Source organism: Megascapheus bottae, chromosome 14 (assembly GCF_031878675.1).
Source record: "Megascapheus bottae isolate mThoBot1 chromosome 14, mThoBot2.hap1, whole genome shotgun sequence".
Classification (NCBI taxonomy): Eukaryota; Metazoa; Chordata; class Mammalia; order Rodentia; family Geomyidae; genus Megascapheus; species Megascapheus bottae.
The window spans coordinates 29,767,886-29,910,929 of record NC_143522.1 but is presented as its reverse complement, the minus strand read 5'-3'; the positions used below and the strand labels follow the sequence as shown (position 1 = coordinate 29,910,929).

General features: G+C 50.7%; 2 protein-coding genes and 2 non-coding genes across 14 annotated transcripts; 1 reads left to right on the top strand and 3 right to left on the bottom strand.

The window, feature by feature from the left end:
- Positions 1–5,288: 5,288 nt before the first annotated feature.
- LOC150054922 (small nucleolar RNA SNORD113/SNORD114 family) lies at positions 5,289–5,362 on the bottom strand. The gene has a single exon (XR_016537714.1). It is a non-coding gene; the product is annotated as a small nucleolar RNA SNORD113/SNORD114 family (small nucleolar RNA).
- Positions 5,363–36,707: 31,345 nt separating this feature from the next.
- Positions 36,708–36,786, bottom strand: LOC150054921 (small nucleolar RNA SNORD112). The gene has a single exon (XR_016537733.1). It is a non-coding gene; the product is annotated as a small nucleolar RNA SNORD112 (small nucleolar RNA).
- An 11,115-nt stretch (positions 36,787–47,901) lies between these two features.
- Positions 47,902–52,420, top strand: Rtl1 (retrotransposon Gag like 1). The gene has a single exon (XM_090345421.1). It carries the CDS (start codon positions 47,902–47,904, stop codon positions 52,069–52,071), a length of 4,170 nt encoding a protein of 1,389 aa, XP_090201547.1. The 3' UTR covers positions 52,072–52,420.
- A 20,037-nt stretch (positions 52,421–72,457) lies between these two features.
- Positions 72,458–102,175, bottom strand: LOC150054919 (uncharacterized). 11 transcript variants are annotated; one of them, XR_016537607.1, is made up of 10 exons: positions 102,088–102,175; positions 99,877–99,962; positions 97,545–99,800; positions 93,944–94,066; positions 93,762–93,835; positions 93,559–93,661; positions 84,897–84,980; positions 84,491–84,670; positions 75,048–77,068; positions 72,458–72,765 (listed from the first exon to the last, which is right to left on the bottom strand). XR_016537607.1 is itself a non-coding variant. In XM_090344840.1 (10 exons), the coding sequence occupies exons 3-7, from the start codon at positions 99,260–99,262 to the stop codon at positions 93,560–93,562; spliced, it is 489 nt and encodes a 162-aa protein (XP_090200966.1). In that variant the 5' UTR covers positions 99,263–99,800; positions 99,877–99,962; positions 102,088–102,175; the 3' UTR covers positions 83,592–84,126; positions 84,491–84,670; positions 84,897–84,980; position 93,559. The 11 variants fall into 11 exon arrangements, 3 of the variants coding, with proteins under 3 accessions (XP_090200966.1, XP_090200968.1, XP_090200969.1); XR_016537610.1 differs by having other exon boundaries at positions 75,048–75,108; XR_016537603.1 differs by lacking the exons at positions 72,458–72,765; positions 75,048–77,068 and adding an exon at positions 83,592–84,126 and having other exon boundaries at positions 97,545–97,659; positions 99,150–99,800.
- Positions 102,176–143,044: the final 40,869 nt, after the last annotated feature.

Genomic DNA, 143,044 nt, shown 5'->3' with positions numbered 1-143,044 from the left:
TGCCAGTAGCTCCTAGCTATTCAGGAGGCTGACATTTGAGGAACATGGTTCGAATCCAAGCCTGGCAGGAAAGTCTGGGAGACTTTTACCTCCAATTAATCTCAGAAAAAGCCTAAAGTGGCAAAAAGGAGTCTAAGGACAGTAACTAGCCCCAGAGTTCAAGCCCTAGGACTGGCAAATGTATATATACGTATATATACATAGACATAGACCTAGACACATGCACACACACACACACACGCGCACACACACACACACACACACACACACACACACACGGATGTTAAGGACCGGGATAGGAACCTCTTCATTAAATCTGTCTAAGCTGAAGACAATATGCCACTTCTTTTTAAAAAAATTCTCTAGGGGCCGGGAGTTTGGCCTAGTGGTAGAGGGCTTGCCTAGCATGCATGAAGACCCGGGTTCAATTCCTCGGTACCACATACATAGAAAAAAGCCAGAAATGGTGCTGAGGCTCAAGTGGTGGAGCTCTAGCCTTGAGAAAGTCCAAGGACAGTGCTCAGGCCCTGAGCTCAAGCCCAGGACTGGCAAAAAAAAAAAAAAAAGAAAAAAAATTCTCTAAACAGAATACAGCCTGGATGCCTACCAATACTGAAATGCTTCAATCAACTACAGTGCCAAAATGATTTGAAATCAATGAAATTCTGTTCACTTTTTTCTTTAGAAACAAATCTCTCACTGAGCTAGGTCTCCCTTCACTTCGGACCACAGAAGGGTCACTGCTCTTGGGGTAAGCTTTAGAGGAGAGTCTCTGTCTCACATGTCAGTGACTGCACACAAATCAGCCACCCACAGAAATTCTGGTTTTTATGAACACTGCTTCTTACCTACAGGAGGGAGATGGCCCATGTGCCAGGATGACTGAATCCAATGTCAGGGGCTCTTTCTGCACAAGAGGGCCATTTGCCCAAAGAAAAAGAAAGAATATAAGTTTTAATACATATATATTAAATTAGAGACCACTACATTACCAAATAAATCATAGACATTTCTTTTGATTGCCTTTTCTCAATCATTTCAGAACTGTTATGACTTTTATTACTTGTTAAATTTTCAATATAAAATAAAATGGTTGACATTCAGAAACTACCACTCACCCAAAAAAGACGATTGTTGCATGTGCACGCACACACACACACACACACACACACACACACACACACACACACACAGGTGTATGTACGAGGATGTGTGCCGTGCACACATCCACTGTTTCTGGGCTGGAACTCAGGAGAACTCAGGCCTGAGTACTACCCCTCAGCTATTTTTTACGCAAGGCTAGTGCTCAAGTCCTTGAGCCATAGTTCAACTTTTGTTTTTTTGTGCTGGTTAAAGTGAACCTAAGAATCAATCTCACCACTTGCCTGCCCAGATAGCTTTGAACCAAGATTCTCAGATCTCAGCCTCCTGAACAGATAGGATTAAAGGCTTGAGCTGTGCAAAGTAGGATAAACTTAAAATTCATGTTTCATGACACATTCTCGCCAGTGGGCCACATGGTACACTAATGCCTGTATTTGCTTCATCATTTACGAGTTCTAAGGATGATACAATTATCTACTGTAAAGAGTCCACCGAACTAAGCAGCACTGACAGCAAGTGGGTATACTGCCATTCTCAGAACCAGTAGAACATTCTCCAGTGATACAGCTTTCACCCACACTGGCCACTAGCGGTTTGGAATGTAGCGGACACACCTCGGTGTTAGTTACAAGATGTCTCTAGACAGGAGGGGTTGGGAGAGATGAGGAGAATGAGGAAAGGGTGATATCAATCAAGTATACCATACTCATACGTGGACCTGCTGAATGGAAGCCCCCGAGACAACCATTTCAAGATAATACAAAAAATAAAATAAAAAAATAAACTGAGTGCATTTCCAGAGGTCAGGATGCCTTTAAGGTTACCACTTTGGCCACTGTGTTTCACGCCAAGTCATCTATAAATGTTTCTCTTTAAATAATGGGCTGAAATAGAAATTATTCCTATTCACTGCAATAATAGTAAGCATGTGACTATACCGTTTGGACATTGGGGGAAACTTAGTGATGGTAACACCCCAGCAATACACAAAGTCACCCCAAAATACAATTCCATGCAAGTCAGTGAACAGTAGACTTGCAATTATTCTACTCACCCTGTCAGTGTTCACACTTAGTTCTTTTCATATTTCAATAGCAAGTCATTAGTCTTTAGTTTGATTCATCATAATAATGCGCTTATCAAAATATTTTCATATTAATGCATCTGGGGTAATAAGTTGTTACATTAAGTTATTATGGAATGTATGTACTAACTTTTCACTTTACTTATTAAATACCATCCTACTAAATGCATAATTTAATTACAGAGATTTTCTGCACTTTTTGGAGCTAGAAACCTAACATGCACCTCATCACTAACCCCAAATAAGCATGGTTCCCCACCCCCTCACAGTGGAGATTGCCTGGTCAATTTGACTTCAATTCTAACCTTCTTGATTTGTTGGGCCTTTCTTAAATGGCTGAGGTATCATCCTCTTTATCTCTATTCATTCAATGATCTATTCAACGGATGAAAGATCAAGATCCCCTGTAGCAAATATTCATAACATCTTCTTTAAGAACATTTCCTACAGATACGACAACTACATTTATTGAGCTTTTTGTTCATTTGCTCGTTTTAGGGTTTTTATGTATGCTACTACTGGGGCTTGAACTCAGGGCCTGGATGCTGCCCCGTAGCTTTTTCACTCCAAGCTAACTTTCTACTATCTAAGCCACTTGCTGTGATCCTCAGATCTCTGCTCCTGAATAGCTAGGATTACAGGCGTGAGCCACCAGTGCCCAGTTCTAATCAAAAGACATTAGACCCAAATCCTGAGCACATTCACCCTCAGTCTCGACATGATGTTCTGTAGTTATATTCAATTACATTTTTCTTGATGTAGCCATGGACTTGCTAATCATGAACGTAAGGGGCAGAAGACGACAGTTCACATCTCCACACTGTATTACCTAGGTGTAGGAAGCTTGCACCATCCTCGTTTCTGTGACTCCCTGGGTCATGCTTGGGCCTCCTCCACTTAATGTCTGTAGTTGAGAGATGTGCAAGGACCAGGCATGGGTGGCCCATTCCTAGCTACTCAGGAGGCTGAGATCTAAGGATTGTGTTTCACAGACAGCTGGGGTAGAAGTCTGGGATATTCCAAATTACCAGCCAAAATGTGGAAGTGTGTGTCTCAAGAGGACGCATTTTGAGTGAAAAGACTAAGGGACAGCACTCAAGCCCCTGAATCGGCATCAAAACGGGGGGCGGGGGTGGCGGGGAAGGAGATGACTCAAGGCGCCCCCATCCTTCATTACACTAGAAAAGAAGAGTTCACATAAGAGCACTGGAGGAGGGCATAAGTCAGCTGGAGTCTAAATCCCTTCATCCTTGTGTCCTCGGGAATTGGTGTGGAATTGGGCTTCTCATCCTTATTAATGCCCAAAACAATGTTCCACCAGTCTCAAAGCCGGCATGCTTTGAAATTGATTCCTCTGTGAATCCCCCATCGATTCTACCCAACACACTGACCGTGGAGTTACTTTCACAGCTCCTCTCCTTAATAAAGTGGCGAATATGCAAGCTCTTCCTCGGGAGATAATTTAGCCAGGTAAATAGAGTTCATTCTGTGAGGTAAAGAGAAAATATTGAGATAAGTCAATCAGTCTAATGTAGCTGTGTTCGTCACTGTGTGGAAATCCATGGGCCATGACTTCTGGTTTGCATTCTATCCCGAGCACTCTGGGGAAAGCGCTACTTCATATCCATTCGCCTGTGCAACTGGGAAGCGAGAACAACACTTTATATTTATTAACTGACGTGATTTTGGCTTTAAATAATACAATGAGCACTGCTGAATCAAGCAGTAAAAACAAGAAAGATAACTATAATTATTAGCAACATCTGTCTGAACTTGATACTTTAGACTAAGGAACAGGTCATCTTTTGTGGCAGAATCTGGGCAAATTAGATACATGGGAGTTGGGACTCCATGTACAAACTAGTTTATGTTCCTAGCTTAATCCTACCCTCCTTAATATACTTGAATATTAACTCACAAACTGATATATTTCATAATGTATACATTTTTAAGGTTCCATGACCATCAAGACAGACTGAAATATTTTCATATAACAAAGGTCTATATGCAAACCTTGAAATGACCTGGGAAACGTTGCCTGCCTGTGGAATTCCTTCATGGAATCTTGATCTTTAAGCCTAGTCTCATGCCTCCCATTGGTTCAATTAATGTAACTTTTTGTTTCCAAAAAAAATTGTGTGTCTATAAAATGGAACCATTTAACTTGAGGGCATATATAGATGTTTTTAGGAAAACTAGGGAGAAAACTGGAAGGGGTGATTTGTTGAGCTGAAGGTCCTTTGTAACAACTACATACAGATAATTTTAAAAACTGAGATATTGATTTAATGTCAAGCAATGTTTCAAGCAAATATGCAAATTTACAAATTATTTTACTTTGCAATTATACTTTAATATATGAGGAAACACTGAATAATATTTCCTTTCTTCTTTGTGTCATTTCCCAAGAGCAGAAAACTGATTCAATTTAATTTTGGCTTGGTTAAATGAAATTGCATAAAATGACTACATTAATCAGAAATGTGGCTGTACAAAAGTCTCATTGCTCCATGTTCTCTCTCTCTATCTATCCCTCTCTCAATGACTGCTAATTATTTAATCAAATGTCTTTCTTCTCCTTAACACTTTGCCCAGCAGACAACCTGCCTCCACTCAGAATAAAAACATTGACTTTTAAGTTCAGATAATCCGTGGTTCTAAAGGGTGCTCAGAGCCCTGACAACTAATGTATTAAAGCAGAGATGCTCAACATTAACAGCAGGCCTTACAAAAGAATGGACGGCATATGCTTCTGTCTACCTATCTATCGATTGATCAGTTGTCTACACATCTACTTGCTTTTTTTTTCCTTCCTGAAATAGGTTCTTACTATATAACTGTGGTTTGCCCTGACTTCTCCATGTAGTGCAGGCTGGCCTCAAGCAAGTAATCCTCCTGCTTCTGCTGGCCTTGATCTGCACCTCCAGGCTATGACATACATTTCTTACTCTCCATTCATTTCTACAATTTTATTCGTTTGTTTATTGGGCTGGTTGGTTAGTTCTAGTTTTATAATAATTGGGCTCATTTGCCCACACACAAATTCTAAGGTTCTATAGACTTGATTCCCCACAGAAGAGAACTCGGGAATCTCTTCAAAATGGACCTCAGATTTGCAGACAGGTTTAATCAATGTCCTGGTTCAGAAACCCCATGCCATTCATCATTGGTCCTTGCTGGGCCGTTTAGTGATTTTCCAGGTAGGGTCTCGTGTTTTGCTCAGGCTAGTTCTCCACTGTGATCCTCCTCCCTATGGCTTCCCACATAATTGAGATCAAAGGTGCCCACAACTGTGCCCAGGGAACTGACTGAGATGGGATCTCGCTAACTTTTTGCCCAACCTGGCCACCAACCTCCGTTCTGCTCTCCATCGTCCGAATAGGAATGGCAGCCGTCTTCTATCACCAGGGAGTGGACATGTGATCTGGTCAAGGCCCTGCATGGGATGCAGTCCACACTTAACAGTGGTTCCTAATTGGCTCTGTTTTATTTAATTCATCCACACATAAAGATGGTCTAAGAATCAAACAATGAGACCGCCATGTCCTGGACGCGTGGAAACTTTCCACTATCATTCACTGACCCCTAAAGGGCAGCAGCCAACTTCTCCACTTCTATGTCGCGGGAAATCGAATGGCAGAGAAAAGATGTATCAATGCAAAACCATTCTGAGAACAAATTAAATAACTTCTATCATACTTCAAGATCACTTCAGTCATGGTGATTACAGGATGAAATATAATTTGGGGTTCATAACACAGTCCCATTACCCAGGTCTACACTTAATTTATTTATGTGTGGAGACATTCCTCACAGTGATATCTGTCTGCTAGCACCTACAAACAAAAACATGATCCAGACAAAGATTGCTCTCTAGGAGACGTCCTCTATCCATATCTGTGCTCCTGCAGAAGGCGACAAGTCTTTTATTAAATGATCGAATCAGCTGTCCTGAGTCAAAGCGAGGAGGGAAAAGAACATTTGAAATAGATTTAGATTTTTTGATGGATTTTCCAAACCAAAGTTGATAACAATAAACTTTGGCTCAAAATAAAAAACAATTTAGATTAGTCCAATATTGAACTGTGGGCATTCAGTAAGATGACAAACATTTGAGTCTATCACCTAGCTCAAGAACAAGACCTGAGGCAGTTACAAATAATGCCTAGAAGAACATTTGCTGAGTGGATGGTTACTGAGATTCTCTTTCCCTTCATTAGAAGACAAAAAGCACAGAAAACTAGTTTTAAAAAGTCTCTTAACTACAGTACAAATATGCTCCATATGACTTCATTTGTTCATTTTACTTCTGATTAATAACTACACTGGGTATAAACAAGCTGTACTATGAATAATACTTGCTTTACTGTACTCTCCTAATTGTTTTGTGAACAGGCCTTTTCATCTTGTCCTGTCTTATTTCTCTACTTATTTACGTATCGATTTACTCGAAATAATACATGCCATAAAATGCTAGGCACCAGTTAATTGGATTTTCCTAACTTGTTGCCATGAGGTAATTTCTACAGGAAAGCATGTGCTGCCTGTCATTCTCTAATGGGCTTCAGAGTTAACACAGAGGACTTAATCAAAGCTGTTGATTCAGTTACCTCCACAGATGCACAGCACTGATTTAGGCAAGGCCCTCTGGTCTTGATTTACATATGTTTTCCTGAACTCACACACTCATTCCTGGACGCACAAATAGGAACCGTACCATCTGCACTCCATACTGACAGAAAACGGAGAAGGAAAGCACTCGTAGGACCCAAGCTGGCTCACTGCTCCCCTGTCTTCAGGTACTAACTGGCTCATGAAGTGCAGAGGGCCTGAAGCTTCCAGCACCTGGATGATTTGGCCCTTGGTTCATGCTAGCCTCTCTTCTCACTGATTTCTGCCTCAAAGCTGGGTCAGGGACACCAGGAAAACACAGTGACTAAGAAGAAGACTTCAACAGTCCTCCAAGAAAGAGGTCTTCTGAGGAAAGACATCATGGAGTGCTGTGGAGACAGAGCTGGGCTGCGGATTTGAACCACCCTCCATGTCGCCTCTAGAAGGCCCCAGCTGGGTGGATTAAATTAAGCATAATTTTCCAATAAACTTTTTGAGGGTGGTAGTGGAGCTTGAACTCAGGGCCTTGTACTCTCACTTGGCATCTTGGCCCAGGCTGGCACTCTATCACTTCTGCCACACCTCCAGTTTCTGTTATTTTGCTAGTTAACTGAAGAAAAGAATCTCCATTTTCCTTCCTAGGCTAGCTTCAAACAAAAATAATCAGAACTCGGTGTCCTGAGTAGCTAGGATTATAGGCATGAGCCACTGGTACACAGCTCAAGTCTTTTTTAAAGAACCTAATTATTATTACAAGTGAGAAAATCCTTAGAATATTTGCCATTGAAAGAAATACCTGAGTCACTATTTAAATAGTCTAACTTTTGTTCCAAAATAGCCCCTTGTTTTCTAACTTTCAAACATAAATTGAAGGGCTGGGAGTTTGGGCCTAGTGGTAGAGTGCTTGCCTAGCATGCACAAAGACCTGGGTTCAATTTTTCAGTACCTCAAATATAGAGAAAAGGTAGGAGGGGTCCTGTGGCTCAAGCGGTAGAGTTCTAGCCTTGAGAAAACCCAAGCACAGTGCTCAGGCTCTGAGCCCAAGCCCATGACTGACAATAAATAAATTATTTAATTAATAATTAATTTTTAAAGAGAAATCAATTGAAATATAAAATCATGTTTTCTTTCTCAAATACAACATTATCGGTGGTGTCAGCGCTGGACAAACACATGTCCCTACCACAGCCATCCTCCTCAGAAATGGCAGATGGCCCCGTCTCTAATATAAGGAAAAGCAGTATGCAGGAAAGAGTATTTCCACCAGCAGTCCAGCTTGCCTAGCAGTGATTATTTAATAACTAACTACAGAAGTAAATAGGTATCATTTCTTTGACAGAAACAGCCAGCCAGCAGCAGAACAAAAGCTTTTATGAGCCAGGCATGGGTGGCTCACAACTATAATCCTAGCTACTCAGGAAGATGAGATCGAAGAATCACCGTTCAAAACCACCTGAGGCAGATAAATCTCTGAGACTCCCATCTGCAATTAACCAACACAAAGCTGGAAATGGAGCTGGAGCTCAACAGGTAAAGTACCAGCCCTGAGTGAAAAAAAGCTAAGGGACAGTGTCCAGGCCCTGGGTTCTAACCCCTAGTGCCAGCACAAAAATGGCAACTGTATATATAAATGGCCACATGCTCATTGCTCAATGGTAAGAGCCTTGGCTGTTAATATATTGAGGACTTCAACTTAATAATAATCTAAGTTTCATTCCATTATAATAATTGCCTGGTTTGTTCTCTTTTATCATTTATTCAGTTTCAGTTCATTGGTTGATTAGAGCATAAAAAATAAAATCCAGGCTGAGGGTGTAGCCTGCTTAGTTTAATCCCTAGCAGTGCACACACACACAAAATTGAATATTAAAATTCATAACCACAAAAGTTTAAGGATATAAAGTACCATGACTCCTTACTCAAAGAAGAAATCATCGCTCTTGGTAATGGAGCTCAGAGCCACCTAAGGGCTTCATGAAAAATATCCTGCCTGCCTGGTAGCTCATGCCTTCTCCTTCGTGAATCCTCTGACCACAATCACAAGGTTTCCCCCTCACCTGGCTTTCCTCGTGGCTGAGGTTTTCTTTCACATTGGACCTCACATCACAAGTGTTTTCAACTTTCACTCAGCCTCAGTTCAGCCCTCACCACTCATCCTCCTATGTCTTCCCCCACAAAACGCCCTGCCCATGCTTGCCAGCCCCTGATGGAAGATGGCTCAAGGGGAAAAAAATGACACCACCACAGGCCCTGTTGATCATATTGTGGATATTTCGTTGGGCTGCCCCACAAAGAGGATAATCGCTAGGACCACACCAACAGAAACATGGTTCAATTGGTTGTGGTCGTAAATAAGATACCATTAACCAGTTTTGAATATAAAATAAGGCAAATGTGACCATCAAAAAAGAAAACTACCACTAGGAGAAGTGAAACTTATTTCTTGCTTCAGAACCCTCATGGGTCGATTCTTGGAAAGTTTGGTTTTGTTCTAGACAAAGAGCCCTTGGAAGTACCACTAAACACATATATGCAACGCAAGCACTAACAAAGGCCTGGCCTGAGTTCTGCTTCCGGGCTCTCCACCCACAGGACAAGAGTCATTGCCCAACACTGGCTTCTTAGAAAAGCTGAGTGGGTCACCTGTCTGTGGTCACTGTGCAGAAGAAAAGTAGATTTAACCAAGAAAATGAAGGACCTACACACCTGAACATTATTAAAACAAATGGAAAGGAAATGGAAAAATGGCACAAAAGACTAACCAGGTGAAGAGATAAGAGAACGGATGGCCTGCAATCGATTTGGCAAGAAGACATTTCTTAGGGTCAATGAGACATTATTCACAAAACCAAGCCATGGAAAGACATAGATTAGACGGAATGGGAGGGGCCTGGAGAGCATCCTCATCTGTGGAAGTTGGGGTGAGCTGGGAAGATGTGACAGTAAGTGACAGGTGCCACAACATCTCCCCTCAATGTAGAATCTAAGACACAGGGGCCACAGAGAGTAGACTTGGTTATCAATGGTGGGATGTGGGGTAGGAAACGAAATGAGGAGACCCATTCCGATAGACAGCAGGAAAAAAATGGTACTATTTCCCTAGGAAGCTAATAGGAAATGAGGAAAAGAAAAGAAAACAAAGTCCAAAGTAAGCAAAAGAGGAAATAACGTTAGAAGAGTAATCAATGAGATTGGGAACAGAAAATCAACGAAGAATGGATGGGGCAACAAACGGTTCTTTGAAAAGTTCAGTGAGATCACATAGCCTCCAGCTAGCTAATGAAGAAAAAGAGAGACTAGAGAAAAGCCATCTCCACAGAGGATAGGAAAAGAAAGCCTGGCACCCATGCCTCCAGGCTTGACAATCCAGATGACAGGAGTCCATTTGAAGACAACCTGCCAAAGTTCATGGGAGAAGAGGAACTGAGCAGGCCTTTCCGTCTTGAATAACTCCAATGAATAATCAATAACCTTTACTAAGGTTATTGAAAAGAAGCAATTGTATAATTTCTTTTAAAGAAATTTTTCTCGCTCATTCTAAAAGTACAGCATTATACTAATGCTAAAAACAAGAAAGATATATTACAAGAAAAGAACTATAGATTAGTAACTCACATAGATGGATGCAAAAATTCTCAAAATATTAAGAAACAAAATTAAGCAATGTCTACAAAGTATATGCCACAACCAAGGAGAATTTGTCCAAGGTACACAAGCCTAATTAGTTAAACACACCACATCAATGGATAAAAGCATGAAGAAAATGTGGTATATATACATAATGAGATACTATTCAGCCATAAATAAGCATGAATCGATATCATCTTAAGGAGAACGATGGAACTGAGGATCAACATGCTGAGTGAGACCAGTCTAGTGCAAAAACAAAACAAAACAAAACAAAACAAATACAGCACGCCTGTGCTCACATATGCACTCTACCCACATAATACCATATAACATAAGCCTAAAAGGGGCATCATGTCTGCCTGGAGCGTGCTTGCCTAGCATGCATGAATGCACTGGGTTTGATTCCACAGTGCCACATATACAGAAAAACGTGGAAGTGGTGCAGTGGCTCAAGGAGTAGAGCTCTAACTTTGAGAAAACCTAAGACCAGACTGACAAAAAAAAAGAAAAAGAAAAAAAAGGATCATTTAATCAATGATATACAAACCCTTAGCCTAATTTTGATTATGTTCAAAAAACTAAGTGCCAGTGATTGTATAGAGATTCCCTTCTTGAATACTCACTTGTTAAACATGTCATTTGAAATATGATGTAAAAATCAATGTTGATAAATTCTTTAATAAAAAGAGATCATTTACAGCAAAAACAGTAGAAAGGGAAGGGAAAAAGGAGAGGGTGCTGAAAGAGAACATGTGCTTAGAAAAGAAAACAGGGAGAAACATTTAGAAAATCACAACTGGCCACCACCAACACATTCTTTAGGAAGCTATCCTCTTGGCGGCCGTGCAGGGAAACGTTCTGGATCATCTGACTCTACCAGAATTTGCCCAAGACCGCAACAACCCTATCCCTGATTTCATCATATATACTGGCAGAACTAGTTTTGTCATAGCTTGTGTTTACATATTGTATTCTTCTGTTCAGGCACTGGTTTGCTTAATTTCTAGTATAGCACCTCCTCAAAGAACCAATGTGACTCCTCTTCGGCTAGTCTCTATGGTGATGGTCATAGAAATTCACATTTGGCATTGTGACAGTTCTGGGATCTGAATTCAGGGTTTCACTTGCGAGCTGGTGTTTAACCAACTGAGCCACTCCTCTAGCCTTCTTTGCTTTAGTTGTTTTGAAGACAGGGTCCTGGACCTTGGCCTGGTCTAGCCTCTGACCACAGTCCTCCCCTCTATGTCCCCAGACTCTGGGAGGACAAGCAGCCCCCACAGCTGGCCCAGAAATGCTCCTTTGTCATGGATTTCCGTTCTAGAACGCTTACCCACTTGCTCGTACACCTTCCTCAGGGTATTTATCACTATTCTTTCCCTAAGCTTGTGAATGGCATCGTCTACTGATTGTTTCACAGATTTACTGACAATAAAATAATCAACAGGCTAAATCACACTAAAGATAATCGTGACATGGCTGAGATTAGCGGAGAAGGCCGAGTCTGCCCACTGGTTCTCAGTCCATCACTGGCACCTCCCCTCAGCATCACCAGCAGATTCTTCATCACACAGAGGCTGGCAGCATCCTTGGTACAAATTTGATTTGCACTTTTGCAACCCCACCTGAAATTACTTGTGACGCAAACTCATACACGTGCGTGCACACATACACACATACACATACAAGAAATACTATTTAACTCTCAAAGTGGCTGAAATTAACTCTATCTCCACTTCTTTCCACATATTCCGTGTTAAGTTGAACTAAAAGTTCATGGTGCTTTTGAAAAGAGAAAAAAATTCCACGCATTCCTATCATGTGCAAAGCAAAGCGATTTTTTCCCCAATCTAAGTATGTTCTCATTTGTTTCTCTGAAATAATAAAAACCTAGCAACAAACCTCTTAAATCAAAAACATAAATGGTGACTATTATTTATGATCATTCCTACACTTTTTACCCCGGGATTAACAGGTAAGAATAATTGGAGAGTAATTAAATCACGGGGTGTACACATTGTATGAAAACAGCAGGTTAAAGGAAAAACGGCTTACATTCCAATCTTTCAGGGGGCATTAGTAGGCCTGAACTACATGAATCACAATCCTTGATTGGTGCCAGATGTTAATTAGTGCCCCAAGAATAACCTACCATATTATTTATGGAGTCATCTAGTACTCAACCAAAGTAACAAATTACTATGAACAAGTATCCATTTATGTATAGTTTGCAAATATGGCAAAAAAATATATAGAACATGCTTCCTGTTTGTGAATGGCACTTAGATGAAACTGAACATTTAAGTACATTTTTCCCTTGCATGTATTGCCAATAGTCTACGCTAGACCCCCTTTATATGTTTACTACTCACTGGGTGGTTCATTGACTTAAGTAATCATGTATAATTTGGACAGCTATCAAGAAAATAAGTATGATCAAGTTATTAATAGTTCAGAATTACAATATAATTAAATGCGATGATTTATAGAGTGTGAACCCCAATGGGAAGAGCTGAGTTTTGTTCTGGGGATAAGAGGGTGAGCTGTGTCTTTATCTTAGTATCAGTGAGGTTGAATCAGGTAAATGATCCACTCTTTATGTAACACATGCTCCTTATTGGTCCAGGTTTGGCCCCTACGGTCCTCAACTAGGAGGTACTGTTATTCCTCAGTCAACATCTGGAGACATTCTTGATGGTCACAAGGGAGACAGAGAAGGCCAAACATGTACCTTGTGAGTAGAAGCCAGTTAAGTTACATGCCAACCCAGCACAAAACAAACCTTCAGCATGGCACCAGTGGCCCATGAATGTAATCCTAGCAACTCGGAAGGCTGTGGTTCAAAGCCAGTGCAGGCAGAAAAAGTCCCTGAGATTCTTATCTCCAATTAACCATCAAAAAGCTAGAAATGGAGTTGTGGCTCAAGAGCTAGAACACCCACCTTGAGCAAAAAAAGCCAAGCCAGAATATAAGGCCCTGAGTTTAAGCTTCGGTACACTCACGCACATTCTCTCTCTCTCTCTCTCTCTCTCTCTCTCTCTCTCTCTCTCTCTCTCTCTCTCTCTCTCACACACACACACACACACACACACACACACACACACACACACAATCTAGCCCAAAATATCAAAGCACGGGTTGAAAAAGGCCCATTTTGACAAATACAGAACACTGAAAGCTGAATGTCTGTTTTTATCTGCAGAGTCTCCAGGACCTGTGAAAATGCAAACCCGGAGCTCAGGGTGGACTCAGTGGGAAAGCACATCCTTAACAAGCATAAGCTGTGTCTAAATCCAAGCACATTAAATAATAATCACAATAATCAATGAGTGAATGACAGTTGAATAATATTAGCAGAGTTCTATAACTTCCTGATTCTCAACTATAACCATCTTGCTCTTACTTGTATTAAGCAACTGGAATGCCACAAAACAAATTTTTAGAGATTATCTCTCTTTCTAACTGAACTATCACATTTAATCAATTGGTATTGGAACTTACTTCTCTGAATTGAATTAGTAATAATAAAAGCATTATATGCCCTTATACAGCATTGCTACATCTGCCACGCTCTTCTTTTATTCATTTACTTCCAGTAATACAATGCGGACCCACACACCTTAACAGTCTGTTCCCTTACCAGTATTCATGTAGGCTACTTTTAAACGAACCTCCGAGTGATGGGGTTTAATGAAAATCATTGATTCAGATACCCCAGAACACACATTACTGGTTAAGATTTCCAATTGACTGCCAGTGGAAGTAGTGATTCATGCTGTCAGGTTTAGGATATCTGAGAGTGAGCTGCCATCTTACTTTATTTATCTTTTATGCCAGTACTGGGGCTTGAACTCAGGGCTTTGCTCTCTAGCCCAGCTTTTTGGCTCCAAGTTAGTTCGCTACCACTTGAAACACACCTCTCCTTTGGGCTTTTTGCTAATTAATTGGAGACAAAGGCCTCGCAGGTTCATCTGCCTGAGCTGGCTTCCAACCATGATCCTCAGATCACAGCCCCCTGAGAAACTAGAATTATAGTTGTTAGCCACTATCCTTACGTACAACAAAATACATCAGCAATGTCGTCCCTCTTCTCCCACTTCAACAAGTTAAAGAAATCTTTACAAATGGCACAAAAGATACTAGAATATTCAAAACCTGTGGTTGCTTCCATCTTTACTAACGGACAAACCTTACAGCAATATACTAGTCATAAACTTGACTGAATTTCTACTATCATTTCTGGACAAAAATCTTTGACTTTCTGTATCTGGCCATTTATTCCCTTGATATAACTTAGTCATCCACGAGCCACCCACACAAAGGACAGAAATGTAACCTTTTCCTTAAGCTCCTCAGCCATCCAGGTAAAAAGCAATATCTTGATCATTGCACAATAATTAAATCAGCCATAGTGTTTTTACTGTGAGAGGGAAAATGCACACTTTGTGAAGAATGGAACAGCACAGACCTCACTCCATTAACTAGGTTTGAGTCATAAGGATGCCATTAGTCAGAAACCCTGCTCGCGGCCACCTTTTCATTACTGGCTCAAGAATAACTACTCCTTGTGTACTGACTTATTCACCGTCTAACTTTTAATGCACTGAAAACTTAAATCTGCCATCCAACTGCAGGGAAATAAATGGAACTTGTATGTATCTCCATCTACAAACCCCCGAAGCATCTGGGCTTGCTGACGGCATTCGTCGTTTTCAAGAGACTGTACTGTGCGCTGCGGAGCGGGGACAGGAAGCACGGAGCCCACGTTTATCCCCCCAAAACTTACACAGTCACTGACTCACTCGTGTTCTTTACTCACAGAAGACCTCGCGTCTACTCTGTGTACAGCCAGGATTGAAATCACCACAGACAACTGCAGAGAAGTTTCTGCTTCCGCAGTGAGAAGGCTCGCCATTTCTCTACCTCCACAATGGGTCAATCACACGTTTCTCATCTACTCCTCACGGGCCCTGGATTGCCTGGTGCCAGTGAATCACCTGAGGCATGCATGAACTCACTTTTAACAATGCAGCCAAAGAATAAAAACCAAAAGGAGACGTGGCTCCAACAGAAGAGCGTCAGCCTTGAGTGAAAAGGCCAAGTGAGAAGGCAAGCCCTTCCTTCAAGCCCCAGTACCAGCACAGGAGAAGAAATAAGAATAAGACTAGGGCTAACATCTGCCTAAATGTCCATTTCCGACAGCACTGAGTGTAGACGAGGCCAATTTGGCGACACGTGTTCACTTTTTCCACATGTCATTTGGTACACACACCTATTTCTCCACCCCTGTACCCTGGCTATTGTTCTCATTCTGAACTAGAAAGAACAGATGGTATTGACCATCTTCCTACATCCTTCCACCCTCGAGGAGCTCACAGCCTCTCCACAGTCTCCACCAGGGCAGAGAAACAGCAAGTAACTCGTGCAAAACTACCACTGAATAAAAAGCAGCCTTGAAGGTGGGTAAAACACGGACCATTTTTCTTAACTGGAGCTTGCTGAATCAGATTAATTGTGAAATCCCCAATCTAAGCTACTCTCATCAAAGGTTGTGGGTGACGTTAGCTGGTTTCACTTATAGAGATAGCTATTTATTACTTTGATAGTATAGAAAACACCACCAAACAAACCTCCCAACCCACGAATAGCAAACTCCAGCTATTACTTACATAAATCTCTTCCCCTTCTTACTCATGCAGGGAAAAGCCAAGACCTTCAGCATTAAACCAGCTATGGTATATTCACTTGATAAAATCAAACATAAGACTTTTCAAGAGCCTAGCATTCTATACTTGTTATTACTGTGTGTGTGTGTGTGTGTGTGTGTGTGTGTGTTCATTTGCATATTTTTATCTCCATACTTGGGAACTGGAAATTGAACACAGGGTTCTTTGATCAAGTCCTCAGACAGTATGAGTGAGCCCGGGCATGAGCTGATTACCTCAGTCCCGGTACCAGCATCACAGCGTTCACAGGTGAGACCGTCAACCAGGAAAGCAGCTAGGAGTGGGGCGTGGGGTTCTCTGTAAGTAGAAGGCAGGTGTCAGAAGGTTCAGGAAACCACAGTCCAAAATGCAGGGAGGACTTCTTAAACTACCAATCTAAGTACAAAAATGAAAACTGCTATATCGATAGCCTTATATTTGGTTTCAGCATAGTTTTCCTAAAAGTTTTATTTTATTGTATTGGTACCTTGTACTCTTAGCTTGACCTTTGCATTTGAAGTGGTGATCTACCACTTAAGCCACATGCCTGATGCTTTTTCCTGATAGTCTCTCTGTTTTCATTGTCCTATCTCTGCTTTGAACTAAGATCCTTGGATCACAGCCTCCTGAGTAGCTAGGATTATAGGCATGAGCTATCAGTGCCCAATTTATTATTCTATTTTTAATTGACAGGACATTCTTGACTCTCCTTACATATGTATCCATTTGCTTATTGCTGGTTTAGTCTGGGCTTGATCCTATAGCTATTTTTTTAAAAGACAATTAACAAGAGAAAATTGCATCAACAACCCAAACTTAAACATGAAACTGCCTGTGAACCTTCAGCACAAAATGAGTCTCTGTTTTCCATATGGAAGCCAGCGATACAGGAATTATTTTATCTAAATATCTGCTCAGTATTTATGAGAATTGTTAATGCATCATATGTTCTCTCTTCACTAATTGTGCAAATTTGTTCATTTCCTTATAGCTGGGAATCCAAGGAAGCACAGAAAAAAAAATTCTGATTAACATGAGCTTCTGCCAATCTGTCCCAACCTGAAAGAGATAATCAACTGTACTGGATCCATTTTCAGAATTAACTGGAGTTCTCAGCAAGGGTCTCCTTCCATTTTATTATTTATATAAAATCTTCCCCTTTTGAAAAACAAGAGTGTCCCCACCACGTGGGAAAATTGTTTTTTAATACACTCTAACTCCAAAGTCTCATAGACTTGTCTACCCAGCTTGGAGTTGAGCCAGGATCCACGGATCTCAGCCTTCCGAGTAGCTAGGATACAGGCAAGAGCCATAGGGTCAGGGATCACAATGGTTCTTGTTTCAATCCTCACTAGTACTAGCTATGTACTCACTGATTTACACCCACATTTAATGAATTTGTCTAGATGATTATTTGATTTCCTTAATGATTTATTCATTGATTCACTTATATGATGATAAAATAATCAATCCTGCTGAAGCATGAAAGTCTGAGATCAAGACCCTGCAATGTTTGTAGCCCCAGATGGACCTGGCTGGACCTGTGTAGAAAAGCCCGCCAGATCTTTGCCCCCTCCCCTAAAGAGGCCTGGCCAATATCCTGTTCACTCCATCGCTGTTTGTTCCTGTGAGTCAATCTCTCTACAAAAATATAAGCAAGGCCACCAAATGGCTAAGGATTGATAACACACCATGAGCTAATATAGCGGTATTGATTATTACACATGCTTGCTCAGAAGTGGTTTATGTAAAGGAATTAATCACTTTGCAATAATTCTTTGGGTTTCAGTGCTGAATTTAACGACAAAAAAATCTAAAAAATTAGTTTCAGGGTGTTAATATTTACAGCATATTGTGTCTCTTTTCCCATATATTATTCTCTGTTCATTGACTCGTCTATTAGGTAACAACAACACAATCTATGTCTATGTCATAAAAATGTAAAGTAAAAGATGGGGGTTTGCTGATTTGTTTGTTTTGTATTTTTGAGACATGTTCAAGGCTTGAACATGTCCCAAGTACTGGGACTATAGGGATATGCAGCCATATTAGAGCTCCTATGGAGTTTTTAACTTGTTAGAAACTGTATTTGAAAAAGTAAAAAGCTGAAACCAATTATATTTGACTTATCTCAGTATATAAAATACTATGATGGCTCTGGTTCCTGCACAAAAAAATTACCCAAGTATTTTACATTGTTTATATTAAGTCTCCTGAGGCAGATGTGTCTGCATGCAACCCTCCCATCTCGATGGCTGTACTGGCTGAGACTAATAGCATTTAGGCAGCGTGTGTCCACGTGCTGATGGCCCACAGAGGAAATACACTGGCTGTCTCTGCAGGAGGAGAAGTACTATGAGGTGTAGAAATCAACATTCTTTCTTCCCTTCCTCCTCTGAAACAGGGTCTAATCTCAAATGGCAATCCTCCTATCTCAGCCTTCTGCATCCTCGGATCACAGGCATGCGCCAGCTCATCAACCTGCCTGATCCCATTTCTAGTCTGTTTCTAGTCAGCTGTAGTTGAGGGAGGACAGATGGTGCCACCACTTTCATACATGGCAGTACCTGACAGTGACTCAGCCAGGGGTATGCTGGTAGCAGAACAGATATTTACCCCTTGCCAGCTGCTGAAGTAGGCAGTAGTGTAAAATTAACATGGAATATGAGCTACATCTCAGGTACTTAAGGGTCCCATGACTCTATGAACGGAAGAAGTTCTAGAACATTCCTAGCACTAAAGAAATTTGTTCTGGTCAGTGCTAGAATATGTTTTTGACCTTCTGGTGGTGCTTTTTTTTTTTTTTTTTTGCTAGTCCTGGGCTTGAACTCAGGGCCTGAGCACTGTCTTTGGACTTTCTCAAGGCTAGAGCTCTACCACTTGAGACTCAACACCACTTCCAGCTTTTTTCTATGTATGTGGTACCAAGGAATCGAACCCAGGTCTTTGTGCATGGTAGGCAAGCACTTTTACCATTAGGCCAAACTCCCAGCCTTCTAGTGCTTTTTCTAATGAACTTAATGGTTTTTTTCCAGGAGCCTGGAGTGATCACACATTATCATCTCTGGTTCATAAAGACTCACTTTGATTTGGTGTGAAGATTCCTACAGAAACTGTAGTGAGATGCTGTGAATGCAACATCACAAGTGGATTAAACATTCTCTCTCCTCTCCTCAAGTTAAGAGTAAATACCCTTAAACAAACAAATGTTTAAACAAATCAGGTACACTTATACAATAAAATATCAAATAGCGGGTAAAAGAGGTGAAACAGAGAAGGTTACTTTTATGTTAATAACAAAGAATTGTGTTATCAGTAATCTTTCCACACTTGAACCTATTTCTGTCATTTTTGTGGTCTGGGGTTTGAACTCAAGGCCTTGCACTTGCTCAGCCTGGTTTCTCAGCTCATACCACTTAGACCACACCTCCAGCTGTGCTTTTTGCTGGTTTTTTTTTTCTCTTTAAAGAGAGTCTAGCAGACTTTTCTGCAGCAATTGTCCTCAAAGCACTATCCTCCAGATCTCAGGCCCCTGGGTAGCTAAGATTAAAGGCCTGAGCCAACAGTGCCTCTCCTGTTCCCCTTCCTCCTTCTGCTCCTCCGATCTTCCTCTTCTTTTTGCCACTGCTGGGACTTAAACTCAGGGCCTGGGCTCTGTCTTTGAACTTTCTCAAGGCTAGTGCTGGAGAAACCGTTTTCTAAAGCACTTTTTTTAAAAAAACTGGGCCAGGGTTATAAATAATTACAATCACCCTAACTCAAGTCTCTCAAAACAGTGGCTATAACTTCTGACCCCCCAAAATGGAGACTCAGGGGAACAGCTCACTTGCTGCCAATGGCATTCCTGTCAGGTGCCCCTTCTTTATCTACCCTACAGGAAACCTGACTGTGTCAGCAGATATCTTTACCAATCTTGACCTACTCATGGCCAATTAATTTATTCCTACCAAGAGAGAATTCTCTAGAACAGCCCTGACCTGGAAAGAAGTTCGAATTCAGGTGAGCTGTTAAGGACTCAGGTATAGCACAGAACAGGTACTTCCACAAAAGACACAGATTCATAAAAACAGAGCATTACTTACTTATTTCCAAAGGGGAGGAAGTTATGTGTCTTTCAGGAACAATTGGAGCAAGGGACTGTTCGTGGACTCCTCTGTGGGACCCGAGCATATTTCCTGTAGGGAATTTAATTGACAGGTTTAGAACAAGAAGATTCTGCATGGTCTGCCTAGGGCTCGGGGGTGACAGCTGGCCTTGAGGAGGTGATCACCAAGCCCAGTTATGCAGGGAAACCGTGGCTCCATGGCCCTGGGAGCGGGGAGGAAGCACATTCAAATCTTGGTCAAGGGTGGGTGTGCCTACTTCAGGTCTGAGAAAATTCAACTGGGGTTCAACTTGTGCCAAGCCACCATAAAATGGTAAAAATTCGCTACAGTGAAATCTTAATCATCTAGACTGGGTATCTGCCCTCTCTTGACTGATTCAGTTACTCACAAACATCCTTGAACAAGTCTCTAGCCAGAGATTTTAAACCATCAAAGCACCAACTATTGTTTAGATTTTCGATATATAACTTTCACACTCGAGAAAGAGTGAAAATCTTCATAAATATTTCGTGGTTAAATAAAGTACCATTGTCCATTCTGTGCAACTGAAAGCAAGAACTAGAAAAACATATGTCATGGATCACTTTTTAATGGCTCTCTCTCTCATGTAGAATTGAATTATTAAGTTTTAGTTCATGGACTATTAGACCCATAGGTCTAGGCTTGGCCCTTTTAAAGTTGATTCATACCCTTAAAAAATTCATCCAGGAATTGGAAACAAGAGGTTTTCTTTTTATTTGTTGCTGTTTTGGTTTTCTTTTCTTTTTATCTTGTTTGTTTATTTGTCTGCCGTTGGGAGGGTAAGGAGAACACGGAAATGGAGGGACAATGGCTGAAGAAATGCAGCAGTGGCGCTCATGAGACACTGTGTTGAAGATGAACTCTATAGCTTGTGAGTGGGGATGGGAGGGAAAAACTTGGAGACAGCCAGGGAAGGGGGAACATGGTTGAAAGAGAAATGCACTTTTTACCTTCTTATGTAACTATAACAGCTAGGTACATCACCTTTATCATAACAATAAAAAAATATCTTAAGAAAGAACAATACTTATTTTCCTATGCAACAAACACAAGAGTTTGGCCAGGAATTTGGCCTAGTGGTGGCCTAACATGCACCAAGACCTGGTTTGACTCCTCAATACCACATACAGAGAAAAAAAAAAAACTAGAAGTGGTATTATGGCTCAAGTGGTAGAGTGTAGGCCTTGGGAAAGTACAAGGTCAGTGCTCAGGCCCTGAGTTCAGTCCCCAGAACTGACTAAATAAATAAATAACATAAAAGTTCCAGTATCTTACTTCCCCAGTTGAGCTGCAAGCAGTATTAGCATCTCAGAACTCATCAAAGAACATAATCTATTTACTTTTATTCCTCTCAAATTTAGAGAACTATACAATTACAAATCTTAGATACCCATATATTATTTTCACTGTGCCATGCTGAATCCTGTATGATTTGATTCATGTATTTATCCGCTTACTTGAGGTAATCTATAAATACATACAAATCTATCACACAATCCAAAAATAAGACAAAGAGACAACATGTAACATATGAGATATGACATTTATACTTAGGTATATTCATATGTTCTTTTCCTTCTTTGCTGCTTTCTACACAAAGAATGACCCCGTGATATCAAGTTACTTTACTTGGTAAACGATAATGCCTAACTGGACTAATCACCTTTTCTTTGGAACAGTCTCATCGCCAGCCCATTCATGTTAAATAATGCAAAAAAAAAAAAACAAAAAAAAAAAACACCAAACACCACCCACCCAGCACCCAAACTCAAGACTCACAGTACCAGCGAGCACTCACGGCGCTGAGCCACAGTGCGAGTGTCACAGGAGTCATAGCGGAGGTCACGTGAGCTAAGTGCTGTCACAGTCTCCTTGGAGTCCTCGCTCTGCAGAACACAGGACAGACGTTATGAGAAGGAAAGGACCTAGATTTTTGTCAATCCCCGTCAGTGAACAGGATTAGTCATAATCGTTAGTTCATGTCACACAGTCACTCACTGGCCCAAGCCACGTTCTCAGTGTACATATTTATTAACTTTTATTTTTACAATGAATATGCATTAATTCACCGGCCAAATCCAAACAATGACTGCAAACCTCAGTCCCTACGCTTACCTACGAAAAGAACAAGGGAAGAGTCTTTCTGAGAGCTTCACATATACAGAGTTGGGCGAATAATAACCTTTGACTCCAGATATAATCTCATCATCATTCCCTATTCATCCTTTTTGTTATTCTTATTTGTTTTTCAATACAATAAGCACAGATGAATCCAGAACAAAAATACTGATTAATACAAGCACATGATTTTTATTCACAGTCCTACTTTGTTTTATACATAATTGAATAAATTCTAATGTTTAAGTCAAAAAAATACCTTTTCGGTGGGCCATTCATGACTTTCTTTTATTTTATCATTCCCTTATTTGCTCATTTATTTGAACTTATTTATTTATTTATTCTCTACTTGGTACAAGAGCTGGGCTTGACCTCTGGGCCTTGGGTTCTCACTTCGCATTGCTGCTCAAGGCTGGCGCTATACCACTTGAGCCACAGCTCCACTTCTACCTTTTTGCTGGTCAATTGGACTCAAGGATCTCATAGACCCTTTTGCCTGGGCTGGCTTCGAATTGTGATCCTCAGATCTCGGCCTCCTGAGTAACGAGGATTGCGAGCGTGAGCCACAGAGCCCGTCTTCTCTGAATTCATCTTAAGCTATACAGTGACTATACAGGCCGTCTAGCCCAAGACCAATGACCATTCCTCACACCTGTCCATAAGCTTAGGATGGGTTGGTTTATAATTTCTCATAGCCTCCCAGAAACACAGAATAGAGAGGTGGTTCAAAGAGGTCAATGGGCTGAAAGAGGTCAGAAGAAGTTGGTCCAAATTTGCAATTGTTAGAAAATCAATACTAGAGATCAAGCACACAGCAGGATGGTCGTAATTAACGGGGGACGCTGCAGGGCAGTATACAGACATCATTAGCAATGACCAGGAGAGGGGACACATGTTAACGCGCTTGTGGCAATCAGGTGTTACAATGCACATGTACAGCAAAACATTACGCCTTACACATATACAATTTTCCCACTTGTCAACAGGACCTACACAAAGCTGGGCAGAAGGAAAAGCAGTGTCATCGCAAGCCTGCATCTGCTGGTCCTAGCTGTCACCTGTCCCTAGCCCTCTCTCTGGCCAAGGAACCCCAGAGTGGCCATTTGTGGGAACACAAAGGCACACAGAGAGGAAAGAAATGGCTTGTTAGACGTTTTTCTTCATGAATGTCAGCTTAGCAGTCCTGAATCGGTCATAATCCTTTATCCAGAGGATTCTCACAAATGTTCCATTTAAAGCCTTAATTGCCTTATTTCTTATTCTTTCATTGTTTTCAATAATAAAACGAACAGCTCAACCATGTGGAATTGTTTCCCTTGGCTGTCGTGAACTAAATAAGGCCCACTCTCCCTCGTGGACCCACCTTGCCTCTCCCTCACCTCATGGTTTGCTAAAAGCACTGAGACAAGCCACATGTGGCCCCTTCCTCCCTCCGCCTCCTCACACTTGTGTGCGCACGTCGACGTGTGTGTGTGTGCGTGCGTGCACGTGTGTGGGGGGGAGGTGTGTGAGTATGTTGGTACTGAGGCTTGAACTCAGGGCCCTGTGCTCTTTCCTTGGCTTTTTCACTGAAGGCTACTGCTCTACCACTTGAGCCACATCTTTACTCCAGCTTTTTGTTGGTGCATTGGAGGACAACTTTGAATCATGATCCTCAGATCTGAGCCCCCGAGGAGCGAGGACTGCAGTCACAAGGCACAGGGCCCCCGTGGTTAGAGAACACACATGAGGATTCAGTACAGATCACAACCCAGCCTCATTTTCCCAGCATGCTGACAGCTCAGTGCCCACTGCCTGTTTACAATACTGTCCTGGCATTAGTCACCCGTGCAAAGCTAATTATTACCATCATGCCACAGTCAGTCCAGTGAACATCCCCCTCCCAGCCCATCCAACTCCTCGCTCCCATGGCAGCAGCGCCCGAACTTTGGTGCTAGACAGACAGACAGACCAGGTTCCACCCCAGCAGGCACTCATGAGCTGTGTAACTGCAGAGACGTGACCTGGCCTCTCTGTCTTGTGCCCCGACTTGTGCGATCTGTAGAAGGACGTCCAACGTGAGCGAAGGACGACCGACCGACTGATGGACTGGCAGATCGATCTTCAAGCCTTGGCCATGCCATGTGCCCTGCTGCTCAGCCCCCCGAGCACCTGCACCTGCTCAGACAGGACAGGGGATTCACTCCACCATGCTCACGACAAGCTGCTGGATGGGTGTCAGACAGGGAATTTGCTGGGATCTATTCATTTTCAGATACAATGTCAAAGCTTCAAGATGAGCCCCACAACACAGAACTCTAACCAAGAGAAGTGCCTTGAAAAATCCAAATTCTGCACTATGAGATTCTTGAATTTCCATTTGTTTCCCCAAAGGCCAAAGGGAGCTATTTCTGTCACCACACAGCCAATTCCCCCCTCACAGTCTCAGAATAGCCAGAGATACCCAGGTATGGATATGCAGACACCCACAGCGAACTCAGGCGCAGCGTAGACATAGGAAAATAATTCTCAGATGGCGTGTGCTCAGTATCACATCACACGTGTCTTAACGGGTCCACTGGGGACCGCCACAAACGAGGACCAGAAAGTCCACCAGGCCAGCCTCTGGTACGCTTCTGGCCTTTGCCTGACAATCCCCTCCCAGCCCGTCCCATGTGCTGTGAAAACGAAGAGCACACATACAGGGCAGCCGGCATCATTAGCATTGTACCTCCTGTACCCAGCACGGAGTGCCCGCGGCATGCTCGAGCATACATTATCTGGCTCCATCCTCACAATAGACCTGTGAATTAGACATAATAGTCACAATTAGCCAATACCTATTGAATGCGGGCTCCTCACCCCACACCACACAGCCCTCTGTGTATACACTGTCATCCCTCAGGTGTGGTGAGAACTCAACCGTGTCCATGGTTTTCTTGCACCAAAAACTTCACAGCAACCCTGCACCTGTACCCTGTCCCAGGTACTGGGACACAGCAGCACACACAGCAAGTGAGACCGATCCCCTGAGAATCGCCATCCCAGGATTCAAAACACAGTACAGCATGCAAGGTGGAAGCGGGGCAGTAACAAGCTTCAGAGGTTCAGTGACCCACGAGCAGTCACACAGCTCGCATCAAACAGCACCAAGAGCAAGCCCAGTCCAGTGTGTCCCACTGTGCACAAGCCATGTGTACAGATGCAGGGGGAAGGGCAGGGTCTGCTCACCTCCCTCCCCTGCAGCCTGGAAGGAAGGGAGCCCGTGGAGGGAGCAGAGTCCAGAGGAATCCACAAAGCATGAAGAAGCAAGCAGTGCCCACGGTCCCCACATGTCCTGCACAGACTCTGAGACCAGACTAGCCACACCGAGCCCAGCTCTCCCCAACCCCCCCCCCCCGAGAACCCCTAGGCGGCCCCCTCCAGAAGAGCCCCATGGCATGTAAGCCTCTGGCAACAAGGAGTTGCCACCCCTTTCAACATAGTGCATCTCCACAGCGGTCCTGCCAGCCTCTCAGAAGGGTCAGCAGTAAGGAGCTTCTAGCTGTGAAATTTTATTCATGGACACCTCCCTCAAAAATGTTTTCAAAATAAAGGTTAGAATTTGGAACCCTCACCCCCTACTTCTAGCAGCCAGGAAGTCTCGTTAACTTCAAGGATAGTCACTGCCATTGTGTCTCTTCCCTCCAGGATCTCCTCAGCCCCAGCCAGCTGGACATAGAGCCGCTGCTCTGCTGTGGCCCTGGGGCCCTGCCACACTCCCCCCTCCCCCCGAGACGCTCCCTAAAGCACCAGGCCCTCTGGTGTGTGTGCCTCTTACTTCCGAACCAGAATGCAAGCCTTCCTAAATCCAGTGTGTCTACTGCACACGCTCACACTCCAGAATCAAACACCCACACGTGCCTGAGCCAAACACCAGGAACTATCAAACATGAGTGACAACTGCTACCAAGGAGAGCAAATGGTATCTCATGAAAACAGTGGCAAAGCCGGGCACCCGTGGCTCATACTTACAATCATAGCTACTGGGGAGGCTGAGATTTGAGGATCATGGTTCAGAACCTAGCTGAGGGTGAAACTCTTTATTTCCAATGAACTACTCAGAAAGAAAAAATCGAATTGGTGCCGTGGCTCAAGTGGTAGCATGCTACCCTTGAGCACAAAGGCTCAGTGACAGTGCTTAGGTTCAAGCACTAGGACTGGCCAAAAAATAAATAAATAAAAATAAAAACAAGACTAAAAACGAAAAACAGTTGCTCCTGACATGGGAATGACTTGTGTTTGTATGGGTCCATGTATGTATGGGTGTGTCAGTATTGAGGTCTGAACTCAGGGCCTTGGTCTCTTGCTGGCTTTTTCACTCAAGGAAGGCTGGCACTCTACCACCTGAGCCACAGCCTCGCTTTTGTAGTTAAGAGTCTTTACAGTTTTGCCTACCTGGGGCTGGTTTCAAACTCTAATCCTCCGATCTCAGTGACTAGGATTACAGGTATAAGCCACCCGTACCTGACTGGAAGTTACTTTGTATGATTGTCTAATTCATTTATTCTTCAAATACCAGATGTGGTACTGTCCATACTTATAAGTGACAACTGAGGAAACTGAGGCACAAAAGGTAAACAACTTGTCCAAACTCACAAAACCAGTACATGGCAAAACCAAGATGGCTGTTTCTGGATTATCTTCTAGATATACAGCAGAGCTGCAGGAAGTCTGGCGGGTCCCCACTTACTGCTCGATGGAACCCATCTCTATCTGCCGATACCTCTTCAGGCCCTAAAGCCACTTTTACATCTGCTTCCATTAGCAGTTAATCAGGAATCTTCCTGGATTAATTAGACAGGAATGCCAGGGAATGTGTGGCCCCTGTTTGTACAGTAATTAGAAAGAAGATACCCTAGAGAAAATGTTACTTAAGAAATGAAAATTTGATAGGCTATAACATCCAGCTCACTGGCATCCTGGGGTCGTGAGCCCAACCTGAGGGAGTACCAAAGAGCATACATGACCATGGAGGAAAGAAAAATATGTTGCTGAGGGTATGAGTTTGCAGGGCAAGGAGAGCAGGGTTCAAATGGCTAGATGGCATTGGACAAGTCCTTACCATCCCTAAACCGCTGCTTCCTTTCCTCTTCATTCAAAGTAGCCAGTGTCATTGTGGAGGGTGTCTGTGATGATGTAGAGGAGAGAGGGGGGAGGAGAGAGGGGGAGAGAGAGAGGAAGAGAGAGAGAGAGAGAGAGAGAGAGAGGGAGGGAGGGAGGGAGGGAGGAGAAAAAAGCCAAACTCCAGAGGAGAGCTGAGCATGTGGCTGGGGCTTAAGCTCATAGCTTAGTCATCCAGGAGAGCCAGTGCAGACCTATCAGCCTGCTGCTGTTGCCCAGTGCGTGTGAGAGAGGGACTGATAACTGAGCGGCTCCCACACCACAGCGGAGACCTTGGGACCTGGTCCCCGGGATCTGCTGGCTCACCTGTTGTGCCAGAGCCCTGGGAAGAAGCCAGTCAGTCCACTCAGAGCCAGAGCCGAAGAGGGGAGCTTGCCTAGCAGGCTCCTGAGCAGAGGAAAAGTCTCCTGGAAGATCAAGTCAGCCTTTGATCTTGGTGAGAAACTGACTGTTCTGTCCTTCATCTATCCATCAGCTCACCGTGTGCACTTATTCATTCTCTCATCTCACCACTGTTTATTTGTTAGCCTGACAGCCTCCTCTCCAGGTACCGATACATCGCAATGCCATAATCCACTCATCCATCACACCTACCCTCCATCCTTCCATCTCTCAGTTTTGCAAAAGAATCAAATGAGTCTGGGTTGCATCCTAGCTGACCTTGTCGGGGGGAGGGGGTACTGCCTGCCCTCTCAGAGTCCTCTCTTTTCTAAAAGACTAAGAAATTGGACGGGCTGGGGTGGGGATTTCAGCAGAGAGTGCACAGTCCATGGGTTGGCCTCAGTAAATTGTCATTAAATGCCTCTTTCCTTCTGCTTCTGCTATTGCCTGGGATTTATGCCTGGAGAAAACTGCGGCATCTCGTATGACATATTGGAAAACGCGTTTTAGAAGTATCTGCAATGGTTTCAGGGTGCGCATTCTTCCGCGGGAGCCAGGACTGGGCCTTGGCCCCCGGGGCAGCTCTGGGGCAGTGGTCTGTGTGGGACGAGTAGCAGAGAGTGCCACCTAGTGGACTAGTGCCCTACAGGGGGGTCGCTGGCTGGTCCGGGAGCTGCTGTCCAACAGTGTGGAGCAGGGAGGCCCAGTGGTCCTGGCCCCCCAGACTGTACACTGACCTTGTTGGGATGTGGAGCACGTCCTGTCTTAATCATTCAGGGCCCCTGGCCTGCCAGGCGCCTTTTGTTTTGTGGAGGATATCCAGCCAGTCAGTCTCGCCTACCCTAGCCCAGCTTTCCGGGGAGGGGGAGAAAATGCCACTGTAACTAGGTATCCATCCTGCACAGATGCAGGGCCAGAGGCTGTAAGTGTGTGCTTTCAAACCTTCTCGGGGACAGAGTCTGACCCATTTGCTGTGAGAAAACTGAGGTTTCCCAGAGCTTGTGTTTTTTCTCTGGTTTGATGTCTGGGGAGACGTTTAAGCCCCTGGAATTTGTAGTTGCCCTTACCTTCCAGAACCCTCTGTGTTGGACAGAAATTTGAACAAGCTAACTGGAAAAAAGAAATTGATGAGTCAATGAGGAATGTTTGAGTGGTGAATAGAGGTTGATAACGTTGGGGATATGTTAATTTTCAAACTGTGATTGTGGTGCATTGCTTTTATTTCTATGAAAGAAGATGGCCTTTTTTTTTTCTTCTTCCTTTTTTTTTTTTGTTTTGTTTTGTGTTTTTGGAGATAAACACATTCCAAATGCTTAAGGGAGATGATTTGGTGTCTGGAATTTTTTTTTAAGTGTTGCTGGGTACGAGTTCCATGAATAAAAGGGAAACATTTGGGGTCCAGACAGAATAAAAGGGGTCAGAATGAAGTGTTAAGTGTAGCTGAGTGATGGCAAGGTAAAAATTAACATTGTGATTTTTAAAAGGCACTATTTTCTCAACATTTGTTTGATTTTAAAAGTCCCATGATAATAGATCTTGAAAATCAACAAGTAAAAACAAAATGCATGCAGGGGTGTGGGAGACATTTAAATGTACACAAAAATCTAGGGTCCGAGGTAAATCTTGAAGAGGGTCAGGGTACAAATGTCTCAAAGTAGAGAAAACACTGGAAAGAAATAAACTGTGCTAACTGTGGCTCAGTCATGTCCAGAACTGCTGCCCCAATCCTTCCTGCTCCCTCCCCAATGCTCCCAAAGCCCTCCCCTCTGCCCTGATTCCCAGGGGTCCTTCAGATCAGAACTAGCCACCTGCTGCACCAGCCCTGGTAAGCTGGTATGAGTCTGGTAACAGGAAACAAAACCGTCACCTGTCAGATAGCCCCTGAGGAAGAACCTAGACGAGCCAGCTCAGCCAGGCGAGGGGGAAGGGGTTGAAACTCAGCTGCCTAGTTTTTAAAATCCTTTAAAAATGTACTAGTATTAATTATTATATTATCTTGCCTTCTTAGGAGGACAAGAGTTGGTATTTTCCCCCTAAAATCATGTGTCAAGCTGCAATCCCCTCTCCTCGCTGTCAAGTCATGGCAACTCTAAACTAATTCTGACCCCCCCCCACACACACAGATGCAGATACACGCCAGCCACACCTAACTCCTGACCCCCCAATCCACACCCTGTGACTCTACTGCGCACATTTTTCTGAACCTCCCACAGCAGCCAGAAGCCCTGGCTCCATCCTCGGCTCCCTACCGGCTTCCTGGTCGCTTGGGCCCCCGTGCACCGCCCGCCAGCGCTCTCTCCCTCCCTCTCTCGGCTTCATCCCAAGCTGCTCTCTGGACAGCTCCGACCCTCAGCAGCCAGCCAGCCAGCCAGCCGCAGCACGGCTCTGCATTGCAGCACAGAAGTCTGTGACAGAGGGGTGCAGCCTCCAGCCCTCCCTCTGGGAGGCCACTACTTCTTAGCCGCCCCAGCCCAGGTCACTTGTCTGCGGGGCTGCCGGCATCTGCCGCAATTCAAAGCCCTGCCACAAAAAGGGCAGCCCCTCCTGCCCATCTCCCCCTCCTCATTTTATGGGACTCAAAAACCTGTGGCCCAGGAAGCCCCCTTGTGGCACTTGGGGGCGCCACAGACCCTTGGCTGGTGTCTGAAGAAGTCAGACCGATTCCGCTGCACCGTGAGTTGGCACAAATCAGAAGGGCACCAGAGGCAGAACTCTGCTGCGCTGCTTCTCCTGGAGTCTCCTAGCTAGGGGTCCCTTCTCCCTTCTCTCCCTCCTTCCCCACACGCACCATCTCCTACTCCCTCCAGAAGGAGAGACCAATGGGCACTCCTGTTGCATGTTGCTCTCACAAGCTGACAGGTGTCTGGCGATGGTGGTAGGGGTAAGAAGCTGGTGCATATGTGAGAATGGGGTCTTTTCTTGCAGTGGTTTGTGATATTCATCTCTACATCACGGGTATACAGTGAGGGAAGGGAGATTCATACCCCCTAGCGGTGTCAGTGTCTGGCTGTGAAGCCACTCCCCCCCCATGAGTGGTCCCACCCTAGGGGTCCTCCCCTGGGGCAACGAGGGGTACCCAGAAGAGCCATCGGCTCCCAGCATTGAGCCCCAGCTCTCCCAAAGCTCATTTTTGCCAATAGGAAGCCATGCCAGCTCCCTGAGTGTTCGCCATTCATTCTAAGTCCCTTAGCCTGGGAGCAAGCTCCTGCCCCTCTGTCTCTCTCTGCAGTCAGCTGGCAGACTGGCAGGGCCCTCTCCACATCAGGTTAATAATGCCATTTTCATAAGCCTCTGCTATAGGTGCTTAGGCCTCATTTTAAATCTGCCCTTCAAGGGGATTGGGCCACGGAGGGAACGGAGATCTCAGATCTCAAACATCGCTGGGAGGTGCTTATAAGTAATCAATCCATCCCTGACCAACCTCCCCCCCCCCCCACCCCGCACTCTGCTCAGCCTCCTGAGCAGTCTGCAGCAGTCAGACAGGCGTGGTGGGAGCCTCGGAGAGCCTGAGGTTCCATCCTCGCAGAACCACACAGTGAGTATGGGATTTTGACTGCTGAGACTTGGTTTCTACATCAACCCAACGGAGACTGGGCTTCAGGGGTATTGCCTGGGAGGGTTACATAGAGAGCCCACCTCTGGGCTCCTGCACAGAGCTCAATCAATCTCAACAGCAATCCTCTTTGGATCACCTTGAGTTGGTAACTTACTCCCTCCTCGTTTTCCCCACCAGATTCCCTGAGCTTGGAGCACAGGAAGCTGATCAACTGACCGACTACCAGCTGACCAGCAACACCTTGTCTTCATCCTCACACTCGGTCTAAGCCGAGAAAGGTAGGTGCAGTGTGGTGTTCGGGAGCGTGAGTGAGTGAGTGACAGATATCCCCTGCCATCTAGGAGATGCCTGTTCTGCCAGGTTCCCTTCACCGCTCCTCCTCCTAAGCTGACAGTTCAAGGGAGTAGCAGGGGGAAATGCTGCCTTCTGTCTTCCTGCTCTACACCTGCTGCTGCTATAATAGATGCTCTATTAAATGCAGCCATGGGCTCTGCGTGGTATTTCTGCTGCCTTCTGCAGCTACTGGAAGTTAGTTCCCCAGACCAGGGGCTGCCTCCAGCTGCCTTCATTTGTGAGATTAAGCCAGCAGAGGGGCCTCTGCCAGCACAGGTTCCCGTTTGTATTCACCCCAGGGTCTTGAGTAGCCAGCTTGAGTTCCCCCCCTCTCCCTTTCACTCTCCCTCTCGCTCTCTCTCCTGTGACACTTGTTACACGCTGTCCCCCTCCCGAGGTTTCCCCATCAACTCCACAGCATTTATAAAGTGTGTGATGAATGCTAAACTACTCTTATCTCATTGAGCTTTCATTTTAAGCCTGGGAGAAAGAGACAGAAGCGCTCATCTCTGTTTCACAAGGGAAAATACAGACTCTGGAAAGTAAAGGGAGCTGCGTGGTATCGCAGCTGATTGGGGAATCAAGCCTGACTGGCTGACTCTGAAGCCCAGGTCCTGCCCCCTGCCCTACTCTGCCACAACAGCCTGCTGTTGACCTGACCAGACGGCCAGTGACGGCCTCAGAAAAGGCAAAACGGGGGCTTTGCATACAGTGATTTCTCCCTGGCAACTGGCAGAGGGGCCATGTAAAAATTTAAACAAACAAACAAACATAAAAAGGCAGCAGAGCTGCTGTTTAATAGACAGTCACGAGGGAGCTGACCCCAGGGAGAGGAATACCTCTCCCTCCCCTGAGAGCCCAGCAGAACAGCAGGGCAAAGGGCTTTGACCCAGGCACAGAGAGAGGAAAAGGGAGAGACGCCCCCAGACAGGTGTGGAAGCCCCACCAAAAAAGATCCTGTTCCCACAGTGAGAGGAGCACAGCGCACAGACAAGTGCAAAAGGAGGGTGCTTGCAGCTTGCAAAGCTCTGGGGGGAGAGGGGTGCCACCGAGAGCCGCAGAGAGCCTCGGAAGCTGACGCACAAGACAGAAGAGGCTGGGAGCAACAGCTCTGTGTGTGAGCCCCGGAGCACACGGCTCAGGGAGAGAGAGGGGGAGCTCCCTGTCACAGGCGGCACCGAGCAGTGAGGCAGGCTGGTACGTAGCTGGGGAAGCTGGAGCTGGGCTAGCTCCTGCTGGACTGGCAGCCCCAATAACTAAGCCTGGGAAAGGCTCTCATGGTGTCCATTTTTGAGCAAGCAAGTGGGGTTAGCCGGAGAGGAATGATCTGGGGGTAGCGTGACGGTGAGTGACCTTTGCCACGTAACTGCCACGGGGTTAAATGGCAAAGGCACACAGATTGTTGGTGGCCCAGTGCTGAGGTGCTGAGGCCATAAGGCAGAGCAGCAGAGAATAGGGGTGAGTGTTTGGGGGCTGGGGGGCTGTCTGCGTCCATCGTTCTCCCTTTTAAGGGCCATGTCACCCCAATTCCAGGACCAGAAATGCTCAACTGGGCCCTTTCTGGGGCAACAGGCTGGCAAATTGGGTGGAAGGAGTAAAGGGAAGGGGGTGGGGGCCTGCCAAATGGAGTCGGCGGCTGGCCATGGGGAAAAAAGAAAAACGGGACCTTTCCTGGGGACTGCATCACTGTCGCATCGCAGGTCTAGCTAGCTGCTGGCCTACAACTTAGATGCTGGCAGGGGCTCTACACTCACCCAGCAACGGAGGGATGGCTGCAGCCCATGCAGTCGAGGGGCCTCTCCTAGCCCATTCATGAGGGTCCAGTTTCAGGGCTGTGGGCAGACATGGCTTTTATCAGATAAACTTGTGGGGTTTTTTTGGTGGTTTCTAAAGGAGTTTTTGGTCTTTTTTAACAATGCAGGGTCTTAGTGTCTGTGTGTATGTATGTGTGCGTGGGTGTGTTTACATATGTGGGCATGGGACAGCCAAAAGGCCGGTCAGGGTCCATGGTCTATGAGGTGACGACAGTGGCCACGCTAATCCTCAAACCAGGATGCAATTACAGGGGCAGAAAGAGCAGAGTCATTGGGGCACAGACCACCTTATTGCTGTGCACAATTGCCCTGTTCCAGACAGCCTCATCTGTCAGCCTCGGGGTCACACGCTGCTCCAACCCGCCAAGCGGGGGCAGCATTGTGCTGCAGGTGAGAGCCGGGCTGGACGGCTGGGGGGGGGGGGGCGCGGGGCAGACAAACCGCCTGTGTGCGTGGCAGGCACTGCTTTTCCTTGAGCCACAGCTTTTGGCTACTTGGCTGTCCCTGTCATTACTGTTGTTGTTTTACTTTATTAAAGGATTGACTTGTAATTCTGAAGGTTATCGTGATATTTCCTGGGGGAAGGGACAGGTGGGGGGGTGACAAATAAGAAGGCACCCACGTGTGGAAATTTGGGAATAACTGTTTTCTGGCTGGGACCAGCTGGGGACCAGAGGAAAGGCTCTCAGGAAGGTCTGTGTGAATTTGAAAAGTCACCCCAAATCGTAGAGCAGGGCAAGAAGCCCTGAGCTGCTGCTCAGCTGCCTCTCATACATCCTTTTGATCGAGCGCAAATAGAGCTACTCCTGGTATTAAGTTAGGAAATGGGGGTTCAGCAGAAAATACAAGGACCTGGGTGAGCCTACAAACAAGCATAGAGAGCCCCCAAATCAAGGGGCAGCAGATGTGCCACACACAAGTCCTAATTCCCCCAGGCAACACTGTACACACACACACACACACACACACACACACACACACACACACACACACACACACACACACCACCTCTGTCTGGGTCCAAGCCCCCTGAGAGGATTTTCTGTGAAATTGAGGGAAAGTCAGGTTTAGCCCAGAGTTTTTCCAGGAATCATGGCTCCCTGAAGGTTGAGCAGGGCTCCTTCTGAGCCGCCCTAGCCAGGCCGGTAAAACACGAGCCTGGAAAAGCTGCCCTAGAGCAGTCTGACTCTCCTATATATTCATGTAAAAATAAACTCTCACTGAACTCTTCAAGAGGACTCAGTGAAAAAGTGGGGGGGGGGCTGCGCCCAGGTATTTGAAAACCTGACACCAGCTCCCTTGGTGGTATCTGTGGGGGGGGAGGGCACACAGCTTTATTTTCTCATCCCTGCTCCACAACATTCTCTGAGCCTTTGTGTTCCTCTGTTAGGTGGCAGTCTTCCCTGAGGGGCACCCTAGCGTGAGGGAGGGAGGGGTATCTCTTGAAAGGGCTGGCTTGCAGGAAGTACCCACGCTACTAAGTATTCTGCCTTAAGCACCCGTGCTGCTGTGTACTTTGCATTATGTCCAACACCAGATGATTTATTTCAGCTCTTTCCTCATTGATATCTCAATAGCTCTGTGTGAGAGAGATTATGACTCTCTCTTTTTTCTTTTAATATCAGGAAACCAAGGCACAGAAACACTTGGGGACTTGCCAAACACAACTCAGGGCTGCTTTGTAGCTGGCTGTGAGCTGCAGTCGGCTGCTTGCTTGCAATGCCTCCATTTATCCCCTCCCTTTCTCCCCCTAGAAAAGATACCAGTCCTTAAACATGTTTTTGGTCTCTGGTACGCTTCATTTCCCTCCCCTCTCTCTCCCTCTCTCTAGCCCCCCCCCCCCAGCCTCCAGGGGTGACCCTGAAACTCAGTTCTGTTCCCAGGCAGGAAAAGCCACTCTCAGCCTTGCTTTGTCCTGCCATTTGCCCTCTCCTCTGTGTCCTGAGACCAGAGAGGCTTAGTGGATCCACGGGGAGGGGATCGCTACAGAGCCGTGACCAGCTGGCCAGTCAGAAGGCTCCCACTGCACGTGTGTGTGTGTGTGTGTGCGTGTGCGCACACAGGCGTGCAGCACTCTGCAGACTCACCCCGTGTCACAGCGCACACCACCACACGAACCCTGCACCATGGCAGATCTTGGTGACAGTTCCGGCCCGGGCAGCATGAAGGAGTACAGGGTCTCCACTAAAGGACAAAGGAAAAAGGAATAATTAATATGTGACCCCTTAGTGCAAAACGCGCAGACAGACAGACAGACAGACACACACACACACACACACACACACTTCTCCTAGGTGTGGAAATTACATCTAATTCTAGAGAGACTGGTGTGCTGGACACTGGGGGCTAGGCTGGCCTGTCACTCTGTCCCTAGACCGTTGTCAAGGGCCTAGGGGAAGCTGGCTAGCGCCTGGGGCTGGGGGGCCCAGCAGGGAAACAGACTGGGGGCATGGAGGGCACGGGTTATGAGTGAGTCCCAGACTCCAGCTTGCTTGCTTGCTTATTTGCTTGGTTTTGGACTATTTCTTTGAAGCTCTGAGAAGTCGGTTGGAAAACTGAAGGCAACATTATAACAAGGTCAAAATGGCATTTAGAGAGATAAACTCCAAGAAAATTAACTTGTAGCAAGCATTTAACCTAGCTATCCAGGCTCAAAGGAGTAGAAAAATAGCCAGGCACATGTTTGCAGAGTTAGCGACACTAATACTGTCTGCAGAATCACCACTACCGACAACCAAAAAAAAAAAATTTTAAGCAAATACTAGGTTGTTTACGTATTTTTGAAAAAATCAGATGTCCACTCAAACGAATCTCTAGACTTGCTTATGATTTATGATGTGATCATTTCACTGGTCTGTGCAGAGGCCACACAGACACCAATGTTCTATGTATGATTTATTTTTTTAAATGAATATACATGAACACCCACAAATCTATGACCCTGATGGCTGTGACAGTGCTCTGGCTGTGTTCATTCTTTCCCCACAGAGCCCATACAGCTGGAACTCTCAACAACACAGGGTGTAATCAACAAGGATGTAACCGCACCCCGGAATATTAAACAGCTCTTAAAAAGAATGCTGCAGCTCGGACCTATTGTCTTCTAATGGACCTGTGCATTTTGTGCAGAACTAGATTAATCACGAGCCTTTGTTCATAAACATTTTATCTCATCACTGGTCCGGGCATGTCCTCTTTTCTTTTGCAAATTTATGCATTCATATATTCCTTTGTAATAACATCATAAACACCAATGGGCCCACTCCCCAAATTCAGATCCCAGCAATTACTTACAACTGCTTCCACCAGCCGCCCCCACCTCAGGCAGAGGAGCGGAGGTGGGGTGTTCATGACATGACGGCAAGGCTGAATAAACTCCAGGCTTTGAGGATTACAGGACTGCGAGGTGCTGTGTGTTTGTGAAACACACGTTGATCTTTATTGTCTCCAAGCAGATATATTCTTGAAGAAAAACAAGCTAGTGAAAACTGCTGAAGGAAATGCATGTTATGCTATAGCTTATGTAAAAAAGAAAGTGATGTCTTTTATGGGTCTGTTTCTATATGGATGCAAATTCACAGGAAAATATCTAGGAGCAGGCATCTGAGACTGATCACACAATGACACCAGGAGAGAAATGGCTGAGGGGAGAAGGGTTAAAGATGGCTTCGGCTCTATCTGCATATGTGCCTTTAAAAAAAAATAAGCTAATGAGTGTATTAATTACCTTTGCATTTCTCCTATAATTAAAACAAACATTTTGCATAGGGTTTTTTTTTCTTTTAGGTTTGGTTTGGTTCTTTTTTTCTTTTTCTTTTTATCTTGTTTGCATTGTTTGTCTTTGCCGATCAAAAAATCATTTCAGCTGATGAATTAAGATTCAGTTACACATGCCCAAAGCAAATTCTATGGACACGGGGGATTCATGTTTTATCTTTTTTCTTCTGTTTTTTCTTTTTTAATTTTATATGCTCTGCTGCTGAAGCTCCGGGGTTTCTGAGAGACCTGTCAGTAACATGAGGCCAGCAGGTGTGAGCCTGCAGCCCCCAGATTCTCCCGGGCTGCCCCCCCACTCCCCAGTCTGTACCCTACTGAGCAGCATTTGCCTTTTTGGCCCTGAAGAGTCCCTGAAAGCTAATGCTCTGGCCAGGGTTCTTGGGGGATTAGCCGACTGGAATGAGACGTGAGATAGATGCCAGAGAAGAGCAGACACAGCAGCCCGCGGGTGTCAACAGCCCAGCAGGTTCCTGGCAAGTGGCCGGGGCCTTACCGCACCCCGACAGCTGGATTCCCGTGCAGAACACACTGTCACCATGTGTCCTCCCACCCCACACCGCAGGGACTGTGCCTAAGAGGCATGGCTATTGCTAACCGGTTTCTGGGTCTCTGCCCACTCCCATGCCTGGGTGGAGGGGAGCAAGTTGCACTGCAAGTTCCCATCTGAAGCCCCCTAGCTCTTGGCTGCCCCCGGTCCCATGCAGCTGTCCCAGGTGATCAGGGGTGAGAGTGCAGCAGGATGAGATGAGCCTGAGGTCCAGAGGTCACAAGACAAAACCATCTTTAAACTTCAAGCAATCTGAAGTTCTATCCGTTGTCTGGGGCTTCCACGGGGAGCACTTTGCAGTGAAGCTCAACTGGTCCTTCTCTGAACTGATGCAGTCAGGCAGAGATCTCTTTCCTTGTTCTTTAAATTATTTTAGTTTTCTTTTCTTTTTGGAGGGAGAGGGTAGTAGGATTTATTTATTATTTTTTTAAAGTATTTCTTGGGGACTGGAGTTCTGCCTAGTGGTAGAGTGCTTGTCTAGCATGCAAGAAGACCCAGGTTAGATGACTTGGTACCACATATACAGAAAAAAGCCAGAAGTGATGCTGTGGCTCAAGTGGTACAAATCTAGCCTTGAGAAAGTCCAAGGAAAGCACTCAGGCCTTGAGTTCAAGTCCCAGGACCGGCAAAAAAAAATTATTTCGTTTTTTTTTATCTTTTCTTTCCTTTGATGGGGGGAAAGGGCAGTAAGGATTTGTTACTTATTTTATGTATTTGTTTTTACTTCTTTTTTAAATAAGGATTTTAGCACAATAAGGAGAAATGCAAAAGAAAGAGAAACATCTCCTGTTTCCCATACAAAAAATGGGAATTAAGGACTCAGAGACATATTTGCAATGATAATTTAGGGCAGAAAAAAAAAACCCATGATTTTAGTAGTTGCATGCTTACAAGCTCAGCTGTGCCCCACCCAAGCAAGGCTTTGGTAATTATTACATGGTGTGTTATGATGGATTGAGAATGCTTAGATTTGGCAGCTTTGTCTTACAAATACAAAATATTTTATAACAAATAAAATTAAAACACAGTACCCCATCGACGCCGCCATGAAGACAGTCTTGGGGACGCCTGAGTATGTCTAGGCCATTGATGATTTCAGGGGGTTTTCAGGGAGCTCCTTCAGAGAGGCACCAGACAAAAGAGACCAAGCAAAACAGCCCTTCACGGTGGAACAAGTGACTGCCATGCACTGGCTGTTGTTTCCTTTAAGGTATTAGAAACACCCTTAAATGCTGTCATCCCCATCTCACACGAAAGGGGGGGCGGGTCAAGGTCATGTGACCAAGGTCACGCATCTCAAAGACCAGTTTGTCCTCCCTGCCCCAAGTGGCCCTGGGCTGGCCCATTAGCCATCCTGCATGGCATCATGGTGACGACTTGAAGAATTCCTCTGTCAAGTCATTTAAGTTACGTTGTACAACCTCCTTCTCCTCCATGCCTCCCCTTCCCAAGAGAGGCTGTCAGGTACACATACCTGTCCAAACATGGGGATGTAGCTCTTTCAAGGTCATGTAGGAAGGTGACATCAGAGCAGGTCCAGGGCGGCCTTGGGGACTCACCAACTCACTGCCCCTCTGGTGGGGGGGCAGTGAGCCCAGGCTGCAGAATGAAGGGCTTGTGTTAGTTCCACTCTAAGAGGCCAACGAATTTGAAAACTGTTTACACAGACAAATGGATAGGGGAACACAGTTAACTCTTTCAGACCTTTTGATCTGGTCCTGGTCCAGGCATCTGCTCCTATTTGGGGAGAAAGCAGCCATCTTGTCCCCAGGCCACCTGGAAGAAGGGGAGATAGGAAGTGCTCACCAAGTGTGACTGCCAGGGGCTCCCCAGGCCTCACTCACCGTGTGCCTGGGGAGGACAAGACTAAAGGAAATACACTCAGCGCACCACCAGAGAGCAAGGCAAAGAACTCCAGGGTCTCTGTGAATAAGACTCCTGCAATGAGGATGAGCTCTGTAGAAAGGGCAGTGTCATACGGCGAGAATAGTCAAGAAGCATAGAGCTTGGCTATGTGGACCGCTAGCACCTAGGCCCCCAATTCCTATCAACCCTAGGTCACAGTCCTGTGAGAGCCAGGTAGTCTGGAAGACATGCCTCAATAGGCGTGTATTTACATAACAGTGAACACACATTTATCCCCTGACTTTTCAGAAAGAAGACAGGTCCGAGTCGAGCGTGACCACAGAAGCTCTACTTGGACCCTTTCAGCCCAAGGTAAGATTTGGGTGGGGCTGCAGCCATGCTGCCTCCGCCCAGGGAAGGGGTGGGGATGTCTTGCAGAGGCTTGGGGTGTAGCCATGTGCCAGAGGGAGAGTGAAATGGTTAGCTTGCCCATAAAAAGAGAAAAAGCCAGGGCACCATGATGGGTACTCAATACCTCGGTTCAAATACTTGAGCCTCTATAATTAGCAGGCCCCAAGCCAGCTGTCCTGTCCTGTCCTGTCCCTCTACTGATACCAAATAAGCCAAATGAGTTGGGAATGACAGCACAAGCCTTTTGGGGAGATGGAGGCTGACACTGGGGCGCCCGCTTCTGTGGTCTGGCTGCCTGTCAAGCCACGAGGCTGACTGCATCAACACCTTGGAATGAAGGAGGCCTCTCGGGCCCAGGGGCCCCTCCAGGTCCTCAAATGGCAACTGCCTGATCCTACCCTGGGCACCTGCCCCTGACTGTGCATCTACCAGGGGAGGGAGCAGAAACCTGGCATCAAGCCCTGTTCCTGGCTGGCCCTTCCCAGGGGTCCTTGAGCCAGCACGGGTGGCGAAATCGTGGGTGAAGTCTGCAAAGTTGGGGGTACTTCCTGTTGAGGGACAAATACCCACATAGACAGTGGGTAAGCTCTAGTGCCCCCACCCGGGGCTGGGGCAAGGGGATAAGGCACACACGGCTACGCCTGGTCTATGCATGCACACCCGTCCCTCAGAAGCGCCGCAGGAGTTGTAGGGTGGGGGGCTGCTCGGGCTGGAGGTTAGCAGCATGAGTCTGTGTTCTGTTGCCACTAATAATTAGGGCTCCTAGGAGGTTGATCCAACCTCTGGACTTGGGTTTACTCCTTCGCAAAGCAGGGCTCCAGTCCCTCATGGGGCTAATGGGAAAATTAAAGCTGACACCACGCGGGAAATACTGTCTGAATCGTGACCCTGACAATTAGATTATGTGTTCTAAAAGCAAGAATCCTAAGGGTCTTAAGAACAGGAACAAGCCTGGATTTGCTCCAAGCATTTCCGTTCAGAGGGCTCGCTGGAACAGAGGGGCGCCTCCCAATTCGTAACAGGGAAACGCGGCCAGGTGGGGGGCTCTGCCCTTAACAGAGTTTGTCTTCTGCTCTGTTCAGGCCCTCCTCCCTTGTCAGAAGCCCGTCACTCCAAGAACCCCACAATCCTGAGCCCACAGACCCCACACGTGTGCACACGGCAGTGCAGCTCCACCAGGGGCTACCACCGCCAGGGAGAGGAATCACTGTAAGGTCCAGATAACAGCGAGAGGAAACCATACCATCTGTGCCTTCAACTTAGGGCTTAAGTTTAAGTTCAAATAATGAGGACTCCATTTACAATAGCAATGGGTAGAATAAAGGCAAGAGTGGGGTACCTGAACCCCTCCTCTCTGCTCCCCAAGATAAGCCCACAGACACCTCTCAGGAACCCCAGAGGTACACAAGAAAAGGAAGAAGACCACTCTCAGTGCCCCCCTTGTGGATAAGGAGAAACTGAGGCCTAGCAAAGAAGGGTCACGGTGAAAGTCAGGGCCAGTGCAGGCCTGGCGGCCATCTAGGCGCTGTCCTGACCTCTGCCTTAAAAGGCAAGCCTTGCCTCAGAAGCAGCTGATTGGCTGTTGGGTCTGGACAGCCTGGAGGAAAGGGCGCGTGTCCCCACACCCCTCTGCAGCACTCGCCCCTCTGAGGGCTATTCTGGGAGAGTGATCCAGCTGCCCCTGAACTGCCCATCAAGAGCAGACGGACAGGGACCTGTAGGGTCAGGAGTGCTGCCCTTCCCCTCCACGGCCCAAGGAGAAGAGGGTCTCCAGTCTCCTTGAGGCTTCCACTCTGCTGGGAAGCCTGGGATTAGAGAAGAAGCCTCATGATCAGCCCACCCCATCTGCCAGTACTCCCCCCCTGCCCGAGTCCTGCACCTCCACCACCAAAGACACACATCCTTGATGACGTTCAAGTCCAAAGACTTCAATCCAGACCCTCGGTGGACTTCCCCACACCCCAGCTGCAATGCCCAGACATTCTGAGCCACAGACCAGGGTGGCCTGGGCATGACAGGAACCCAAGTGACAGGCTCCCAAGACGCACTGCCTGCGGACAGCGGGACTTATACCCCACACATCCACTGGGCGGGGGCACCGACACACGCTCCCCAAGGGCCCTTGGAGACCCCTCCACCCGCAAAGCCCACCACCCTCCTCTCCTACTTGGAAGTGGGAGGTCAAAAGAAGCCCATGCACTCGTCCCTGATTAGGGAGAAAAGGAGGCTCCTCGGCCTTGAAACGCCAGGGCACATCTGGACCTTGGCATCCATTTAACAAAATTAATTCATGGTCCTCTCATGTCTCTGGGTGTTTTAGCCCCATTTAGGTGTTCTGACTGTCCAAGACAGCGGAAAAGGCCGAGGTGTGTATTTTATTGCCGGGTCATTTAGTGCTAAGACCTGGTGGCTGTGTCCCTCACACTCCAATGCTTCCACATGGAGGCCGAAGTGACAGGGAAAGTGACTGGGTCTTCATCGGACCCCGTCCTGCAGCTTAGAGAGCTAGGGGTAAGCAGGCGGGTGTCAGAGAGGGAACATGGCTGCCACTCCAGAGAATCCTCATGTCCTCTAGTTTCCCCTTGAGCCTGGCTGGCTTCACCTTCCTCCTGGCTCCATTAGAGGCCCCCGCCCTCCTCCCCTGTCCTCACCTCTCCCCTAATTCCTGCACAACCCCCCCCAACCCCACACTCAACGTTCAACTCTGCTCCTAAATATTCTCTCATCTCCTCTTCCAAGCTCTATTTTTAAAATCAGATTTCCTTTACTGTACAGGGAGAGGTATTCGCAGAGGGATCTGCCCCCCCCGCCCCCGCCCCCCACCCCCCCCTCACAGACAACCCTTCAAAGATGCGCGTGGGCGGCCCTGGGTCCATGGGCCACTTGCTCAGAGGCAAGCAAGGAGCTGACCTGACCAGAGGCTTTGGGCACTGACAGTGGTGAGGCTGGGGTGTCTGTCTGAGGGTTGGGGGGCAGAGGGTGCCAGGAAACAGCTGAAGTTCTAGCCTACCTAAGTAATAATCCAAGTCGCAGCACTAGGAAGCTCCAAATGTATAGCCATTTCTCCAAGAACTTGTCATGGGTTGGTGAGCTATATTTATGGAGATGCAATTGAAAGATTGAGATTATTCCTTTTGCAGAACCCAGAGGAGAGGCAGGGTGGGCTAGTAAAGGGCAGAGACCAGGCAGGGAGGTGACAGTCACTGCCTAAGCCACAGGGGGGATTACAGGACAGAGGTCCCAACAGCTCAAGCCCACCCAGAGGGGCAGATGCACAAGCTGAGTGGTGGAGTGGGGCAAGGCACACGCATGGAGGGAACCCTCACCTTGCCCCAAGACCCTCCACTCACCTGAAAGAGGGTCTTAATCAAAAACGTGGGGTCCTCATCGCCTTGCTGGTTGGTGGTGGGCTGCAAGACAGAGCTGCCTCCATTTCTGAGCATCGGGATTCTAGCACTGTGCCTATCCCCGAAAGAACAAGGACATGTTGCTAGAGGAATGATTAACTGGGGTTAAGAAGAAATAGGAGCAGTAGCGAGAAGCATTGTGGATGGATGGGGAGACAAGGGATCCATGCTGAAAATTGCAGATGGTTAAAAGTTTTGATTTCTTGCAAAAGGCCTTTTTTTTTTAAGTGTTAGAGCCTAAGTAATAAAGAGCAACCTATAGATTTTCAGCATGAGACATACTTGCTCCAATTTCCAACTCATGTTTGGGGATTTGGAGTTTGTACTATGGACGTGATATTTGAAAGGTTTGAAGTTGAGACTGTCAATGATGCAACTGGGGTGCCATGAGAAAATATTGACGTGCTCCGCTAGTGATAAAACAATATTAATGTGTCCCGAATAGATTTTTGGCTTTCTGGGAAGAAATCTGGACTGTATTTTGAGGGATGACAGGACCAAAGCTTTATATCATGCTAAAGAGTTTGGATTTCTGCCATTAGAGTTTTAAGAAATGTGATGATGAGATTTTTTTTAATAAAATCTTATGGGAGATAAATCTGCACACAAACATGATAAAGTATGTTTTATGGCTAACAGCTTTGGGTTCCACTATTGCAAGCAACAAGGAAACACTGAAAAATTGTAAACAGAAAGGCCACACCCACAAATTTAGGGATCATGCCCAAATATTCTGACTTTAGATGTTGACGGATGCCAGAGGCTGCCTCCCAGGCCATGTCAAAGAGATGTGATTAATGCTGACGCCAAAGAAAGATTTAATTAGAGGAGTTACATGACCAGCATTGTGAATACAAATAGAAATTCAGAATTTGTGTTGAGGCCTTGACATGACGAAAGTTTTGCAGATGCCTATGAATTTGATTTATGCAATAAAAAGTTCTAATGGAGTGACATGGTGAGTTTCTTGTTTGATAAATAGAACACAATGAAATTAAGAACTAAAATTCACATTTCATGACAAGAATCTGGACTTTTTATGCCATACACAATTAAGAGATACTGCAGGGCTTTAAGATGGAGTTACAGTATCAAATTTAATATATGGTGCTAGTAAGTGTGAACTGTATTTTTAATGGATAACACAAATTTTTATATTGTGCTAATAAGATTGGATATAAGCCAATAAAAAGGGCTTAAAAGTGTGACAAGCGAGATTTAGGATTTTATAGAGCCGCCTGGAAATAAATTAATTTTTTGAAATGCTGTGTTTTATGTTAAGTACTTAGGGCTTTATGTTACAGGCAATGAAGAAACTTTGGAGAGTTTTTAATCGGAGTCATGGGTTGCAACTTATGCATTTTGGCATAGCAAACAATAGATGTTTTCATGGTGAAGATACTATGATCTAATTTTTATAGCTTGCTAAGGAGATGTGATTTTCTGTTAGCATTGAAGCTCTGCTGCATTCTGACTTGAGAACTACATGATAACATTTTTGAACATTTACGTAGAGGTGTTTGGAGTGGTGTTGAGGAATAATTAATGAGACTTTGGGCTCTGCAGTGGAATTTGATGGTAAAGCATACCTTACGTGAAGGTGCCTGGATTTGATGAATCACATAGTAAATGAGCTTCTACTCTTTGGCAGAGGCCCTTGGCACAAAGGCACTCTGTATGCTTTTTGCTGAGTTGGGTCATTTATAGATTGTGCAGAAAAGAGATATACTGTGATGAAATTTACACAGCATACTAAGAAGTTATGTCAAGATCCTATTTTTATGCCCACGCTAAGGAATTTGGATTTCGCCATTAAGAGATTTCAAGAGCATGACATAGTGAACTTTTTGTGTCAGACGGGAAGAGTTCAGAGAAGTTACAAAGTCAAATGTATTACTTTATGCTAATAATTTAGGGCATATCTCACAGGTAACAGAAAGACACTGCAAAGCTTTAAGCTGAGGCCTAAGGAGCAATGCATTTTTCTTGTAAGCACTGTTATCTTTTCTGTTGAGAAACAACATGACCAAATTTTCATAGCACATTAAGAGGTTTGGAATTTAACCAAAGGCTTAAGGAGTGACTGGGTGAGACTGTGGGTAGGCAAGTAAATTACATGGTAAAGATTTGTATTTTATGGTAAGTAGTGAAAAAGGACTTCTCATTAACTTTTTAATTTTTAAAAGCATGCCTAACTTTTATTTGCTTCCTGAAAGTTGTCACCTGGATGTTAAGGACTATTAAGCAATAATATTTGTTGTTGTTATGTTGAAGGTAGGTAAGTGGAAACATTTTATCACTGGCATGATCTAATTTCTAAATCTGTTATGTATAGACTTGATGGTAAGAAGGTACAGTTAGGTTTTTCAGGTGTCTTGCTAAGAAATGTAAATGCAAGCCAATAAAGAATTTCAAGTGAGAGGCATGCTGAGATTTTTACTTGTGAGAGTTGAAGTTGTTGATGATTTTACTTACACAAGTTCAGTGTTTCACCTCGGTTTTATATTGAGAATCGGAACTTTAGAATAATAAATACATACCTCAGAGAACTTTTTTGAGGGAGAACAGTGGAAACTCTAGCAAGGTATCATCCAGGCTCCTGTGATGATGTTGGTGATGGGGGTTTTACCTAATTTGTATACCACACTAAAAAAAAATGTGGTTTCTACCTCAAGGAATGACATGTCAGAAGTTTTGTTTTGTGTTATGCTGAGACATTTCGATTTTAGCCAGAGAATGGTTTTGGTGAGTTTACATGTCAAATATGTTTATACTGAAAGGTTTGGATTTAATATTGCAGACAGTAAATAAACACTACAAGGCTTTAATCAGGGGGCTTGCATAATCAAATTTAAGTGTCAGGCTGACAAAGGTATGTTAAATTTTGAGAAACAGCAGATCTGAATTTTGTATCCTGTTGAAAAGTTTGGATTTTAGCCAATGTGAAGTTTCCCGTAAGAGAAGGTTTTTTGTGGGGAGAAGTGTTTTTTTAATATATTAGCCTAGGAAATACAAGAGAACTGAGAGGTAACAAAGGCATACAGTTTATGAACTGCAATAACTATATAGCTAATCTATGGAATGATCAAAGCTCAATTTGCTCTGCTCCAACAGAGCAAATAACTCCAAATCGAGACATTTTCTTTAAATTCAGTCTCTGCCACTAAAAACTGCCATCACTGGTTAGATTTCAAAGACAGATGCCTCTATCCACCCATCCCCATACCCCTATTCAATATATTCCAATGGTAGGGTAAATTAATGAGTAACAAAGAGACAGATTTTGCTAGAATAAAGAGCTGAGCTCTGCTTGAGCAGAGAGGAAGCTTAAGTAAGATATGATCGGAGAGGCATGAAGAAATGTCTACACATGGCAAATTGAGGCCAGATGTTCTGAGAGACCCCAGATTTGGGTAGGGGGCAGGTTAGTTGAAGGTCTCCCTTGGACAGCTTAACTCCAGAGGCAACACAGCTTTGGAGGCAGATTAAATCCAGAGAGAGAAAATCACCCCCAAAAGGTCACCTAGCATCAAGTCAGAAACGTACAGGCTTATCCAACCCTTAGTAGGCGTTTTATAAAATTTTGTGGGAGGGGAAAATAACAATAAAAGCCAATCTCAGGCCTTGATGCCTCTTCAGTAAAAATGCAAGCTATTTTTGACAATTAACCCAACATGTGGGCTAACAGCCAATGCCCACTACTGTCCTCACCCACCGAGCTTATGGAAGAGCAGAAGCCTTTGCTACGGATTTCTGCCTTCAGTGCCAAGGCATGCGGGCTTATTCCAGAGCACTCACTTGCCACAGTTGCTTTCGCATGGCACTGAGATGTGACTCTGGGACTTTGAGATGACTTGGGGAGAACAAAAGGAAAGTTGACCCAGGCACCAGCGCTGGGCAAAATAGGGCAGCCATTGAGCCTGCCAGGTGCCTGCCTGCCTGCCACAGAGGCTGCTCTGGGCTAGTCACTCTGCAAAATTTATGGGCTGCGAATTTCTCCCACCCATGGAGGAAGCAGGCAGGCCGGGCAGACGGCCTCTGCCTGCGAGGCAGGTCAGGGCACGAGGCAGTCTCCGTCATGAAAAGAGTGGCTCAAGTGACCAGTGGCAAAGGCTGCCACGGACACGGGCAGGATTCCTCTAGGTGCACCCCTATGCTGATTCCTCTGGCCTCGTGAGACCCTAACCCACTGCCTTTCCTCCCCCCCCCCACCCCTTCCATCCCTAGGTTCTGATCTGCACGGTCGCAGTCGCTGACCGAACGCAGCACCACCTTACCGATCTTCAGAAAACACTCCTTTCCAACCGACGACATGATGGAACCCTCTGAAGACTCATTTGAGACGATGATGGAGCTTAACAATCCATCATCAAAACAAATGGAGTCCTCCGAGGGCTCACCCAACACCACCACCGTGGAGACACAGGGCAGGGGAGAGCAGGCGGAGGGGGCGGGGGCGGCTAGAGGCCCCGCCCAGGAAAGAGAGGAGCCACCCAGCGGCCCACTCCAGGAAATGGAAGAGCTGCCTACTGATCTACTCCAAGACATGGAGGAGCCATCCAGTGGCCCGCATAAGGAAACAGAGGACCCACCCAATGACCTACTCCAAGACCTGGAGGAGTCATGCGACGGTGGTTCCCGCCAGGCCCTGGGGCGTCCGTTCACCGAAGACGACGACGACGACGACGACGACGACGACGACGACGACGCTGAGGACATGGAAGATTACTCGGAGGAGATGGAGATGGAAGAATCAGAGATTACCCCGTCGGACAGCCAGGAAGATCTAGAAGACACCACTGACCTGAAGGAGTCGGATGAGGAGGACAGCCCGGAGGAGGAAAGCCGCGCCGAGGTCTCGCCTGCGGAAATGCTGGCCGCCATGAGGTCCGTCATCTCGCTCTTCCTGCAAATCCACGACTTCAAGGAGCAGCAGAGAGTGGCAGAAGACATCTTAGCAAGGGGGATCCACGCGGGCCAGCTGCCCATCCCCCGGAGCTTCTCTGGCGACCGCCGAGATTACCGCGAGTTCATCGTGCTCTGCCAGCTGATCTTACAAACCTACCCCAGGATGTTCTACAGCGACCACCTGCGAGTGAGGTATGTCATCTCCCACCTCTCTGGTCTAGCCTTGGAATGGGCCCAAGCTCTGATAGAGCAAAACAGCCCGGTACTGCAAGATTTCCCGGCCTTCCTGGGAGCCATGTCGGAGGTGTTTGAGTACAGGCACACTCTGCGCGTGGCAGAAGACGCCATGTTCAACATCCGGCAGGGCGACCGCTGCGCTGCCGACTACATCAACGAGTTCCAGAGCCTAGTACCCACCTTGCGCTGGCCCGATGAAGTGCTGCAGGCCCATCTGTGCCAGGGGCTCAACGAAGACATCCGCCACTATCTCTTCCGGGTCCCCCAGCCCGACTCTCTCGACAGCCTGGTGGTGCTGATCCTGCAAATAGAAGACAAGCTGGCTGAGAGAAGAGCCATGCTCCGCCTGCCGCCCGAGTCCCGCCCACGGAACCTCACCTGGATCGACTCACCTGCCCCAGAGAAGTGGTCCGTCAGCAGCTGGCTGCCCACCGACTCCCATCCCGGCCTCGATCGCGCCCACCTCTTCCTGCTGCTCTTGGTGAGGGTGACCCCCTACCACAGCGTGGCCGTCCAAGCCCTGGTGGACTCAGGAGCGGAAGGCAACTTCATGGATGAGCGGTTCGCCCAAGAACACTACATCGAGCTGTACGAGAAGCCCTACCCGCAGATGATCCAGACCGTGGACGGCTCCCTGATCGGCCACGAACCCATCTGGCTCTACACCGAACGCCTGGTGTGCATTCACCAGAACCACCAGGAGTCCATCGAGTTCGACATCGTACCTTCGCCCAACTTCTCCGTGGTCTTAGGCATCAACTGGCTGCGACTCCACGCCCCCGAGGTCGACTGGGCCAGGGGCCGCATTACCTTCCACTCTCCCTACTGCCTGAAGAACTGCTTCCGCCCACCCCCGCCATGCATCGCCCTGGAGAAGCACAGCATCAGCCTCCTCCCCGGATTGCCGCACCCGTACGCAGACCTGGCCGACGTGTTTAACCCGAAGGAAGCAGATGATGAGACTTCCGACCAGCCAAGCTCAGACGGATCCGATGATCTTTCTGAATCAGAGCCCTCTGAGCTTCAGCAGGCTGGAGACAGTGATCGAGGCGACGTCTTTTTCGAGTGCCGCTCCTTCGCGCCCTGGGAGCCTATAGGACTCAGGGTGCAAGAAGAAGCCAGGCAGCAAGCCGATTTCTGGAGGCTACAGAGCATGCTGAGCGACACACAGGACTACGTACAGATCATGCCGGAACTGTTTGACCAGTTACACGGGGCAGCGTGGTTCACCAAGCTGGAGCTGCGGGGGAGCGTGGTGGAGGACAGCCTGAGCATTCGGGGCACAGAGGACGAATGGAAGGCGGCCTTTGGCCTGCAGCCTCCGGACATGAAGAGCTACCAGCCCTTCCGGATCTCACCGGACCCGCGCATCCCCCAGAGAGTGATTCACTTCATCCTACAGGACATGCTGGGCACCTGCGTGCTCTCCTACGGCCTGGAGGTCCTGGTCTACTCTATGAGCCAGGAGGAGCACCTGCAGCACGTGCGCCAGGTGCTCGTCCGTTTCCGCTACCACAACATCTACTGCTCGCTCAACAAGAGCCAGTTCCACCGGCAGACCGCCGAGATCCTCGGCTTCACCGTGTGCCCCAAGGGCGTGAAAATCAACAAGGCTGTCATGGACATCATCACTGAGTACCCCATCCCTGGCTCCAGGAAATCCCTGAGCCAGATGATGCAACACATGTACCCCTACCGGCACTTCGTGGAGCAGTTTGTCATCATTGCCGAGCCCCTCATCCGGAAGCTCCTGAGCAACGCGCCCTTCACCTGGCGGGAGGAAGACCAGGAGGCCTTCGAGGGGCTGAAGAGGGCCTTCCGCAAGGCACCCCGTCTCTACTACCCTAAGCCTCAGAATCCCTTCTACTTGGAAACGGGCATCACCCGAGATGCCCTGTACGCCTCCCTGATTCAAGTTGACGAGCAAACTGGCAAGAAGATCACCTGCTCTTTCTACTCTCGAAACCTCTCCCCGCTGGAGGTGGAGTACCCTCCTGTTGAGATGAAGATTCTCCCGATCAGGGCTGCCTTCGTGGTGTGGTGCCGCTACCTGGAGAACACCGAGGAGCCTATCATGATCCTTCTCAACACCGAGGATCTAGCCTCTCTGAATAATGACAGGCTCACCGTACTTCTCCCCGGCCATTGGGTCTTCTTCTTCTCTCACTTCCGCTTCGATGTCATGGAGGTGCCCGATGACGATGACAGCCCCCCACTCCCACCCGGAAGGAACCGCGGCTGGAGAGCCCTGAGCAGCCGGTCCAGGAGGCCACTCCTGCTTTTAGCCCTGAGGGGGTCGGTCCGCAATCAGTCCCCGGATTCCAGCTCGGATAGTGACGAGGATTCAGAGGAGGACATGCTCAATCAGCAGAGCCTCATCCAGGATCTCCTGTCTTTGATACCAATTGACCAGATCCTCCACAGCTTCCTTGCCCATTTCAGCATTGCCCAGATCCGGGCGGTGATCATCCACTTCTTCCGGGGACTGCTCTATTGGAAGAACCTCATCGCCCTCTCCGCCCTGCTGGTGCTCCTAAGAGTCAAGTGGCAGCTCTCCCAGCCGCCCCCGCCCCCGCTGGCCTCCTCCATGCTGGTGGCACGGCCCCAGCCCAGACACTCCCTACGGCTCATCCTAGACTCCACCCTCCTGGCAGGGAGCGGCCTGGCCACGGCCATCGCTCAGCTGCTCAGCCAGATGCCCCCTCTCGTGGGCGCCAACACCATCCCCGCTCAAGAGCTCGCCGAGCTCTTCCTGGGCCCCGGGCGCTGGCAGCGCAATGCCGTGAACAGCCAGACGCCTCGAGGCCTGTGGTTCACCCCTGGGTTCTGGCTGACGCTATGTGAGTTCTTTGGGGTGAGAGTCACCCCCCCGGACAGCAATCGCCCCCTCCCACACCGGAACCGCTACTTGGAGCTGCGCATGGTCGGCGATGAGGATGTCGTCTTGCGAGAGGCCCTGCAAGACGACCTGCAAAGTTACCGTCAGTGTGGCCTGCATGACGGCCTGCAAGACACCTCGCAGGACGCACAGCAGGTCAGCGACGACGAGCAGGAAGCCCCTCCCACCTCGGGGGTGGCCAGCACCCCGCCCCTCCGCCCCCGCAGCCTCATGGACCCCGAGGTCCTGGACTTCCTCAACAACCGCCTGCTCTACGTCCGGGGTGCGGACGGCCGGCTCCACCTGCTCAGCAGGGAACACGTGGCCAGGGCCCTGGCTCGGTTCTTGACCCTGGTCTACACCCAGACCCTGCCCGCGCTGCCCCCCTCCGGGGCCCCTCCCGCAGAAGGGGCGAGGCTGGAGGAGCTGCCCGAAGACGAAGATGAGGACCTGGACTGAAGGCTTCTCCTCTCGGGCTACACCTGACACCTCACCACGTCTCTGCCCTCCTCCCCGTGCCTCCGCCAGCTTCGCACGCACCCACTGCCACTCCTCTTGCTGCTCCTGACCCAAGGGGAACCCACTTGTGAAGGGCCACAACCTAAAACTCCTCAACCAGCAACATCCGCTGTGCTAAAGGACTATCCACACTCAGAGTCCCAGAGTCAGCTCAGGGCTGCACCACCTGTCTGAACGCTCTAGGCCCCGGGCCTACAGCTGGGAGAGGGATCGAGGCGAGGAGAAAGCAGTGATGAGCAGCGATGACCCGCAACCCAAGGCCGATGCAGCAGCAGGCAGAGCAGCCAGTGCAGCCAAGCAAGCAGATGCCAGAGACCCCCCCTCCCCCCGCCCCAGTGGCGCTTGGCCATCTGTGCATTCTGGGACACTGACCTCGGGTGCTCCACTGACTTCTTCTACCTCCACACCGGTGCTCCAGCTCCCCTGGGCCTGGGCCCCGCCCCCGCCCCCGCCCCCGCCCCTACCCCTACCCCCACCCGAGGTTCCTACGGTGCCACGCCTCTCCCCCAGCCCCACCACCCACCCTGCAAGCAAGACCACCCGCCACTGTCTGGTTTGGCTCCCTCCACCACAACTTTCATCTGACCCTGAACTCTGGACGTACCTGGACAGAGAGGCTCCGGCGAGGAGCCGCCGGCATGCCAGGACTCACTTACTTACCAGACTGGCGTGTGCAAGTTCACAGGGGACACCAGAGCGGGCAGCTGTGCCAAGTGGGGCTCCCTCCCCACCCCAAAACTGACAGTTGGACAGTGCAGGACACAAAGGGAGGGGGCTGGAGAAAGACTGCAGGCCCAGAGGCCTGGACTATGTGGGGGGGCCCAGAGTGCTCCAACCAGATCTTGCTTCTTGCCATGGGGAGGACTCCCTTCCCTAACAGACTTTTTTTTTTAATCCCCAAAATAAATCAAATCGAAAAGATTATCTGACTTTGTGGTTTGTTCTGAAAGGTGGTAGTGGGGTGGGCCTGGGAAGGAGGAGAGCAGGGGGAAAGGAGGCAGACAGGATGGGGGAATCATGGTCAAGGGGAGGGGTGCTCTCTCTGGGGTCCCCTTCAGGACCCCAGCCCTTCTCTCTATCTGGGGAAGCCATTCTAGTCCTGGAGCTGTCCTGGCCTGTGGAGGGGGCTCTGCTCTGTCCTGAGAGAGTGCCAAGGCACAGGGCTGCCCTTGGCACCCAGGAGATAGAAATCAGAGGTGGCATTCCTGCACCCTCCTCAGTCCCACCCATCCATCCCCGAGAGTGATCAGCTGTCACCCTCCTTCTGAGTAATCTACCCCAACAGCAACCCCAGGAGATCACGGTCAGGATCCCCAGGTGTAAAGCCAGGGGCTCAGCCTCGCCTCAGCCTCACCTCCGGCTCCTCCCTGCTTGTAAAGGAAGTTGCCAAGAGCCCCATTCAGTCCCCTACTGCTTAACTCCACCACAACTGCAGCCTCCTGTAAGGTTCTGAAAGGGTCATGAGCAAAATACTAGGTGCAGGGCCCAGTCCCCACAGAAGTGTCCCCTGCTGCCTTCTAATGTCACTTCTTTACAGTAAATAGAGGGATCTCAGTGCAAAGAGGGCTGCAGAGAACTAAAGAGGCAGCCAGAAGCGGGGTCGTTTCCCTGTCACCCCAGGTCACTCCCCCCACCTAATCTAAGCTCCCTAGTAAATGCGCCCCCCCCCCCCGGCTACATGTCTGATCCACCAGCACGCTGTCCCTTAGAGCAGGCCCAAATTCAAGCCAGAGCAAGAACTTAGTGCACATCCCTTAATGACCGTGCTGCAAAAGGCCCTGCCCCTGACTTGCTGGGAGACTGGGGTGGGGGGGTCAATCCATCTCCCCAGTGACCCATTTGTCCACTGTCCTTAGAACTCCCCTGTCCCCCTTTGTCCCCAGATGGCTAGTCTCCTAGTGATATCATAGGTGGGTCACTAATTTGGGGTAGGACCTGGGGTCCCAGTAGGAAGATCACTCTAGCATTGGACAACGTGGCTGGATCCTGGGTGCCACCGGATGAACACTGGGAGCCTGCAGTCCGGGGTCCCAAGGTCCACACACTTACCTGAGTCCCCAAAGGAGACAAACAGAGTAGGGCTGGACAGAGCTGTCATCACTAAGACCCCACTAAGGCAGGCCATTCATGTCCTGCACTGCAGAGACCCCAACACAGGAGTGGTGCCGTCTCCCATACCACCAGCAGTTCCAGTCACCTCCATCCATGTGGAAGGGGCTTCATCTCCACTTTCAGAGGAGATGAGTAGCCCCCAGATTCGGAGGACTACTGAGAATGCAAGACATTATGTGACTAATACATATTATGTGGCTCTAACTTCAGAAAACAAATATTGCAAAAAGCCCAATACAAACCTTTATACTCCTAAAAGAGAAGGAAAAGAAGGCATTGTCATTAAAAGACAGGCGAAGTGAAAGCCTCATAAACATAATCCACCACCACATCAAGCGAGAACCAGTGATCAGTACTCTTATCCCAGGGAGCTGGCCGGCTGGGCCTGCAGGCCACCTTACACACAGAATGCACTCACTTCCCAGCTTCTCCTCTATGTCCCTAAGTCCCACAAAGAGGAGCGCAAGTCCCACCTGTGGAAGTCCCACCGCTGCCTCCTTCCTCACCGCCCCCCACCTGCCAGCCGATTCCTAAGAGGCCCATTCAGTGGCCAGGCCAACAGTACCCTCTCGCCAGCAGCTCGTGGCCACTCACCATCAGGTCTGATGTGCCATGGGCACAATTAGGGCCCAAACTGAGGAACCTAGCCTAGAGGCAGGAGGCCCCCTCCCTATCCCCCCATCTGCTGACAAGGTGAAAAAGGAAAGACTCGCAGAAACATCCTTGACATCTCCCCAGTTCCCCTAAGCCTTTCTTCTCAGCCCGTGGACCTTCTTGCCCTCCTGCCATGTGCCATAGACCCATCCAAGACCTTTGCTCGCCTGCCTGAACTCAACAATGCCCAACACAGCCATCCTGACACCGTGGAAGACGCAACGTGAAAAGGTAGGGAGGGGAAGAGTGTGAGGGGAGAAGGGATGAGGAAAGCCGGGGGTGGGGAGGAAGGGAGTCGAGGGAGAAAGTGTGCAGTCCCCTCTGGGCCCGTTCATGGCTTCCCACGGCCTCTTCTGTGGCTGCTCAAGTGAAGGCCTGGCCTGGCTGCATGGCAGGGCAAAGCAGCTCATCATGGCAGTGTCACAAGGACAAGGCTGATCCCCTCCACATGCGCGGATCTGAGTTAGTGGGGTGCAGAAGGCAGAGGGAAGCTGTGCCAGTTGCTTATGGCACGGATGCAGTGCCCAGAGACATCCACCCTGGGCAGGACTGGCACAAAGGAAAGATGGGGAGCCTGAGAAGACGGGAGATGTCTCTGGAAGAGTTCAGGGGGACAGTAAGCGGCCGCCTGTGAGGGGCCTCAGCCTCCTGGTCACAAAAACGTCCTGGGTAGAGGCAGAGACCCCTCAAGGAGACCCTCTTCCTGCAGGCCTGGCAAGAGGACAGCCCTGCTCTGTCTCAGCTCTGTCTCCTCCTCTCAGTCCTGTGATCAGAGGTACCATCTCCCCCAGATGTCCTGCAAGCCAAGTCCCAGGGAGGAAGGCCCTGCCCCCACCCCGCCCCTGGGCGGGAAAAGCCCGGACTTGACCTCTGGCCTGTCTACATTTAAATGCAGTCAGAGGTAGGCCCTGGGCCCAGTCGCAGGAAGTGTCCTGTGTCCTGTGAGGGACATAGCCACCCCCCCTCCACAGCCCCAGGTCCTCCCATCCAGGAACTTAGGAAGCTGCAGGAAGAGAGAAGAGATACAGAGATACAGAGAGAGATACAGAGAGAGATACAGAGAGAGAGAGAGAACGAGAGAGAGAGCACAGAACAAGGCAAGCGTCTGCAGAGCATGCTGGGACAGCAAGCTCAAGGACACGTCCCCGGCCAGCAGGGTGCAGAGGAGGGTCCGGAGGCTGCGTGCGGTTGAAGGGGATGAAGAAAGGCATCATATAGGAGCTGGATGACTGTGCAATCAACTCCTGCATGACGCCGTTCCCACCCCCCAACTACTGACTACGGCCGCGACCCTCCTCCCAGGAGGAAAATGCAAGCAGGCAGGTGCGGGACACTTGCCGTGGGGAGGGGGTTAGCAAGGAGCAGCCAGGCCAAGCAGTGCAGCCAGGGACCCACACCACTGCGTCCACCAGCCCCACCCTGTCCTATCTGTTTGCGCCTCCCACAGCTGGGCCGCACACAGCCCCTGGTGACAGGGAATCAGGCTAGGGGATGGAGAGGGAGAGGGCTGGGAGGAGATGGCGGGGGTAGATGCTGGCCCAGGAGCAGGCCCAGTCCTGTCCATTCCCGGGCACTTCCCAAGCCTTGTCCTCTGCATCTTCAGCATCTAAGAAGTGGGGCCTCTCCAGATCTAGGGATGTGTGGAGGAGGACTCCGGGGACCCAGCAGGATGGTGTGTGGTTTCCTAGTGGAAGAGGGTGATGGGTGATGCGAGGAGTTGCTTCAAGGTTCCCTGGTTTCTGTGAATGGTGTATCTTACAGGCTGGATTACCTGGATGTAAACTCCGCCTCAATAAAGTTGTTCCTGCACTTGCTTCTCAATCACCACATCTGCCTACCTTACCACTACTTTTTGCTGTATGCCGCCATGCAGCTACCCGCACAGAGCCATCCAGAAAAGGCCTGGTACTGCAGAGGTCAGCAGCAACCAAACTGAACAGTGAGTTCAAATGCAAGAGGCCATGAAGGAGCACCAGGAGGGGAAGCTCTGCACTACAGAGTCGAGGCCTGGAGGAGAAGTAGAGGCAGGAGGTAGATAGGGAGGGAAGCACTCAGAGGGACAGGGTGGGGTGTACTCAATGGGACTCAGAAAAAAAAAATCACTGCATGGGAGGGACTCCAAGACAGACGGAAAGAGAAGGAGATCTAGGTAACATGGATAGGGAGGGGGTCCATACCACATAGGAGACAGAAGGGGCTGAATGGCACATGGGAAACAGGAGGAGCTAACATGACACATGGAGAAGAGCTCCTGGATGAGTGACACGTGTTTAAGTGACATATGTGGGAGGGGGACACCAGAGTACATGGCAGGGAAGGAGGGCTTGATGGCACAGTGACAGGAAGGCCTCAAATGGGACACACAGGAGAGAGAAGGGCTTCCATGATGCATGGAAGACAAGTGAGGTGCCAAGACACATGTGACAAAGGGTCTCAAAGAGCAATACGGGGGAAGGGGCAGGGTCTTAACATGACACATGGGAGAGAGAAGGGGTACAAGTTGACATATGGGAGATTGGAGGAGTCTCGATATGACGCATGGAGAGAGGTGGGGTCTATACATAACACATGGAAGAAAGAAAGGATCTAAATGTGACAGATAGGAGAAGAGGGGTCTAAATGTGAAATATGGGGAAGAAGAAGGGTCTAAATGTGACACAGCAGAGTGGTAGATTGAAACGTGAAACATAGAGAGGGTCTAAATGTGACACATGGTAGAGAAGAGGGGTCTCAATGTACTACACATGAGGTAGGAGGGGTCTAAGGGTAAGACATAAAGAGAGGAGGGTCTAAAGATGACACATTGAGACAAGAGGAGGGCATAAATATAACATATAGTAGTGAGGATGGCTCTAAATCTGACATATATTAGAGAGGAGGGGTCTATTGTGACACAGGGAGTGGAAAGGTCTCATTGTGAGACACAAAGGTCTAAAGGTGAGAGGACTGTAAATACGGCACAACATGGGAGAGAAGAAGAGTCTAACGGTAGCACATGGAGAGAAAAGGGGTGTAAAGGTGAAACATGGAGAGAGGAGGGGTCTAAGTGTGAGACATGGAGAGAGGGTGGGTCTAAAGGTGACACATGGAGAGAGGATGGGTCTAAAGGTGACACATGGAGAGGAGAGGCTCAACATGACATATATCATAAAGGAGGGGTCTAATGTGACACATGGAGAGAGGAGAGGTGTAAATGTGACACACAGGAGAGAGGAGGGGTTTAGAGGTGACACATGGTGTGAGGAGGGGGTCTTAATATGTTACATAATAGAGAGGAGAGGTCTAAATATACACATAGGAGAGAAGAGGCATGTAAATGTGACACATGGGGAGGGGAGGGGTCTAAGTGTGAGACATAAAGAGAGGATGGGCCTAAAAGTGACACATGGAGAGAGGAGGGGCTAAATATGACACATGGAGAGAAGAGGGGCTAAACATGACATATGGAGAGAGGAGGAGCTAAATATGACACATGGAGAGAGGAGGGGCTAAACGTGACACATGGAGAGAGGAGGGGCTAAATGTGACACATGGAGAGGGGAGGGGCTAAATGTGACATGGAGAGAGGAGGGGCTAAACGTGACACATGGAGAGAGGAGGGGGGTCTAAATCTGACATACATTAGAGAGGAGGGGTCTAATGTGACACATGGAGTGGAGAGTCTCAGAGTAAGACACGAAGGTCTAAAGGTGACACATCAAAACAGAGGACTAAATATGGCACAACATGGGAGAGAAGAAGATCTAACGATAGCACATGGAGAGAAAAGGGGTGTAAATGTGACACATGGAGAGAGGAGCTAAAAGTGACATGGAGAGAGGAGGGGCTAAATGTGACACATGGAGAGAGGAGGGGCTAAACATGACACATGAAGAGAGGAGGGGCTAAACGTGACACATGGAGAGAGGAGGGGCTAAACGTGACACATGGAGAGAGGAGGGGCTAAACGTGACACATGGAGAGAGGAGGGCTAAATGTGACATATATTATAGAGCAGTGGTCTAATGTGACACATGAAAGAGAGGAGAGGTGTAAATGTGACACATGGAGAGAGGAGGGGCTAAATGTGACACATGGAGACAGGAGGGGCTAAAAGTGACACATGGAGAGAGGAGGGGCTAAACATGACACATGAAGAGAGGAGGGGCTAAACGTGACACATGGAGAGAGGAGGGGCTAAACGTGACACATGGAGAGAGGAGGGGCTAAATGTGACACATGGAGAGAGGAGGGCTAAATGTGACATATATTATAGAGCAGTGGTCTAATGTGACACATGAAAGAGAGGAGAGGTGTAAATGTGACACATGGAGAGAGGAGGGGCTAAATGTGACACATGGAGAGAGGAGGGGCTGAACGTGACACATGGAGAGAGGAGGGGCTGAACGTGACACATGGAGAGAGGAGGGGCTAAACATGACACATGGAGAGAGGAGGTGTAAATGGGACATATATTATAGAGGAGGGGTCTAATGTGACACACGAGAGAGAGGAGAAGTGTAAATGTGACACATGGAGAGAAGAGGGGCTAAAAGTGACATGGAGAGAGGAGGGGCTAAACATTACACATGGAGAGAGGAGGGGCTAAACATTACACATGGAGAGAGGAGGGGCTAAACGTGACACCTGGAGAGAGGAGGGGCTAAATATTACACATGGAGAGAGTAGGGGCTAAACATGACATGGAGAGAGGAGGGGCTAAACATTACACATGGGAGAGAGTAGGGGCTAAATATGACACATGGAGAGAGGAGGGGCTAAATGTGACACATGGAGAGAGGAGGGCCTAAATATTACACATGGGAGAGAGTAGGGGCTAAATATGACACATGGAGAGAGGAGGGGCTAAATATGACACGTGGGAGAGAAGAGGGGCTAAATATGACACATGGGAGAGAGGAGGGGCTAAATATGACACATGGAGAGAGGAGGGGCTAAATATGACACATGGGAGAGAGGAGGGGCTAAATATGACACCTGGAGAGAGGAGGGGCTAAACATGACATGGAGAGAGGAGGTGTAAATGTGACATATATTATAGAGGAGGGGTCTAATGTGACACACGAGAGAGAGGAGAAGTGTAAATGTGACACATGGAGAGAGGAGGGGCTAAACATGACATGGAGAGAGGAGAGGCTAAATGTGACACATGGAGAGAGGAGGGGCTAAACGTGACACATGGAGAGAGGAGGGGCTAAACGTGACACTTGGAGAGAGGAGGGGCTAAACATGACATGGAGAGAGGAGGGCTAAATGTGACATATATTATAGAGGAGGGGTCTAATGTGACACACGAGAGAGAGGAGAAGTGTAAATGTGACACATGGAGAGAGGAGGGGCTAAACATGACATGGAGAGAGGAGAGGCTAAATGTGACACATGGAGAGAGGAGGGGCTAAATATGACACATGGGAGAGAAGAGGGGCTAAATATGACACATGGGAGAGAGGAGGGGCTAAACATGACACCTGGAGAGAGGAGGGGCTAAACATCACATGGAGAGAGGAGGGGCTAAACATGACACATGGAGAGAGGAGGGGCTAAATATTACACATGGAGAGAGGAGGGGCTAAACATGACACATGGAGAGAGGAGGTGTAATTGTGACATATATTATAGAGGAGGGGTCTAATGTGACACACGAGAGAGAGAAGTGTAAATGTGACACATGGAGAGAAGAGGGGCTAAAAGTGACACATGGAGAGAGGAGGGGCTAAACATGACACATGGAGAGAGGAGGGGCTAAAAGTGACACATGGAGAGAGGAGGGGCTAAACGTGACACCTGGAGAGAGGAGGGGCTAAATATTACACATGGGGAGAGGAGGGACTAAATATTACACATGGAGAGAGTAGGGGCTAAACATGACATGGAGAGAGGAGGGGCTAAACATTACACATGGGAGAGAGTAGGGGCTAAATGTGACACATGGAGAGAGGAGGGGCTAAATATGACACATGGAGAGAGGGGGGGCTAAATATGACACATGGGAGAGAGGAGGGGCTAAACATGACATGGAGAGAGGAGGTGTAAATGTGACATATATTATAGAGGAGGGGTCTAATGTGACACACGAGAGAGAGGAGAAGTGTAAATGTGACACATGGAGAGAGGAGGGGCTAAACATGACATGGAGAGAGGAGAGGCTAAATCTGACACATGGAGAGAGGAGGGGCTAAATGTGACACATGGAGAGAGGAGGGGCTAAATCTGACACATGGAGAGAGGAGGGGCTAAACGTGACACCTGGAGAGAGGAGGGGCTAAACATCACATGGAGAGAGGAGGGGCTAAATGTGACACATGGAGAGAGGAGGGCTAAATGTGACATATAAAGGAGAGGTCTAATATGACACATGGGAGAGAGGAGAGGTGTAAATGTGACACATGGAGAGAGGAGGGGCTAAACGTGACACATGGAGAGAGGAGGGGCTAAACGTGACACATGGAGAGAGGAGGGGCTAAACGTGACACATGGAGAGAGGAGGGGCTAAACGTGACACATGGAGAGAGGAGGGGCTAAACGTGACACATGGAGAGAGGAGGGGCTAAACGTGACACATGGAGAGAGGAGGGGCTAAATATTACACATGGAGAGAGGAGGGGCTAAACATGACACATGGAGAGAGGAGGGGCTAAAAGTGACACATGGAGAGAGGAGGGGCTAAACATTACACATGGGAGAGAGTAGGGGCTAAATGTGACACATGGAGAGAGGAGGGGCTAAATATGACACATGGGAGAGAGTAGGGGCTAAATGTGACACATGGAGAGAGGAGGGGCTAAATATGACACATGGGAGAGAGGAGGGGCTAAACATGACATGGAGAGAGGAGGTGTAAATGTGACATATATTATAGAGGAGGGGTCTAATGTGACACACGAGAGAGAGAAGTGTAAATGTGACACATGGAGAGAGGAGGGGGCTAAACATGACATGGAGAGAGGAGAGGCTAAATGTGACACATGGAGAGAGGAGGGGCTAAATGTGACACATGGAGAGAGGAGGGGCTAAATATGACACATGGGAGAGAAGAGGGGCTAAACATGACACATGGGAGAGAGGAGGGGCTAAATATGACACATGGGAGAGAAGAGGGGCTAAACATGACACCTGGAGAGAGGAGGGGCTAAACATCACATGGAGAGAGGAGGGGCTAAACATGACACATGGAGAGAGGAGGGGCTAAACGTGACACTTGGAGAGAGGAGGGGCTAAACATGACATGGAAAGAGGAGGGCTAAATGTGACATATAAAGGAGAGGTCTAATATGACACATGGGAGAGAGGAGAGGTGTAAATGTGACACATGGAGAGAGGAGGGGCTAAGCATGTGAATGAAAGAGCGGCCTCAAGGGGCTAGAAATGCTCTGTGAGACCAAGGAGGGGAGGGAAGACTCTTGTGACGGGGAGGGGGGGTAGTATGACAACTGGGGCAGACACATGCCCACATGACACCTGAGCGTGTCCTAGGACGAGGGGGAGAAACAGCTGCCCAGGGTGGCAGTGTGACACGTGAAGTGGGGATGAGCTCTGAATGACACATGCCTACGTGAGGGGCTGGGAGTAGCAGGCGTGGGGGAAAGGGGCTCTGTGTGACACACAGCCTTGGTGACAGGCAGGTGGGGGGAGACACAGGGAAGGCAGAGGGGCCTAGGGGCTTGCGCAGTGAGGGACTGGGTGTGACATGCGTGGAGGGGTATGGATGGAACGTGGGAGACACCGACACGAGGGAGGGGAAGGGGTCAGCAGTACCTGAGAGAATGAGGACGGTCCCTGCGGGCTCAGGAGGGAGGTGACACAAAGATGGGACAGGGGCTCCCTGCTTGTGGCAGGGAAGGAGGAATGTATGTGGCATGTGGGAAGGGAGAAATACATGGGGGGGGTGTGGAGAGGACATGTGACAATTCAGTGGAGCAGGGGCTCTAAATGAACAGAGTAGACTGGATAGGACGCAGGGTGGTCAGGACATCAAGTGCTCAGTGTGTGTGTGTCGGGCGAGGAGGGAGGGAGTGTTCCTCACGTGAGATGGCATGGGGCAAGGGCTCTGACATGGCAGCAGAGCATGAGGGTCCCATACTGTGACACGGGGGGGAGGGGCTTGTGGCACTTGTATGGGGAAGGAGCTTTTTGGAGGGTACTGGGCCAAGTGGGACCTTTTCTTGTGACACATCAGTGGGGGAGGGGCTCAGTATGACAGGGGGATGAGGGAGAGGCTGGGGGGGAAATACAGGTAGGGGACACCGGTGACAAGATGGAGGGAAGACTCTACACGTCACAGGGGGAGGAGAGGGAGGCCTGGTGCAACACACATTGAGGAGCAGTGCCAGGAGGGGTGTAGAGAGAACACACTATGTGTGTATGGGGGGGGTCTGTGTGGGACCAGTGTGACACACAGGGAGCAAGGCATGCAACGCACAGGGGAGGAGAGGGCCTGACACAACACAGCCAGAGGCCAGCGTGGAGCGTGCAAGGTGTGACACATGGTGGGAGGGGAAGGAGTGTGACACATGTGAGAAGTGATCTGTGTGGCTCCTCTGACAGCACTCCAATTCCTATATGAATCAAACAGCCCTACAAGTTCACAGCCACCCAGGCACAATCCACACCACAACCCATCCCAAACAGCCCCCCCTCCCCTAAAACCACCATGGCCGCCTCACAGAGTGCACGTTGGCCTCAGAGATGCCCAAATCCACCCTTCCCACCACCTCCCCAGGCTTCACCAATACACAGCAGCCCAGACCTGGGAAACTTCCAAAATGTTATTTGAAAACCAATACACAGGCAAGCACAAACATTAACAACAGAAGAATGCCCATCCTCATCCACCATCACTTCAGAGCCCCCAAACGCACAGTTAATAGATCAAGGACCTCCCCCCTCCCACCACCACCACACACAAAGTGGACAGCCAGAGGTCTACCCCCAGGTCGGGGTTTAGAGTGCCAAGGGGCAGGACTCTGGCAGTAGGCCCGCGCCCCTCTCCCCTAGCCCTGCTAGCAGGGCACTCTGTGCAGCCGGGTCCCCGTGCAGTCCCAGCCTGGGCTCTCCTGCTGTCCAGCGGCTCACGTGAGGGTCGTGGGGGGCCATGTCCATGTACACGATGCCTGGCACAGGGCCTGGCACACAGTAGACCTTCACCAAGTGTGCAACTGAATGAATGAAAGCCTACCATGTACAAGGCCCTGGGGGCCAGAAGGAGGCCCGAAGCGAGGATGATGGAGGTGAGGTGGGTGATGGAGACTGGGCAGGCCAGAGATGAGATGCTGGACCCAGATGACAGAGGTTGGATGGAGGCGGGCAGCCATGATGAGGACATCCATGGGAACAGACGTGCATGAGATGGACCCCCCGCCCCCTTCCCAAGAGTTAGGCAGCAGGTGCCTTGGGCCTGGAAACCTCAGAGGGTCCAGGTGGGGCACAGAGCCAGCCCACTCCTCCTGTCCCACCCACTGGCACAGGGGACATCACTCCTGTGAAACACTCAGAGGATCGGAGGGCCTGAGAGTCTGCCAGGGAGAACAGGAAATACCCTGAAGAGGTCTTGCAAATCTCTCTATACATGCCCCATAACACACCATTGAAGAGATGCTACTGATGGAACACTCCAATAAGAACAGACTACCCCGTACTACACGGCCCCTCCTCAGCCCGTTCCCCATGTGTTTGTTTATGCCAGCGCTGAGCGTTGAACTCAAGCCGCATGCTCACTTAGCTTTTTCCACTTGAGGTTGTTGATGCATCACTTGAGCCACTGGCAATCACTTGAGCTATTTGGCAATTATTGGGAGATGAATCTCTTGGACCCTCCATCTCAGCCTGCTAAGTAGTTAGGATTACAGGCGTGAGCCACGGGCATGCAGCTCCAGCCAGTTTTAATCTGGCCATAAAACTTCCACATCAAGTTGCAATGATTTGGTCCCAGAGTGTCACCCTGTAACAGAATCTGTGACCTCTATGTCCAAAAGTCACCTAAAGGGACATAAAGCTTATTTGAACTAGTGTGCTCCACACCTCCGTGGCAAACCCATCAGGCTAAACACCTCCTCAGATACACTCCAGGGTCACTGGTGACCCTTTCCAAGTTAGTATGTTCACACAGCAACCCAGAAGATGAGCATGTCACCATGGAGGCAGAGCGAAGGAGGGCGTGCCTCCACTGCGAGGGACTGACCTGGAGGCCCGGGTGGCACGGCGGCTCGGCAGAGTGTGCAGGAGGCTCCGCTTCATCTGGATGCGAGGCTCTGAGGATGGGGTGGCACCCCCATCTGGTCCTGAGGTTCCCAGGCCAGCATCCTAGGGCATCAGAACCCTGGGCGGCCACTGGGGAGGCCACAGAGGTGTGCAGATGGGCACAGGACCCATCTGTGTCTGGTGAGGAATTGGGGGCTGAGTGGGGGCTGATCAGAACACAAAGGGTGTGGACATGGGGGACACCTTCAGGACACATGAGGAGAAGCTGGACAGAGCTGGGCAGGGGGACATGGGGTGGGCGGTGGAGAGGCACCCATTCGTGGCAGGAGCTCAGGAAGCCTTTGCTGCTTTAGCAGGAAGAGACTTGGGAAGGGGAAGGGGTAACCACACGCCTACCCTTGTGGTGGCTGTGGACACAGAGAGCCTGGTGTGTCCAGGGGGGGGATCGTGATAGGGTCAGTCTGGAGGAGGTAGGCCTGGGGGCAAAAATGAGTGTGGAGAGGGAAAGAGCCCAGGGTGTCTGGGTAAGGGAGGGAGTCATTGTTTCTTCTCATTCCCAGACTCAGGCATGCGCACACATGTGCAGACTCACAAACAAGCTCAGACAGCACCAGCACACTCATACACACATGCATGCCTGTGCCAGCACACCCATGTACACACACATGCATACAGGCCAGGACCCTTGGTCCTAACGTGGCCTAGAGTCTATGGGAGTCCATTCCCTCCACCCCACACCTACCAGGTGCTGGAGCTGTGCAGGAGACGGGAGTAGAGGGATGCTCTAGCTACAGGCAGAGGGTCTCAGGGACAGCACCTGGGCTGTGGAGGTGACAGGAGCCCTGGGGGCCGTCATGCCCAACTCTTAGGGGTCCTACGCAATTCTAAGTAAAGGGAGGCAAGTCCCAGGTTAGCCCACGAACCCCATTCCTCAGAGTTAGATCTGGGGGTGCACTGGAGACTGAGATACACGGGGGGACCTTCCTCACAGCAGTCCATGAACCCCAGTCCTGAGAGACTCAGATAGGAGGGGTACAGTAGTCCCATTCCCCTCTGGACATCTGAGAAACCATACTTGCTCGTGGCCTCACTCTGTGCCCAGGGTCTCTGTGCTGAAGCCTGGCCCACTCACTCCTTGCACTCACTCCTTGCACTCACACCTTGCACTCGCACCTTCACCAGCAGCCAGCACCACTCACACGAATAAAGTGCTTGGTAAAGTGCAGGTATATAAGCAACACTCCAGAACATCCTGTCGAGCCCACCCCCGCCCTGCAGCCCCCTCTCCCGGGAAGGGGCCCAGGCTCAGGGCCACCCTGGGGGACAGACCTGCCTGTACCCAGTCCAGTGGACCCAGCTTGCTTCCTGGCTACTCCACAGTAGTGACACACAATGTGCCAGCACACAGTAGGTGCTGGGAAGGTGCGTGGGGAGCTGAACTAAGCTGGCCCCAAACATCCATGCTCCCCCAGGGAAGGCTGCATGGACGGGAAAGACACTGGATTTTGGTCACTAGAACATAGCAATGGTTCCATGGATCTCTCCTCCCTGCACTTAGCCTGACTCTCGCAGGCAACTAGCTGCAGGCCTGGCCTCTACTCTGACACCCTGCTCTCCTGACACCCCTCTGCCCATCTGCTCACTAGCAGGAATGGCCTCTGCAAGGGGCACGCTCTGGGTGCCAATGCCATGTCACCCTATGGGAAGGGGAGGCATGGATGTGGGAGATTGACAATGCCATCTAGGAAGTAGGGGGGTATCCAGAAGCCACAGCTCCTGTGATGGTGGCACTGGGACCCCTCCACGTAAGGGGCACCATGGACAGTCCCTCCCATGCCACCCAACCACCTTGTTCCACTCCAGTGGCACCAAAACATCCTCTCTGTTCCCCCAAATCCACCACAGTGCTGGGGGTGTCGGGGAATCGGGCCCTGCTCAGCCCCTCTGGCTCTTTTCACTTAGTGGCCAAAACTCACAAAGCTCACCATACCTTGGGGTCAGTGCTCTGGAGGTCACCACCTGACCCCACATCCTATGGCCCACTGAGGCCAGGGGACCCCACACTTCCTGCAGAAGGTTCCTCCCACAGGCTGAAGAACAGTCATGGGGAAACTGAGGCCTGGGCAGGGGGAAGCGGGCAGAGTCAGACAAACTAGGCCTATTACTCAGACTCTCGGACAGGGAAAGACTGGGTATTACTCTTTGACTTCTTTCCTCCCCTCCACTTCCCCTCCTCTTTTCTCAATTCAATGGCACCACTGAGAATGGAACCCAGGGCCTTTGGCACAGACCAGCCAAACAAACTACCATTCAGTCCCACCCCAAGCCTCTAACCTCTCTTCCTAAAGTCAAGGCTGCCGCCTACCAATCTACAACTTCTCCCCGTCCTAATAGTGAACACCCCTTGGCTGCTTCTTCCGAGGCTTCTACCCACGGCGACGACTCGATGGAGCAGATTTCATATTCTTCACAAACTTCACAAGCTGGGCTCACCCATTTGGCATTTGACTTCAGAATCTGTTTTGGCAACATCCAGGAAATTGGCAATGAGTCTAAAAACTGCTGGTTCTTGGAAATCTCTCAGAATAACTTGGCCAAATGAGAGCAAGGCGTGGGTGAGGGCGACGGCTTCTTCTTCTCCTCCTCCTCCTCCTCCTCCTCCTCCTCCTCCTCCTCCTCCTCCTCTTCCTCCTCCTCCTCTTCCTCCTCCTCCTCCTCCTCCTTCTTCTCCTTCTTCTTCCTCCTCCTCCTCCTCCTCTTCCTCCTCCTCCTCCTCTTCTTCCTCCTCCTCCTCCTCTTCTTCCTCCTCCTCTTCCTTCTTCCTCCTCCTCCTCTTCCTTCTTCCCTCCTCCTCCTCCTCCTCCTCCTCCTCCTCCTCCTCCTCCTCTTCTTCTATGCAGAGCTCCAGTTTCTCATAAAAGTAGTCCTTGTGTGCAAGGTCTTAAATTCAAATGAATTTCCAGGAACTAACAACAAGATGATGTTGGCATCGTTAGGGTGTCTTTTTTCAAGAATTCTACCTAGTTGTTCCTTTTCCTTCCAGCTCTAGTTGAACAAAGGAAGTCATTTTCTGAGCTGTGGTACTGAAAAACTAGGTAGGAACAGGCTGAGATCAAAGTGAGCTCCTCCAGAGACCCCAGACTACAGCATTTAGAGTTCACACACACAAAATAACAATGTCAACATTTGGCCACATCTGTCCATGACATTCTTATGGTTTCTGAGCAAAGTCAATGATTTTTTTTGGCTTTATATCTTGAACAGGAAAAAAGACTGGATCTGAAAAACTAGAACATGGCCCTTCCATCTTTAATGGTCTTCTCTCAAGCTCAGTGGATAGTTTTGTGTCAATCAAGTTCCTGGAGGTCAAGAGATACCATCTTAGCACAGGAAGCAGTGCTCCCCACAACTTGTGCTCCAGCAAGAGTCTACGGTCCACCTATGGCGAGTCACCACTACAACGGCCTCCCCGTCTCCCTCAGTCTGAGCCTGCGTGAACACGTAGGGTTCTATGAGTAAGCAATCAGATCTGACCGCCCCGAGGTCGTGGCTTCACACCAGCCTGGTGAGTGGGCGTTTAGTACCTCCACTGGGTGAGGAGCTAAGCCGCAGAAACTGGCTTGGGTTACATTCCAGGGTCCAGCCAACTTGGCAGTCCTGTGGGGTCAAGGCTGGTAGGTGGCCAGCGTTGAGTCCAGCACAACTGAAAGGCATAAGACAGTGCTAGAATCCAGTGTTAGATGCTCATGCACCGGTGTGGTGGGAAAAGCCTGCAATGTACTTTGGCTCCTCATACGGTCCTTCCTCCTCACCCGAGAGCCTCCTCTACATGTCACCTTGTGTAGCAGGTTAGCATGCTGTGTGACGCACTGCACAGAGTCCTATGTCCTGTCCATTCTCAAGTCAAGCTCTGCCACATCCAGCCTTACCCAGACCAGCCCATTCTCTGCAGGTCTTCTCATTTTCTTCACCAACACTGGATCTAGGGTTTTAGCTCCACAAGAGGAAGAAGTTTGCTCTTTCTGGATGTCAGAGCTTCATGAGGGTTTAAGAGTCCCACCTCCAGATTATCAGCGGAAGACCTCATCTGAGCTTCACAACGGTTGGAGGCAGTAACGGCTGCAGAACGTCAGAACAAGTCCGTCTCTGTGGTCATCTGAGCTTCACCAGAGGCTGGAGATGGTGCCCTGCTCAAGAACATCAAACAGCCCTCTCGCTGTGGACCTCTGAGCTTCAAGGCTGGAGATGCAGACTCAGCTCTAGCACTGCAAACAGGCTGCTACTTTTAGACAGGAAAGTTTCAGAGAGCTTGAGGCGGGAGCATTTTCTCTAAAACATTAGAAATGTAAGCTTCCTCAGAGGCTCTAAAATAGACCATATTCTGGCTATCTGCACGTCAGAGGCTAGAAATGGAGACTCCACTCTAGAAAATCAAGGAGTTCTTTTCTTTTCAGATTCCTGAGCATCATCAAAGTCTGGAAACAGAGTCTCAGTGCTAGGACATCACAGTATCTCTTGTGGAGAAGTGAGCTTAGCAGAGGCCTGAAGCTGGAGTCCTAGCTTTAGAATCTCAAGTCTCTCTTCCTAGCTATCTGAGCTCCACCAGGGACTAAGGCTGGATAGAAGGTCCCTCTTTCAGAACCTCTGGACTTCATCACAGGCTGATGGATGGTGTCCTGGCTATTAGACATAAATAGGTTCTTCTTTCTGGACATATGAGCTTCATGGAGGCAGCCATCTTAGCTCTGAAGATAAAGGAAGTCTCTTTCCAGCCACACAAGCTTCAGCAAAGACTGAGGTAGAGTCTCGGCTATAAGACATCAAAGAGGTTCACCTTTCTGGACATGTGAACATCACAGAGGCTGAAACGGGAGTCCTATCTCTGTAACATCAAGGAAGTCTCGCCGGATGGACATCAGAGCTTCATCTGAGGCTGAAGCCAGAGATCCAGCTCTAAACATCAGGAAAAGCCCCTCTTTCTCAACACGTGGGCTTCCTCAAAGGCTGAACATAAAGTCTCAGACATTAAACAGAGACCTCTAGCTGGACGTGTTGCTTCCCAGAGGCTTAAAAATGGTTCTAGACCATCAGCGTAGTTTCTAGAGACTCTCAGGCTCATCAAAGGCTCTCAAATATCAAACAGGTCCATCTTACTGAAGAGCTGAGCTTTGTAGAAGTAGAAATGGCGTCTGACTACAGAAGTCTCTTTCTAGCCACCTGAACTTCAGCAAAACCTGCAAGTAGAGTCTCAGTCTAAAATGTGAAAGAGGTCTATCTTTCTGGATCACTGGCTTTCGCTGGAAATTGAAGGTATAGTCCTGGCTTTAGAATAGCAAAGAAATATCTCTCTTTCTGTACATTTAAGTCTCAAAAACTGCAGGTGGAAGCCGAGTCCTACCACGTGAAAGAGGCTGCTCTCTCTGGACATCTGATCTTGACCAAAGGCTGGACGTGGAGGTTGAATTCTGAAACCTCACAAAGGACCCTCATTCTAGACATCATGGAGACTGGAGCCTGACTCAGCTCTAAACAGTCACAGAGTTCTTTGTTTGGGTATTTGAGCGTCACTGATGGGTAGGGATGTTCTGGGTCTGGTCATCGAGGAAAGTGGTCTGTCTTTTGCCAGAGTCTGGACAGGGAATTTGAAACCCAGAATGGCAAGGACAACCTCCTTCTGGACATCTGAGCTTCACTGAACACTGGAGCCACATTTCTTGCTGTCACATGTTAAATAAGTCCTCTTTTTAGACATCTGAACTTCATCAAAGGCTAGAGGTTAAGACCTGGTTCTAGTTCCTCAAGAGGCCTTTCTTTTGGAACATTTGAGTTTTGCCAGAGCCTGAAGCAAGAGTCTAAGCTCTAGAATATATAGGACTCTCTTTCTGGAGGTGTGAGTCTCATCAGAAGCTGAAGTTGAGGACTCATTGCTGGGTCCAAGGATGTTCAGGGCTGAGTCTGGATGTTCAGGGCTTTTCAAGGCTGGAGATGGACTATCACGTGGGTTCTTCCTTCTGGATGCCTAAGCTTCATCAGAGACTGGTCCTAGAGGGCCCACTTGTAAGTTCAAGTTCTGTCAGAGTCCCTGCTCTGGAATGTCAAGGAGGTCTCTTTTTCTAGACATCTTAGCTTTTCTTTATCTGAGTTTTCCTCAGATGCCAGATCTCAAGTCACAGTTCTGGAACATGAGCAGAAGACCTGTTCTAGAGATGTGGGCATCACTGGAGCCTCTGCTCACTGTGTGCAGGACTCTGCTGGCTCTTGGGAGTGGAATAGTCTAGGTGAAGCACACTCTTCCTCTCTGGGCCGTTGTGTGTACTGTGGCTCAGCTCTGCAGCAATCTGTGTCCATCTTCATCTGTGGCTGAGGTAGTTACCCAGGCTGGGCTGTGGCTTGGCCACTGAGCTGGCTCTTTCTCTCAGCCAAGAGGCCATGCTCTCCGTACACTGACTGCTGGACTGTTCTGCACATCTCCCAAAATACTTCTCTATACGAGGGACAGGGAAGGAGAGACAAAGGAGGAAAGAAGGAGAAGAGAAAGGAGGAGGAAAAGCACTGGGAAGGGGAGGGGGGACGAAGAAAGAAGAGAAGAAGAGGGAGGAGGAGGAGGAAGGAGAGTAGGGGAGCAGGTCATGGTGGCAGCGGTGGTGGTGGTGGCTCGAGGAAGCCGCTGTGGTGGTGATGGCGGTAGCTGTGGTTGCAGGCTGTGGTGGTGCCCAGGCTGGCAGCTGTGGTGGCCAAGGAAGCAGCTTTGTGGTGGTTGTGGCACTGGTGACCAGCTTCCAGAGAAGAGGAGAGGTGTTCCTGCCATCTACTCCAGCGAAGCAAGCCCTGGTTCACCTAGGTGAACTACTCTGGCCTGCCTCAGGTGAGGCTTGGCCACCCTACCCTTGCTTTCCCTGTTGGCTCACCCCTGCAGCTCAGCCAGCATGGCTGTGGCTGAGCAGGAGTGGGTCTGAGACTCTCCACACAAAGGCCTGCTCAGGAACCAGGCCATGATATGGCCCAGAGAATGGAGAGGAGACAGAGGAGGAAGAGGACTCAAGCTGTGACACAGTCCTCCCAGGGCTCTGCAGAACAGAGCCCAGAGCCCCCTCAGCCACCTAGCCTGACCTCCTCCATCTCCTGATCTAGGAACCTGAGAAGGGGCCAGGCCACTGCCTGACTTCTCATCAAGCATGGGGGCTCCATGAGGCAACCTGGCTCCAGACAACCCGTCCGAATAGCCGAGTGCCTGCAGAACAACACACGTGACTCTGTGGATCTGCTCCAGCCCCCCACCACACTGCAAGAGAAAAGACCTCCCCCCAAGATGGCACAGCCACCATTTTACCCACCCTCAGATTAGGAGCACATTCGTGACGGCTTTGGTGAACACAAGAAGCATTTATTGGGAGCACCACGGGCGCGCAGGCCCTGGGCCCCAGAACCATATTGCAGAAGCCTCACAACATCCCTGTGAGGTAGGTGTCCCAGCCCAACGCAGAGGTGTGACAACACACACAGCAGCTCTCGCAGTAAGCCTCGGGGTTCCGGCCCACACGCCGGGACCCCGGGTCAGCACAGTTCAACAGTCAGAGGTGGGGCTCTACTCAAGGGAGGCCCCCAGTCCATGGTCTTGGGTCCGGCCTGTCCAGCGGGAACATGCGCTAGACATCCCCGGGGCTGTGGAAGCTGAGAGGGATACAGCTGCTGATGAACCACACCTGCTCCGGCCCCCACCCGAACAAGACTGCTCATGCACTGGGCCGGCAGGGGGGCAGACGAAGGCCTGGCCTCTGGACAGTCACGGGAAGCACCCAGCCCTCAGCTCCTGCCCTCTCCAGTTCAGCCTCAGGTACACTAGTCAGTCCATTCCCTAGTACCAATGGTGCTTAGCTGCCTCCTCCCTCCTCCTCCTCCTCCTCCACCTCCTCCTCCTCCTCCTCCTCCTCCTCCTCCTCCTCCTCCACCTCCTCCTCCTCCACCACCTCCTCCTCCTCCTCCACCTCCTCCACCACCTCCTCCTCCTCCTCCACCTCCTCCTCCTCCTCCTCCTCCTCCTCCTCCTCCTCCTCCTCTCAGGAGGCTGAGATCTGAGGATCATTGTTCAGAGCAAAGTTCACAAGATGCTGGTCTCCAAATTTGCATCAAAAGTCCAAAATGGAACTATAGCTCATGTAGTAGAGCACTAGTCTTGAGTTAAAAAAAACTAAAGGGCAGAGCCCAGGCCCTGAATTCAAAAAAAAAGAAAAAGAAAGAAAAAAATACACTATAATAAAAATAAAAAAGCAAACTCTTCACTTGAGGAGGCAACAAGACACATGGAAGTGACCTAAGAGGCAGCCAACACACACCACACTCACAAAATGTCATGGCAAATGCAAAACCACTCAACACTAACAAAAATATACAAAATAGATATATATATATAAAGCAAACCGCTGGGTGCAATCCTAGCTACCTAAGAGGCTGAGCTCTAAGGGCTGCTGTTCAAAGCTACCCTGAGCAGACAAGTCCACATGGCCCTCATCTCCCACAAAAAGCCAAAAGTGAAGATGTGGCTCCAGTAGTAGAGTGCCAGCCTTGGGCCAAAAAAAAAAAAGCCAAGTGAGAGCACAAGGCCCCGAGTTCAAGCCTCAGTACAAGCAGAAAAATAAAAATAAAACTTCTAAAAAACAAAAACTTAGAAGCGACCCCCCCCCCCGCCCTCCTCTCCCAGAGCGGGCTGGGTGCTGCCCCATGGCCCTCCAGTTTTCCCAGGCCTCGCGGGCACCAGCCACATTGGGGTGCCCTCCAGCGTCGGGACACGCTGGCCCCTTCCCGTGAGCCCCCTTCCCACCAGGGCAGAGCCCAGGACAACCGCATGCCAGATAAACAAACCAAGCATTTATTATCACATGAACAGTCTCATTAGATCACACGATGACCATGCCAGGAAGATACAACCATTTCCAGGTTAGAGGTGAGCAAACCTGCCCGAGGCCACGCGGTCAGTAAAGGGCTCCGGGGTCCCACATCCAGACCCTGCCATGGCCAGCGCGCAGTGGACGGGGACGCACAGAGCTGGCACTGGGGCTCACACGGACTCCCATTTCTACAGGTAGGAAACTGAGGCTTAAAGGCTTCTAGTCACTTTCCTAACACTCACGGACTAACCCCTCCCCCTGGGACCTCACCCCTGGGAACCTTCCTCTCTACCCCCCCACACCCCCACCCTCCTCTATCAGAGAGGTGGTTATCTTTTTCCTCCTGTCTCCCTTGTGGGGCACAGCGCCAGTGACCTAATGGGGACAGGGCACCTACACACTAACTACCTACGCTTCCCGGGAAAGGCTTTTTCCACCCCTACCACAGGCCCTTGGGAGCCCAGAGGCAAAACCCCCTGGGCTTCCAAGGGTGACGGTCCATGGCAAGGACGGAAAAAGCAGTGTGGAGGGGGCCTGGGGCGAGGGAGGGGAGGGAGGGGAGGGAGGGGAGGACAACGTGGGCCTAGGCCCCTCTCGGGGCAGCAGGCGACCTCAGCCTACGACCTGGAAGGGGGGGACCCAACCAACCCACATTCCTAGTGTCTACAGGGGACCTCAACACACCCCAGGGAAGGTCTAAGGGGAGCCCTGCCCTACATTCCTAGTGGCTAGTCTACAGGGGACCTCAGTCCATCCAGGCAGAGGGAGGCACAGTGGGGGAGCCCTGTTTGGTGACCCGGGACGGTTCAGCTCTGACCCTGACCTTGACCTTTAGCTGCCCATCATTCGAAGGCCAGTGCTAAACTATTTGGGAACTCTGAGCTGGAGAGCCTCAATCACCCAGGGGCACCATTACACACATGTGCAGAAACACCCCCAAACCAGCAGACACGCTGCCCCCTCCAGCACCCAAAGCAGAGTGGCCCAGCCAGCCTTAGCCTACTTTGGAGAAGCAACAGCCTCTAAACGTGGGAAGAAGCCATCACTCAGCAATCACCAGATATTTACCCTGGGTCCCAGATGGCCAAACCCCCAGAGCTTCTCTGCTGTGCCTCGTGCATCCCCTGAACTGTGGAAAACACAACCGTGGCATGAAGATCTTCCCTGGTACTCGTGGGACACCCTGCTGCCCGGGACCACGTGCAGTGGGCCGGCTCTAGGTCCTCACAACAGCCCTGTGAGGTAGGCTTTCTAGTGACAAGGGGGCATAGTGGCTCGCGGACGCGACACAGTTCCATGGCACTGAGGTCTGCCATAGTCCAGAGTTCTGAGCATGCTAATAGATTCTCCTCAGACAGGTAACAGTCTGTTCACGGGACACCCAGAAACTAGAGAGCCCCGTGGCACGCTCAAGTCCATACGGCAATTAGGTGAATGAAGAACAAAATGCCATCCTTTCTGAGCAGAGATTCCAGTCACCTGCCCCTTAGAAATGGTTACAATCGCATCACCTGGGCATCCACTGAGCAGCGCAGAAGGAAAGCCCCTGCCCCTGGGTCAGGGACTGTGTTAGGCACCCAGACTGCGGGCATCTGAGCCCAAATGTCGTCAGGACACTGGAAAAAGATGGGTAGAGACCAAAGCACCCCGGAGAGAGGATGCTGGGGAGGGGGTGGAAGAGGCGCCGCCCACAGTCTGGACTCAGAGGCACTGCTCAGGGGTAGGAAGAAAGATGGACGGAGCATCCCAACCCTTCCCAGAGGAGGGTGTGAGCGCACCTGGGGGCGGGGCCAGGGCCACGCCCTGAAGAAGAGTTCTCTGCAGTGCTCCAGCCCCTAGCTCCAAAGTCCCTATCTAAGGGCGACCGAATCTTGAAATCACACCCATTTTCCATTGCATCCCACAATGCATCCTGCACGTTCTTCTAGACTGCTGGGACGAGCCTCCCCCGCCGCCTCCTAGCACCAGATCCCCCCCTCCCTGGCTCACCCAAGGGCACACACACCGTCCTTCTGGAATCACAGAATTCCCATCCCATGTCTTCCAGGGGGACCTCAGGGTCTCCCCAGAAGACAGACGCAAAACTCTCACAGGAAGTTAAACAACACGATTTGTCCAACTCCAGGGTTCTGGCTTTGCCCGCTGCAGCTCCTCCTAATGGAGCAGGGGCCCACCTGGCCTGGGATTGCACAGCCTCAAAGTGGCAACAGGAATCTGCGAAGCACACTGTGTCTCGCCCACCAGGGTCCGCCTGTGCACTGTTCTGCAGGGACCCCTACCTGGGGCACAGTCCTTATCACCTGCCCGAGCAATCACCTGCAATTTTCTCTAAATACAGCCAAGCATTAAGCCCCAAAGCGCCTGGGAAGCTCATCAGATTGCCTGGTGGGAGGAAGAATGCCTTGAAACCTGCCCTCGGGTAGCAAACCCCCTGCTCCGGGCCGAGCCTCTTCAAGATATAGGCTGTGATTTCTGACCGCCCAGAGAACACAGTTTACTGATTCCTCATCAACCTAGTTTGATAAGGAACAGAGTCAGAGGGCAATCAAACTCACAGCAGAAGTGGGGGATTTAGAAGTCTGAACTGAATCAAGGCACACAAGCATGGCCCCTCTACGAACACATGGTCTTGTCTTGGAAAAGCCAATGTTGGGATGAGTCCTGGTAAGCCAGCTCTAGTATGGAGAGCACTAGCTCACTTCGTAAACATGTTTGTCGACTGTAAGAGAATGAATGGAGAGGTGAAGGGGTGAGGAGATGATGATATCCGCTGCCATCAGGTGGAGGAAGCTGCAAGGCTGAAGGCAAAGCTCACGGCAAGGACCATGCGCCAGGCAGGGCGAGGCCTAGGGGGAGGTCTCCAATGATGGAGGGCTCCACTCCTGATGCTCTGGGCACCTGAACCTGGTGGGGGATGCAGGGAGAAGAAAGCACCACGGGGGAAGAAGCCATGAGAGTGATTGTGGCAGATGGGATCCAGCTGGGACGTGCTCAGAGCAGTGACCAGAGGACGAAGCCACAGGAGGGTGTCTTGCTTCGTAAGTTCAGCCCATGTGGCGCTACACAGCCCGCCCGAGATGGAAGGTTTGCTTGGAAGAAAAGGAAAGGCCAAAAGCATCAGGTCAAAAAATGGAGGCCAAATGCCTGGATGGATGGATGATTAAAGTCATGTCAAAAGTCACCAAGTCACCACGCCCACCCGCTGCCTCCCCAAGCTGGGATGCTGAGATAAACACCACACCACGGGGGGGGGGGCGGGGGGGGGGGAGAGGGAAGTAAACGGGGAGGGGAGGGAAGAGGGAGGGGGCGGGGTCAACACAGGCAGACATGCTCAGTGCTACAGTAGAGGGGAGGGAGGGAGGAGGAAGGAGCTCTTTACAGAGAGAAGAGGTTTGCTGTGGAAGGCAGGTTATCCCCAAACGGTGCTGACTGGTCTGTGAGCCCTTGACTAGCTTTAGGGAAGAGCAGTGATGTAGTCTGCAATTTGACCATGGGATGGAACTGTCCCATGAAGAAAAACTGAAAGAAATTCCCCATCACCCCTGATCAGAAATTGTCTATTGACCAATGAAAGCTCAAAGTTCACCATCAAGGCAAGATGTTCAGGCCAGGTATGGGGACACTGGCTGACATCCCGGGACACACAGAAGCCAATTCTGGTAAGAAGTGGGGAAATGGCGGCCCTACCACCTGGCCTCCTCATAAAATGAAGAGTAAAGCTGTACAAAGTTTCTCACCCACTGGGCAAGGCTGCATGGACCCCAGGGAAGTCAAAGAGACACTCCGGACCCCAAGAAACTGGGGAGGCCTCGTCTGTGCACCTTCAGGGATGCAAACTCACGTGCTAAGGGGGAGGTGTCCCTGGCCCCACCCGGCCACCCCCTTGGGTGTCCCTGGGAACAAAATGGTGTGCTGCATTCTGAGGGACCCCATTAGAAGAAAGCCATGACCTAATGGACTTGGACAAATAGTTCACAGAAGATACAATTTGGTAGCAAACAGAACTGAACATATTCAACCTTCATTAGTAATCACAGCAAATTAAAACGATGGGCTCCTTAAAATAAAAACTAACATATACCTTTATTTTAAAAAAAATGATAATACACTACCTTAACCTCCTACAATGAACCAACATGCATACTCAAAATCCCTAGCCATTCACTCTAGAATCTCTGCCAGTCATTCATTCACTCACCATTCATTCATTCATTCATTCACCAATTCGTCCATCTCATCTAACCCACTCATCAATCCATCCTAGCATGGCTCAGCCAACCTCTCACTCACTCACATCTCTATACAGCCTTTCGCCCACACACGCCACAAACACGTGCTCAGTCAACACACATCAGCTCAGCAAGCTGCTTGCCCTACAGGGGCTCACAATATAACAGGGAGAAATGGAGTATAATGAAGCAATGAGAAGTTCCGGGTGTCAAAAAGCATGTGATAAGAATGACAAACAGTGGGTGTGGTAAGTCGTTAGTGTGACATCGTTTGTGATATTAAAAAAAAAAAAGAAGGTGATGTATGCAGAATAATGGGCATAGCTGAGGGCTGCCATAGCTGGCAAATGGAATCTAAGGCAGGGAGGAGAGGAAGACAGTGGAACAAAGAAAAAGACAGAAGACAGACAGGGTGCAAAAATGCTCTATGTGGTGAAGACTGCCAATTAGGTGTTTAAAAATGGATGCTTATTAAAAACAGAACAAGTGTGCCTGGAAGACAGGATGTGAGGGCAGAAAGAAAGATGGTGGCATGTCAGCGCTGAGCTGTGCGTGTGCCTGCTCTAGGTCACATGACATCAAGAATACCAGGAGCCTTCACCCATCAGTCCCATACCAGGGGACCGGGAGTCACCGAGGGGAGCCAAGGAGAGGGGTAGCACCTGACATCACCCGGAAAAAGATTTGTGTGGAGGTGCACACAGATGTCCATCAAGGGACAAATTTCCCCTGGTTTTGTAAAGTGGAAGGAAAGAAATACAGCAATAAGAATAACCTGACCACGGGGAGGGCTGGAGCCAGGGAGCATGTGCAGGCCGCGCTATCTGCCCACCCCTTCCTCACCCTCGGGAACCCTGAGCTCCTCCGACAATCCCACAACACCCCACCGGCACGGTTCCATCCATCTGTAGATCCTAACGCCCTGACCTGCCCCGTGGCATTTTGGGGACACATGGAACATGAATGGGTCCCATGGGCCCAATTCAACCCGGCTGGCCTCCCTCCCCGCTCAGCCTTCTCCATCCCGAGTTTGTAGTCTTCGGAGCCTCCTGGACTTTCTAAGCGTGTGCACCCCAACTCGATGCTTCCAAGGCCCCCCTTGTCTCTGTGCCTGAACCCTGCGCTCCTCTTCCTCCTCCTCCTCCTCCTTCTCCTCCTCCGAGTCCCCCAGGTATGCTTGGGCTTGTCTGAAGACTTCAGAAGTCAGCTCAGCAGATGTCCCAGGGAGGCAAGGGCCAGGGCCCATCCTGGAGCCTCAGCTTCTGAAAGAGGTGGCCTGCAGACCCCTGCGGCCCTAGCTCCACGTCAGGCCCACGTGGCCATGCTCACGTGGCCCAGACACGTGGTGCTGGGGGCACAGACGGTGGCTTCTGACACGTGAACTCCGTGCCCTCCATGTTCTGAGATCACTGCCGTCCATCCAGGGCTTACACTAGAAGTTTGGGACATCCCCCTGCCACCCCCACCAGCTCCCATACTTCCTCATTTAAGGCCTCAGTCCTGGACTAAGGTCAGACCTCTCACAGCTCCACCCTAGTCTGCAGGAAGCTCTCGCCATCGCCCCCTGCTGTCCGCCCACCTTGCTAGCCTGCAGATGCTCTCCTGGGCTCCGCCAGGCCTAGGCACCAGGCCCCAAAGAAGAATTCAGAAGGCCTTCCGTCCTTGTTTTTGAAGACAAATACAGGCACACAACACACAAATGCACACACCTTGTCTACTACAAAGAAAGGAAACTCCCCAGAAAGAGAGTTCCTCAGGTGTGGGTGGGACGTCAGCACGAACAACTCTCCAAGTCTCCCCACGCAGGCCCCCGGGTGAGTCAACACAGTTCCAACAAAGGCATTTTCCAAAAAATAAAACAAAAAAGAAAGAGAAAAAATACAGAGTACATGGGAAAACAGGCCTTGAAACGGGCTGTGGGGAGCCAGGCATTCGGGACGCCACGATCTGCTCTGAAAGCCTGGACTGAGGTGCACTACCGGGGATTACTTGGGGGCTTATTTCAGAGAGTTGCAAGAACAAGGTTTCTGGTGCTCTGCCCAGGGCACCGGGGTCCCTGGGCTCCTGGGTCCCCTTCCCAGCAACTCTGTCTTCCCCTCCATGAGCCACACCCGAGATGCCCCACAGGGGACCCACAGGGGACCCCAGCCCAGGGAAGTGCAAGTCAGCCACTGGGCTGAACACCCCTTCTCCATGCAACCTTCTGCAGCCCATCCAGGGCTTCAGAAAAGGGAAGTGGCAGCGAGGACACGCCTGGGACCCCTGGGTCAACCTAACTAGGGAGGTGCAGACACTTTCATGAGACCAAGGATGGGAGCGGGGAAGTGGAATGGCCCATCATACAAGCAAGACAGCGACTCCACACCCAGGCCTAGGTGTTCCTGAGCCAGCTCTGCACATTGTGAGCTGGTGGACAGGTAAGGACTGGCCCTCCTACCCCCATCTCACGCCAGCAGGCTGCAAAACAAACCAGCAGGTGACAAGAGCTAGACAGGAAGACCCTCCTTTCCTTGGTCCCTCTCCCCTGCCTTCTCTTTCTACAGTCCTCCTTTTCATTCCTCCACTCACTCGTTCACTCACACAGATTTGGAGACATCAATAGCTCAGCTTTAAATGGAGGGTATCTCGTAAGACCCGTGCTGTGCCTGGCCTGCTCCCTTCCTAGCTCTCTCCCTTTCTCTCATTCTTCCCTGTACTCTTCTTTTCATTTATCTGGGTGCCTAGAATAAGGACCTAACCTTCCTGATCTATTCATTCACTCGTCTTTCCTTCCCGATTCTGATTTTTCAGCCCTTCCGCCTCTTGTGAACCTGAGTTAACAGTCCTAACATTGCTGGCCTGATATTTACCAGCACCCCAGTATTTAGTTACTTGTTTACATTTAAGTACTTTTGCTTTTATTTACACGCCTCAAATGTAAGATATTTTATTATAGTGCTAGAGGATGGAACTTCATTTGGGGGCTGGGACTTTTCCTATTTTTCATTTCAAAGGTATAATGTATTTATCTATTTAAGGAGGATGTATGCGAACTTATTTTCATCCCTGTTTAGACAACTTCTCTTAATTATCCATTTATCACTCTGGTTACTGGCTTATTATCGTTCCCTTTTTGCTTTTTTAATTTTTTTGTTATTCTCTTCTGCCTCCCCCTAAGAAACCTGGGTCTAAATTATCTCATCTATCTTGAGGATTAATGACAACCTCATTACTAATTCTAAGAGATCTTCCTCTTACAGATGCTGGTTTATTTCCTTTTTCTCATTCATTTGGTTGTCTCCTTCTCTCTCATTTTTTTAGCCCTTTTTTAGGTTTTCTAACTCTTAGGGACCTCAGGTGCTCCGGATGAGATAAGCACAAACTCCTGGGTAACCCATCTTGGCTATAGGGTACATTTCCATTTCTAATTCAGCCATTCATTTATTCATTCATTCTTTCTGTCACTCTTTCATTTGAATATTTATTCTTTTATTTATGGACCTCAGGTGCACAGAATTGGATTAACCATAATCTGAGACCCCTCAGCCTTGTCAGCACTGGTCCATGGGGGTTCTCCTTTGTTCCTTAATTCCTTGTACTGGTGATTCGGTTTAGGATTTATTTAACTACCTCAGAAGCCTGTTGTTTAAATCTTGCTCATGCAAATAATCTTTGATTCAAGAATCCTTGAATCGTTGCTATCTTTTTTTTTGTATTTGTATGGCCCCGTCTCTCACTTATTTACGAATTTATTTGTGCATCCAGTGTTTGTATTGCTTATGTCTGTATCATCCTAATTTTCTGTATCCCTCTCCTTTCTTGCTTTCTGTTTGGCATTCTTCTGTTTTTATTAGGCTTGAGTGAAGTGGATTCATTAAAGCCATCATTGCTCTTCCTCTCAGCTACTCCTTAATTTATTTCTCCTTTTTGATATTTGCTCTTTTACTGATAAATGCCAACTGTTACTATTTATTACATCTAATCAGCAATGCTTATTATATTTTATTAAGTACTTAGGCAGGAAGTGCCTTTTCTTCTGTACAATTAACTTTAGTTCTGCTCTAAATTTTTTTCGTTTCTCATTTGTGCCATTTTCCTAGCTCCTTTTCTTGTCCTCTTGGCTTGCATACCTCTATTTATCATCTTTTATTTCTACCACATTGATTACTATTTCTGAACTTCAGGGCTACAGTTTTGCTTGTTTGTCTTGCAGTGCTGGGAATGGAACCCAGAGCCTGGCACATGCTACACTAACAAAACAGCACTGAGCTACACCCGAGCTCGTGGGCACAATTTGGAATTAATGTTCATTACTTGTGCTAAACAAGTCCCCTCTCCTTAACAATTACTCCTCTTATTATCTTGTCTACTTCTTTTTCTTCTCCCTTTTCATTTTTCTCCATCTCATTGTTTCTATCACTCTTTCAAGCTTTCTTTTACAGACTAGCCCCAAGGGTCAGACAACTCTCAAAGTGCTCTGACGCCCACCCCCTCATCGATGAATACAAATCTGTTTCTCATCCATTCATTCATGCATTCACACGGCCATTCAGTCTTTCTTCCTATTTAAATACTGATTTCTACACTTTCAGAGGGCAGGTGCACCTAATTGGATACATAATAATCTGTGGTTAATGGATGTCCCCTCCTGGCCTCCTCAAGTCCTCTCTCATGGGGCTGTGTCTGCTCAGCCTCTTGGTCGGGTTCTCATCCCGCTCAGAAGCACAGATGGGAATTAACTATAGAGTGCTTGCTTGGCACAGCCCTTTCCTTTCTGTTCCTAGAGAGACATTGTCTTCTATCTGTGTCCAACTACTTAGTTAATATATTTCTGTGGGGGGAGGGGGAGAGTGAGTGGATGTGAGTGGTAGCTATGGCTAGTGTTTAAACTCAGGGCCTGGCCCTTCCTAGGTAGGTGATAATACGACTTGGGCCATTTCTCCTGTCCATTTTTCTCCTTTTCTAGTTAATTCTGTCCAGTTTTTGTGGTTTTCTCATTCTTTTTAAAGTTATGCTTTATTTTTCTATCAATAAACCTCAGAGATCTGCATTCAAATGACATATCTGGATCACTATAGGCTGGTGCCAGGTTCTTTGGGCCCTAAGTATCGAAGGATTCTGTATTGTGTTGGGTGTAATGCGGCTGTGTGTGGGTCAGAGCGTGAGGGATGGGTAGATCCTTGGCTGACCTGCTCACCTCTATATCTGTCTGTGGGTCTCATTACTCCTTCATGCTACCTCTGCTCACCGAATCATCTACCACAGAACGTAACCAAGGCCAACCTTCCTAAGAAAAAACTAAGACAGTCACACCCTTGTGGCCCCTCTGGCTTCTGCCCACCACGTTCATCACAATTTGCACACCCACGACCCAGAAACACGCATGACAGATGCAGAGCAGGGATGTGGTTTATGTTCCTTTACTATGCCATTCTCTCAGGGTTCGCATCCTAGACACAGCAGGGACAGACACGAAACTGGGCCCTCTCCCCTGGCAAGGCAGGCGCTTCTCACTCTGCCCTTCTGGACCCCAGTGAATGGCCATCCCCATGAGAAACCTGTTTCAAGACCCCGGAATACACAGAGAAATACACGTTACAGTCTTCGCGGTGGGAAACGACGGACAGAGTACATTTGTAAATAGGTGGCTTTGTCTACAGCAATATAAAAATATTTTGGCCTTTCAAGGCAAACACAAAGAAATCCCCCATTACCATCGCTGAGTGTCTCAGTCTCAAACAATAAAGAACTTGAAGAGGTTTAGCCGGAAACTTTGAAGACAGAAAACCTGCCCATTACATTTTCCAGACATTTCGAGGGGGTGAGCACAGGTCATCGGAGCTCGAAGCCCATTTTAGAGGCTGGTCCTCAGCCTGCGTTTTCTCCTCTGCCCTTTGAAGGCCCCCAGCTCACAAGGGCACTTCCACGCTAGTCTGGCCCTGCGGCACAAGGCCAAAGAGAGACTCAATAATGAAAGGACCATTCATTTGGAAGAGTGAAAAAGAAGACATTCTCTGGGGTCCCACACTCAAAGCCATCTATAGAATTCTTTTGCTGTAGAGACAACACAGGGGGCTGGGGTTTCCATCTCTTGAACACAAGCCCCAGGTCAGCCTTCAGCTTGGCTCATTGGACCCTCACCCCCAGAGAGGGGCAGGGACCAGCCGCTTAGCAGAAGTGGTCTGGGTAGCAGCCCATCCCTGTCAGCTACAAGTTTTTTTTGTTTTTTGTTTTGGTTTGGTTTGGTTTGGTTTTTTTTTTGTGTGTGTGTGTGTGTGTATCTGTTGTGTTCTGATCACTTACGATTTTAGAGCTGGAGGGTGCTGGAGGGGTTTCTCCAGATGTCCAGATGTCCAGATGTCCAGGGGTCCAGGGGTCCAGGCGTCCAGGGATCCGGGGATCCAGGGGTGCAGGCGTCCAGGGATCCAGGAGTCCATCCAGGCGTCCAGGGGTTCAGGGTCCCTCGCAGATTCCAGGTGGTGGCTTCAGCCAGGAGAAAGTGCAAGTCAGCAAAGAAAACCCCACCAAATATTTAAAGATCCAGTATTTTATTGTTTGATATCTTGATGCGTGTGCATCAGAGAACAAGAGGCAGATATACACTCAAAATATATTAAAATATTGAAAAAGTACTTAAACTGTTGATTCAGCCAGGATGAAGAAGCTGGTGGCGCAGGAGGATAGCTTTGTGGGAACAGGGTCTCCCTACCTCCAACAAGTATTACGCCCAGGAAACCAAGCATTTCTTGGTCCAACTTCCTTGTCTGCATTCCCAGTCACTCACCAGCTGTCCCTAGGGTGGCAAGGAGAGGGGGCGATGGGGGTGACAGGACCAAGGCTCCTTACCCAAGAGCCCTGGGGTTGGGAAGAGTAGGGAGCTGAGGGTTGCTTGGTGGAAACCAGTGGATTCGGGCCAGTGCACAAGTGAGAATCAAGCTGCCACCCAAAGGTGGTAACCCGTTCTCTGCCACACAGGGAACAGTGGCTGTACTCAGAGATGCCAATGGTCCAGTAAGAATTCCAAGAAGCAAGTTAGATGGACGAGGAGGGCAGAGCAGGGAGCAAGGCCAGGAAGGTCAGGTTGTGCGTGGGCAGTGTTTCCTGCACCACCATGCACCAGCCAGGATGCATGGCTGTTTCAGCGGTGGCAGGACAGACATCTTTACCTAATCATGATGGAGACATTTAATAACTGCAATCCCAGGTACTCAGCAGGCTGAGATCTAAGGATCGCAGTTCAAAGCCAGCCTGTGCAGGGAAGAAAGTCTAGGAGACTCTGATCTACAAGAGCACTACCCTTCCTTGAGCAAAAAATGCTAAGGACAGTGTCCAGGCCCTGAGTTCAAGTCCTGGTATCAGTGCATGCACAAATGTGTACACACACACATACACACACTCAAATAGGCACGGTGAAATTCCTCAACCAAGTACTACATTACATCAAAATATTTTCCTTAATGTGAAGGCAAACGTATGTCATTAGACGTTTGTCAAAACACAAAAATACACCACACAAAGAGCAATGATGCAAACTACAGCTCTACCTGAAGAATATCATCTCCTAGCTATCTCAAAACATACCTACGGACACATGATGTTCATAAGAGGGTAGCAAAGTGAGGGGGTGGGTATTTGAGAATTCTATAGGTTTTTCTCTATACTGAAACCAGCTGGACACGGTGGCTCACGCCTGTAATCCGAGCTACTCTGAGGACAGAGGTTCAAAGCCAGCCCCAGCACTAATGGGCACTAAAGTCACAAGACTTTTATCTGCAATTAACCACTAGAAAACTGGGACTGGCACTGTGGCTCCAGGGGTAGAGTGGTAGCCTTGAGCTGAAGAGCCCAGGGACAATGCCCAGGCCCAGAGTTCAAGTCCCATGACTGACCCCCCAAAAAAGTCTGTTCAAAAACAAAGTTTAAATCGGTTCATTGTAAAAGTATGTTACTACAGTCTGGTAAAGGTAAATTACTAAGCAGAAAACAAGGGTGAGCAGGGACTGAACCCCGGAGGCCAGGACCAGGGCTGAGGCAGGAGAGGGCCAGAGTTAGGGTAAAACCCGCTGGAGACTAGTTTCTGGTAGAAAAGGTAGAGGCAGGGACTAAGGAGGACCAGGGGGGACCCCATGTGGCCACCTGGAGGCAGAAAGGCCTGGAAGAAACACAGTAGGGCCAGGGCTCTCAGGTGAGATGGCAGAGGCATCTCCTGAGGAACAGGCCTCGTGTCATCAAGACACCTGTCCCACTGGCCCTCCAGTTACCCCAAAGGACAAAGAATTCCCTAGCCCCCCACACCTTGCCCTGACTCTAGTCTTGGGGGCACCTCAGTACCTTTTCCCCTCCATTTCCAGGCACGTCTCTGAGTCACCCAAGGCCCAGCATGGCAGAAGAAGGATGCATCCTGCTCACAACCCACCCATGAACCCCCTCCTTGACCTTATGGTTCCCCAGGATACTTTTCCCATAACAACTTTATTTGAGAACTTGCAAATAAGCTCATGGGTGACCCTGGGGCACAACTGAGCTGTCTAAGGACCCAAGACCACCTACCATGTCCTGAGCAGTGCTGGAGACAGCCCAGCACCCCCCATGAGCCCTGTAGAGCTGGGGTGCTCGTACTAGCCAGGGTCCTAAGGTGACAGGAAGGACACCCAGCAAGACCAAAGGCTGCGCCATCCCCACGGGAATATGAGCCAGGTCTTTGGGTCTGCTGCTTCTGTTCGGGTCTATTTTGTTTTTAATAGGAACAGGGACATCAGAAGCTGCTCAGGGCATCTGGGTTTTCTCTTGCCTGTGCTACAGCCCCTCCACCCCCCAGACCTTCCATGATCCCAACTGTCTTTAATTAACTCTGCATGCAGACCCCAGGCTGCTCGGCCAGGATGGAGCCAGGCCTTGGCTGGGCCTTGCTTTCAGCACTCCATGTACCAGCCCTGGGCCTACTGTCAGGCACTAAGAACTCAGTGCGGGGCTGGATTCTTAACAAAGGTGAGGGAAACTTGCAGAGATGAGTCACCATCTAGAGCCAAAAGAAACCCCAAGGCATTCTCAGCAGCCTTTCATCAAGATCAGCCTGAGTTTGTGCACCGAGCTCACGGCCCACGCCAAAGGCACGACAGACAAATAATCACCCAACACCTCCCCACCCCCGCCCCTCTCCCTGTGGCTTCACCAGAACATTCTAACTGTGTGTGCATCTTGAGGTTTTTTTTTTTCCCTTTCTGGAAGTAAAAAGGACCTGATCGATCCAGTGTTGTCTCTGGTACAAATATCTTTTGGATGATTCAAAGAAAGAAAAATGTCAAAGGGTTCTTTTGACTAAGATGTTGACTTCAAGAACTACAGCCTGCAGTTACACGAATCCTAGCTTCAGCCCCCCAGCTCTACCTGTCGGGTAAACATCATGTTCTTCCAACTTCCCCTAACACACGTAAGCTCTTTACAGAGCTCATTTCCTGTACCTTGGAGAGGCCCCGGCCCTGGACATTATGGGCCCATTTAGGAAAATAGGAACAGTAATTGGGACATCTTTTGAAACCGTGTCCCCTCCCCTGCGCCAGCCCCCAGCGGCCCCCTCTCATTTTAGTTGGTCCGGTTACAGAGGATGTTTACATGTGCCTCTTCCTGGAATTTCACCTCTCTGCTTCGGGAGCGGGCAATTAGAGAGAATTAGGGCCTATTTGGCACATGTTTTCGTTAATGGACACAGAGGCACAGGCTGCTTTGGAAAGGACGTCTGCCGGTTGTCTAATTGAAGCTGGCAATTTTTTGATTCTTCATTTTAGTTCCCAGGTATTGTAGCAACCAAGGTCACAAAACAAAAGCTGTAGCCCACCATGGTAATAACCAGACCGAGGCCTGAGGAAGGCCTGACGAAGGCATGCCATGACACCAGAAGGCCAGGGCCCTGTGCAAAGCCATCCACAGGCAGACTATGTGGCACAGGCCACCAGCAACTTTGGCTTGTTTTTCCTCAACTCTCTACCCTGTCCATCTCAACAGAAAGTTCTGGCAAAGGGGGTGAGGAGGCAAATGGGGGAGAAGAGGCTGTCAAGGATCTCATGAGCAAAAGGCACAGAGTGGATCTCCAGGGACAGCACATGGGGCCACACCCACCCCGCAATCTCATTGCACAAGAGTTACTCTCTGGCCCAAAACTGGTTCCCTGGCCAGGCCAGAGGCTGACAGGGAATCACATGTGGGGTAGCCAAGCCCACAGCCTGTCCACAAAGGTGACAATGGTCAATGGCTGTGACCACTGACCACACTGGTCAAGTGAGGGCTGGAGGCTGGCCTCCAGAGCATGCTGTGGCCTTTACTGAAGCCCTGACCCTCTGGGGTCTCTAGAGCAGGGGGTCAGGGAGACCAAAGGTCCACAAATCCTCAAATCCTAGCTGGCCGGCTGAGATGCCTGCAGGGACTGAGTCCCACAGTGCTCCTCTGACAAGGGCAAGCCTGCTGTTCCCCATCCTTCCAATAGGGAAACTGAGGCCCAAGGGGCCAAGATCATCCCACAGTCAGGGCAGTGGACCACCCTGGTCCACAACCCCAGGTTAGATCCAGATTCTAGAGCCCCTTCTGGGATGGCCACTGTGCTGAACCCCAGCAGCCCCAGCTGCCAGCTCTCTCCTGATCTCCCAACAATGCCCAAGTAGCCAATGGCAGGCTACGAGGGGGCTAGTGGGGACCCAGACGAAAAGCTGCGGGCTTCCATGTCCTCCTTCCCTCTCCTACACCTTCGGCTGCTGCTCGCTGACAGGTGGTGTACAATTAGCAGGCTGCTACATGGGAGAAACTGAGGCACAGATACCAGCAGACACAAAAACAAGACAGAAATCCCATCCTCTCTTGACAGGCCTATGTCCCGGCTGTCTGGAGTTGTCCAAGTTCTTGGGGAATTCAGGTCAGTGATGGAGCAACCCACTGCCCCCAGAGGCCTCTGCCCAGCCCCTCTCCAACCATGCACACCTGCCAAGGAGTGGGGAGCCCCCACACTCAATAAGGATGACCCTATGTCCACTCACACAACAGCCCAGGAAAGGAGCTAGAAGGCAGAGGGGCCGCCCAGCTGTAGTTCCTAGTAGCCAGTACAGACAGGCAGTCAGCCCTTGGCCCCTCTGACCAGCCTCCTTCCCCAGCTTTCCACTGTGGGGTTCACGTCTCGCCCCTGTGATGGCTCTAATGCGGTCTTTCAGGCACCAGGCCTGGTTTGATCAAATACTTATTTCCAAGCCCAGCCACTGCAGCAACACTTGTATCCCAGAAGACTTGCACAAACCCAGCTCGGGGACAGAAGAGCATGGGTGTCCCCAGGGTCACACAAGTGGCCAGGGTCGTTGTGCCTCCTCCATCCAACACACACACACACACACACACACACACAGAGCTGAGGCCCCACGCAGCTCAAGGAACACACACACATCTACACACAGTCCTTTCTGGGAAGGTAATTGAGGTTTGCTTCTTTTCTTCTGAAGAAAGGGCACCTTCCATTCAGAGCCCGCATTCAGAGGACCTGGGAAACCCATCTGCACTTGCTCTCCCAACGACCCCCAGGTGGCTGAACTCCACAGGGCTCCCCCACATTCCTTTCTGCCTGTGCCTTTGTCTCCAGCCACAGAGGCCTGGGATCGGAGCTGAGAGTCTCCTCCATAAGCCCCTGCAAAGCCCCTATTCACTGAGAGAAGACAAACCAAGCAAAAGGTGGTGGGACGCCCTCCTCCGGCCCCCCCTCCCCAGGCGGGGGAAGGGGAAAAGGACTCTTCATCTGCATTTTTCTCTTAAGCCCAAAGAAATTGGAGAGCAATTAAGAGAGCCAGGACAGTCTCCTCCAGCACAGTCCTCTCCTTAATTAATTTTCTCCCACACACATCTTGCTCAAGTTGGGGGGGGGGGGGTCTGTGCTGGCTGGCCTCTGTCACCCAGCACCTGCCTGAACATCAGCCCCCACCGTGGAGGCTGGGACTTGGGGGTGAAGGGAACTGAGAAGACACATGCTGGCGTGTCTAGAGATTTGGTGGCAGTCCATTTGGGAGAGCCCTTAAGAGTCACCAGTTTTTGCAATGCGAGATCAGGGCCTAGGAGCTGGCCTCAAGACAGATAAACCCAGAAAGCATTAGACCCACCCTAAGCGAAGGCCAACTGAAAGATGGAAGCCCAGCCCAGCCTAGAACTGTCCCAAAGCACTAAGGAGGGAGACTCTTGGGGGGCAAGCTCCTGGAGCCTCAAAAATCCCACGAGGCCTTCTTTATTCCCAGCCCTTCCCTCAAGACTCCCCAGAAGGCCCGCTTCTTCTAGAGGGAACCCAGGACTTGAGCTGCCGTGAATGAACCAGCCTTAAGAACTGAAGAAGAGTGGGTCTACCCACATAGTTCTTTCTTTCAAACAACGACCATGTTTGGAAAGATCCAGTTCTCCCAGAGTTCCCTATGTTGCTCACCTCAGGGATAAGAGACGAGGCTATTCTTCCCTGATTCTGCCTTGGCAGGGGTGGAGGTATGGGGGCGGGGGGGGGTGTCCAAGATTTGAAGCACCAGAGAGAAGGGGGGACCAGTTCTCTGGGATTACATAGCCATTACATTCCATCCTAAGAAGACAATGCTCAGGGCTCCCCTAAGCTTTTCCAGAGGCCGCTTCATTGTCCTGCATTAGCAGCTGCCCTTTAACCCTGTGGGACCTTAATTTGTCCCTTCCAAACCCCCTTTTGTGTAAAGCTCTTGTCCTCTTTTCAAGGAAAAGCTCATTAAAAAATGGGTAGGTGTTTCTTTTCATTCTTTCTGAAAGTCAGACTGCTCTAATATAAATAAATAAATAAATATTAAAAAAAAAACCCCACATATCTAAAGTTACTTCATGTCCATGAATAAGAAACACAGGCATCCTGGTGTCCGAAGTCTTGCCAGATTCTGACATTTTTTGGAGAAATGTACTAACAGCAAATGCATCTGGGGCTTGACTCATAACTTGGGACGTGGAGCTCAGGAGCCCTGAGAGCCTTAGCAAGGAACATGCAGGTGGGAACGTGCGGGGTGAGAGAGAGGCCACTGTGTTCCCTCCTTCGAATACAGCCCCTCAGCCAAAGCTTGCTTCCTTTCCCACACGCAGAGTGGGACGGCAGGGAGCAGGGACCAGCTCTCAGATACCTCCAAATTTTCCTGGACATCTGGGCCCACCTGGGAGAATCCTACCAGATATATCCCCTGGGGCACTGCTTAGCACAATGACAAATGACCAGAGACCCCTCTGCATTGTCCTCCTCCCTCCCTCTGGGTGCCCTGTTGTGTAGCTGGTCAGGGCCTGGCTTTCCACCCTCCTTAGCGCTCAAAGATGGGTCAATCAATCAAAAATAAAAGAAAAAAAAAGTTTTGCTGAAAAAGACTCTGCGAACACTTAAGAATGCCTTCTTGAAATTCCTGAGATGGTCACCTGTAGACTGACGTGCCAGGGACATCTCGACATCTTCAACTGAGAATCTGGTGAAAATTCTTCAATGTGTTTTGCTCCCCTCCCCAGATAAAATGTGCCTGCCTGACAGTTCCTGAAATGACCCCAGTCACGGTATAACTTCTCCCACCCGAGAGAGATGGCCTAGGATGCAGTCAGCCCCATTCCAAAGTTCTGAGCAGGTTGAGGGACTAGCCAAAGAGGGTGGGGACCATCTTAAGTGGGCAAAGTGGCCTACAGCTGTGCCTATTTGACCTTGCCTTTGTCCTTGGCTTAGTCTCCCTTGTAAGTCCCGACAAGCCCCTGAGGGGCCAGCCCAGCAGCCCAGGGCTGAGATGAGCTCAGAGCAGCTTCACAGATGCGGTGTCTGAGCTGGGGATTCAGGGCTCCCTCTGGGAGGCAGCATCCACTCTATGCAAAGTCCCCCGCCCAGCCACGGTGAGAGCCTCTCCAGCAAGCAGTGTTTGTAGGTGGCTCGGTAAATGCCAGCTGTGGAGTAAATGTCACAGGGCAGAGCCCTCTCAGTGCCCTGGACACACACTGCCCCTCCTGTGTGCAGCCTGCTAGGCTCTGTACACACAGCGAGCAAGTGGATAGAGGCAAGAAGAGAGGTCTGGGGGCTTCTGCCCCCTCTGCCCACATTGCTGGCTCTGGTCTAAAACTAACATCCCCATCCTCAATTGCAGGGGGCACGAGCAGAGCTGTGGATGAGCCATCTGCATCTTCTTTCTGCTTTGGGCACAGGATGAAAGCTGCGTGGGAAAGTGGGAGCCCAGGAGGCAGAGTTCTGTTCACAAAGACCCCGGGGTGAGCATCACAGGGGCAGTCTGGACCAAGGTCAGTGCTAGGCCCACTCGGAAGGTCATTATGTCCTCTCCTCCCCTGTCCTCAGCCTGAACGCTGGCATGGCTAATCACCCCACGGTCCTACGCCACAGGACCGGGCCACTCCTCTCCATGATGCTTTGCTGGCTGGCCTGAGAGCCACAGCATAGTGGGGGGGGCTCTCCAGCCCCCCTCCAGACCCCCTGGCCCCACAGCAAGGCCTCATCCTAGCCACCCACTTCTCCTAACAAGCCCAGCCCTTGACAGGCCTGTTAATATGTCTTGAATAAGTGAACCACAAGAAAACAAATGATGAGTTCTGAGGGAATTGTGTGGCTCTAATCCCTGCTTTCTCCATCTGCACCAGCATTGCTGATTTTATTTAAACAAACAAAAACATTCCCATCTCATTGTAATTTCAGGGGTGAGGACAAGGGCCAAGAGAAGAACTCACTCAAAAACCACCATCTGATTAAAGGACATTATCAAAGGCTCCTGTGAAGGACACTGCATCTTCACAGAGGACGACGTTGCCATGGCTGGCTAGAGAAATGTCTTCAAGCACAGGGCAGACAAGACAGCCGGCGTCCAAGGGACCCCCGAGTCCTTTCACACACACGCTCAGCTGCGTTTCCTGAATGCTTACTGTGTGACTGGCCCTGGCTATTCTCAAGAGGCCACACCAGATATGGACATTCCCCACTTACCTTCCCTGGGCCCCCTGTGGGGTGGCTGGACCCCACGCAGGCTGGCGTGACGTGGCAGAGGTCTCCGTTCCAAGCAGTGTCCAGGCCCCCAGACCCTCGAAGTGGATGTGGAGGGTTGATAGTGGCCCCCCCAACCCCAGATGATGTGTTTACATTCTATTCCTTTTGTGTGGTTTGGTTTGGTTGAGTCAGGGTCTCCTTATGTAGCCAAGGCTAGCCTAAAATTCACTGTGCAGGTTAGATGGTCCTTGAACTTGTCATCCTCCTGCCTTAGCTTCCCAAGGGCTGGGATTACAGATGAGCGCTACCACACCCAGCTAAGTTTATTCTTTAAATGGAAAGATGACCTAAGTGGACCTGAATGAAAGCGTGTGTGTTGAAGACGCACAGAACTTACCCTAATCCAAGGCCACACAGGGAGAGGGGTGGCTCCAGGTGACGATCCCCCGGAGTCCCAGGTCACGTCCATCGCCGCTCTGCAGGCCCGTGCAGGAGGTCATCTTTGAGGAGGGGCAGAGAGTTAGGAATGTGGCAGGCAAGCACCCTAAGAAAGCCTCACCCACACTCGCACCCACTTGAGGACCGGGAACACAATCTCACCTGCTTCTCAATGGAGTGGGGTAACTGGTGTGTATGTGCCATGGCAGGAAAAGGTGCCTGAGAGTCGTAATAGCCTAGTACCCCAAAACCAACACTGGCAGTCAGTCAGGGGCCTGGCAGGATGGAATCTAAGCAGCTCAGGGCACAGTGGGCAGGACAGGCAGGCCACGGGCAACACCCACCAGAGCTTGATGAAGAGGGGTCTTGGGAGTCGGCCCCAGGAAGGCAGACCATCTGAGGCCGGGTGTCGAGAGATGGAGACACCAGCAGGGCTGGTCCCATGGGTACCAGGAACCTGTGGGAAACTGAGGCAGTACTGAGTGTTCTGGGCACTGATATCTAATCCTGGTGGCAGTGGCCAAGATGAAGGATGAACTGGGTAGCCACAGGTGTGCACTTTGGCAAGAGAAGCCAGCGGACGAGGGACAGGGCAGAAGAGCAGCGTTCCTGGGGGTGGAGGTTGGGGAGGGACCTCTGAGCCCAGACACAGAGGCAAAGAAGGGGGCAGGGGGCAGGCTGAGGATGGAGAGCAGAGGCCTGGGGGTGGGAGTGGACAGGGCCCTGGAGAAGCAAGGGCAAAGACACCAGGGAGAGAGCAGGAGAGCAGCCAGGCAGGGGCAGCGTCTGCAGAGGTCCTGGAGATCCCCCACAAGTGAGAGGCCGGGAGGCTACACTGAGTCCCGCTGGGGGGGGGGGGGGGAAGAATCCTGGGGGGAGGGGCACCAAAGACACAGACCCTCACCATCTCAAGAGGGAGACCTGTGGGCAAAGCTGGGGACCACCACCACCCCACCACAGACCCAGGCTCCAGGCAGGGGTATCTCCCTCAGTACCACCAGTACTGGGGTGCAGGCAGGGTGTAGAGGGGCGCAAGGCCCTTGGATGACTAGTTTGTCCCAAGAGTCAAGGCAGGTAGACCACATCGACGCACACACCCGCCCCCCCCACCCGACTCCTGCTCCCAAGGGGTCACTGCTCTAGAACCCCGACCCTCCCCATCCACCAGCCGCCCTCCTGGGAAGCAGAGGCCATGGAGGTGACCCAAGGTGACAGGTGCCACGCCCGAGGCTAGGACCATGGGCTCGCTCAGTTAGGATCAACTGTGGATGACGGGGTGGACACGTGAGGGAATGCAGGGGCGCAACCGCGAGGCCCCTTCAGTGGGGCTGAGGAGCCTGTCCCCCCGTCCCCCGCTGCCCACTAAGCCTGCAGCTCCCCATGGCCCACCTAGCTGCTCAGGTGTGATGGTCGAGTCCCTCCATTCACTCACCTGCCCAAGCACACACCCCACATACTCTTACTGAGCCCCACTAATTGCCAGGCTGGTGCTGTGGACACCCAGAGGCTTGGGAAAGGGACAGTCTAAGGAACCCCTAGAGGAAAGGGAGGGAGACTGAGAAAGAGCAGAGGTGAAGGGAGGGGTGATGGGGGCAGAGACAGAAATTCTCAGAATCGGGGTTTGTGGGGGGCTCTTTCCTGGCCCCACTGTTCTTATCCACTCAGATTTCACAGTCCCCTAAACACCCCAAACTGGCTCAGAGGAGGCCTGCATGAGCTCCACATTGTAAAGGCAACTGAGCACATGGGAAAGGGCCTGCCAGGCCTCAGAACCCCAGCCCTAGGCAGGACCCCAGCTCTAGCAGACCCCTTGTTCAGGCTGCTGAGGTGTCAGTATGTGTGTCTCCCATGCTACCCCAGCTCTAAAATACCCACCCATGGGGGCAGGGAGGGGGATGTTCTAGAGAGTTCTCAGGGATTCTTCCCATTATATGATGACTGAATGGAGGGGGCCTCAGGGAAGTCCTCTTTGGGGAACCATGATCCTGCTCTCCCAGTGACAGTATTGGGTGCTGGCTGGAACCACTTCTGGTCATTTGGAAAGAATCTGAGCCTTGACAGCACAAAACCTTTAGCCACTGGATTCATTTGGCCCGGGGGAGGGAGGGCAGTGGGGGCGGGGTCCCAGAACAACAATTTCTTACTCAAACCATCTCCCTTCTCTCGATTTTTTCCATCTGGTAGAAGGTCTGGCTGGATAGAGCCTACAGTTTACTGAGAATACTCTAATCTTGACTGACCTGCCCAGGGGAGGGAAAGGTCCAGAGTTGGTGACAAACAAGGCGAGAATGTCCCGTTTTGGACATGACTGAGCTCCAGGAAGCTTGAGGGTGCAGGAGTAACACCACGGGGTGCAGGACATCTTGGTGGGAAGTGTGCCACCATTGTGGGGCCAGGTTAGTGCTCAGGACCTCCATCCACCAGAAAGCACATCCCGCTGAGCTCCGCCCCCAATGTTAAGCTCCTGTTTACAACCTTGGCAAACTACTAGGTCTCTGTCAGTACTCTGAACCCCAACTGTGTACTTTCATGACTGCCCTTTCATTTCTTGGCCTGGCGGGGACACGCATGGCTGATGGTCTACCCTGGCTCTGATGGCTCTGGGTCTGGGCCTTGACACTTGCTACCCTATGGGCCCTGGCACGGGGTGGTGAGTGGCGCTAGAGTGTGCTGGGGGCCTGGCACCAGACAAGGGGTGAGGGGGCCATTGTGTGTGTGTTCAGAGTGAACACCACCACCAAATCCCTTTCAATGCAGATTGTGTGGCCCCAGGTCCCATGGCTGCCTTCAACTTTCCACCCTACTCAGTGGACTTTGCGCTGGGACAGGGCGAAGGCTTCATTCAGTGACGAGACACAGGACCTTCAGAGGCCAATCCAAAATTAGAAGTGTGGCTTAAGGACCCTCCTCTCCCCTGCTCTTGCCCGGACTCATTATGATAATCAGTATGTTTTTCCTTCGCAGACAAAGAAGGCCCCTTATGAGGCCAATATTGGAACCCAGCAGCTACCTCATTAGTGTCTGCGGCCTCTTTCTTCCACAAGGCCCAAGATTAGCCTTTGTTCATTAAGGAAAAAGGTTGGAAAGTGGAATGAGACTGAAAAACCCAGCTGGCGGGGGGGGGGGGGGGGGGGGGGGGGAAGGGGGTCTTTTCTGTCTGCGACTCATTCATTGCAATGTTCCTTGTACCTAGGGGATTTAATCACCAGCCGGGGGGCGGGGGGAGCTGTGTGGAAGGGGGCAGGAGGTGCAGAGGTTAAACCTGGGAGAAGAGTTAAAAATCCAAAATGGGGTGATTTGATCTGAAAGCTTCCTGGGATTTGTCACTGGGATAATCAATTTAAAAGCTCCCTCCTGTTTGCCTTCTCTTAAACCCAGCCTAACCTGTAAGAGGAGACCTTTTTTCGAAATGAGTTTTTGGTGGGTCTTAATATTTTCTAAGTCTCCTCTTTCCTGCTTTGTTTTCCTTAATGCCTTTTTAAAAATTACTCTTTTCTCTCTCCCACAAAGACCATCCCCTGCTTTCTTCGGCCCTTGGGTCCTGGGTCTCCCATGTGAAAACCGTGCTTGTAAGAAAGCCTGATTCCAATTGTAATTTTCTCATGACTACTTGATTGACTTCACACTTCAGTCCCTCAACTTGTAGTGTCTGGTGCTTGCTTTCCTGTAAGCAAAACCTACCTGGCCCGCTTAATCCTACCCTAATCATCACAGCACGGGAGCACTGACCAGGACTTAATCCGGGCTCAGTTGATCTCCAGGCGCTCGGGTAGTCTCTGTGAGATGGGCAAGTTCCCCAAAGATGGGAGGACCTGGGGCCTTGAGTTCTCAGGAAAGCAGCACAAGGCTGGTGAGAGCAGGTTGTTGACAAAGGCCCAGGAGAAAAGGCACAGAAGGCATGTGTTTGGGAGTGTGTCTGCATCAAAGTTACAGCCAAGTGTTTACCTGGGTGGGAGCCGCTGAATGGAGGAGAGCAAGTCAGGAAGCAGTGGGTTGAAGAGGAAAACTGGAGATCAGGAAGGAAATCAGCAAGTGTGGACAGGCCTTTGGAGAAGCTGGGCTGTGAAGGAAAAGCAGACACTGCAGTGGCTAGAATGGGGGAGGGGAGGAACCTTAGGAGGGAGAGCAGTCAGGAATCCAAAGGGGACACAGAGGTTGAAGTGCAAGCCCAGGACAGGTACCCCTAAGGAGGCGATGGAGATGGTGACATGGTTGGGGTGGGCAGGCAATCGGGAGATGCCATGTTCGCAGCCTCTGCTTCCCTGGGAGGTGGCAGGCCGGCCCCAGGCCAGGCCAGGACTTGTGAGGATCAAATGAATGGGAGTGTGTAAAAAAAAAAGTGCCGGGTCACTTTTATAGTCCTCTCTGGCCTGGATTTTCATTGACCAGAAATGATTGGTCCAAACCCGAAGGATAGAAAGAGCCAAGAGTAAAAAGCTTCTCTAGTCTCTGGAAGACAAAAGATTGCCTCCTAATAGCCTGAATTAACTCAAAGCAGGGCTCCACCCGCTTCATTTGTCACCTTCTAAGTCATCCCTCCACCTTCATTTGTCACATAATCCAATCAGCCCCTTTCAGAGGACCAGGAGCTATTGTCTATAGAAAGCTGAGTGGCTCTAAAGCAACTCAGTTTTTTTGTTTTGTTTTTGTTTTTTCTTGGTCTGGCTAAGACAAAAGTGGACAGCTTAAAAGGGGATCAAAGAAAGTACTGGTCAAATGAGGGCCCCAATTAGCTTCCAAGAGACTGTTTTCATGATCTTTGTATCCTGGACCTAGCCTGGTAAACTGGGCATATTGTCAGCTTCTCAGAAAATGTTTGTCACCTTCATCCCACTTACTGTACTCTGGAATTGATTTATTGAGCGTAGACACACACAGCACCTACTGGGTGTCATTACTGACTCAGAGGGGGCTGGGCAGCGCCCCCTCAGGATGTTAAGTGTCTCGACAATGTCTACAGCAATTTACAAAGCACTTTCTTTAGACTTTGCATCATTTGGCCTTCAAATGCACCTGGTGGGGGCCTAAACCCACTGCTGACTGGGGCTGCACTTAATGACTCTCTTTAAGACCATGAAAGGAGCTGCGAGTTGCACAAGTTAAGTGATTTGTTCAAGGTCACTCCTTTACTAGGAGGGGCCACCTGGCTGCCAAGGCCACCCTGGGGCCACTGGGATTTGATATCCCATTGCCAATACATAATCTGAAATTTAAAAAAAAAAAAACCCTCAAGATCAAGAGTCACAGAGGAGCCAGGGGCAGCTACGCTGCCAGGGTCCTACCAGAACCCACTTCTCTTGCTCACAATATGGCGAAGCTTCCTTGCTGCAGATGTTAAGTCTGGCCCCAAAGGACTGAGGGCTCCAGTGCTCAGAGTTCTCTTTCTCAGGCACCTGCCTTTTTTTTTTAATTATGCAAATCAATGTCAAATTCCTCCTTGTCTAAAGAAAGGGGGCTGCCTGGTTACGTAGACATATTACATAGAGATTACATGTGCAGGCTACTCAGAAAGTGCTCTGGAAATGGCCCATGCATAATTCAGGTTCTTACTCAAGTCTCCCCGACGGAAATCTTTGTGGAGCCCCTACCTGGTGCAAGGAAAGCCCCCCCCATGCAGGGGGGGGGGGCTGCCGGGAGTCTGTTGAAGAATAAATAAGACACATAAGAGAAAGGAATGTGCTGGGTTCAGATTGGCCTGCAAACCTGCTCCACAAACATTTGCTGACAGCCTCCTCTCTGCCCAGCCCGGCTACAGGCTGTTCTATCTCATTTAATTCTCACAAGGACCCTAGCAGGTTGCACCTAACAGTCCCCATTCCCCAGGAACTTTCCGGGGAAGTGGGCATGCTTGGGGGGAGGGGGTAACAGCCAGCATGCTCATTCCAGAACCCCCCCCCCCCAGGTCGCCAGCAACCTGCCCTGGGCCCAGGTCCCCTCCTGAGAGGTGTCCAAAGGGATCCTTCCACTCAGGACACTGTAAGGACAGCCTGGCCAGTGAAGAAGGCCCGGCCCCCGGGGGAAGGAAGCGCTCCAGTTCGCTAGCAGGTGAGCACACGGACAGAACACACAGACACAGGCACAAGCGCGGCGGGGCGGGGCACCAGCGCCCCCTCACTGGGGCACTGGTTTAAGTCTGGGATGGAGAGGGTCCTCTTGGTCCGTGCTCTCCCTGGTCCGGGGGTCCTCGGCGGGGTCCTCATCCTGGGGAGGGGACACAGAATTAGCATGCATTCGTCTTCAGGGGCAGAGCCGGGGGCGGGCGGCAGGGCGGGGGTACCCGAGGTGGGCGGCGGGGGGCGGCAGCCTGGCCTCCGGGGCGGGTCCTGGACGGGGCGGGCGGGCGGCGACGTCACTCCTGCAGACCTGCAGCGGAGAGAGCCGGGTGAGAGGATGGCCTCTGCCGGCCAGCGCGGGAACAGCAGCGATCGGGAGGGGCGGGAGGCGAGGGAGGGAGGGAGGGAGGGGCGGGGAGGGGGAGCGGGAGGGGGGAGGGGGAGGGAGGGCCTAGGGGTGACGTAGCCGGAGGGGTGGGGGCGGAGGAAAGAGGAGGGAGGAGGGGGAGGGAGGAGGAGGGAGGAGCCGAAGCAGGGAGGGGCGGGAGAAGAGGGGAGGGGGAGGGGCGAGCAGAAGTGGGAGGGCCCAAAAAAGGCAATGGGAGGGGGTAAGGATAACTTGATTGACAAGGCACGCGGGTGAGCGGTGTGCGCATGCGCGCCTCGAAGCCCCGCCTAGCGGCCCAGCCGTCTTTTGCGCCCCGGGACCGCTAGGGGGCGCGCGGCGCACGCCCAGAGCCCAAGACCGCAGCCACCTGCGGCTGCCCCCTCCCGCCCGCGCAGGGCGCAGCTGCCGGAGCCAGGCTGGCTGGCGCAGAGTGGGCGGGGAAGGGGGCGCACAACAGGTCTCGGGCTCGGGGGCGGGCGCAGCCCACCCAGCCCTCCCCAGTCACGCAGAGCTGCCGTGCGCGCAGCCACCAGCGCGCCGCGCACAGACGGGGGCGGGGGGGGGGGGGGCAGCGCCGCCGCGCGCCCCGAGGGTCTCTGCGCCCCCTACCACAGGGGTCAGCGCCCCAGAGCCACCCGCTGCCAGGGTCTCGGGACAGAAAGCCAGAAAACGCAGCAGGGTCGCCTCCCGCCCCTGGCGACGCCAATGAGTCTTCAAATTCATCCGCATTTCGGAAGCCCGGCTCTCAGCCACGGTCTTCACGTCTGCGGTCTGCAAGACCCCTGCGCCCCAGACCCCCCGCGCCCCCCCCGCGGTGACGTCACGGCTCCTTACCGCAGCCCCGCCCGAGACCCCCCCAAACCAAACCCACTGCGGATAGCGGAGCTGGCGCCCCCCGACGCCCCCCCCCTCCGCACCCCCGGGGCCGCAATGCCGCACCGCGCCACACCTGCGCGCAGGGCGCCCGAGGAGCCCCGGGACCTCCAACCGTCCTCCTCGCAGGTCAACGAACCCAGAATCTTCCAGAAAAACCCCGCGCCCGACCCCCTCCAGCAGGAGAACAAAGGCCACCTCCCCTCCCCACCCCGCCCCCCAAAATTCCGCAGTGCCACCCAGCGCCCTCTTGCGGCCAGCTGGAGAACCTTCCAGAAACCTGCCACGTAGCAGCCCGCTCGCTCGCGCGGCCCCCGCCCCCGCGAGAGCGCCGGCCCGGGTGGGGAGGGGGCTGCCGGGGGGGCCCCGGCGGGGACAAAGGAAGCGGCGATCGGCCACTTCCCCGCCGTCGGAGGCCCTCCCGGGCCGGGGGCTGCGGCGACCACGGCGCGCCGTGCAGACCGAGCCCTGACCCCGCTGTCCAGCGCGCGGACCCCCGCACGCCCACCCGGTCTCGCCCGTCTTCCCCCGGCCCCTGACGCGCGCCCCCGCGCCCCTGCCCGACCCCCGGCGCCTTCGTGCGCGGAGCCGGTCCTGGGGGCTCCTTGCGGGTTTGAACCCGGACCCCTCGATAGGTGGGCGGTCGGGGTCTAACCAGACGGCACCGGGAGCCCCTCCGCTCATTCCCTCCCCCCGGGCGCCTGCGCCACCCCACAGCTGGGCGTCGGGGTTGGGAACCGCTGGGCGGTGGGACGCTGCGCCCCGCACGCCCAAAGACCACCGAGCGGCGGGGGGCGGGGAGCCGCAGAGCCCCCTCCCCGGCGCTGCCCCCGGCCCTGCGGCACGCGGAGCGCGTCGCCGCCATGGCTCGGACACGGTCATGTGACCCCCACGGTGGGCTCGGACACCCCCGGGGCAGGATTTTAGACCCCAGCTCCCGAAACGGGAGATTCGCTAGATTCCCATGGTGGTGGGGGGGGGGGGGTCCTGTCTGGGTCTCCTACGCCTCGCCCTGCCGCCCACCCGACTCCGCGGGGCCGCGGGGGAGGAGGACCCGGGGGCGCCCCCACCCCGGGAAGATGTGCCTGGAGATGCCCTGGTGCCGGGCCGCGGCCTGAGGGGATGTCGTCTTCGCTTTGCGCATCCTTGGAGGCGAGGATGGCCACCCACTCACCAGCCTGGCTTGTCCCGCGGGCGCCGGGTGTCGGGAGGAGCCGCGGCCGTGGCCAGCGGAGGCCAGGCGCGCTCTGTGTCGCCGTCCGCCGTCTGCGCTAGGGGCCGGCTGGGTGGGGTTTATATGGGCGCGCGGAGGGGGTGGGCTCTGACGCCAGCGCATTCTGCTGCAATGCGCTCATTTCTCTAAAAATGATTGGCCGGAAAAATGAGCCCCCCAGATTCGATGACAAATTGCTCTAGCCGCACCCAGATTGCAGCAAAGAACCTAGGAAAAATTCTGCCGCAGTGCCCTCGGCCGCCATGACCGACACCCCGAGATCGCCGCGCCGGGGGCCGGCCCCAGCCCTGGCCACGGGGCACGGGCGATCCGTGGGCGCCCCGTGCGGGAAAATCGCCCCCAGGGGGTGGCCGTGCGGGGGGGGGGCTCGGGGATGAAGGTTGGGGTGCCGTGGGCGGGGGTTCGGCACGCACACCATGCACCTAGCTGCTTCCGAGCATCCATCTCTGAATGAGGGGCTTAGGGAAGGAAAAGGACGACTTCTGCTCATGGCTGGGGCGAATGAAAGACCTGGGGAGATCATGGGCTCCCCACGCTCGGGCTGGAGCTGTGGCCTCTCTTCTAGCCCACCCCATTTCTGGCTTGGCGATGGCTATCATGGGAGACACTGCACTGCGTCTTCTGAGTTAGGGAAAAGAAAAGAAAAATAAGCCTTCTGTTTTTGAGTCTGGGGCTCTGCTTCTTACAACATAGGTAGCCAGGGTCTCACAAATCCCTTCCTCTTGGAGGGGGGCCATTTCTTTCACTTATGGGGTACTCCCACCCAACCGAGCTTGTAATGAGAACGTAGGCGTGAGTCAGGTATTTCTACTTAAAAAAAAAAAAAGCACTTTCGGAGTGAGAACAGGGTCTTCAGTGGAGCTGGGGTACACTGGGGTGCACCCCCACAGGTTGGGGTGATCTCAGCACATGGTTCGCCTTGCAAAAGCCCCCACCCCACCGGCCCAAGAAAACAGGCAGGAACACATGTTGCTGAGGGTTACGGCCGCTGGCCTCCAGCTCTGCACTTGGCACACAGGAGCTAATCCCGAACAGGTGGCGCTTCCACAGCTCCCAGGGCCTCAAGTGGCCAAGTGGGCAGTGCCATCAATCAAATGTCCTCTCTCAAAGGTCAGAATGCTGTTGAAAGAGATACGGGGTTCTATCTTAGGGTGACAGGTGGGTGGCAGCCGGGAGGGCGAGGAAGGGGTGCCTGCCTAGTGACAGAAGGGGGGGTGAACATGAGTGATGAACCCCACACGGGCAGGCAGAGGCCCTGCCGAAGGTACGAAATTAGAAAAGCGGCTTTGCAGTTCTTCAGGGATCCAACCGCTTTCAAGTGAACCCCCTCCCGCTGCCCAGCCGCCCTAGGAGTTAGCCATATTGGAGATAAAAGATGAGGGGGGATAGGGTGGGCTGGGAGCAAGGGAGAGGGGCCACTGGTCAGTTGCAAGCCAGGGAGGGGACACTGGAAGGGGGCTGCTAATATACAAACTGATACGGTACTGGGGACATGAAGCTTTGGGAGGCTGGGGGAACATCACATGTGTGTCAGGGCATTAAAAGAAAAAAACGTTCATTAGAGCCTGGGGAAGCATGCAGAGAGGCCCCCCCTTTAAAAAAGAAAAAGAGAGAGAGCCCCAGAAGCAACATTTGTGAGGCAGAAAAGCCCCCACCTGCCGCAGACGTCAAGAATGCATCAAAAAACCATGGCTCCTATCACCCGCATCAACAGGAGAACATTTATTACCCAAGGTATTAATAGCTAGGAAACAGCCAGAGCTGGCGGAGGCCAATCAACGGCTCAGAGCCCCTGTCGTCAGGCCTCTGCAGCCAATCAGACACCGGCAGGCCGAGTTGCTGGCCTCCGGGGGCAGAGGCGAGGGGTATGCTTTGTCATGGGGGCTCTGGTGGACGGTCTGTGCGCCCGGGAAGCCAGGCGGCCACCAGAGAGCATCAGTTCTCACACGTTCAGGGACCTGGGAGGCCGGCTTAGAGGCAGAACCTCCTACCTCAGCCCCGCCACTCAAAAAAAACCCCACCAGAGCACCTGAGGGGGGCCCCCAAGAAGAGAAAACGTCACACCCCAAAAGGCCTAGCCCAGATGGAAAAATAGGCCTCCCCACACAAAGCCCACCTCTCTGCTTTTTATAAATATATATATATATTTTTTTTTTTTTAATCTCTCCTGGCTCCTAAGCCCCACTCCTCAATCTAATTCTGTTTCAAGGCCTTCCTGACCGGCCAAGGTAAAAGACCCTGGAAATTCAGTTTCTTAGGAAAGCATGGTTTTCATCTCAGCTCTACTCCCTCCTGGCTGGGAGACTGAGGTGCAGGCCCTCCCCCTCTCTGGGCCCCTGTTTCCTCATCTGGAAAAAGCAAAGAGTTGGACAGGACAGTCCCCAAGGAGCTTTGCTTGATTTGAATGTATACATCAGGCGAGTCAAATGTCTTCCAGAACATTCTGCATGACAGTAATTAGTATCAGGTGTATCCTGCCGTCCATGTGGTTACTTCATCAGGCAGCTTTCCTTTCCATTGTATTTTATTTTAAACAGAACTCCATGGCAACGTGTTTATCCTTCTAGCTTTTGAAAAAGAAAGAAAGAAAAAAGATAGGGGGAAATGGCAAAGGAGGGGGGAAAAAGACTGCTGTAAAGTAATCTCCGCTAAGCATGGTTTTAACCACAATTTTAAAAAAAAAGTCCATATGTTTAAATGTTTGTGTTGGCTTTTCTGGAGTTCAGAACCTACTTTTTAAATATTTATTGGTCCACAGCAATGGAAGAAATTCTTGAAGAAGCCAAATCTATGGTAATACTTGGAATTGAAAAGTTTCTCTGTCTGGGCAATGGTCTACACACTTTCCCCCATGCAGAAAGGACATTTGGGGGTTTCCAGTTGTATCTATAGGGAAAAACAGGCAAGGAAATTTGGGTTTGAGAAATGAGGTATGTTCTCTCTGTGCGTGCTGCAACCTGGGTTTGCTACAGGCCAAGAGGAGAGCCACGTCCCAGCTGCAGCACTCAATTTGCTGACAACGCTGCTGTTTCTCATTCTGTTTTACCCCATCTCCTCCACCTCCTCCTCCTCCTCCTCCTCCTCTGCCCCCCTCCTCCTCCTCCTCCTCCTCCTCTCCCTCTCACATAGATCAAATTCAAAGCACACATCTTTCTTTCTTTCTCTCTTTTTTTCTTTTAAAATTCATACTTGGGAATTCTCAGGACCTGGGCAAGCAGTTTCCCTGCCCACAAGTGCATACTTGTGGACCAGTGTACAAACGTTCTAACATTCAGGAGGCAAATGAATACAAGCTCCTCTTTTTCATCCCTCAGGCTCCTCATCTCAGAAGCCATACTGAGGGCTACTGTCAAACCATACCACTGTCTTTCCCTGGGTCTCTAAGCAGCCTCCCCAACTTTCCAGGTCCCCCCCCCAAATCTTAACATTCCCCCAGAGACTTCTAAGACACAGTCCTGTAAGGCGATGATGCTTCAGCAGTAAGGCAGTTGCTGTCAATTGTGCAGTCGAGGCTATACATCCTTGAGTCCCCCTTCCAGGTCTACCAGAGACCCTAGCCAGGGCCAAAGAAGCTTCAGAACACTTGGGGGTCTTCCCAGAAGCAGGTGTTAGTTAGCTTGGTTGGTTGGTTGGTTGGCTAGCTGGTTGGTTGACTGGGTTCGTTGATTGGATGGCTGGCTGGTTGGTTTATTGGTTGGCTGGCTGATTGGTTAATTGGTTGGTTGACTGACTGGCTGGCTGGCTAGTTGGTTGGTTGGTTGGTTGGCTGGTTGGCTGATTAGTTGGTTGGTTAGTTGGCAAATAGAAGAACCTGACAATGCCAGCTCCAGCTTCTCTGCTTCCCAAAAGCAGTGAGATTAACATTAAGTAATGATGTATTTAGAGGAAAACACCTTCTTTCTGTGGTCCTAGATTCAACTCTTTCAGAAAGCGTACCAACCTAGTTCCTCAGTGTCAGGAAGGCTCTTTTCTTCTAGTGCCAGAATTTGGGGTACAGCAGCCATAGCCCTTGCAAGTAATTCTCCAAATTGTAGATGCTAAAGCAAAATTCAACCTAGCACCTTCTGCAGAAGGCAAGAGTCAAATTTACTTCCCAACAGCCTGCCGCCAACCCCAGAGCATCTGCCTTTGGAGCCCAGGACTAAATGTAGTTGCCACCATTTCCTCAGCTCTACCAGGGAGGGTCTTTCTTTCTTGGATGAATTTCCCTCCAGCAGTGTATTACTTCAATGATATGCTTTTTTATGTCAGGTACCAGGGTCTGGACACGGGGCCTCATTCTTGTTTAGCTTACTTGCTCAAAGTGTTCTACCACTTGAGCCACGCCTTCAGTCCTGCTTTTTGCTGAGTGCTTTGGAGCTAGAATCCACAGACTTCTCTGCCCAGGTTGGTTTCAAGCCATGGTCCTCCAGACTGTGAGAATCTGGGTCTGGATCATAAGTCGCTTGGATTACAGGCCTGAGCCATCTTCACCCAGTTGATAATATGCTTACATTTATTTATTGTTGTTTTAATGCAGCAACCCCCAAAGAGTGGCCATTTCGTCTCTTCTATAGAGACCTCAAGTAGAAAATCTTCCTCTAACAAGTGAAGAAAAATCTAGACACGGATATATCTCTTGCATAGCCGAGGATGTGTTCTTAATGGAGGCGTCCTTAGCTCATGGGCAGTGGTGTGGGGGTTCTGGAAATATTAATTCTACAGTTAAGAGCAAGAAAAGGAGCCTTCAGCAATCCCCTCCTTGCAGGAGAGGCCCAGAGAAATGTGTTTACTCAAGGGAAATCTTGACATGAGGGGAAGGTGGAGGCCACGTTGCAGGTTCTGGGCAGAGTCCAGCCCCGGATTCAAGCTAGGGGTTTTCTTGGCCCAACTCCATGGAAATATTCCCTTTGGAAGAGTAAAGAAGTGCTTCATTCAGCTGCCTGCAGCAGGGCGGGAGGGGGAGGCTTTCTTGGGGTTGCTCCATGGCAGGGGCGGGCGGGGGGTTGGGGGGACGGCCACAGGAGAAAATGTGCTTTAGGTAGAACAAGACCAGAAAGTTGCTTTTTATTTTTTTAACAGAAAGATTGCTGACAGTTGAAAACCTGCCGCCCCACTGAGGGGCTTTGGGAGACGGACATTGTGCTAGGTTTCCATGAGGCTTGAAACACGTCTGACTGTCAACAGGAAAGGGGCCAGTGTGGGGCCTATTTGCAGTTTAAACATTCAGGGTCTGGATCATTCCAGGGCCCACAGCCACCCGTCCCAAGGCCAGGCTGTGTGCAGAGATCATGAGACCAGACCACAGAGTAAGGGACCTCTGCTACCTGTGTGACAGTGGGACAGTGGGTACACCTCTCTGTACCCACTCTCTCTGTCCATGTCCTGGGGGGACATGCCTCCCGCAGGGTGGGAGGAGAACATGATCTCAAGACTGTTGAGCAAGGCGCTGCCCACGTGCAGGGCCCAGGCACCCCACATAGAACGCGGAGAAGAAATCTTACTTCTGCTTTGTCAGCATTTAGTTTATAAGAAGCATAAGTATGTGTTTTCGGTTTTGTTTTTTGTTTGTTTGTTTTGTGAGTTGTGGGGCTTGCACTCTGGGCCTGGGTGCTGTCCCTGAGCTCTTCAGCTCAAGGCTACCGCCCTACCCCTGGAACCACAGTGTCACTTCCTGTTTTCTACTGGTTAATTGGAGATGAGTCTCAGGGTCTTTAGTGCCCAGGCTGGCTTTGAACTATGATCCTCAAATCTCAGCCTCCTGAGTAGTTAGGCTTACAGGCATGAGCCACTGGACCAGGCAAGATATATTATATATATGTATATATATAATTTATACCAAGTATTACGTATTGTATATACACAGTATGTATATATATATATATGTATTTCTTTTTTCAGACAGATATATCTAGATAGATGGTTGAATAGACAGACAGACAGACAGACAGACAGACAGACAGATAGATAGATAGATGGATAGACAGGTAGGCAGATAGACAAATAAGTAGATAGAAGATTTGTTTTTTGAGATGAGGTTTCTGCATCCTGTCCAGACTGACCTCAAACTCACATCTCAAATGATCCTCCTGCTTCTGCCTGCAGAGGAGCATGGCATGGTGGTGAATGTCTGTAAGATCACACTTCCCAGAAGAGCCTGGAGGATCTCAAGACCCAGGACAGCTACCTAACAAGACCCTGGGTCTCAAAAAAAAAGGGGGGGGGGCGAGAGTGTGGCCTAGTGGTAGAGTGTTTGCCTAGCATGCACAAAGACCAGGGTTCAATTTCTTGGTACCACATATACAGAAAATGCTGGAAGTGGTATTGTAGCTCAGGCCCTGAGTTCAAGCCCCAGGACTGGCAAAGAGAGAGAGAGAGAGAGAGAGAGAGAGAGAGAGAGAGAGAGAGAGAGAGAGAGAGAGAGAGAGAGAGAGAGAGAAAGAAATAAAATTAAGTGAATAACAACACAAAATACTGTAAAATGTCACCACATCAAGCTATTTTTTAGGACTCTTTTAAATTGCTCATTCAAACAGGTACCCATGGGGCACACCTGCAATTATAAAGTACTCAGGAGGCTAAGAGCTGAAGGACCACGTCCAAGGTGAGACCAGAAGAAAAGGCCTCTAGAATTCATCTCTCATTAACCAGCTGTGAGGTTATGCTAGAGGCAAGACTCAAGTGGTAGAGCACTAGCCTAGCAAGCGTAAGATCCTGAGTTCAAACCCCAGTGTTAAACACAGCAACCAGGTACCACTACCTCATACGTCTAATCCTTCCTTGCTACCTACGAGCCAGAGGCTAAGCTCTGAGGCTGACAGTTTGACGCCAGCCTAGGAAGGAAGGGACGTCCATGAGATCCTTATTTACAGTGGGAGCTGTGACTTAGAAGGTTGAACGCTAGCCTTGAGCACAGAGGCTCAGGGTCAGTGCCCAGGCTGAGTTTCTGAGGTTAGCCCAGAGCCCTTCCACATCCACCCTTGACACACACACATTTCAGAGCTAGCTTCAAGCTCACCCCAATGCTTGAAACCCTTCGGGGTGACCCCACCACAATGAAGAGAAGAGTCTCCAAGGGGCTGTCCAAAATGGTACAGTTCAGCCTGGGTCTCTGTGCTTCACTCTCAACTACCAAGTTAGCCAGGCTTATGCTGTGCAAACGCTGCCCCCTCTGCGCCCAGACTCAAACGTTCAACATACCCTTTCGGTGTTTGCCAAGAGGATGAGCTTAAAGGCTCTGGAGCTAGGTAAACGGAGCTGCCCTCATATTCTTGATGATAAAGAAGAGCAAACAGTGTCTGCCTGGCAAAGGCCTCCACCCCTCCTACCAGCCTCCAACCTAAAGCTTCTGCTCTGCCTGTGTGAATTGGGGCAAAAGACTGGGCACAGGGGCTGAAACCCAGAGAGAGATTGGCAGAGAGGGGGTGTCTAAGACCCAGCCCTTGGCCCCTGCAAAATATATGAAAATTTATATCTGTGGCCTAAGTCTAATCGGAAGATTGAATAAGACAATTAGAGAAAGTGAAAAAGGAAGAGCCTCCTACACAGTTTGATTAAAACTGGACCCCTAACAGCCTCTAAAGAAGTGGAGGCTCTCAGAGCCTGGCACATGGGCTGAAAGCCAGGTGGGCACACTCAGGACTGGCTCCCCTCTCCCTCCCCAAAAATACATCAGCTAAGATTTTGCATAGCTAGTCAGAAATCTGTGAACTTAGGAAGCTGAATTCAAGGCTGGAGGTATGGTTCAAGTAGTAGAGCACCTGCGAAGCAAGCACTCAGACTGAGCAAACACGAGGCCCTGAGTTCCAACACAGTACCAAAAATAAATAAGAAAAGCTGAATGCAGAGAGCGGTCTTCCTCCATTCCGTTGCTCAGTACAAAAAGCTCTTACTGAGGACTGAGGGCTGGTCTTGTTTCAGGCACGAGGGTCAGAGGACAAGTGATGGGCTCAAAGCCAACAGGAGAGCATCCCTACTGTGTGCATGCTCTGCTCTGCTGGCATGTCAGGAGGGCCACTGGCTCATTCCAGCCCCCGTGGATGCAGGGAGAAATTAATAAGTGGGAAGTTGTCATTTCGGCAAAAGAGAGAAGCGGGGCGGGGGGGGGGGGGCTGGGACGTGGGCATCCTGGCCTGGGGGAGCGTTAGGGATCTGAACCACATCCTTTCCCGACAGTCTGGGCCTTATGTGTGTTTCCCAGAAACTCACTGTTTACACTGAGGGGCCTCTTTGGAGAAGGAGCCCTTCAAAGACTGTGTTCAGCCGTAAGTCACTGCTGGCTGGCTCCAGGCACAGGCATCCCAGACTGCTGAACGTATGGCCACGTGGCTGCCTGAGAGATCCAAGCAAAACGGTCCTGCTGCCCAGCCATGGCGGGTCCTGAGAGGCTCCAGTGTACAGCCTGGCCCTGCTCCGAGGATCCCCAGGGGCTCCCAGGGGCTCCCACAGCCTGCCCAGCCAGCGCAGACCCAGGCCCAGCAGACAGCTCTCCCCAGAGTCCACGTAAAGGCTCTCATTCCAGAATCCTGCATGGATCTGAGAGGCCACGGCAGTAGCCAAGGGTCTCACTCCAGGTTCCCCCTCTCACCCAGCTTGGAAGGACCTGGGGCACGCCGTGGGAAGAGGAGCCGGAAGAGGGGGAAGACCAAGATGACAGCCTCACTAGGTGACCACTTACCTGGGCCTCTTGGCCCTTCTCAGGCCCTCTAGAAGTAGTCTCATGGCTCTTGCTATCTATCCCAAAGGGAAGATGGAGAGCTGGGATGAAGCTCAGTGCTGGATTATTTGACTGGTATGGGGAAGGCCCTGCCTTCTCTCCCAGCACCATAAAAAAAAAAAAATGAGGGTCCTTAGAACCATGTCCTCTAGACCAGAACACCCCTCTCTGCCTATACCAGGGCCCTCTCTGGAGACTATGCTGCCTTTTGTGGACAGATCTTGTCAGAAATGTTACAGGAACCAACAGGGGGCTAGAAGGAAAGTCCTAACTCTATCTGCCCATAGTGATCGGGAGCTCTGAGACCATGAGCACCTTTAGTGGGACAGGCCAGCATATAGAAGTTTGATGACAGAGCACAGATTCTACACCCATACTACGGATGCACAGGGCAGAACATGGAAAAGGTGCCCTCTGCCCCTTTCACACAATACCCCATCCTAGCCTCAAGTCTCCTGCCATGTGGCCCAGGACTCCCCGGGGCTTCACTTAGGTCTGTGCACTAAAAGCTCAGTTTGGACATCCAGGGAACAGCTCAAAAATCAGCCCTGCCTCCTGCCCTCACACTCAAGGAAGGCATGAGGAGCTATGCCCCCCCCCGGAAGACGGGCACTACCCCTTCTGGGCCTTGGACTCCAGGCTCTGGAAGGGGCTGGTGGGTTGACAGGTGCTATGCTATACATCTGGGTATCCCAAGCAGCCAGGACCAGTGACTCCCATCCTAACAGAAGACCAGGAAGAGATGGGGCTGTCTTCAATACCCTCCACTCCAGAGGATCCGAAGCCAAGGCAAGACCGCCTCACCGGCCAGGCCACATTCCTGGCGGGCCAGGGCTCCAGTCCTCTGAGCCAGGAATCTGAGGTCAGGCTGGAAGAGGAGCTTCACGCAGGGGCCTATAATCTAGAAGAATCGGTCGCCCCATCCGCTCTGTGCATTGCCCCCAGACTCATGTCATTCTGTTACAAGTTCAGGGTTGAGGTGTGAGAGTTTGCGTTTATTTCTGAGTCCAGCCTGATAAAGCTTCCCATCCCCTTTTGCTGAGACCCAGAGGGCTGACCACAGCCTCCCCTCTCTCCCCCTCTTCTTGTGTGGGCCTGGAAAATGTCGTGGCACTTGAGCTCTAACAAGTAATGTCCTGCAGAATCTCTTCTGGCAAAGGTCAGAGGTGATAGATGAAAAGGGAAAGGGTTCCACTCAGATTTTCCCATGCAGACTTAGCACTTTCCTCAGTGCAAGCACAGCCAAGAACCATTCCCATTTTGTCTTTTGTTTATCACAAACTTGACGACCTCGTTCCAGTGAAGGTGGGGTCAATGAAAGGGAGAAATTCCTCCAGAGCAAAGCAAGCCCTGGGCTCTGCCCCAGGCACTCGAGTAACTTGTGGATCAGAGAAGTCCAGAGCTGCCTTCTGAGCCTGAAGATCAAACTGAGAAGGAGAGAGAGAGAGGGAGGGGGGAAGGAATCCACACAGAGGCTATACACGTGTTGAGATAAGTCTGTGTGCCTGCAGAAAGATGATGGCCTGTTTGGTGGTAGCTCTCCTGGCTCCACCCCTTCTGGTCTGAGAACCAGAGAACAGAGGTCTCCCAGGGAGGAAAGGCAGAATGTCCCCACTCCACCCCCACCCCAGGCGGCCTGCAGGGATTTTCTGGGATTGGGCTTGGGCTCTTTCTCTGGGAACCGGAATTGTGGGGGGAGGGTGGGCTTATCATGCAGATTCTCCAAGGGGGAAGGGAAGGCTCAGGCAGTTCCGGTGCTACTACAGCTTCATTACTGGATACACACATCCATGTGTGAGGTGGGGAGTCTCAAAGAACCGTAGTCTCAGAACTGCTGCCCCGTGAAATCACACACCAGGGCAAATTGCAAAGGACCACAGGGAGGTACTGCAGAGACTGCCAGCTGGGAAGTGGGAAAGGCAAGGGAGCAGGCGGGTCCATCACACTGATTCTGACATCCTGGAGTCACAATCCACGGCAACCGGTTCATGGTAACTGGACAGAAGTCCTACACACACATACACACACACAGAGACTCAACAATGCCTCCTTAGATCGGAGGCCTGAACAATGACTTGCTCGTCCTGCTACTTAAGGGTTACCCTGTACTGGAGACCAAGCTAGCCATCTTGGGGATCACACTAGGGTGCCCCAAATTTAATCACTCAGACTCCAAACATAAAAGAAGTTGAAAGCAGGTACGAATCCTCTGGGTGGATCAAGCCAGATAAATCGGCCTCTGCAGCTGAGTCATCTGGAAAACAAGAAGATGGGGTGAGGGGGATACCCCATTCCCGGAGCTCAAAGCCACCCTCACAGGCAATAATGTCAGAAGGCTGGTGGCTGCTCTATCCTCACTCTACGTAGGATGGCCTCTGAGTGACCCATGGTAATGAACTATTTGGTCTGTCCATCCATTCTGGTCCATCCATCTTCTGGGTAGAAGGCAACCCAGCGCGTGGAAATGGGATTTCATGTTTCCTAATGGAGACGTGGTACTTACATGCTAGTATACATCTCAGTGTTTTTCGGAGGAATGCTATGAGAATCACTGCATCGACTCAGTAAACCACTGTTAAGAACATGAGCCTTTGGGTCTTCCATTTTATAATATTGCAACTCATCTGGTTCACTCAGTGGTCTGGCCAGGTCCACAAGAACAATCAAGGAAGAATCTAGGTAACAGGCAATCTCTAGGCAATAGGCGATTGCATCTAAGAGAGGATGGAAGTCTAAAGCCACTTCTGCTACAGATTTCAGTAAATGTTCAAGAGGATGCAGAGTTGTGCAGCAGCTGGCGGCGTCATGGCGCCATACACATCTCTCAACCTGCCGACCTGAGAATCTTCACAAACTTCCAGGAGTCGTGGTGAGTTAACCTCACTGGCAGGGAATGGTCGCCAGAAGATGGGCCAGAAACTCAAGGAGGTCAGAGAAGATCCTCTGTAGAGAGGCTAAAAAAGCAAAAGTAGAGCCTAGGGGTTGGGGATTTAGCTGGGCGGAAGCGCCCTTGCCTGGCAAGTGCAAGGCCCTGGGACTGGTCCTCAGCTCTGCAAAAAAAAAGCGAGCCCATGCACATACCACAAACTACACACTACACACCACTGGCCAACGGGACGCCACACAGCTAAGATCCAGCAAATTGCCAATATTCATACTGAACCGCTTCATGTTCTTTGTCCAAAGAATGCCTCGATTCTTGGGGAGGAAGCCACAGATGTCATTCTTTAGAAAGACCTCAAAACTCAACTCCTTAGACCCCAAAACTTAGAGGAGAGCTCTCTCAGGAGCAGACTAGGCCTCAAAGGGCTTTGCTGGGCCTGGGGACTTCAGCCCCAGGCCCAGAGAGCTATTAGCAAAACAATTAAGATTGTAAAGAAACTGCTAAGTGATTCCATTACCTTCTCCATTTTCCCCTTTCTTAAAGAAACAGAGCTTCTTAAACAGGCTGCTGGGAGCCATTCAGCTGGTAAAGTCTCTTGCAGGTGTCCTGGGGTGCATCCATTAATACCATTGTCATCCCAGGTGGAACTAGGAGGTGGGAAAATCCTTCAGGAAAAACAATTCAGTAGCCAGGGCCTCCACAGATCACACCCACAGTTACAAGCCACCCAGCACCTCCGCAAAGAACAGTACATTGTGGGTGCCATCCACACTGGACAGGGGTAGAGGAGGACACCGAGTTCTGCTACCATAAACCTCGGGTCTTGGAGAGATTGTCAAGCCTAGAGAAAGTCACTTGGCAAATGTTGGGACTCTTCGTTCAAGAGGCTGAAGCCTGGAAAGCCTTCATTCCCTGGCCGCCTCGCCACGTGATCCGAGGTTCAGCGCCATCAAGGGTCTCGGGAAAACTGAAGATGCCCCCAAATCATCAAGGATGCCAGAACACTACCCCTGCAGGGCTAAAACCAGAGCCTGCCCTCCCCCCACAGCAGCAGAACTGTTCTTACACAATGAGAAGGCTTTGAAGCCAGGGCTCAGACCCCGAGGAGGGGAACTCAGGCCCCAGCTACTGAGCAAACAACAGAGCTGTTGGGATGTTAATGAGTAACCTGGGCAGCCCCTCTGCAAAACATGGGTGTGGACTGGAGTGCTTTGTGGGTGAGCTGCGGCTGGGGCACGCCGTGGCACGGGTGCCGCCCCACGGCACAAGGTACACGCGGCTACTTTGGAGTCCCGTGGGCTGCATCGCGTGGCACGGGCTCGGGATGCACCTTACCGTAGGTACCGGTGGTATCGCAGCACCGCGGCACGGGCCTACGCTGTTCAGTGGCATGGCACAGTGATCATGGCATGGGTCAGCAGTGCCACGCCACGGGTGCATTGTGTACAATGACAAAGACACTGTGCACAACACAGTCTGCGGACAGGGGCTGTGGTGGGCATCAGCCAAGACCCGCTCCATCGCGGCACTGGTATCACGGGCACCGCGGCACGGGGTTGTGGTTTAATCACAAATCACACTGTGCCATAGCGCAGCTATAGCGGGCACTGCAGCACGGAGCTGTGGTGGGCATCGGCCAAGGCCCGCTCCATCGCGGCACTGGTATCACGGGCACCGCGGCACTGGTATCACGGGCACCGCGGCACAGGGCTGTGGTTTAATCACAAAGTCACACTGTGCCATAGCGCAGCTATAGCGGGCACTGCAGCACGAAGCTGTGGTGGGCATCAGCCAAGACCTGCTCCATCGCGGCACTGGTATCACGGGCACCGCGGCACTGGTATCACGGGCACCGCGGCACGGGGCTGTGGTTTAATCATGAAGTCACACTGTGCCATAGCGCAGCTACAGAGGGTACTGTAGCACAGGGCTGCGATGTGCTTTGGCAAAGGCCCACTGCATTGCGGCACTGGCACAGTGGGCACTGTGGCATGGCCTGCAGTGTACTTGGCAAAGGCTCACTGCATCACAGCACTGGCACAGTGGGCACTGTGGCATGGCCTGCAGTGTACTTGGCAAAGGCTCACTGCATCACAGCACTGGCACAGAGGGCACCTCAGCACAGGGCTGCGGTGTGTGTTGGCAAAGGTCCACTGTGTCGCGGCAGTGGCATAGTGGGCACCGCGGCATGGGATGCGGTGTGCCTTGGCAAAGGCCCATTGTGTCGTGGCACTGGCACAGTGGGCACCGCGGCACAGGGCCACAGTGTGTGTTGGCAAAGGCCCACTGCATCGTAGCACTGGCACAGTGGGCAGCATGGCACAGGGCCGCGGCATATGTTGGCAAAGGCCCACTGCATCGTGGCTCTGGCACAGAGGGAAGCATAGCATGGGAATGCGGTATGCATTGGCAAAAGCCCACTGCATCACGGTACTGTCACCTCGGCTTGGGCTGTGGTGTGCATTGGCAAAGGCCCACTGCATCATGGCATTGGCATAGTGGGCACCGCGGCACGGGGCTGCGAAGTGCATTGGCAAAGGGCCACTGTGTCATGACACTGGTACAGTGGGCAGCGCGGCACAAGGCTGTGGTGTGCATTGGCAAAGGCCCACTGCGTCGCGGCACTGGCACGGGGGCAGCGCGGCACGGGGCTGCGGTGTGCATTGGCAAAGGCCCACTGCGTCGCGGCACTGGCACGGGGGCAGCGCGGCACGGGGCTGCGGTGTGCGTTGGCAAAGGCCCACTCTGTCGCGGCACTGGCACGGGGGCAGTGTGGCATGGGGCTGCGGTGTGCATTGGCAAAGGCCCACTGCGTCGCGGCACTGGCACGGGGGCAGCGCGGCACGGGGCTGCGGTGTGCGTTGACAAAAGCCCACTCTGTCGCGGCACTGGCACGGGGGCAGTGTGGCATGGGGCTGCGGTGTGCATTGACAAAGGCCCACTGTGCCATGGCACAAGTCTATGTGTGCAACAGCAAAGTCAATTTGTGCCAGGAAGGTGGTAGAGAGCGCAACGCGGCTATGCCGCGGTGTCATGGCAGTCACGCTCACCGTAGCACAAATGTAGCAGACACGGAGGCACAGGTCAAGGTCACAACAGCAAAGTGACAAAGCGCATGGCATCACTACAGTGGACACCACGGCACGGGCCCCTGATATGTCACACAATGTCACAGCGCTGCATGGCTCTGGCACAGTGGGCACCGCGGCATAGACCCGCCGTGGAGTGCATAACGTCACAATATGCTGTGGCAGGACTCTAGCGGGCGCTGCAGCACACACCAAGGTGTGCGACAGAAAAATCACAAGGTGTACTGTCATCCGAGCAGGCGGCACCATGGCACGGGTGTCAGTGTGCACGGCATGGGCACCTCCTGCACCATGGCACATACCCATGATGCGCAGTGGCCTCGCGGCTCTGCGGCTCCGTAGCCCAAGTCTGTGGTGTGCATAGACACTGGTGCTGTGGGCACCGCGGCACGGGCCCATGGAGTGCAAGTCATGTCACAATGCGTCATGGCACAGGCACAGGTGGCTGTGTGGCATGCATCCTCGGCTTGCAAAGGCACAATGCGCCCCCGCCCAGGTACCAGATGCATGGTAGCATAGAAACAGGATGCATGGCCGCCGCTCAGACACCGTGCCGCAGACAGGCACCGTGCCATAGCATGGGAGCGGGATGCACATGACACGGGCCCCTGGTTCTCTGTGGACTGGCACGATGCAGCATGGCAAGGGAGAGGCCTGGGCCACGGTGAGCCCCAGGACTGCTGCATCTGCCCAGCTCCCCACCACTGCGGCAATGCAAATTGCTTTGGGGATCTCAGCACACGTCCTTCCCAGGGCCACCAGCCGCCACACTCAGGTTTGATCATCAGACTGTCCTGTCATTTCTTCAAGAGGAGCAGGGCAATCAAATGGCACGGAGTGGTCTCCAGGTGGTCCCAGGGACCTCATAATTAAGCACGGAAAGGGGCGGCTAGCTTAGAGTCTCACCACCCTCACCTGGCCTTCCCCGGCCCAAACTAATGGGAGCGGGCGAGGGGAGGGACCAGCTTGCATTTGTGATGGCTCCAGCAAGGTTTTGTTTTACTCTGAAGAACAGCCTGGAGCAGACCTTCCATCCCCACCCAAGCGGCCTTCCACCTCGGGGGTTTCTGGTATTCATTCAGCCCGCCCGCCCGCTCAGTCAATACCACCCCTGCCGCGGGCGATGGGAGTGGACGGGAAGCTTGCGTTGCTCCCCAGTTTTTCACTGAAGGCCGATGCTCTACCACTCAAGCCAGACCTCCCCTTCTAGCTTTTTTTGGTGATTAATTGGAGGTAAGAGTCTCATGGAGTTTTTTGGCCTGGCTTTTAACTGTGAACTGCAGATCTCAGCCTTCGGAGTAGCTAGAATTTCAAGTCTGAGTCACTGAAGCCTTGTGCCCAGCACCTCGGAATCTGTGTGTGAGTCCGTGTGAGATTCTGTGTGTGTGTGCCCGGCCCGCCCTCTGCCACTGAGCCCTAGTCCAGCCTCATTTTATTGAATCCTCACATCAATCCTTAGCAAGTGTTTTCTATTCTCCTTTATTTCAGATGCCTAAAACGGGCAGGCAGGCAGAGCCCCCGTGTTCCTATGAAGTTGGTGCTAAGGTTGTGCCAGTCCGGTGACTGGTTCTGGCCTGAGCTGGCTTCCAAGATGGTCAAGTTGGGAGCCACAGAACCCCTCTGCACAGAAACTGAAGGTCAAGGCTGGGGAGAGGGGGAAGTGAACGAAGACAGCAGGCAGGGGTGACTGGAACTTGAGTATTCTAATAAGAATATTCACCCCTATGGCTAGAGGTGTGGCCTTAAGTAGTTAGGCCCTGACTTCCAGGTGCTTGATCCTGAGTTCAAACGCCAGCACCCCAAAAACCGCTTAGACCCCTCAAGCCCTGGATGGAAATCTCAGACTCTAGAGTGGTACGCTGTTGCTAATCAGGATGTGATGACAGGCTAAGGGGACCAAACAGTTCCCCAGGGACCACGGAGGCACAGAGGCTCATTGGCAACACTGTCCTTTTCTTTGTGCTGTGAGAAAGCTCTGGAACTCCAGCTTCATTATGTTCCCTGAGCCCGTGTCATTTCATTTTCCCAACAGCCCAATCAGGGAACTGTCATAATATTTTAACCTTTATGGCAACTACAGAAATCGTGCTTGCTTTTTTTCAACGCGAGAACAAAAGCGCAAAATAACACCACTCAAAAAAGGAAAACAAAAAACAGGCCAGCAGAAGGGTGGCGGCCACCCCTGTCACTCCAGGGGTACAGTTGGGTCTTGCCATTCAAGATGCTGGAGAAATAGAAAAATCTTGTCTGTACAGTATCACCCTGAAGGGTCGGACATCTTGGCTTTTAGGGTGCTCTTCCTTGGAATCAAGTTAGGGATTCCTCCTGGCCTGAGCAGAGGACTCTCTTGGCGGCTGGCAGAGTTGCCTCTGTGTTTTGCCTTGGCTCCCAGATCCCAGCGACCTAACCAAAGCCTCCCACAGCTAAGAGGGGATGGTGAATCCTGGAGAGGGTATCACCTTCTTTGGCTCTGGGAAGTGTCTCTCCTACCGAATCCCCTTTCTCTGCTAAGCTAACCCCTCCCTGTGGACCTTGGAATGTTCTCTCTTGAAATGCAAGAGGGGGGTGTGGGGGGGGGCCGGTGGGTGAGTCTGGTAGGGTAGAAAGGGCTCCCTGGGGTGAAGGGGAGTTCCCCCAGACTTGGGCTGAGCACTTACTTTCTCCTTCAGCCTGGGAGGAAAAGCAAGTCCCTGAGGTTTGTGGAAAACTCTGGTGCTGACTGAAAATTCAAGCCTTGGGATCTGATTCTCAACTTTCCCTTCTCCTTGGCCTGGAGTCTAGGCTAGACCACAAAGCAGAGGCTTGGCCGTGAATCTTGGGCTAGACCACCAGTCAGAGACTTGGCCTTGAGTCTGCACTCCTCTGTGCCCAGAGAGAGTTGACGTGGCATTTTCTGTACTCTCAAAGACCTGCTCCCCTCCCCACATGCACTCAGAGAGGCCCCAAGCAGACTCTGGCCCCTCTTCTGCCCTTCTTCCTCCCCTCCTCATCCACCCTTGGCTCCAAAGTGTAGGTAGTTAACCAGTAAACACCTGGATGTCAGCCCCTAACCAAAAACAGGACAGGCTCTTCCATGAAAGGGAAGATAAAGGATGATGTTCCAACATTTGGCCTGTGAATTAGAGACCAAAATGTCTTGTATTTGTCTGACTTTCAATTATGTTCCTCAAATCTCAGCCTCCAAGTAGCTAGGATTCTAGACATGAGCCATCAACCCCTGGCTAGTTTTTGTTTGTTTTGCCATTTTGAACAGTTGTGAACTAGTTCTGCATATTAAAAAAAAAACATTTTCCTAATAAAGGATCTGCATTTTATTTTACATCGAAACGTTTTCATATAATTCTTTGCTATTCATATGCATTCTTTGGCAAAATATGTCTGCCAATCTTTTGCCTACTCTTGGAATTGATGGGTTTGTTCTCTGATTATTATACTGGAGAATCTTAGTATATTCTACATGCATGTTCTTTTCCAAACATGGACCACAACTATGTCCTGCATTCTCTCATGCATCTTTCCATCCTCTGGAGAGAAATATTGGAAGAGAAATTTTAAAATTTTGAAGTCTGATTTATCAACTTGGTATTTTATGGTGTGATGATTAGAAAATATTGAACCAAGGTCAGCAAGATGTTTCTCCTATGGATTCTGAGGCTCCATTTTGTGTTCATGGTTATATGTTAGAGGTTCTTTTTTAATATGTATAGTCTAATTGGACCAGCTCCACTTGTAAAGACCTAATTTCTTTGCTAAATTGCCTTTACTTATGTATCTCTCTGTGTGTCTGTCTGTGTCTCCGTGTGTGTGTGTGTGTGTGTGTGTGTGTGTGTGTGCGCGCCTTTGTGTGACTGTTGAACTCAGAGCCTTGCTTTTGCTAGGTAGATTCTCTACCAGTGAATCACTCTGTCTACCTTTCCCCTTTTGCCAAAAATCAAGAGCCCCGACTGGGAACATGGCCTAATGGTAGAATGCTTACCTAGCATGCCCAGGACTGGCAAAAAAAAAAAAAAAAAAAAAATCAAGAATCCCTATGTGTGGGACTTGTTTCTAGATTCTTTGTCCTGTTTTATTTCTCTTCCTACCAACCATAGAGCTTTACTGTAACTCTGGAATGAGTCAGTACTGGTCCATCAATTTTATTCTTTATTCTTTTTTATTTTTTTAGCCAGTCCTGGGCTTGAGCTCAGGGCCTGAGCACTGTCCTTGGACTTTCTCAAGGCTAGAGCTCTACCACTTGAGCCTCAGTACCTCTTCCAGCTTTTTTCTACGTATGTGGTACTGAGGAATCGAACCCACGTCTTGGTGCATGCTGGGCAAGCACTCTACCACTGGGCCAAATTCCCAGCCCCTTTATTCTTTTTTTTTTTTTTTTGCCAGTCCTGGGCTTGAGCTCAGGGCCTGAGCACTGTCCTTGGATTTTCTCAAGGCTAGAGCTCTACCACTTGAGCCTCAGCACCACTTCCGGCTTTTTGCTATGTATGTGGTACCGAGGAATCGAACCCGGGTCTTCGTGCATGCCAGGCAAGCACTTTAACCACTAGGCCAAACTCCCGGCCCAGCCCCTTTATTCTTTTTTAGAATTACTCTGTTCTAAGTCTTTTGAACTTCATATGGATTTTAGAATCAATTTAGAACAACTTCGCCCATTTCTATCTTAGAAATCCTTCTGGGATATTGCTGACCTAAACACCATTTTTTCTTTCTTTCTTTGAGGGAAGGTCTCCCTACGTGGCCCAGGCTGGCCTGGAACTCATCATCTTCCTGATAGCTGAGATTGCAGGCATGCACAACCACACCCCACTGAGAAATCACAGTAACATTGAGTCCACTGACCCACGAGCCACGCATGTACTTCTGCATTAATTTATATCCTTGCCTTTTCTCTGCAATGTTGTGTGGTTACGTCGTATAGACCTCTCTTATCTTTGGTCAGATTTATTCATCAGTGTTTAATATATTTTGATGTTGCTGTAAGTGTCATTTTTATTTCAACTTTTGAAATTATTTGTTGCTGGTATATAGAAATAAAATTGGCTTCTCATATTGATCTACTACCCTGCAATCTTGCTCAACTCACTTGTCAATTCTAGTAATTCTGTTATACTAGAGATTGTGAGACTTCCAGAATAGAATTTATAGGCATAGAGTTGTTCATAATAGACCCTTATTGTCTTTTTAATATCTCTGTGTGTGCAGTGTCATCACTATTCTCCTTGCTGGTATTGGTAACTTGTAATTTCTCTCCTTTTATTTTTTTTCCCTGGTCACTCTAGCTAGAGGCTTATCTATCTCACTGATCTTCTAAAATTTCACCTTTTGGTTTCACTGATATTTTCTGTGTCATTTTTGGTTTTATCATTTGCTGATTGATCTCAATTATTTCTTCTCTTCTGCTGACTTTGAATTTGATTTGCTGTTCTTTGTCTAGGTTATTGGTTTAGAGGTAGAGGTCACTGACTTGAGAATATTCCTGTTTTCCCATCTAGGCATTTATTGCTATGAATATTTACTTCCTTCCTACAGCTTATAAGATGTCCCCCAAATTCTGATAATGCTGAATTTGAATTTTCAATCAGTGCACAAATGCGGTCTGCCTTTGCTTCTATTATATTTATTTGATACTGTGCCAAGCAGTTGAGAACTTCCCAGATCTCCTTCCATTACTAGTTTCTTTTTTTTTAATTTTTTTTATTGTAATTAGTAAAAGGGTTACATGATATTTGCCAGATAGAAGGTGCATTAATTCACATACATTGATACCCTTTCACATGTCTTGGTACCCATTACCCTCCCCCCAACACCCCCCACCCGTCTTGGTTTTCCCCCCTTTCCATTACTAGTTTCTAATTTTTAATTCTACTGTGGTCAGTAAACATACTCTGAATGACTCGTATCTATTAAAAAATACAGAGATATATTTCACAGCCCAGAATATATTTTCTCTTTATAAGTGGTCCGTGCACTCTTGAACGGAATGTATATTCTGTCTCCGGGTGGGGCGTTCTATTCATATCAGCTATGTCCAACTGGCTGTTTGTGCTGTCCAAGCCCGCATACCCTGGCTGGCTTTCTGCCTACTTGTTTTATCAAGTATTGAAAACAGATATCAAGATATACATTTGGCTAGTTCTCCCAGCAGTTCTTCATATATTTTTGAAGGGCTTTATTAGATATATATGTTTGGGATTATTACGTCCAATTGATTGATGATCCATTGTTATTATAAAATTAACTTTTTCTTTTAAGACTGGTGAGGTTTTTTTTGGCTCTTATATCTACCATTACTAATATATATATATATATATATATATATATATATATTATCAGTCCTGGCTTGAACTTAGGACCTGAGCACTGTCCTTGGACTTTCTCAAGGCTAGAGCTTTTCCACTGAAGCTACAGCACCACGCTACAGCACCACTTCCAGCTTTTTCTACGTATGTGGTACTGGGGAATGGAACCCAGGTCTTCATGTATGCTTGGCAAGCACTACCACTAGGCCAAACTCCCTGCTTCTAATATATCTATATCTATCTATCTATATATATATATATTAATGTACTGGGGATAGAATGCAAAGTCTCACTTTTCTTAGGTGAATATGCTGTCTCTGAACTATATCCTTAGGCTTTAACTTTCTTTGTGTGTATGTGTGTACACATGCACACACACACACACACACACACACACACTCATTCTTGTGTGTGCCAGTGATGGAGCTTGAACTCAAGATTTGGGCACTGTCCCTTTTCACTCAGATTTACTTCTGCATTGCATTTTGGGTAGTTTAATGGAGGTAAGAATATCACAGACTTTTCCGCCCAGGTTTGGCTTTGAACTGTGATCCTCAGGTCTCAACCTTCTGAGTCACCAGGATTACAGGTGTGAACCACCAGTACCCAGCTTCCTCTGGCAAATTTTTTATAGTATTACTGTGATTTTTATATACCCTACAACCAATTGCCAATAATTTTACATCGATCATCCATTTTCCTTTAATGAAATTGAAAGAATTTAAACTTGGGTATACCAACAAGGCTACTGCAAAATGTTGATATTCTTTCTGTTGTGGAGATTGCTTATGTCTGTGTAGTGCAGAGGTTCTTACAGTCTGGTGGATTCCTTTGACATTTTGAGATGGGCTCTGTTGGTAAGGAACTCTGTGCCTTGGGACTTGTGTCAAAGGCTTTGTTCCTGTGAGGTGTCTAGGATGGGCAAGAACTCTGGGCTGACAGCTCTTTTCTTAAGGCTACTTCAGAGATCCTGTTCTCCTCTTGTCTGGGTTGTTTCTCATTAGAAATCTGCATTAATCCTTGCTTTGTTCCTCTAGAAAATACCTCATGTCTTTTTCCCCCTGACTGACTTTAAGAATTTTTTTTTCTTTTTCATCACTGGTTTAGCACCATCTGGATTATGGCTCTATCTCTGATCTTTTTTTTTTTCCCTGTTCAAAGCTAATGCTCTACTGTTCTTACGACTGTAGTTCATCGAGTTCCTTAGAACTGGGGGCTTATAGCTGTCATCAAATTCCAACAAACTTGGCTATTTTATTGTCAAGTGTATCTCCAAATAGTTACCTATTTGCCTTGTGTCAGAAAAGGTAGGGACCACAGCTCAAGTGCTAGATTGCAAGTAAGAGGCTGAGTTCAAATCTCCGTACCGTGCATTTATACATTGGGCTTTTTCAGGATCTTTAGCTTAATACATACACATACTCATACCAACACACACATTCAGATACAGGTCAATTGATCAACCTGCTTCAATTGTTCCCATGACCCCCCCGGGTGTTATTTCTGTTACCTGGGTAGTTTTCTCTTTCATTTGAAAAACCTTTCTTTCTTCGGTGTTTTATCAGTCAATGATCTCACAGAGAGTAATTTTCACCTCAGCTTTGTAATTGTCATCAACAAGGTCCACTTTGTTTTATTCTTTTTAAAATCATTCTTGCTTCTACTTAACTTTTTGAACATACCAGGATACAATTACAATAACTGTTTCAATGTTTTTTTTTTCCTGCTGCTGCTAATTTTAACATCTGTGGAAGTTCTGGGTGGGATTTAACTAATGAAGCAGTCTCTTCTTGGTGGGCTGTGTCTTTGTATGTCTGGTAAACTTCAGCTGACTGCCAGACATGGAGGATTTTGCCTTATTTAGGGGCTGGGTATCTTTGTTTCCTGTAATTCCTGTAAATATTCCCGATCTTAGTTCAGGTATGCAATCAAAGCACTGGGAAAGGTTTGATCTTTGGGGATCTGGATTTTCTCATACATTGAGGCGAGTCCCCCCTCTCCTGTCGCCCATCTTCTGAGAATTCCATCTAGTACTCTGTGGAGCTGCTATATTTTTCCAGTGAGACTGGTGGAGGTGGGCATTCCTCATAGCCCTGCCTTCCCAGGCCTCTGTGGGCGCTGGACACTGTCCCTTCTAATCTTTCTGATGGTTTTACTTGCTGTTGTCTTTGTTGTGTGTGTATGTGGCGCTGGGGGCTGGTTGAACCCCAGGCTCATGCTCTACCATTCCCCTACATCCTCACTGCGGAGCAGCCTCTGTCAGAAACTCTGCTGCGTGTTTGAGGGGGGCCCTCTGCAAGCCTCCATGACCTGTTTTGTGCAGCTCTCTCCTCCTGGCCTCTGTCCTGAGGCTTCTGGCTACCTCAGTCTCCCCAAATGCTCTGTCTTCCAAACTTATAAATCCTCTGGGCACTGCTTGACTGTTTCCTCTCTAGCTGGAATATCAGCCACAGGAGCAAGCCAGGGCAACCTCAGAAACCCCTCTACCCTCATTTTCCCCTACCCTTCAGCTATGACTGGTGTCTTGAAAAGTTCCACTTTATAGATTTATGTGGCAGGTGTGGATTCTTACCTCCTCAGTGCCCACCTCAGCTGCAACTATGTATCAATTAATTGTACACGTATACAGACATGTTTTCTTCATCCTGGTGACAAGCTGGCAGCCTTCTGTGTTCTCCAGATAAACCAAGAGTGTTTACAGGTATCCATGGAACCCTAAGGTGGTTAGGGAACACGGCGGGGTGGGGGGAACCCGATCATACAAACCTCGGCTCAATCAATCCAGAAAGTCAGCACATAGCGGGAGTACCTGAGGTAGGACAAAATGAATATGGATCCCCGCCAGTCCTGGAGACGTGGCGATACCCCACCCCCAGTGGAGGGCAGAAGCTTCCACAGCTCAGAGGGCTGTGACCACGTGGAGATGGACAGGAAGAATGACAGTGACCGTGGGCAATGGAGTAGCCCTGCTCTGCAGTGAAGGTCTGTACCCGCCGCTCTTTCTCCTGGGCAGAGAGGGAGCTGAGCTCTGGAGAGGCTGAAGGGCACCAAGCTCCTTCACCAACACTTCTCCTTGGAGACCTCTTTCTTCAAGAGATAGCGCAGGGCCTGACACTCCTTCCCCGCACCCCCAGACTCCATGCCCAAGGAACCAGGTCAGGACTATGAGCTGGGCAGGCTCGAGGTCGAAGCAGGGCAGGCAGGGGCCTCACGTTGCTGGTAATGCCCAGGCAGTAAGCCTGCCAAGGTATCAGTTAATCCCCACAAGAGGCCCGCAGGGTGGGCCCAGGCCCTGGCACGGCTCCCGGGCCAAAGATCCTGAGACACTCGGCCGACAAGCGGTGCCCATAGAAGGCCAGGCCCTGAGCCCTGCAATGTGCCGCCATGGGCTGCCTTCCCTGCCCTTGAGATGGCAAACCTCATTGCTTTAAGCCTTTTCTTCAATGCTTAAGTAATTGTCCGAAGGCGTATCAGTGCAGCCTGTCAATGGCAGTGTCTGATCTGTGTCTCCCTCCATGCTTCTGCCTGTCTCCACCCGGCCCTGCCCCTCAGAGACCCTGGTTCTGTTTCGACACACACACATGGAGTGTTACGGCTGTATTCTCCTGTCCTTCCTCTCTCCGTTCATCTGCCCACCCCTCCACCCTCCTCCCACCATGAACAACACATGTCTCAGCTTCTTGGTTGTTCATTTTATTCAACTGTGAGTTCATTGTTTAAACTCTATTTTGAACCTTCCCTGACTGAGGGGCATCTGATGTGTCCTGGACCCCAGACCCTGCTCTGGCCTACTGCCTATACCAAATGAGGACACTGAGCACTCTCTGTGCCGCTCCAAGCCTTATAAGTTAAACAAAGCTGAACTTCTCCAGGGCCACCTGTGATGGCTAATGATGGATTGAGAGGTTGCTGGCCCGGGTGTGAGGCGAGGGTCTGTCCTAAATAGGACATGTTGAGAGTCTGGCAGCAGAGCTCTGGGCCCTGCGCTGAGACATGTGTGTGGCTAAAAGCAGAAAGAGTGGACATAGCTTTGACTTTTTCCAACCTTGGTTCACCCGTCACCTGCCTTGAGCCGGGAATGGAGGGACAGGTGCTCCCAGCCCCTGGGCCCCAGTGCCTGGATTCCTATGTTCTCAGCAGAGGCCTGAAAATAGCCCAGGAAGTGAGCCTTGGCATCCACTGTGTGCGGCCTCCTCGAGGGGGCCCTGTGGCTTCCAGTATAGGCCAGGGGATGAATCTTGCAGCTCCCCAGGCCTGTGGTGGAACAGGAGTGAAGGAGGCAGGCCCAGCCCTGTGTATCTGTTACCTGTGAGCTTGGGGCAAGTTACCTAAGCTCTCTGAGCCTCACATGGCTTATTGGCTTCCCTCTGTGGGACCTAGAGACTCACTTTTCCCCAAAGTGCCTTAATTGGCCTCTTTTTTTCCCCGTTCCCAAGGGGCCACTAGACATAGCTTATTTCTTCTATGGATCCACAGCACCCAGGATTCTACCATATAGCTTTACCCTGAGGCTTCAACTAAAGCCACTGTTCTCTGTAGGCTTTTCTGTGTCCTCAGCTGACAGATCCGAGCAGAGCCCACGCCCAGGCCTCCTGTACTTCCTGGCAAAGAGTGTGATTTGTCATTTCCAGACTTGGGGCTCAGAGGCCAGACAGGATCCTCGTCTGGTGGAGACAGGGCTTTGCCTTTATCGATTATGATCACTGCCCCTAATTCTCCTAGAATTAGACAAGACAGCTAGCTCTCTGTCCTGGTTCTATGGCTGAAGAAACTGAGGCCCAGAGCTTGGAAATAACATCCTCAGATTTATGAAAGCAGAAATGGCCAGATGTGACCATGTCTCCCAGCATTCTTTCCATCTAGCACAAAGTGTGTCCTCTCTGGGGCGGCTGTAGAAATGGCTAAGAATGGTTCCTTATTGTCAGCCTGAAACCCCCAGCTGTTGAGTGTCAAACAAGAGCTTCTGGTACCATGTCCCATGTCCTGGGCTATTTTAAGTGGCAAGAATGCATGTGCTTTTTGTATGTGGTGAGCACCTTGGCGAGCCCCACTGCCCTGCCCACGTCCTCCACCCCCCCCCCACATACACCAGGCCGTCCTCTGCTTCCCCAGAGGAAGAAGGCTAGTAAGAAGAGAGTGACATCTTTTCTGAATAACCTCAGTCCTTGAGACTTATAGGTGACTTGCTGACTGGTTATTCAGGCCATTTCTGACCTTCTGTCTATAGACTGTAGCCTCTGTGTCTCTCTGCAAGATTTTCTCAAGTGGCCGCCTCCTTCAGACCCTGAGAGTCATTCCAATGGCTGATCCTTTGTAACTGGCTAGTCTAATATGACTCCATATATCCACCATCAGCCTGACACCGCTTACCAGAATCCTGTTTGCCCAGCTCCCCAAGCCGAGTGGCAGGAGCAGAAGGCGGGGTTCACTTGGCCTGTGGATAGCACCTTGGCAATGAGTGATTGTGTGTGTCAACATGCAACCCACAGATGTGGCCCAGAAGGGGTGAGTGGAGCCCACCATCTGTAAATTCAAGGTCTGTCTCTGTCGAAAACCCATAGCTGATCTTTCGAGAAGTTGAGAAGTAATCTATCTACATTTCAAGTCCTACACTCAAACCGCCTCCCGTGCAGGCAGCCGAGGCCAGCACCAGCGTGCCGATCCATGGCCCGGGCTATTTTCAGGCCCTGCTTTAGTTACAGGCATCTGAGCTTTTCCAGCAGGTGGTGGGACCACCCGAATGTCCCCCATGACAAGTGGAACCGGCGCCAGGGGGAGGACAGCGCGGCTGTGGAGTGGAATGTGCGCCAGCCTGGGGTTTGGTTTCAGCCGAGCTTCCCTGACTCAGCCTCTATGGCGGCCCTTTGTACTCATGAACCGGCCAGAACTGCTCTGCAGAACCGCGCTCCACAGCCACGAGGGCTTGCAGACTTCTCTCGCTTATCCACCCAGACACTGTCGAGGCACAAGGGGGGGAGAAATAGGATCTCTAGGAGAAATCTCCGCCCCCCGGGGTCCTCGGGGTCTTTGCTTACCATGTGGAAAGTCTTAGAGGCCTACACAACCCCACTGCATAGTGCAGGTCTAGGAGTGGAAGAAGTTCAGAGAGTTGGGACACAGTGTCAAAGGAAGGTGGCTCAGCCCATTCTGAGTCCACAACACCTCCATCTGTTTGGGGACAGGAGTGGGGGTCTCCCCCCACAGGGAACCAACCTTCCTCTGAGATCCCCAGTGATCCCTGACTTCCTGGCCTCCCTTCTGTGTAGAGGGGCAACCGTACCCCAATTGTACACCCCTGTCCTAACAGAGGACAACTGGACCTTCTACCTCCAGTTATCTGGTAGGCTTCAAAGCCACCGCGTGGATCCCAGCCAGGAGGTGGAACTACAGGGTGCAAGCAGCCACAGCAGGCCATGGCGCATGCGTCCTGAGGCTCAGGCAGAGGGGACATGATGGACCAGGACAGACAGACAGTAAAGGATGCAGGCCAGAGACAGGCCACACCCTCCCTCTACAAGGCCACTAGACTTGCCTAGAGCCCTGGGCAGGAAGTCATCCCCTGAACCGTTTGTCCTGCAGGCCAAGGCTCACTCAGAGCCACTTTATGTACCCAGGGACAGACAATGTCACAGAGACATCATCTGCAGGCTACAGACTTTCAGTTTGGCTCACCTTCACATAAAAGGGGCTTTGCGCAATCTGTCGCAGAGCCCGAGGGTCACTGTGGGGTGGGGGTGGGGGGAAGCCACGTCTAGGTGACAGGCGCAGGCCTTCAGCCAGGTGGGGGCCTCACCACCAGCCAGCTCCCTGGGCTTTCCGGCCTTGAGCTCTGCAAGGACACACAAAGATGGCTTTCATGGTGAGGCCTCAGAGTCTCTCTGGAATGAGGCAGGGTTTAAATAAATACATAAGGAAGTTGGATGTCGGGGCCAGACTGGGCTTGCCCAAGGTGGTGGGTGAAGCTGAACTAAAAAAAAAAAGTACTCTCCCTTCCAACACACTCTCCTCTCAGTGCGACAGCATTAGGAATAATGGCTCTTCTGTCCATTCACAGGGGGCCCATGCACCCCTGCTCAGCAACAGATGTGGCAAATCTGTGTTTGCCAATGGCTCCCGCACCCAGGAGCCATTTCACAGACCAGACACTTTCTGAACCCTGGTAAAGAGCTTTGTCTTCCTCCAAGCTAGGTGATGGCAGAGCCTGAGTTCAGTCCTTCACTCTTTATGAAAGGTGCAGCCAAACCAAGTGGTCTCAGGACGCCTCACCCTTGCTCAGATTGGGTGATGAACTGCCAGGCTTTTCCTGGTGAGGAAACCGAGGCATACCCACCCACCCCACCCACACACCCACCCACCCCCCACACACACCGAATTTTTGTGAAAAGTGGAAAGTCAAGGTACCTCTGGGGAGGTTGCCGACCTTCTATCTGAATATGCTGGTTCACACACACACAGACACACACACACACAGACACACACACACACACAGACACACACGCACCCCACTCATATCTGAATGACCTTAGACTAATGGGAAGAGAACGTCAAGGCTCAGAGCCCCTGATCCTGTAAAACACACTGAGGTTGGAAGGGAAGCATTTGATAATGATTGCAAAAGCACAGAATCTTGTCCTGGCTCTCTTGATGGTTCTAGAGCCCCCCCCCAAACCAGATGACTCCATGCAGGGAAGTTCAGAAAGTCTCCCTCCTCCTCATCACCCCTCGCTCCTGTTCAGGGTTGGGCAGTCAGAGGTACAACCATGGGAAAACTTGGGGGTGTAGCAGCCCCCTTAGAAAGGAGATTTAGTTGAAGGGATCCCACTTTCCAAGCTCCGGGTCCTTTACACTGAACTCACTGGTCTTTCAGGAAAGATGATAACTCCCCCCGCTCCCTGAAGTGGGGCAGAACAATGAGGAGAAAAGCTAAGTTAGACCCTTGACACAGACAGTGGGGATCACAGCACCCTATGTAACTGAGCAGGGCTTGACACCCCAAGATCGAATCTGAGGGCAAGTGAGAGGAAAAAATACTGCCATGCCTCCTGATTCTAAGCTTATGATTATTTTCCCTGTGAATTTTGCTTTCTGGGCCATTTGATAGTCTGCCTCATTTTCATATAATTTTTTAAAAAAATCACCAGCCAAGATTATAGTGTGGATCCGCATAACCTTTCTATAAGAAACATTTCAAGTGCTCTTTTTCCTTCTCTTCTTGCTCAAATGGAAGGGGTGCTGGGGGCTCTTTTCTCCTCTCTCCCCCTGCTCCAGAGCTATTTGTAATTATACAAAATTGTGGCGGCCTCTCTGTCCATCATTAGGGAAATGGCTGGATGAACCATAGCCGCATCCACTTAAGGAGTGCAGTTTTTTTAGGCGGTGGTAGAAGGCAAGCAGAATGGCGGCCGCGGGCACCGGACTCACAGGCGGGTTGTCAGGAGCAAAGCAGGTTGAGGAACCGTATGTGTTGGTGATCCCATCTGTTTAGGAAAAAAAAAAAAAGCACGCATATGTACATATTTAGTTAAATGACTGTATATGCCTAAAAATATTTGGAAGGCATCACAGCAACCAGTTAGCAGTGATTATTTCGGGGGAGCGTGCATTCTTCTGTATTCGAATCTGCTACTGCAAGCCACTTCTGTCACATTAAACAAAGATGACAACAAATGGCTTCCCTCTGGAGCCAATCACAGCTCCAGCAGTGTGGTCCCTGTCCTCAGGGGGAAGGGGGGATTTAGGCCCACCGTGTGGGTGGTCTAGCCCACTGGGCTCCTGAGGGGCCCCCACCAGCCCCCATGTTCACACCCACCCTGGGCTGAGTCTGCTCTATCTGTGGGCTGGGCTGGCACCATGCCCAACACAGCCCAGGGATGGCGTCTGTTTTACTGATGTGTGCTCCCCCCTTCTTTCCGGAAGATGGTGGATAGATGTCACAGAGACTCTGCAGTGTGAACCCCAGGCCCATGTGCTGCACAGTTCAGGGTGCAGTCTGCCCAACCCCATGCCCCGGCCCTTTGCAGGAGCGGGCTAGGCCTTGCCACATTTGTGACTTCCCAGCAAGATGACTGTTGTGCCTGCTGCCTGTGAGCCAGGCCGGCACGTGGCCCAGGGGCGTCGCACAGGGTCTTGAGAGAATGTTCACGGATGCAGGTTTCAGATGGAAATGATTCCTCCAGGCCATGCCGCTGGTGGCCAGACCCAGGGAGGGACTGCGACAGACCCAGGGGCTGGCTGCCCCCTTTGTGGACAGTTGGATTCCCAACTCCAGGGACGAAAGCCACTCATGCTCAAGGCAGAGCTTGGTGTTCAGGACTGATATGCCCATCTTATGAGAAAAAGCCAGGATGGGATCTGAGCAGGGACCAAGCAGGCCTGGCAGTCAGAGTCCCACTGCCTTTTAAACCTCAGCCAGTCAAACACAGCCAGCCCACACGCAGTCGTGGGGCTGGCCGAGGCCTGCCTGAAACCTCCAGAAAGAATAGAGAAATCAAGTCAGCCCTAATTAAGTCACACACAGAGGCCAGGGGCTGGGGGCTGGGCCAGCATTGTGCACAGCTAATCCTGTCCAGGTGTCTTCTGGCAGTCCCTGATCAATTAGTCACTGCAACTGAAGCTGAGTGTAATTAATTATTCAATTTTGAGCTGTTCCAGCTTACTGCGTTTGAAGTGACATCATGCTGCCAGGGTGTTGTGCGGGCTGGGGACAAAAGCAGATAGGTCTGAACAAAGCGCCCACCCCAAGGGCAGCACCTGACCCTTTCTGAATTGACGCTAATTCCTGACCGCCCAGCTTGAACCCACTCACCTGGTGCTACAGTCCCTGCATGGGGACTGTCAACCTGGGCGGCTCCCCCTTCTCCGCACCTCTGTGTACCTCTGTGACTTGGAGGGACCCCACAGGGCTACCCCAACGTGGATCCTGGAGGGATCCTGCCCTCTTTCTTCTTCCAGTTTTGCCACCCCAGGCTCTACAGTTGTGGTGTTGGACCCTAGTGTTTTGAGCTTAGAATGGCCCTTGTAGGCTAGAATGTCCACTTTTGTGGACCCAACAAGAACCCACCCTTTTCTGTTCCCCCAACTTTGAAGCATGGTTTTGCCTGTGTCTCAGCAGCTTCTGCCACCCCTACCCATCCCTATATCCCCTCACCCAGAGCCCATCCTGAGCATGTGTTTACACTGAGCTTAGGGGGAGTAATCGTTCTCCCTGGCTGTGTTTTCTGAACATCTAACTCCTCATTTAGGACATAATGGACCCTCCAGAAATGTTTGTTGAACTCATGTAAGAAGAAATGATTAAATCAGCCAAATTGAACTCCTTCTCTTCTCCACCCCTTCTCCTGCCAAAAAGGGGGGGGGGGCTTGCGTCTCAAAAATGATGCCAATATAAGGCCCTCCACTGCCCAGATGCTCTGGGGTGCTTTCCCCCTCTCATTTCTCCTTGCTCCCCCCAGCCAGTGAGCTACCGGGCTGGATCAGGAAAGGCCCCAGTCCTTCTCTCCCAGGGCCTCTGCCAAGCCTCCACACTGGAGCTGTGTCTCCAGCATCCACCCTTCCCGACCAAGGTGGGTTCCTAACTGGACTCTCAGAAATATCAGTGGGTATGGAGTCTTTCCAAGGCTCAGGTGTGGCTGGGATTGGGCTCAGGAGTAGAATGCTCTACTGAGTTTGTATGAGGCCCCGGGTTTCATCACCCACACCGTGAAAACAAATAAATAAATAAATAAAATCAAACCCTAGGTAATCCAGCCTTAGCCAAGGCAACCAGAAGGTGGAAAACATCCAAGGTCCATCGGAGGACACATGGATAAACACACAATCATGGTAAATAGCCCCAGTCCCGAGAAGGGAGGAAATTCTGACACATACTGCAGAAGATGAAATTTGAGGACTTTGTGCTGAGTGAAACAAACCAGACCCGAAAGGAGAAATTCTGTATGATTCTACTCCTATGACGTACCTCAGGGAGTCCAATTTGTGGAGACAGAAAACAGAGTAGTTGTTGCCAGGGGCCGGAGGGGGGGGGTGGGGAGGGGGGAGAAGTTCGTATTCAGCAGGAACCAAGTTTGTGTCTAGAATAATGCAAAAAAAAATATTCTGGGCATGAACTGAGCGGACAATGGCATAATAAGATGCCATTTAGTATCCTTAACCATTAGTGTGTGGTTGGAACAGGTAGAGGGGTGTGTGTATGTGTGTGTGTGTGTGTGTGTGTACATATTCATGCTAGTCCTGGGGCTTGAACTCAGGTCCCGAGCACTGTCCTTGACCTTCTTTGCTCAAGATTAGTGCTCTACCACATGGGCCACAGCTCCGATTCTGACTTTTGAGTGTTAATTGGACAGGAGTCTTACAGACTATACTTTTCTGGGCTGACTTTAAACTGGATTCTCAGATCTCGGCCTCCTGGGTAGCTAGCATTACAGGCCTGAATCACCAGTGGCCAGCTTAAAATAGCTACTTTTATTTATGTGAGGCTTATAGTTGTGGGCCCTATAATGATTCTGGCCACAAACGGACCAAATATAGACAGACGGTGGCTTTGTGGTGTTACAGTGTTGCTGAGGAGCTCTAAACACTTAGGTTTGTGGGTTTCTTGAGTTTTGTTGTCTGTAATCAGGGCTCACGATTGTGAGCCCAACTTGGCTACCACTAAGCCTCACCCAGCCTTTTTACTGCAACTGTCAATGTGTTCAGGGACAAGCCCACTTCCCATCATGTTACTGTCACCCACTGTGGTCCTCCTGGGACCATGCAGCCCCGGTGGGTCGTCTCGGAGCCTCAGGCTGCAACACATACTGCAGTGAGCCGCAGGCCCCAAGCTAGTGTCCTTACTTGAGGTGCCCCCTCATTCACCCTGCACGTCTCAGAGCCTACCTTTGTCGTCAAGTGACGCAGGACTGTATTTTAATAGCTTGAACATTCAAAAGCCAAAACACAAGCTCCTTCTAGATCAACCCCTCTGAACTTGCCTTGTGGGCCTCTCTCTGCCAGGCTTCCCTCTGCACCCCCAAAGCTCTTCACTCCAACCTCACACCTCGTCTCTGGAGCAATCCTCACCCCCAAACTGCCTGCCTCCTGGCATCGGACTGGCCCAGCACCTCTCCAGGCTGGTACCCATTTTGTTTCTTCAGGAGACCTCTGCCGGCCTGGAAATGCTTGGTAATGAGGTAACTCGGCTACAGGCACATCGGTAATCAAAGCCAACCCAGGCAGGAAAGTCCATAGATTGTTCCCTCCAATTAGCCGCCAACAAGCTGGAAGTAGAAATGTAGCTTAAGTGGTAGAGCACTAGCCTTGAACAAAAGAAGCTCAGGGACGGCGCCCAGGCCCTGAGCTCAAGATAACAGGGCTAAATCCTCAATGAAGTAATGAAGAACAAAGGAATTCCAGGGCCTCCTTGACCCACTCCATTTCCGTGGGGTCCTCCTTCAGCCCTCCCATTGCTTTCAGCTGCTAAGCTCCCTCCCCCTCCCCCAAGCCCACCGTGTATGCCAGGGGAGGCCCTGATTACCACAAGAGGGGACAATGAGGGATGTGAGGCCCCAGAAGCTCCCTGAAGCCCCCTGGGACCCCAGGGTCGGTTCATTCCAATGGTCTCACAACACACATTTCTGGATATCTATCATGCTACAGCTGAAAGAAAGAAGCAGACAAGAGTTGAGGGGCAAGGGGAGAAAAGACTGAGGGAGACAAAAGGGTTCTGACTAAGGCCAGGGATAAGGAGGCACCTTCCGGGACTCACTGGCATTCTTCCTGAGCCAGGAGTAAGACTAAGGAGGCGGTGCTAGAAGAGTCCCAGGGACCCCTGGGGAGCACAGCCTTCTCCCAGGGAAGGTGGACGGCTGTGTGGCCAGACAGGCACCTTTCAGGAAGCATGCCTGGGCCCTGAGCTGACCTTGGGTGTAGTTGGGCCAGGGATACTGCAGGCCAGCAGAGCAGAGGGGAAGGCCAAAAAGGACCAAGGTACCAGTCGCCAGACCAAAGCACCATCTTAGCTTTGAGGGCTGGGCTTCGACGTAAGGACTCTGGTGTGGTCCTGCTTTCTGCAGTCCGTTTGGAACACAGTGAGGTGTGGCTCCTTGCCCGAGTAAAGGATCCAGGGCAGGAGGTGGCCTCAGAGGGTGTAGCCCACTCAGGGGTACCAGGTGCCACCTCTGGGCAAGGCAGGCGCTGGGAGAACAGCTCGAGGCCAGCCATGGTGGCACTGGGCTGGCAAGGCTCCCCACGCGGTCAAGGCTAATTGCCTTGCGGCCTAGCTGATTAGCACAGTCGCCACCAGCCTCCGGAAGGCGGTGGACTTCTGGGAGCCAGGAATTAAAGCTGAGACTTTGCAAGTTCATGCTTTTGCCTGCCCCAGTTAGCAACATGGCTTCCGTGGGCAGCAACTTCGGGCCCCATCCAAGCTTGGCTCAGATGCTCTCATCTGTTGACCAAAGTGGGCTCATGGAAAGGCCAGCATCTCCCCGGGCGCCGTTCCTGAGCTAGAAATCTGGGCAGGCACCCCAGGACTGCATGACCCCCAGAAACAACTGAGAAGGAAGCCTGGGCTGCACGCGGCGGGCCGCACCCTCGCATCCGGGACAGCACCAAGCCCGTGGCTTTCGAAGAAAGGATGTTGGCCAAGGCCTGAGGCAACAACATGACCACATGGCTTGGCTACAACCAAGTCTGCCTGTGTGGATTCTCCAGGAATCACTGGTCTGGGAGGATGTGGTCAGACATGGCGGGGAGAGGCAGGAGGACAGACTCCCAGTATCCCCCCCCCCCCGGGGGAGGCTAAGGACGGCAGGCTTCAGGGGGCTCCAGATAGAAGCACAGAGCCTCCGGACAGACAAGACCAAGTTGAAAAAGAAACAACTTCTGAAAGTAACAAAGCCGAAGCAGAGGAAGAGAGGAGGAGGGAGGGGTTTACACACACCTTCCCTCCCTGTCCCTGTCCCTTCAGAGGCCAGGAACAAGAGCACCCCTGCCTGCTCAACCTCCAGGCACATCTACCTACACCATGCTTCCTTCTCTCCACCCTCAGTGGGCTATTCTAGAATCTTCCTAGCCCATTTCCTTAGAAAGCCCTCTGTTCAGAAGAGACCCTCCCTGCTGCCCTCAGGCTCATGCTGGTCTGGAAAGTCCCCCCAAGTCTTTTGAGGTAGCCCTGAAACAAGTGCCTGTAAGCTCCTTTGGGCACCATGAGGCACCACACACCACCTGGCCCTGTCAGTGCCCGGGCACCGGGTGATCTGAGCTCTGAAATAAGCTTTAGAACTAAGGCCACGCAGCACAGGGCTCCAAAGCTGGACTCTCGGGGCTATTGGATTTCATGATTTCTCCTGCAGCCTTGGTTACGGGTTAGCATGAATTTTCTCACCCCTTAATTATAGTCCTGGCATTCGAAAAACACCCCAACACCTCCCCTCCCTTGGCGCCACCTCCTCATGCCTGCCCATTCCGAAATGCTCCTTGAAGCCACAGTTAATCCCTTGTGCTGTTTATGACTGACCCTGCCTGTCCCTCTCCTCCACTGACCGCATGCCCCCTGGCCCGCGCCTGCTACCTGCCTTACAAGGCAATACTGCCCGCCAGAAGTGCCACTTTGGGACAAGGCAGGAGGGCAGAGAATGTCAGGATCTTTTTATATGTGCTGAGCCCGGCCATTCCAGGGGCCTGAAGAACCAGCGGTATGCAGTCTTGGAGTTGAATTGAAACACTTGCTGTTTTCCATGGGGCCGGGAGGGGGTTATGGAAAAAGTAAACCTGTGGCCTCTTTGGCTTCAGTTAGAAGGAGCAAACTGGAACACTGAGACATTTTTCCCTCCCAGCCACAGACCCATTCTGGTGTATTGTCTGTCAACTAAGTGGGAATAATAGAAGAGCCCCTCAACCTTGGCCTCCATAAGGGGGAGAGTCGTGGCATCCCAGCTCTCCCCTGAGTGATGTATCTCTGGGGCAGAACAAGAGCCAGTCCCAGTCTCCCTCTTTCCCCCCACATCTGACAGACCCAGACCAGGTGTGCAGCCTTGCTTTAGACCATGGAACATTCTACACCCCCAAACCTGCTTCAGCTGGGCTCGGAGGACAATGCTGTCTTGCCTGCTGCCTGCCCTCCTGAGTCCTGGACTAAGCAGAAGTCCTTCTGGAGAGAGGACAAGGCCTACAGGGAGAGTCACAGGGCGAGATGTCTGCCTGATGCCTTGGCCTGCCCTGCACGTGCGCCTGCCTCAGTCACCCTCCAGGGCCCAAGTGGACATGCTGGCTCTGTGCCCTCCCAGGAGCCACCCTAAAACGAGGCAGAAGAACATCTTTGTCTGGGATCCAAACCCCTACCGAAACCCCAGCTGCAGAGACTGGGACAGCGGAGGGCCTGGTCCCTTGGCTAGGGGCTGACAAGCTCTTTGTGGGCGGATGAACAAAGATCCTCCCAGAGCAGCCGTCTTCAGATAAGGAACCAAGTGAGGAGAGAGCAAGCCAGTGGGAACACTGAGACCTCTCCTTGGACCTCCTCAGAGGGTGGGAGGTGAGTCTCGGGGGGCCCAGGCAGGCCTTCTCCTGAGATTTCCCGCAGACTGGGCCCTGCAACCCCTCTCCAAAGCCGCAGCCCCTGGTGGATTGTCTTGGGGGTCCTCCCTGGACTGCTGCAGCTATGGTCTGTTGGGGTGGGCTACAACCTAGAGCTGCTAAGACCTCTGCCAGCGGCCCCCTCCCCTGCCCTCCTCCATTCCCGCCAGGCCAGCAGCAAGGACACCCGCTAGGTCATTAGTCTTCTGTCGCTTCTCTTAGATCACTGGACAGGAATGGTGGCATCTGCTGTCCCCACACATGGCTGTAACCAGATCGGCAGAGCCCCCTTGTAGGCCTCCTTACAAGGCCTGCCGCCACCCTGAAATAGCCTTGATGTATGTACGGAATCTTCTGGAACAAGCTGACCCCACATTGAAACATTCCTGGCACCCTGTTGATGTTTGGTAGCTACCAATAAGGCAGGGCAGAGGGTGGGGTGAACTCGTGGGGTTCATTCCAGTGAGGGGCCCCCCGGATCAACAGGGCACATGTTTTCTGTAGCTGGAGTCTGATGTCAGTGCCACATGGACTGGCACTTGATGCTGCCTCACCCCGCTGAGATCCAAGATCATCAGTGGGCACAGCAGGGCCTTCACCCTAGCTGCCTTCTCTTATAGAAAGGGAAACTGAGCCCAGAGGGTTTCAGGGGCTTCCCAGGAAGATGGCTCCCTTTGCTAGAGGGGGTAATTGAGATAGGAAGAGGGGGTCTTGAAACTTGAAGAGGGAAAGGAAAGCCAGGTACAGCAAAGACCCTTAAAAGCCCCCACACCAGCCGAGCCATTTCCTTTGAGTCTCCTGACCTAGCTCCATGGAGCAGGGCTTGGAACCAAAGCACACGGAGATGTCTGGCCTGTGCGTTCTTTGTGTCTGGATACTGCATGTACAATATGAGGTGCTGGCCCCCTACTACCACATTCAGGTGGCACCATGCCCCCACGAGGTGAAAGCGTTGGCCTGAAGAGTCAGTAAGAGAGACGTGTTTAAATGAGTTGTTATGTGATTTCTGTGAAGCAGCCCTAAGATATGTTATGTGCCAAAAAGCAAAACAAAATATAACACTGAGTGGGAAGTACTATGATACAATGTTAAGTTTTAAAAAAATAATAAAGTTGTGTGTACCATTATAGCAAAAGTACAAAATTATCCCTGCAAAGAAATTACATGAAGGAAATATGCTAACGTGTTAATAGTATCTAGGAATAGCAAACTATAAATATTTGCCTCTTTGTACTTGCCTGGCTTTCCTAAAACTCCTCTGTAAGGTTTTGGGGGAAAATGATTAGGAAAAAAATGATTAATAAGCTTGTTAGTGGCCAGGCGCTACTGTAATCCTGCTGTAATCCTAGCTCCTCAGGAGGTCAAGATCTGAAGACTGAGACCGCTACCCAACTAACCCGAAAAAGTCCAAAAGTGGAGTTATGGCTTAGGGGGTAGCCTGGAGCGAAAAAGATAAAGGACAGCACTCAAACCCTGAGTCAAGCCCCAGTACTGGAAAAACAACAGCAACAGAATATTAGTGAGTTCCAACACACTGAATTTGGAAAAAGGTCTCTAGATATTGCCCTATATCCAGCCAGAGGCAAAAGTGCTTCTGGCTGAACCAGGGGTGGCAGTATTATGGTAATGGCCTGGTGGCACCACGGGCGTGAGCTTGGGCTAGAAAAGGTGCCCTGCTCCGCACTCCTACTCACTGCCGGCTTGGCATTGAGCCCACACCTACCACCCTTCCCTGGGCCTGGCTCTCTGCTCCTCGGGGGCCCTGTGACCCCCCTGGTAGGTACTGGGTGGAGCTCACCGAATCTCTAAGAAGTCAGATCTTGTCCCAGAACAAAGCCAAGGCCACAGGAGGCTCTGGCCTCCCCTCTGGGTCTTGAATCACTTAACAAAGCTCATAGAAGATCAGTGAGGCAGGTTAAGAAAGTAGGGAAGACAGCCGGGGCGGGGGACGGAGAGGGAAGAAGGAAGTTGGGATCTGGGAAAGGTGCAGAGTGGGGCTGGCGCCTCTGTCCTGTCCTGTCCAGCACACTCTTCTCTTCAGGGAGATATGTGTGCTACGGGTGGCCCCAGCCAGCACATCAGGCCAGCCCCCTGGGCTCAGGGAGGACAGGACCCCAGGACCCCAGCCCTAAAAGCACCACATGTGTGACTCCTGCCCACCTTTCGGCAGAGGGGTGGTTGTCTTCCCTTAGATGGAAAGCATCTGGAGCCAGCAGCAGCACCCCGGTCTCCTTGGCTGCCTCGAAAGTGGGGAGCAGGGCCAGAGAGCCCAGGGCGGTGTTGGGGCTCAGCCCAGGGCAGCAGCCCAACAACCTTCAGTAAAAGCATGCTGCCCTCGTGTGGAAGCCATACCTGGATGATCCTGGAACCATGGACAACCCCTGTGCCCCCAAACCTCACAGGCCAGGGGGCCTCTGCCTCCACCCCCCCTCCAGCCACAAGCCTAAGTGGGCCCAGATGGCTTGGGGGAGCATGGAATGAGGGCAATGGTTCCAGTAGGCAAACTTAATCCCAGACCTGTCGAGAGGGAGATTGGCAGCCTGGGACCGGGCAGCCCGCCCGGAGCCCGATGTGGCCCTGGCGCCTGCTCAGTCTCCGCTGACTGGGGGGCCCCAGGAGACCTCCTGACTGGACACTCGGTGGGGGGGGCTCACCCATCCCTCTCTCACTGCATACCAGATGGCAGGGAGAGCAGAGATGGCGCCAGCCCCAGACCCCTGCACGTCTACACTGTGCTTATTTCCCCTCTCCACCCGGCCCCTGCCCAGGGCTGCTCCTCCCTCCCCCAGGCAGCTTCCTCCTCATCAAAAGCCACCATTGCCAACAGCAAGAGCATGGAGAGTTCAAGGGCAGCCTCTGCCCCATAAAATGACCCAGTCTCTACCTCCACCACCACCACCGCTCCTGCACCCGCAAAATAATCCCAACCAGGACGGGGACAAGTGGAGGGGAGGTCCCTGAGTAGACTACGAGAGAAGGATACTTTAGGTGGACGTGGGGACCAGCCGAAGCTGGAAGAGTGAACAGAGGGAGCTCTCTGGGCAGAGAAGGTGACAGGTGGATGAGGTCCGTCCCCCCCCACTCCCCCCGTTGCCCGCTCCCAACAGACGCGGTGCCCTGCCTCCCACTGCCCGCCAATGGCACCCCCAAGCGGACAGAGCTGCACATCCAGCTTCACCAGCTCCACCCCAGGGACGTAACGGGACGGGGCCCGTGGGGGGGGGGGTGGCTGAGGCCATCTGCCCCCAGCATGGGCACCGGAGCCAAGCAGTACTGGTGCTAGCCAGCGACACCAGGGGAAGGACGCGTGCACAGCGCAGCGCAGCGGCCATTCCTCCCGTGCTCCAGGAGCCGGGAGAAAGGCAGAAGATGCGAGAAGGTACCCTGAAGAAGGACCTCCCCTCACCTGACTGCCTCCACTGTGTCCTGCCCATCCACTCCAGGGTCACAGGGGCTGGATGGGAGTCACAGAGAGGACGGCAGCAGCCCCCAGCTCCTCTCACTGGGCATTCCGGTCCTGCTGGTAGCTGTGTCCCCCTCGGAACCCTGAGATTGTATTTTCCCGTGTGTGTGTGTGTGTGTGTGTGTGTGTGTGTGTGTGTGTGTGTGTGTGTTCGTCTCTAGGTATGACACAGCCCCGATTCGTGGTCTCCATCCAGTTACATCTGTGCATCAGCTCTTCCATTCTGGATCCCAAATCCAAGGTTCAAGCTCTGAGGAGCATCAGCGCCGCTCTCCTGGATTGAGGGGGTTAAATCCACGGCTCTAAAGGGCAATAGAAGCGGGAAGATCACGCTGACTTCCTCCGGGTGGAGGGGTGAGCGTGGGGACCGTCAGGAATGGGAAACGGAGGGGGGAATTCGATTCAAGCATCCTGCTCAGATCCTGATCCCCGCGGCCACTTCTACACACCCTCCACCACAGAGACCTTTGCCTGGTCACGTGGTGGCCCAGAGTGACACGGTGGGACAACATTAACTCTGGCTTCACTTCCCAGCAGAGGCTTCCAAGTCACTTAAAACTTTTGTTAAATAAATTTGCATACTTTCCTCCCATTGATTGTCTTAAGTCAACTGCATCTGCAGACCAATTCACCGAGGTAAACATTGGTCTCCCCCATTCTGCCCTCTGGCGTGGCCACGTAATTGCCTGTGGCTCCGTGCAGCCAGACCCTCTGCCACGGAGGGAGGGGTGGGGGCGGCGCTGCTTTTTCTTTTCATTCTTTCCAGGTTCCCCCCAATCTGTCAGCTCATTTTGAAAATCCCCTCTAGGTGAGCCAATCCTCTGTGTAACCTCAGGAAAAAAACTCCACTCCTGGCCGAGGGGACAAGACTGAGCTCGCCCTCGCTCCTGGGGCCAGGTTACTAGACTCTCCCGTCCCCCCCCC

Bases quoted from the DNA above. Each gene is read 5' to 3' on its own strand.
- Rtl1 (XM_090345421.1), top strand. From the start codon at position 47,902: ATGATGGAACCCTCTGAAGACTCATTTGAGACGATGATGGAGCTTAAC.
- LOC150054919 (XM_090344840.1), bottom strand. From the start codon at position 99,262: ATGTGTCTTATTTATTCTTCAACAGACTCCCGGCAGCCCCCCCCCCCT. The intron at 97,660-99,187 runs GTAGGGGCTCCA...TTTCCTTCACAG, and splicing joins GGGGGCTTTCCTTGCACCAG to CCCAGCTTCTCCAAAGGCCT. The intron at 93,662-93,761 runs GTGAGATTGTGT...CCCTCCTCAAAG, and splicing joins CCCACTCCATTGAGAAGCAG to ATGACCTCCTGCACGGGCCT.